This window comes from Crassostrea angulata, chromosome 5 (assembly GCF_025612915.1).
Source record: "Crassostrea angulata isolate pt1a10 chromosome 5, ASM2561291v2, whole genome shotgun sequence".
NCBI lineage: Eukaryota > Metazoa > Mollusca > Bivalvia > Ostreida > Ostreidae > Magallana > Magallana angulata.
This window is the reverse complement of record NC_069115.1, coordinates 43,878,526-44,022,704: the sequence shown is the minus strand read 5'-3', so window position 1 is coordinate 44,022,704 and position 144,179 is coordinate 43,878,526. Positions and strand designations below refer to the sequence as shown.

The window sequence follows — 144,179 nt, the reverse complement described above, 5'->3', positions numbered from 1 at the left end:
TTTCTGTGTGTAAAAGACAAAGTCACACCATTTTCTGTCACACACACCAAGCTGGGTCTGAATTTGGTAATACCAAGATGTGTTTGTTTTCAACTTAACATTGTTGTTGTCGTCCATATAAACAAAATAATTTTTGTCCCTTGTAGCAACTTCATCTGGAGATAAGTCTTTGTGTGTATATGTGCACTTAATCTCTAGAAGTCCATTCCCGCAGCATTTGCATTGCACAAGTCCATCTGGCGAGGCACCCATGTATGGATATTGCTTGGACACATGTAATCCACTTTCAACAATATGGGCTTTTATGTGCTCTTTTTTATAATTTTCCTGGTATAAAAGTCGAGCGATTGCTTCATGCTCTTTTCCATATTTAATTGCAGGAGTTGAAAGGGGCACAGAGCTGGAGTTCATGATTTTTTTTACAATATAATTATCTTCTTTGTTTGAATCTCTAAAGTGACACACAGAAAATGCAAGAGAGGCAGTGATTCTGCCTTCACGATATTTGAACCACTCAGTACAATTTCCTTGACCTTTTGTTAATACTTCAATTTTACTAATTAAATTTATATCGCATTTGCTTTTCAAAAAGGTAAGAAAATCTGTATTAACTTTCTCTCTTATAAATTCACTCATATAGTTTGTCATATTTGGTGGCTGCTCATCCTTTATTTCTTCATCACTGTCATCTGAGGGAGGCTCGAGAACATGAAGCAGTAAAGAATCTGATCCTTTACACAATCTATACAAATGACATTCTACATCTCGCAAGGATTGTTCATGAACTTTAGAAGAGTGGAAAGCTGCAGAAGTAGGTGCAATGCACGGATTATTTTTATTGTATCTAACATCAAGGTCATCAATTTTTGTGGGAACTGACACTTTTCTAGGTATGTCCCATATGCACGGGCGATCTGTTCCTACTTGTGTGTTCCTGTCCATATGGCGAGTGCAAAAATCAGCCAAGGAAAACAGTAAAGCTGTGCAGTGTTTACACGTTCCATCATCTCTAAAAATGATTAAATCTGAATTGTAAAGTGTGTATATTTGCTAATACATCTATACTGATTTACAAAACAATGAAAAGTGCTCCTAGATAAAACATCACAATACATTTGGAAAATATTTACACTATCAAGCATGTAGCAGGACAGGCCCCCTTAAATTGTCATTAGTGCCCCCCCCCCCACTTTGAAAACAATGAGCAATACATGATACATGCCTGCAACTGTAGATCCTGAATGCACAAATCCAGAATATTTTTCTGGGGGGGAGGGGGGTCTGACGGTTATTTGAGTTTGTCGGTTACGGGGGGTGGGTGGGGTCCAAGACATATTTTTGGTGAGTATATAATGTAATTTTTAAAAAATTTAAAGAAAGAAAAGAATTTTGCAGAGGGGGAAGGGGGGTCTGGACCCCCCCCCCCCCCCAAGATCCGCGCATGTCTTATAAGTTTCCCACTAATTTTAAAGGCAAATTCAGTGTAAACATTACTAAATGAATACGTGTTGATGAATATTATGTTTTATTTACATAATTTTGTAATGCATTAAACTTTTTATTCAGTACTGTAGTGATAAACACTTACGCAACACAAGCACATCCAGCAGAAATTACTTGGCCATCCTTTTTCTGTAATATCCATGTAATATAAGGTTTCTCGCTTAAAGTTGTTTCCCTAACACATGTGCCCGAAACGTAATTATAATCTGAGTTTGGAATGTTGTACATCTGCACATTACTAATGTGTCCATCTTTGTACAGTTTATAGCCGTTGTCTTGTCTGTAATTCTTTAATCTGTTATCTGACCAGGCAGAAGACCGCAGCAAATATATCAACACATCGCATATTTCCAGACAAGGAAGTTCTTTAAGATTCTTTGTAAAGCGACTTATAATAGTCGTTATATCTGGGGCGACAATTTCTTCTCCATCAAGACTTCGTATGGTGCGCCGTTTCAAGTTCATGACTTTGTAGTCGTCTTTCGCGACAATGATCGGTAACTGAAGTTCTAGTGCGACTTGAGCCAACCTGACTAACGTGAACTTTCTATATTCATTACAGCTGATTCCCCTTTCTCTCAAAAAAATGCGTAATTCTGGGACGGTTTTTGCACCGATGTGATGATGCTGATCTGCCATTTTTTATGCCTAACAAATGATCACGTGACAGCAACTTTTCTACCTCCGCAGTAAAGACGATAAGATCTCGGAAATCGGCTATTGACCCTGTGTCAAAGAGCTCCCAGAACTAACAGAGTTATTGCCCTTTGAGAAGAAAATGCTTGTTATCGCTACTCCTCTGAAACCATAAGAGATACGGATTTGGAACTTTTACCAATGTTTTTATTACACTTAGATGGTTCTTCAATCTATTCATACCAAAAGGATTTGAGGCCCCCTTGTATCAGTTATTGCCCCTGAAAGTATTTAAATTTCCATAAAATCACTTCCAACTTTTTTATTATTTATCATAGAGACTTCGGACTACTTGGGATGGAAGAGTCTACCTTGGCCGAACAAAATGACATAAAGGTCAAAGGTCAAGGTCATTTGAGAAGCTGTTAATTAACGAGTTTTTATATCTCTTTTGTTTAGGGTGGTAGAGAAAAACATTTTTATGGATGTAGTAGGACATCTTAAGACATTTTAAAATATAGCCCCTTGGCTCATATCTTTAAATAATTACAGAGTTATAGCCCCTATTGTACGAAATGCTTGTTATCGCTACTCCTCTGAAACTATAAGAGATAAAGACTTGGAACTTTTACCAATGTATTCAGTATACTTGGAGGGTTCTTCAATCTATTCATACCGAAAGGATCTGAGGCCCTCTTCTAGTAGTTATTCCCCCTGAAAGTTTTTAATTTTCTATAAAATCATTTCCAACTTTTTTATTATTTGTCGTACAGACTTCGGACCACTTGGAATAGAAGCGTCTACCTTGGCCAAACAAAATGACATAAAGGTCAAAGGTCAACGTCATTTAGAAGTCTTCTAATTAATGAATTTTCATATCATTTGAAATACAGAATTATAGTAAGGGTTTCTATAGCTTGCTGGATTGCGCAATAAGGTATTCAATTGGGTCAGCCAGGTATCACATCAAGTCCTGTGGCTACTCAAGTGGAACTTGTTATTCATTTTGTACAAAGACAGCTAGCCTGTAGAACACTCTCTTCTATTGTTAGCTTTACTGTTTATACGATTGTGTAAAGAATATTCACTTGGCTCAGTTTTGTTCATAGTAAGTGGAAAAAAATTCAGAAAAGTAATTAGATAAATCTTTACCGATATATACAACATGGAATTTTTAAAAAAAATGGCTTGATAATAATAAAAATAAAAAATCTCTTTTAAAACCATTTATCAATTAATTGCCTTGTGGTTTTCCCATTTTATAGTACAACATATATCATATGTATAGTAATGTTTTGTAAATCTTATAGAGCAATCTAGCAATTCATTAAAATATTAAGTGGAAAGACCTCTAATTGTTCTCGAATAATTAGCCTACTAGTTTTCTTTATGTTTTTAGGTCTTTCCACATTTCTGGTGAAAGACCTTTTGTTTTTCTTATGTTTTTAGGTCTTTCCACCTTTCAGGTGAAAGACCTCTTGTTTTCTTTATGTTTTTTCTTCTTCTTCTTCTTTTTTTCTATTTAGCTCGGAGTGACTTTTTTATTATTAGAGTTATCCAAACAATTTAAACTTTATGTAATTGCTCATTAAAAGTTATGGTACCAATTGACCCTGTGTCAAAGAACTCCCAGAACTTACAGAGTTATTGCCCTTTGAGAAGGAAATGCTTGTTATCGCTACTCCTCTGAAACCATAAGAGATAGAGATTTGGAACTTTTACCAATTTCTTCATTACACTTAGAGGGTTCTTCAATCTATTCATACCAAAAAGATCTGAGGCCCCCTTGTAGTAGTTATTGCCCCTGAAAGTATTTAAATTTCCATAAAATCACTTCCAACTTCTTTATTATTTATCATAGAGACTTCGGACCACTTGGGATGGAAACGTCTACCTTGGCCGAACAAAATGACAAAAAGGTCAAAGGTCAAGGTCATTTGAGAAGCCGTTAATTAATGAGTTTTTATATCTCTTTTGTTAAGGGTGGTAGAGAAAAACTTTTTTATGGATTTAGTAGGACATCTTAAGACAATTTAAAATATAGCCCCTTGGCTCATACTTTTGAATAATTACAGAGTTATAGCCCCTATTGTACGAAATGCTTGTTATCGCTACTCCTCTGAAACCATAAAAGATAAAGACTTGGAACTTTTACCAATGTATTCAGTACACTTGGAGGATTCTTCAATCTATTCATACCGAAAGGATCTGAGGCCCTCTTCTAGTAGTTATTCCCCCTGAAAGTTTTTAATTTTCTATTAAATCATTTCCAACTTTTTTATTATTTGTCGTACAGACTTCGGACCACTTGGAATAGAAGCCTCTACCTTGGCCAAACAAAATGACATAAAGGTCAAAGGTCAACGTCATTTAGAAGTCTTCTAATTAATGAATTTTCATATCATTTGAAATACAAAATTATAGTAAGGGTTTCAATAGCTTGCTGGATTGCGCAATATGGTATTCAATTGTGTCAGCCAGGTATCACATCAAGTCCTGTGGTTACTCAAGTGGAACTTGTTATTCATTTTGTACAAAGACAGCTAGCCTGTAGAACACTCTCTTCTATTGTTAGCATTACTGTTTATACGATTGTGTAAAGAATATTCACTTGGCTCAGTTTTGTTCATAGTAAGTGGAAAAAAATTCAGAAAAGTAATTAGATAAATCTTTACCGATATATACCACACGGAATTTTTAAAGAAATGGCTTGATAATAATAAAACTAAAAAATCTCTTTTAAAACCATTTATCAATTAATGGCCTTGTGGTTTTCCCATTTTATAGTACAACATATATCATAGGTATAGTAATGTTTTGTATATCTTATTGAGCAATCTAGCAATTCATCAAAATATTAGGTGGAAAGACCTCTAATTGTTCTCGAACAATTAGCCTACTAGTTTATTATTATTATTCTTATTTTTTTTCTTCTCTTTTTTTCCAGGGACAGCTTTTTTATTTCAAGAGATATTAAAACAATTTTTTCTTTATGTTATTGGCCATTAAAAGTTATAGTACCAAATGACCCTTTGCTTGATAACTCCCAGAACTTACAAAGTTATTGCCCTTGTGTACGAAAAGCTTGTTATCGTTACTCCTCTGAAACCATAAGAGATAGAGACTTGGAACTTTTACCAATGTCTTCAGTAACTTAGAGGGTTCTTCAATCTACTAATACCGAAAGGATCCGAGACCCCCTTCTATCAGTTATTGCCCCTGAAAGTATTTGAATTTCCATAAATTCACTTCCAACTTTTTTATTATTTATCATAGAGACTTCGGACCACTTGGGATGGAAGCCTCTACCTTGGCCGAACAAAATGACATAAAGGTCGAAGGTCAAGGTCATCTCAAAATCTCTTAATTAATGAGTTTTTAGATCTCTTTTGTTTAGTGTAGTAAAGAAAAACTTTTTGATGGATGCAATAGGACATCTTAAGACATTTTAAAATATATCCCCTTGGCTCCTTCTTTTAAATAGTTATAGAGTTATTGCCCCTTTTGTACGAAAAGCTTGTTATCGCTTCTCCTCTGAAACCATAAGAGATAGAGACTATGAACTTTTACCAATGTCTTCATTACACTTAGAGGGTTCTTCAATCTATTCATACCGAAAGGATCTGAGCCCCCCTTCTAGTAGTTATTGCCCCTGAAAGTATTTACATTTCTATAAAACCACTTTCAACTTTTTATTACTTATCATAGAGACTTTGGACCACTTGGGATGGAAGCGTCTACCTTGGCCGAACAAAATGACATAAAGGTCAAAGGTCAAGGTCATCTGGAAATCTCTTAATTAATGGGTTTTTGTATATCTTTTGTTTAGTATGGTAGAGAAAAACTTTTTCATGGATGCAATAGGACATCGTAAGACATTTCAAAATATCACCCTTTGACCCTTACCATGTATCAATTATAGAGTTATTGCCCCTATTGTACAAAATGCTTGTTATCGCCACTCCTCTTTAACCGTTAGAGATAGAGACTTGAAACTTTTACTAATGTATTCAGTATACTTAGACGCTTCTTCACTCTACTCATACCGACAGGGTCCTAAGTCCCTTTCTAGCAGTTATTGCCCCTGAGAGTTTCGAACATTCAATAAAAAAACACAAATAACCTTTGAACCAATAATCATAGACACATCGGACCACTTGGTATTGAAGCGTCTACCTTGTCAGATGAAAATGACATAAAGGTCAAAGGTCAAGGTCAAGCAATAACAAATTGCAAACTTAATCGTTTGACACTTTTTTTTTATGAAGTAACGCAGAAAAAATACTTTATTCTATTGAAGAAATCTTATTTCAAACATAAAAAACAATGAGGTGGAAAGACCTCTAATTGTTCGAGAACAATTAGTCTACTAGTTTATTCTTATTTTTTTTCTCTATTTTCCAAGGGACAGCTTTTTTATTATAAGACATATTGAAACAATTTTTCTTTCATGTAACTGATCATTTAAAGTTATGATACCAAATGACCCTGTTCCTGATAACCCCCAGAACTTACAAAGTTATTGCCCTTGTTTACGAAAAGCTTGTTATCGCTACTCCTCTGACACCATTAGAGATAGAAACTTGGAACTTTTACCAATGTCTTCAGTACACTTAGAGGGTTCTTCAATCTATCATACCGGAAGGATATGAGGCCCCCTTTTAGTAGTTATTGCCCCTGAAAGTATTTACATTTCTATAAAATCACTTCCAACTTTTTTATTATTTGTCACAGAGACTTCGGACCACTTGGGATGGAAGCGTCTACCTTGGCCGATCAAAATGACATAAAGGTCAAAGGTCAAGGTCATTTGGAAATCCGTTGATTAATGAGTTTTTAGATCTCTTTTGTCTAGTGTGGTAGAGAAAAACTTTTTCATGGATGAAATAGGACATCTTAAGACATTTTAAAATATAGCCCCTTGGCTTTTTCTTTTAAATAATAACAGAGTTATTGCCCCTATTGTACGAAATGCTTGTTATCGCTACTCCTCATTAATCGTAAGAGATAAAGACTTGAAACTTTTACCAATGTCTTTAGTACACTTAGAGGGTTCTTCAATCTATTCATTCCGAAAGGATCTGAGGCCCCCTTTTAGTAGTTATTCCCCCTGAAAGTATTTACATTTCTATAAAATCACATCTAACTTTTTTATTACTTATCATAGAGACTTCGGACCACTTGGGATGGAAGCGTTTACCTTGGCCGAACAAAATGACATAAAGGTCAAGGTCATTTGGAAATCTCAAAATGAATGAGTTTTTGTATCTCTTTTGTTTAGGGTGGTAGAGAAAAACTTTTTCATGGATGTAGTAGGACATCATAAGACATATCTAAATATAACCCATTGACCCTTACCATGTAACAATTATAGAGTTATTGCCCCTATTGTACAAAATGCTTGTTATCACTACTCCTCATTAACCGTTAGAGATAGAGACTTGAAACGTTTACTAATGTATTCAGTTCACTTAGACACTCCTTCAATTCATTCATACCGAAAGGGTCCAGAGTCAAGCAATAAAAAATTGCAAACTTAATCGTTTGACACTTTCTTATGAAGTAACGCAGAAAAAATACTTTATTCTATTAAAGCAATCTTATTTCAAACATAAAAAACAATGAGGTGGAAAGACCTCTAATTGTTCGAGAACAATTAGTCTACTAGTTTATTATTATTTTTCTCCTCTATTTTCCACGGGAAAACTTTTTTATTTCAAGAGATATTGAAACAATTTTTTCTTTATGCTATTGGCCATTAAAAGTTATGGTACCAAATGACCCTTTGCTCGATAACTCCCAGAACTTACAAAGTTATTGCCCTTGTGTACGAAAAGCTTGTTATCGCTACTCCTCTGAAACCATAAGAGATAGAAACTTGGAACTTTTACCAATGTCTTCAGTAAACTTCGAGGGTTCTTCAATATATTCATACCGAGAGAATCTGAGCCCCCCTTCTAGAAGTTATTGCCCCTGAAAGTATTTACATTTGTATAAAATCACTTCCAACTTTTTTTTATTATTTATCATAGAGACTTCGGACCACTTTGGATGGAAGCGTCTACCTTGGCCAAAAAAAATGACATAAAGGTCAAAGGTCAAGGTCATCTCAAAATCTCTTAATTAATGAGTTTTTAGATCTCTTTTGTTTAGTGTAGTAAAGAAAAACTTTTTCATGGATGCAATAGGACATCTTAAGACATTTTAAAATATATCCCCTTGGCTCCTTCTTTTCAATAGTTACTCAGTTATTGCCCCTTTTGTACGAAAAGCTTGTTATCACTACTCCTCTGAAACCATAAAAGATAGAAACTTGTAACTTTTACCAATGTCTTCAGTACACTTAGAGGATTTCTCAATCTATTCATACCGAAAGGGTCCAAAGTCCCTTTCTTGCAGTTATTGCCCCTGAAAGTTTCGAACATTCAATAAAAACACAAATAACTTTTGAATCAATAATCATAGATACATCGGATCACTTGGTATTGAAGCGTCTGCCGTGTCAGATCAAAATGACATAAAGGTCAAAGGTCAAGGTCAAGCAATAAAAAATTGCAAACTTTATCGTTTGACACTCTTTTATGAAGTAACGCAGAAAAAATTCTTTATTCTATTGAAGCAATCTTATGTTAAACATAAAAAACAATGAGGTGGAAAGACATCTAATTGTTCGAGAACAATTAGTCTACTTGTTTTCTTTATGTTTTTTCTTCTTCATCTTCTTCTTCTTTTTTTCTATTTAGCTCTGGGTGACTTTTTTATTATTAGAGATATCCAAACAATTTAAACTTTATGTAATTGCTCATTAAAAGTTATGGTACCAAATGACCCTGTGTCAAAGAACTCCCAGAACTTTCAAAGTTATTGCCCTTTGATAAGGAAATGCTTGTTATCGCTACTCCTCTGAAACCATAAGAGATAGAGATTTGGAACTTTTACCAATGTCTTCATTACACTTAGAGGGTTCTTCAATCTATTCATACCAAAAGGATCTGAGGCTCCCTTGTAGTAGTTATTGCCCCTGAAAGTATTTAAATTTCCATAAAATCACTTCCAACTTTTTTATTATTTATCATAGAGACTTCGCACCACTTGGGATGGAAGCGTCTACCTTGGCCAAACAAAATGTCATAAAGGTCAAAGGTCAAGGTCATTTGAGAAGCTGTTAATTAATGAGTTTTTATATCTCTTTTGTTTAGGGTGGTAGAGAAAAACTTTTTTATGGATGTAGTAGGACATCTTAAGCCATTTTAAAATATAGCCCCTTGGCTCATACCTTTGAATAATTACAGAGTTATAGCCCCTTTTGTACGAAATGCTTGTTATCGCTACTCCTTTGAAACCATTAGAGATAGAGATATGGAACTTTTACCATTGTCTTCAGTACACTCAGAGGGTTCTTCAATCTATTCATACGGAACGGATCTGAGCCCCTCTTATAGCAGTTATTGCCCCTGAAAGTATTGAAGTTTCAATAAAATCACTTCCAACTTTTTTACTATCTATCATAGAGAGTTCGGACCACTTGGAATAGAAGCGTCTACCTTGGCCGAACAAAATGACATAAAGGTCAAAGGTCAATGTAATTTAGAAGTCTGTTAATTAATGAATTTTCATATCATTTGAAATATAGAATTATAGTAAGGGTTTCAATAGCTTGCCGGATTGCGCAATAAGGTATTCAATTGAGTCAGCCAGGTATCACATCAAGTCCTGTGGTTACTCAAGTGGAACTTGTTTTTACAGTCAACCCATTCATTTTGTACAAAGACAGCTAGCACAGGACGAAAAACCATCTTTAAGCAAGTCCTTAAAGGTGGCTTAAAGGTGACTTAAAGGAGCTTAAAGGCTATACAACCTTTAAGCCGCCTTTAAGTCACCTTTCAGCAAGTGCTTATAGGTCCTTAATGTCCAAACTTCTTTAAGCCACCTTTAAGCCACCTTTAAGCATCTTTAAGTGGCATTTACGCTCTCTTTACACTGCCTTTACACTGTCTTTAAGTGGCCTTTAAGTCAATATTGATCAAGCTGAACAATAAAAACATATATTAAATGCAAAAGCTCTTTTATAGAGATGGGAGGGGGTCATCCGAGTGATAATATAATTTCCAAGGAAGGGGGGGGGGGTTCCAGGCGGTTTTAATCGTCGCTCCATTAAACACAGATCGCTATCATCAGCACCGCTCCGATGGACACAGACTGCCGTTATAAAATTCTTTATAATTTTTGGGGGGTTTCATAAATTATTGTAGGGATGAGCGCAGTCTCTGTATCTTAATATGTGCATAAAACTAATTAAAGTATGTTTGTTTCCTATTATAAATTAATCGGTGAAAAAAATCTCTCTCTCTCTCTATCTCTCTCTCTCTCTCTCTCTCGCTCTCTCTCAGTTCATCCGGTTATTAAACAAAATAAAGATAATGAACCAAAAATGCATGATTTAATTTGTTAATCGGTTTAAGGTTTGTATTTTTTTTTCCATTTTCATTATTTCTAACTCTAGATCTGCTAGATACATGTTAAAGATAAAAAGACTCTCAACTGCCTTTGTTATATCGGGCAGGATATTACTGCTTTGTTTGTCTAGACATAGTTTTGTTCGTTTGTGTATATCTAATTAGAGTCTATTGTTTTTCCAACTTAAGAAAACCCCTGGAACTAACACAGAATATACAAGATATACACAACAGTTGTGTCGTGTGCCAAGGTGCATGTTTGTGTATATCTAATTAAAGTCTATTGTTTGTCCAACTTAAGAAAACCCCTGGAACTAACACAGAATATACAAGATATACACAACAGGTGTGTCGTGTGCCCAGGTGCACGTCAGGGTTTCTAAAGGCGTTGAATCTTAGTATGTACCAGTATACGATAAGTCTAATGAATAAAAGTTAATTTACATTTGTAATTTATTTTCAAAATATTATTTCCTAGCTCTGGGTTTCAAAGATGTTACGTCTACAAATTAACGATACATGTATGTAAGAGTAAAATCTTGAGGCTAATTAATTAATGTACCGGTGATCATAAATAGGGGTTGATTATTTAAATATATGTATAAGGGTAAATATGTCAAATATACCCGGCCTGGCACATCATACAGTTGTATGTACAAGTCATTTGCAATTGCCACATGCAGTAAATACGTCACCGGTAATTAGTAATTTTGTTTGTTATAGAATTGATAGTTTATAAATCATGTACATGTACATGTACATACAATTACATGTAAATATTTAAACATATTGGAACGGCGCCGCGATCATGAAAACCGGGAAATTGCGGGAAATTGAACAAATACCCTAATAGTATCAATGCATTTAATAAAAGAAATGATTTCATTTTCTTTCTTACATTTTTATAGCTATAAATAAGATGAACGTATATCTACTCGGTTTAAATTTATTAACTACATGTAAGAAAGCCTACTATAGTGAACCTAACGGTTTCCATTTAGGTATAATATATTTTTGTTCACTGAAGACCAAGTTCCGTATTTCATTCTAAATACATGCATGCATGTAATTTATAAATTAGATATAATTGATTGTTACAAACTGAATGGTTTGTCAAAATCTTTTCAAGTGAACACATTCAATACAGTGATTCAATATCCACTGATATATAGGATATAAAAACGCTCATATATATGTAAGTTGCCGTGGCGCAGAGGATGTGTGGTGATGCTAGTAAACTAAGGATCCCGGGTTCAATTCTCGCCGTGGCCTTTTTTTTATGTTTTTTTTTTCATTTTTCTTTCTAGAACAAAAACCGTTTTAATACCTTTTCTTTCATAAAGTGAATACATTTTGTTGGAAATTAAGCATAATATTGAATTAATTTTTTTTAATGGCTTAAAGGTGGCTTAAAGGTAGCTTAAAGGTGGTTTAAAGGTGGCTTAAAGAAGTTTGGACATTAAGGACCTATAAGTTGTCCTTAAAGGTGGCTTAAAGGTGGCTTAAAGATAGTCTTTAAGCTGCCTTTAAGCCATCTTTACGCCACCTTTAAGCCACCTTTAAGCAATACATATAGCTTAAAGGTAGCTTAAAGGTGGCTTAAAGATCGTCTTTAAGCTACCTTTAAACACCTTTAAGCTATCTTTAAGGAGGACTTAAAGATGGTCATTCATCCTGTGTAGCCTCCAGAACACTCTCTTCTATTGTTAGGTTGACTGTTTGTATGATTGTGTAAAGAATATTCACTTGGCTAAGTTTTGCTCATAGTAAGTGGAAAACAATTCAGAAAAGTAATTTAATAAATGTTTACGATATATACAACATGGAATTCTTAAAGAAATGGCTTGAAAATAAAAAAAATATCTCTTTAAAAATCATTTATCATTTCATGGTTTTGTGGTTTTCCCATTTTATAGTACAACATGAATCATAGGTATAATAATTTTTTGTATACCTTTTTGAGCAATCTAGCAATTCATTAAATATATTAAGGTGGAAAGACCTCTAATTGTTCGAGAACAATTAGCCTACTAGTTGATTTTTCTTTTGCTTTTAATATACTTCGTACTGTATAATGTCGCCTTGTGTTACACGTCTTTACACTTGTAAAATCACGTACGTACTTCTACCACTATAAGTAGATCTTATAAAATGCCTCAAAGCATTATTTTGCAAACTATCCAATACATTTGTACATAATGGCATGCTGAGGTCACATGGTGCACAATTTACAACAGCCATATTAAAAATGATGACGCTTTGTGATTCTAATGGACAAAGTTATAATGGGGATATAATGTATAAGATGCAAGTCCAAACGGGGAAGACTTGTTTAGCAGTACTAGTATAAAATACAGTGGCTTGTACAGAATTTGCTGCGAAAGAAATGAATGTAGAAATATGGCGGTAAAGGACATCTCTCTCCCTATGAAAGAGTCGTGTTCAACTATTAATTTATGTCGCAGTGATATTCATTTTTCGACTTCAGGGGAATGCATGTTTTGTAAATCTGCTGGATAAAACATGGACATCGTGAGCGGGGATTTATTCGTGCTGTCATGGATACTGACCCTCATGTTTCTAAAAACAGGCTTGGTCAAAGTAACCAGTCGTTTATTTCCAAAAGAACACCAGCAAACGGTAAGTAAAGATGAATCCTTTATATTTCTTATATTAACAGTGATAAATGAATGTTAGCGATGTTCACATACAAACATTATGTTTTAAAAATTATTATACTGGCACTGTACCAGTTATCGGCTAAAATTTAATGTTTTCTTTTCGTAATTCCTTATTTAATGATATTTTTGGATAAAAATTGACATACTTTAAAAAGTGAACTCCTTATTTATGTATCTGTTAGTTTATATCATTATTTAGAACCCAAAACATCTTGTTTTGTGCTTTTAAGCACGCCCCGAATTTGCCGAGTTTTTACGATTTACTGTACCAGTTATCGGCTTCGTGATAATCACTTAGTAAAAATCCGTGCTCATGTTGATTTTATACTCTGCTAAATGTAGTTTGAATTATACCCCTTGTGAGGTCAGACTAAAGTATTCAGGGTCATGATACATTATAAACAAAACTCATAAAATAAGTTGTTTATTATCATACGGTAATACACCAAATCGTATACTATTCAATACATAATTGTGCAATTAGGCATTCAATTGCGCTACGAATCTCTCGGAAATTCGTGAATTCACTTCCCCCACTGCTGAAAGTGCAACGATATAAAATCAGCGGTAAACAATGATCGTTTAAGCTCATGTATAAAACATATTCAAGAAAGTTTTCAAGCAAACTTACTTTTCCTTATTCGAAAAAGACGACTGAATTAAAAAATCTTGGATTGTCGCGTGCTATAAACCCGAACTCTCAGTTTAGCCGATAACTGGTCTTAGCCGATAACTGGTACAGTACCTGTAGAGGTGACTGAAAACAAAACATTTAAACTAAGCAAATTGTAAAATTTCAGAAATGATGCATGTACTGAAATTCTTAAAGTAGAATGTAACTATTATAATACTAAGTTTATCATTTATTTTCCAGAGTGAAGAGTTCGTGCTGTATGCTTCTGTATGTCCAACTAAATTATTCGGGTACACTCCACCGCCACGCGGATACATGTTTGTGATCGGGTTCATACGCTTGCTTCGTTCTTGCTTTTGTTGCCTCTTACCGCATTACACCCTTGGATGTATTTAGCATTCTTTGTCATGATGACGCTTTCAATTTACAGTCATAGTGTTCTTGTAAACTTTGGCAAAGTGGCGATAGCAAGCTGTATTTTTCTAGCCTGTGTAGATTTATACAAAAGAAGACCGGTCCTATCGCTGTCCTTTAAAAAAGGCTACAATACGTGGATCATTTGCATGTGTTTCATACGAAAACGTGAACGCCTTAAGATTATCAGAGATTCCACCGACTCTAGCCCTCTGCTTTTAACCAATAAATTTGTACGTTGTATAACGTATACATGTACGTATACATGTATGTATAGCCCTGACTTTTTATCTCAGAATTTAAAGGGTTCATACTTCTAAAATAATTATGATCTATCTATGAATGACGTTTGCATTTATAGTATCAGGCATTCGGTGAATTCTACTATTTGCGCACACATTACGATTCGCACTACTTTGTTAACTATGCAGTGACAGCTTTGTGTAAATTAAAAATTTCATATTTTGATGCATTTTTCTTGAGATTTAAACTTTTATACAGTGACATAATTATTCAATCATACTTAAATGCTTAAAAAAATTAATCGGGAAGTACTCTAGCCTCGACTACTATAAAAGTAAAGTTAAGTTACATGTATTCGGAAAACAACAAAACATTGCAAATTATGCTATTTGATTTCATTTTTAGAATCATTCATTCCTGCTGACTATAGATATAATAACAACTTACTTATTAGTACATTGTATTAAAGAAAACTTGTGAAAATTGAACAGATTATACGCGTGTTTTAAATTTTTTTATGATAGATCTAATATGTACATGTTTACTTTATAGAATGAATACAGAAGCTATGAATAGTTTTGAAATTTCAATGTTTTGACTATCTACAGTAAAATTAATTCAGTCAATGCCACGTGATGAAATACTAACAATTAAAAACAATAACATTTTGTGCGTTGTAAATTGTTTATGGCTTTGTACGTGTTGTCATGGATACTGACCCTCATATTTCTGAGAGCAGGCTTAGTCAAAGTAACCAGTCGTTTATTTTCAAAGGACCATAAGGAAACGGTTAGTAAAGATGAAATATATTTTATTGATAGACATTCATTATTGATAGGGCAAAGATGAGGATAAGCTTGATGACTATAACAATTCATAGTGTAATTCAAAATAAAAAAAAATAATTGCAGTTGTGTAATTTGTAAAGAATGATTATTATGGTTACTGTTTATTATCTAGAGACAAGAGTTTGCACAATATGCTACTGTGTGCCCCACTATGTTATTGGGAATCACACCTTCACCAGATGGATACATGCTTTTTGTCGAAGTCATTGAGACGCTTGCCTCTATCCTGCTTTTGGTGCCTTATTCCGATTTGCATACCTGGGTATATTTAGTATTCTGTGTCATGTTGGCGCTTTCAATTTACACACATGATGTTTTAGAACAATACTTCAAAATGGTGTATGATATATGTCTTTTTCTAACATTTATACTGCTTTATAAAGTAGGACCTATTGCTTTAGCAAATCAGGAAAACGATAATACATGATAATTATACATGTTTGACTGCAACTTTCTAATCTTACGTTACAGTTGATAGTAAGGCATTCTAAATGAACACGTTTAAAAAAAATCCAAATTGAGAAATTGTTCGATTTAAACATTTTACTTTAATACGCTGTTTTAATTCCGTGTATGATATACAATCAATGTTGACCCATTGATGTTTTGCTGAATCTATTAGCATTTTTTTTTTCAAAATGCAGTGAAGGTATTAATCCTCTTTTACATCCAAAGTCAGTTAAAGTGCCCCAAAAATTTTCAAAAAACGGCTCAATACAGATATCGCAGGAAATGTATAAATTTGGAAAGAGCAATATCTGAATGACCAGAAAACACATATAAGAGCTCTGGAAAATTAGATGTTATATTTTTCAGACATATTCAACAAATCCAGTGTAATTTTAGAAGTGAATTACGGAACTTCATGTAGTACTATACAAAATGTAAAATAAATTTTTATTGTAGCATTCAAAATAGTGTTTCAAGTAATAATACTTGATGCAGATAGAGTAACTATCCGATTAAAAACCATAGTTTAATGGAAAATTGACTATCAATTCTAAAATAGTCCATTTTACACATAGTATCTGTAAGGTAAAAAGAAAAAAATGTCGTCTTATACAAAAACTATTTTATTTATTCTTTTTTAAAACTTACTTATTAAATTCAAAAAAGAATTATGCATCTGCTTTCATTTGTATACCTTTTACGAAGAGATTCTTACGTTTTTGTAATGTTGAAACTCGGAGGAAATACTTTTTTGAGACATAGTTAAATGGTGTTCTTTGTAACGTAATTCACATTAATTCCTTAAATTACAAATCAATATGATTTTTTACGATTAAACAACAGTATTTTCTCAAATGAAAGTATGGGAAATAAAAAAATATATATTGCAATACTTATGCAAATGATAACATATATCTCTAATGTGTTATGATTGTTTCAAATCAGACTATGTCACATTTCACATATCTTGTTAAACATTAGGGGAATTCAAATGCTGAATGTTCTTAAAGAACATAATTACTACTTACTACAAATAATGAAAGCAACATTTTCTTGTGTCCATATAAATTTGATTGGAATGGGCAATAAATTATATTCCAAAATAAGTCTGTAGAATAAAACAAGCAACGTAACGTAATTCACAAACGACGTTGTAAGAGTCAATATGTTACAAATAAACATTAAGAAGTAAATTAAGTTATCTTATTGAAGGGATTTTAACAGTTTATCACACAAACTTTGAACTTTTCCTCATATATTTCAGAAAATTTAAACATATTCACAGTCTCTTCCTGCTAAATACTGGATCGTTCAACGAGAATAGGATATCACTATTTCTCTGTACTAGGAATCCAAGTTTTGTCTGTCTGTTTGGGCCATCTAAAAGACTTTTCCCCACCTATCAAAAAATGTGATATGATACCCTGGTCTTATTTGATAATTTTTTGAACTTACTGTGTACTATAAACCTTCATACATGGTGGCAACATGCGCGCATCTACTTGATACTTTCATTCACCTATTATCACTAACAATATATATGTTCCAGTGCTTGCTTTCTGTAAAACTATTGGTAGGGGTGTCACTCTCACTGCCTTGACAAGGAACAGAGCTCATACAACAAGTTACCCACTCTTTGCACTCACATGGTACCAAATTGACGATTTTGAAACATGCGTCCCCGTAAAATGATCTGCACGGCTATTACAACTCACAACCCCCCTCCCCCCCCACCACCTGTGAAATAACAGTATAATAACCTCTTTTTTGCGATAGTTTTCTCTAACCTTTGGTCTTTTTTGATCCCAGTATTTCTTTTAAAGCTTCGCATATTTCATTCTAGTCAGTATATAAAATTAAAACAGTAGTTTTGTATGTTCGTGAATTACGTTACACTGTTGTAAATTACGTTACACTCTAATACAGACTTATTCCTGATTTAAACACCCAGCGAACCAATGTTTTATATTTATGATATCAAAGTTTAACCTTTATTCTTCATTCTCAATATAAAATTCCAATAACATCATTAAAAATCAAAAAGTTTTCCTCAGTCACAAATAAGCATAATCACACTTCTGGCGATTGTGTACACTACTGCAGTAGTCAAAATGGTTCCCGCGTGTAAACTTTCTTTCTACAAGTGCGTGTATGTTAAGCGGTGTTAGTGAATAAAGATTCATGGTGATTTTGGCCCCAGTTAGGATTATTTTACAATATCAAGTAAATTGATCATAACGTAATTCACTGTAACGTAGTTCACAGTCTTGGCTTTTAATTAGAATATGAAATAAAACTGCGGCAGTTAGAAGCATTGTGTATGTGGTGATTATGATAGGCATCGGTGTGTTCATCAGTCAGGATAGTTGAAGTTTGTAGCATTCAGGCACTGTGTGCAAGGTTGCGTAACGTAATTCACAATTTAATGTAAAAATGGAAAGTTTTCAAAATTAGTGATTCTTTTTAAAAAATGGTATCTTTTGTTAGTGAATCATAATTTTTTTCATATCTTTGTAACATTGTGATCAGTTTTATCAATTTAACCTCACGGTAAATGCCTATTACAGTTTCATTATTGATGCAAGAAAATCGTAACGTAATTCACAGCATTAAATGGGACACTCAAATTGTGGATTGTAATTTTTTTCTTCGGCCAATAGTGAGAAAATTTTAGACAAAAAATGTAAAGTCTATCCCTTGATCATTATAATATACATCACTTCGCTTCCTATATTGGTGTTTTTAGATTATTTTTTGTAACTAAACACGACCACTCTCGTTTGTGACATCCGGTTTTGATCAAATTTGGCTCATAAATTCTTTATTTTAGTACAGTAAATGGGATTAATACATCGTAATATCTTAATTCATAAGTCAGTCATACCTAGATATTAGATTTTATCCCCTCAACAACTAAAGATGGAGAATTTTGTTTTCAAAAATCGCTTGTGACAACGAAAACTGGTTTTGGGGCACTTTAACTGACTTTGGATGTTTAAAAGATTTTCTGAAACTGTATAAAGAACACAAACTATTTAACATTTTATAGACATGTTGTAATAGAAAAAAAAAATAATTCATGCGAGTAATACTGCTGACCAATTAACATAAAATGCATTGAAAATCTTTTATATTTATACACTAACGTGCCAAAAGTATGTCAACTTTCTTTTTTTCCCTATATCTTTCATTGAAAACAAGACATATTCATATTTTTATTGTTATTTTTTAGCAGATTTTGAAGAAGTTTTAATTGATTAAAGTAGATTCAATTTGCACTTTTTTACATACATTGAAATAGTTTTTGACAACTCATATGCAAAATTTCATACATGTATTTCAAACACAACACGAAGATATTTTTTAAGTGCTCTACTATATATCCTTTGCAATATTAAAGCCAAAAAATCTTACTTCGGATTGTAAACATCAATTCTCAAGAACTGAAGGTGGGAAAAATATTTAAATATGATGCCAAAAAAGCTAGAATTTATCAATCCAAGTCTTTTCAAAATTGGTCAACGGGTTATTTTTAAATGAGCCTTTGAAAAATGTTGGTTTTCAATGAAATATATAGCTACATGTATTCTAACAAATATAAAAATGCTATAGTAATCAATTGTAAGCTTCGAAAAAAAGTGAAGGAATGATAAATTGAAAGTTGACATTGTCTTTGGTCTGTATAGTTTACTAGAATTGTTCTGTCAAACTAGTACCATCTCTGTGACAGGTAGATACTACATGTATATCCCCATAGGCAACTAAGTCGAGAGTACTGGTGAATATGCAGAGAAACGTTATGAAATATTTGCGTATATAATAGTCAAGACAAACATCACAGCGTCAATGCCTTCTTCACAGAGCTTGAGCGTTACTGCATTTCTAATCTGCAAAACGAGTTTTGTAAATAAAATTGCTTACGAATAATTTTCAATTTCATCAGCATTGACACAGGTTTAACATGTACAGTTACTAGTATACAAATATATTTGCCAATATTTCAATAACTTCAACGTAATATCATGCTCAAGAGACCACAGAAGAATTTTATTTAACAAATTGGTTGTTACTACCAAAACTAAAAGAGTAGTAAAATTAACCAATTTTGCAAAACCCATTTTGAATTACAACAAATCTTTATCCTAATGAAATCTCCAAGTATTTATAACATTGGGCTGTAAAAAACGGATTATATGGCTTAGTGGTCATTAACCTCATGCACGCTGCTTCAAGCTCCGCTGTGCTAACTTGATAATGTGTTATATTTTAAACGTACTATAGTATTTGTACAGGACACTTACATGTATTTCCTTTTTTCTCTAAATAGATTATTTTGTAATGCTCTAAGACAAAAAGTGTCCTCTCAACGCACGTGCTGGGTTGTCTGCGGCCCTCCTTCTTTCCCAGCCGGCGTTGGAGTGAAGAATACTTTTTTGATTAACGTGATTTACGTTAAAAATATAAATTCTTTTCAATAATCTAATAAAATTATTACATAGACGTAGCATCCATTTATATTATATATTCCTTATTCAAGTACATTTACTGTTAGTAGTATATGTAGCATGTTTTTATTTCTGCAATATTTTCTCGGGTAAAAATTATCCGGACGTGCTCAAGTTAAAGTTTAGTCAACAACAAAAATATCTGGGGTACAATATTAATGAAAGCGGAAATAGGTACGTTTTTACTCATCCTACAAAAACAGTAAAGAGGTATTGTTCTTTGATTCTTATTATTTATGTTTGTGCATTTTAAGATACATACTAGTAATTAAAGCAGTTTTTGCCATTTAAATGATCAGGTTAAAGCTGAACACGAGTCTTAAATATACATGCAATATATTAGTTCTTTCTAAGATATCAGCACAAGGGTTAAGTCTGTCAGTTTGGCGTAAAAAGTCTGACTATAGACAAACCACTTTGGAGATTCTGTGGGAATTGGGATGAATTCGGACGACATGGCGCGTTAAAGCTGGCATGGATTTATAAATACATATAATTTTTCTTTTTCACCGATTACTGCTCTCTTAGTTTTTAATTTCTAATGTACGTTGTCTCACGTCCCCCATATGCAACTTTTTATGATTCATCGCATTCAATTATTTATGTTACCTAGCACGATACAGTTTTTTGAACGGGAAGAATTTTCTAGTAAAGATATGAAAACTACTTCTGACATATCGATTGAAAGAGGAAACAATACAGTCTGAAATTCCGTAATATATTGATGTTAGTGATATTATTTTTGCAATATTTCCTCTAGTAAAAGTTATTCGGGCGCGCACAAGTTAAAGTTTAGACTAAAAAATATCTTGGGTACAGTATTGTGGAAAATGAAAATAAGTATCGTTTTGACTGAGCCTACAAAGCATAGTAAAAAGGTACAATTGCTCTTTGATTCTTGTTATTTTTCTTATGCCAGTTAGGATAAAAAAAGTATACAAGCATTTTTGTTAGTTAAATGATAAGATTAAAGATGCTACGAGTCTTTAATATCCATACGCTATATTGAGGTATAATAGTAACGTATTATTGGATTCAAGAACCTTGATAAGGATATGGCCATTATGAAGTAGGCAAGGTTCTTAGATATGGTCAGTATAAACAGGACAAGGTTCTTAGATATGGTCAGTATAGAGAAGACAAGATTCCTAGATATGGTAAGTATAGACAAGGCAAGGTTCTTAGATATGGCTTATGTAAAGTATAAAAAGGTTCTTAGATACAGTCAGTATAGAGAAGACAATGTTCTTCGATATGGCTAGTATAAAGTAGGCAAGGTTCTTAGATATGGTCAGTACAGAGAAGACAAAGTTCTTAGTTAGGCTTTCATAAAGTATACAAGGTTCTCGAATGTGGTCAGTATAAAGAAGAAAAGGTTCTTGGATTTGGCCAGTATAGAGTAAAGAAGGCTCTTAGATAAGGTCAATATAGAAAAAAACTAGGTTCTTAGATATGGTCAGTATAGAGAAGACAATGATATTAGATATGGTCAGTATAGACAAGGCAAAGTTCTTAGATATGGTCAGTATAAAGAAGACGAGGTTCTTAGATATGGTTAGTATTGAAAAAACAAGGTTCTTAGATATGGCCAGTATAAAGTAGATGAGGTTCTTAGATATGGTCAATATAGAGTAGACGAGGTTCTTAGATATGGTCAATATAGAGTAGACGAGGTTCTTAGATATAGCCATTGTAGACAAGACAAGGTGCATAGATATAGATTATATAAAGTATACAAGGTTCTTAGATCTGGCTAAAACGTAGCGTTGCATATTCTAATGTCTTTAAGTGCATTGATGATCGAGACAACATAATAAATATTAAACTGTTTAAAAAAATCTGTGCTTTTTAAAAAAGAATTAAGGAATAATTGTTTTCCAATCATTTAATAACGTATAATTTGATTAACAAGCGTGCAAGGCGACCTGAGGGAAAGTTTAAAAAGAAAAATCATAAGCCAATGAGGGCTCGCTTAACTTTGGAGGACAAGTGGGCAGCCAATCAGATCGATGTCCTTATCAAGGTTCTTAAATCCATTATACGTTATAATTACTATTATACCTCCTGTATTGGTTCTTTCTACGATACTATCACACCTATGGTGTTCCGATGGGGCCACTTCGACCTTCGCACTTTCGCCTTTAGGTCGAGGTGCGAGAGTGCGAAGTTGCGAAGGTGCGACGGCGAAGGAGCGAAAGTGCGAAGATGCGACGGCGAAGCGCGAAGATGCGAAGGCGAAAGTGCGAAGTTGCGAAGGCGAAGAAGCGATACTAATATCGCACCTTCGCCATCGCAACTTTGCACTCTCGCCTTCACATCTTCGCACTTTCGCCTTCGCCTTTTTATAATTGTGGAGCTCTCTATCGTTAAAGACAATTTTATCTGAATAGTTATATTTGTCGCGGGTGGGGGAGGGTTCCGAGACCTATTTTGGAGATTTTATTATATATAATTAATAAAATTAAATTTTCCGGGGGGATGAGATCCGGACCTTCTCTCCCCCTTTACTGCATGTGTGAAGTTATTAATATTGAATTTTCCGGGGAGGGGCGGACCCACTCTCCCCCTCTAGATCCATACATAAGCAAGGAGTGTCGCATAATGAAATTAGAATGTTACTGTGTTTGATCCACGGAAAACAGACAGCTGGTAAGTGACAGGAGTCTGGAAGTGCATATGTATACATTATGGCGGACATTACATTTTATATGGAGTATATAATGATTAGACATAGCCAGCACTGGCAAACATATATGTCACATAAACACATTAAAATATTTATAAACATTCATAGTAAGCACGATGGCCTAGCGCATGCGTACCAATGATATCATGGATTAATCGGAAAACCTTGGCGAGTACGGTGTCTGCATCAAATTCTATGTAATCGACCGAGACTTTTTGAATGCTATCAAAAAAGGCGAAGGCGAAAGTGCGAATTTGCGATAGTAGTATTGCTCCTTCGCCTTCGCACCTTTGCACTTTCGCCATCGCATCTTCGCGCTTCGCCGTCGCATCTTTGCACTTTCGCTCCTTCGCCGTCGCACTCTCGCACTTTCGCCTTCACAACTTCGCACTCTCGCATCTTCGACCTAAAGGTGAAAGTGCGAATTCGAAGGTCGAAGTGGCCCCATTGGAACACCATACACACCCCCTCCCGATACGTATACAGACAGTTTTATGAAATTATGTTTAAGTGGTTTGATAAGAGTTGTGCAGACAAATAGATAAATACTTTGTTTAATAAAGGCCAAAAAGACTGAATTATTGACTGACTGACGAACAGGTCAAACAAACAAAAAAAAAACCTTAAACATTTTGCATGTATGGGTAATAATACATTGTTGTTGACTTGAAGATAGCGGTATCTAAATTAGTTTTTCGTGAGATCATCTTATATGATTTAGCGTCACCTGACACGTCATCCTGATAGAAAATGATAGTAATTATCAATTGAATGCTAAATTAAACCAACAAAAATGAGACTTGCTTAAATGAAACAACTTATGCATGGCATAAATATTTTGAATGTTGCAAATACATGTATTTTGAATTTTTATCAATCTAAAAAGAATTAAAGAAATGTATTTTGTTTTACTAATACATAAGTACGATGGACGGACAGAAAAATATATCAGTTACAGAACGTTCAGTAAAAGTAGGAGACAAGAATAAATCTCTGGTATATATGTTTATATTTTTCTGTAACGACATATTAATCAAAAGTAACATTAATATGTATTTTATGACAAATCAAAACCTGTATGAGAGCTGTTTCGGTATATATTATAAAGTGATATCACCATTTGAATTTTAAAACAATAAATCGCAACTTCTCGGGCCTTCTCGGAAGAGCTCGGAAATCCACTTGAAGACTAGGCCAGGCCGGGGAGAAGTTGTGATTGTAAAAATCAGGCACCAGGTTGTTGAAAACGAAAATACGTATCGTTTTAGAACGCTTACAGCATATATACTGTGAAGAGGTATTGTTCTTTGATTTCTGTTTTTGTCGGTTGCACCTATAAAGATTTTTAGCAATGCACATCTATAAATATTTTGCCAGGTAAATAATCATTTTAAAAGCGGAACTACATTGTCAATATGCCATATCAGTTTTAACTCCAATATAAGTACAAGAGTGTATTCTCTCGGCCTGGCGTGTTGATTACAAAACACAGTCCATGTAGTCCTTTTAATGGTATTTCAATTTCTTCATTGTTACCCATGTGGTTTCATAAAGCTGACATGAATTCATAGAAGCATTTGGTCGCCATATTAGATTTGATCGCTACTCTGCTGCCATTGGGGTATACATGTCTATACCGGTCGAGAATGCTTTCCGATCGAGAGGCATTCAGGTTGCACGGGCTTTTAAATGCATGAGCAACGCATTGTAGTAAATGTTTGTAATTAAGGAAACAAAAATAAAAAAATCACAATATTTAGAAACATTATATTGGTAGTATCGAAACCACAACCTAAAAACCCTAGTTCTATAATGTTTTCTAATGTCTGATGCTCTAACTATGGGCCAATTCATTCACAAAAGAGTGTGTTGTTTAAACCTGCTTGGTCCGATTTTTTTGGGTTTTACAGTATCAAATAATTTTCAATACAAACCAATTACCTTAGAAAGTTATGGACTTTTGCCTATTCACACCAGCAGAATCAGTCTTTTTTTCAAAGTTAGAAATATTTAAAGATATTTTAGGCAAACGAAAAAACAAACCAAAATGCATTATGGGAATGTTTAGATAAGGGAACCGTTTGGTTTCGTCGTTCGGAAGATTGGGTTTATTCAACTCGCATGTTATGCATCGATTGTTAACAAAACAAACTTCAAAAATAAATATCAGGGACATATAAACTATGTTTGTTATATATATATATATATATATATATATATATATATGAATATATATATATATATATATATATATATATATATATATATATATATATATATATATATATATATATATATATATATATATATATATATATATATATATATATATATCAGGCTTGGGGTAATGCTAAATGTAATGGTAATGCATTGCAATGCATTACATGTTTTCAATTTAATGCTAGTAATGTGTAATGCCACAAAATTAGCATTACAAGTAATGGTAATGTAATTAATTACTTTCCAAAATCTAATGTAATGCTGGCATTACATGGCATTACTTTGCATTACTATGCTTATTTATGCATGTTCACTTTTAAAAATGTGATGAAAAAATGAATATTTGAAATTGAATTTGATTAAATTGATTTATAAAAATAATTCTTGAGATAAAAATGTTTTGATGGTATTATTAAAAAAGATTTTTTTAAAATTCATATTTGAATTGTTAATACAATGTAGTACTAAATATAACAGCACAATTTTATAACATTTTAAAGAGTGTTGTTATTAAGAGTTTTTAATCATTTAAGGTGGATCTCTACACCAAATAAGTGTAGGAGATTTTTGTTGCATGCATTTGTTACCAATACTAGGCACAGTATTCAACAATAATATACCTCAAAATACAATACACTATTTTCTAGAGAATTTTTAAAATATCAGTCTGGTTCCAGATAACCCCTTGTTTATCAAATTTTTAAACATTTCTGTTTTAAAATTCTTATGAAAGTGAAATGTTATTAAGTTTAGAAATGAAAAACAAAAAAATCATGAATGAAGTTTGTATGATTTTTATTGGAATCCACATAAATATGAAACTGAAATATAAAAAAATTCTTTTAAGGCAAACTGCTGGACAAAATCCCACAAAAACCTGAAAATATAAACAATATTCGTTGGTGAATGGGATGAAGAAAAGAAATTGAATGAAACTGAAAAATTAAAGGAAATACTTAATTATTGCAAAAATCTTGGTATGAAAGATCCTGTTTAAGAGTTGTCTTTCTTTATTTTACATGGTCTCAAATATACATATAATAAATATACATCAAATATCAATTTTTTAATTAATAAAAATCACGAAGAAAAATTAAAAAAGGAACAAGTCTATGCTAAATATGTAGATATAAGATAAGTAGTGCTTATGATTATGTTTGAAGCTAAAAAATTATATTATTGATGAATGCATTATATATATTTAACTCTTCAGAACAGTAGTTAATTATATTATAAATTGCCTTTTACTTTTTTATATACAATAGCAATTATAAACAACAACCATACGCGTATTAATACATACATTAGATGTCCGTAGTGATACACATGCATGTGTGGAAATGAAAAACATGCTCCTTTTCAGAATTCTGTCTTTCCCTCATTTTGGCTTGCAAATCCGGGCTTCCACTGCTATTGCTACCTAGCTGTATCTATTTTAATCAAAATACATTAGTTTAATGTTAAAGTTTCAGTGAAAGTCTTTTACTGCAAATGTTTTTTTAATTTGGGAAGTTATGATCAATTCAATAGATCGTACATGTACTATGGTACTTTCGTTTTATATTCATCATACATATATAGTTTAAATGAAAATTTGACATCTGCTTACCTTAGTCGTTAATCCGCCATATATGTATGATCGTCTGTTGCAGATGACATGACAAAAATGTATTGCCAATAGCAGCAGAGCAGGGAAACGGTATATTATTTAGATTCCACGTTTTCCGTACAAAACAGCTGATAATCAATGTTAGTTAAAAGCTTTCAACAGGAAGAAAATTGACATATTTTCTAAGCGTTTTGGTGACTTCATTCCTATCTCATCTCCTTAGTTAGAAGAGTTCAATTAAACGGTGTATAGCTATTTTGTACCACGACATAATGTTATCAATCCGGAACACAATGGCGTTTCGAACGGAAGTCAGACATTATGTGACGATGTAGCCTTCCACCCTAAACGATTTACTCCAATTAGTTTGCACTTCAATAAGAAATGTGTCAACAACACACTATTGCCCCCAGGATAATCTAAGTATCATAACAATCTATTGTTATATGACGTGCTAAACACCCCAATCCCCTTCCCTTCGCTATGTCCCAATATAATAGGAGACACATGCACCTTTAAAAGCAAAATGATTGCAATGTCCATCCATGATGAAAATAAATATCATTTCCAATATAATAACCCATTTGAAAATAATTTTTCTTATTTATTTTCTCTCTCTCCCCCTCTCTCTCTCCCTTTCTCTCTCCCTCTCTCTCTCTCTCTCTCTTCTGTCTCTCTTGTATCTTAAGTACACTGTACATTAGTTTGGACTGATAGAAAATACAAGATTCATGTATTTTTTCTATTATTGCACTTAATATATCTTAAGATAAATGTCAAACAGTACTTTTCAGTCCAAGCTTCGACTGCTCCAAGATTTTCAAACTAACAGGGTGCAGTTAAAAGATGAACCCTTTGAAACTTCGATCATAAAGTGCAACAACAATCTTTTGTCTTAAAGTGTCCTCAGTAGAAAGAAATACGATTTAAACACAGTATCTTAAGAAATATAACTGGGAAAACCATCTGTTTATGAATTAATACAATTAAGTGTCCAAAATTATAGAGATTTGTGTAATCTGGGGAAATATCTCTATTTAGCTTTTAATAACCGCAACATTATTCCATAAATTGTTTTTGTTATGCATGTAATTCTGTGTCTCTATTTCGTATCCTATATTGCATCAAGCCAAATGTCAATAAATATCATTTTACTTATTTGATACGCATGTTGTTCATAATGCCACAAGATGATTATATATTGAGCAAATAAAGAATGACTCTTGTATAGTCATTGAATTTGAACCTGATACTGAGCATTAACCTGTAGATATGTTAAAGAGTGTTTTATATTTGAAACATTTGCAAAAACTCTTTATTAGCTTTGCTTTTTTAAAACAAAGTAATGGTAATGGTAATGCATTACTTTACTCATGTACAATGTAATGGTAATGCAATGCATTACTTCAAGAAAATCAAGTAATGGTAATGCTAATTTAATGCCCAAATTCATGAAGTAATGGTAATGTAATGCATTACTTTACAATGTAATTAACATAGTATAGATATATATACTATGTTATATATATATATATATATATATATATATATATATATATATATATATCTGACACATGTTTATTTTTGATTTACCTGGACATTATGACCTTTATGTATAGCGAAGTTGAAGTCCTAATACAACCATACCGGTCTCGACGTCACTGGCGAATTTCAACATGAGTCGAAATCACGCGATTACCTTTTTTGTCGTTTGTTTTGTTAACAAATTTTGTGCATAATTTTTTTAAATAAAAATTTGGCTTAATTGTCCACATTATTGTACACATACTTAGCAAAACCATCGTTTAAAAGAGTACACACAATTTGATATAAAATCAGACTAAGCAGCTTTAAATGCTAATGAGACTTTGGTCACGAATTTACGGACTTGCATTATTTTTCTAAAAGGTTCATATTTATGGATACAAATGACATTTTTAAAGTTAAATGGGTCATGGATTTGATTTCCATTAAAACTTATTATACCCCCCGCAAACGAATTTTTTTTTGGGGGGAGGGTATATAGGAATCACCTTGTCCGTCTGTCCTTCCGTCTGTCCATCTGTCTGTGCAATGTGTCCGGTCCATATCTTTCTTATGGAGAAACATTGGAAGTTCTTACTTCACACACCTAAGGTAGTGTCATGACCTTGACCCAAGGTCATTCGGGAAGGGTCAAGGTCACTGGCAGAAAAAATGCAAAATTCGTATCAGGTCCATATCTTTCTTATGGAGAATTATAGGAAGTTCTAACTTCACACAAAGATTGCTTATGACCTAAGGGTGTGTCATGACCTTTTCGCAAAGTCATTTGGGCAAGGTCACTGGCAAAAAAAAAATTCGTGTACGGTCTGTATGTTTTTATGGAGAATTATTGGAAGATCTTACTTCTCACAAAGATTGCTTAGGACCTAAAGGTGTGTCATGACCTTGACGCAAGTTAATTTGGGAAAGGTCAAGGTCACTTGCAGAAAAAGTGCAAAATTTGTGTCTGGTCCATATCTTTCTTATGGAGAAACATTGGATGTTCTTAATTCACACAAAGATTGCTTATGACCTAAGGGTATGTCATGACCTTGATCCAAGGTCATTTGGGCAAGGACAAGGTCGTTGGGAAAAAAGTGCAAAATTCGTGTCCGGTCATTATCTTTCTTATGGAGAAGCATTGACTGTTCTAACTTCACACAAATATTGCTTAGGACCAAAGGGTGTGTCATGACCTTGACCCAAGGTCATTTGGGCAAGGTCAAGAATACTGGCAGAAAAAGTGTAAAATTCGTGTCCGGTCATTATCTTTCTTATGGAGAAGCATTGAATGTTCACACAAATATTGCTTATGACCAACAGTTTAAAAAAAAATTAGAGCAGTTGTTATTTATAGAAAATGGACGGTGGTATAGATTTATCAAATATTTTCTATAATTGGAAAAAAAAACCACGCATTATGATTTTTATCTTAGCGGGGGTATCAATTGTGAACTTGCTCACAGTAACTCTAGTTTAGACTATGACAAAAATATGAAGCTCACTCTGTAAAAGAAAAGACTTTGAAATTCTTGTAATGACACTTTTTGGAAGTACGCCAGTTTAAGTCAACCAACTCCAAGTATTTAACATATTTAAGGGATATAAACCGGTGTTGTGCTAAATAAACATTGTTTTCAATAATTTAAAAAAATTGGATCAGATTTGTTGATATTTTAATTTTGCAGTATATTATCTGTCCTCATATATAGGCATTTTACACGCCTTATTTACCTTCTTCTTTGGTATCATACAAGGTGAAAGGCAAGCTTTGATGTCATTTGAACCATTTTTAATGCTCGGCATAGACCTGAATAAGGATTTTTTTTTAAAAAAAGTAATCAATAAAATAACGCTGGGTAGTAATATGTTTTTCTGGAGCGTTATCTAAATCGTCTCAAATCTGAAAAATCATCCACAGAGAACATTTTCACATAATCGGTGCATGTTTAGAGAACTTGAAAAACGAAAGAAAGAGAAAGTATAAATGACAATGAAAGACCACTTTCCAAATGTGTGTTGACGATGATGTGACGTTATTATTTTGCTACTGTGCTTCATTTTTCAAGACATATAAGAGGGTTTTTTTTGTTTCTTATTATTAGAACAGGCGGTGACTTGCTACATTTTTTAAATTCATATTTTTTGTCAGTATTAAGACTAACGGTTTGCACAATATCGTTGTTTCAAACTCTTATGCATTCGGAGTCTTAAATTAGTCGGGTTGAAGAAATAGGGTGAGCAAAGATAGATAATTTCGTTGACAATGATAACTTCATTTTAATCAGGAGTCGTGTTTAGCTTTAAAATACTTTCACGTCAGACATAAATTTAAGTTTTGACATTAAAGGAACAAGAACATCTGGAAAAAACATGGAGAATACGAGCGTGGCGTTGTACATGTTGTCATGGCTACTGAACATCGTATTTCTGAGATTTGGCTTGGAGAAATTAACTTCTAGTTTATTTCCCCGGTTCAACCAACAAACGGTAAGTAAAATGAAATATGTTTTATTGTCAGACAAGGATGAATAATAAGACAATGACGAAGACAAGAATAATTTAATTTAATACATTTTCAATGTATTACAATTTTATATTGATACTAGCATTCTTTAAAGAAAACTTAAATTTACATTTTTATCATCCAGAGGCGAAATTACGAACACTATGCTACTGTGTTCCCCACTGCTTTTTTCGGATATAAACCATCACCAGATGGATACATGTTTGTGATCGGAATAATAGAAACACTTGCCTCTTTCTTGCTTTTGCTGCCTTATTCTGATTTACAAAATTGGATTTATTTAGTATTCTGTGTCAGGATGGCGCTTGCAATATACACGCATGATGTTCTAGAAGAATACATACAAATGGCATTCGCTATTTGTCTTTTTCTAGCAAGTGTAGTTTTGTATAAAGTAGGACCCGTAACTTTAACAAAACAGGAATAAAAACGTACTTTATTTTACAGAGAACTTGTTCAATTTAAACATATTACATCGATGTGCCGTTTTTCGTTATAATATACAATCGATGTTGACCCATTGACAATTTGTGAGCTTATAAGCAGTTTTTGTGATAAATATTTTGTACAATTTAGCCACAGCGTCATTTAAAACCGATGCACGGAATTTCGTGAAACTTAGCAGATATTAAAGACACAATGTGCAGATATGCATAGTACCAGGAAATTCGGATTTTTATTATCTTCTGTGTATTTCGGCCATTGTGAATTTTGGCCCTATATTGAATTTAGTAATGAACTGTTTGTAAAAAGCAACTCCTCTTAAACCACCACATGGAATCCCGTGAAACTTTGTAGGCAAACGTGCATATTACCAGGAAATTCTGATTCCATTTTTTTCTGGGAATATCGGCAATTTTGAACTTAGAATGTTTTAGCTGTTAAAGACAATGGAATAAATGGGCATATTTGCAGGAATTTTTTTCGAGCTATATTCTCGATATATATAATAATTTTGTGTATTCAATGCATACCTTTCCATTCATTGTGTGTATTGTAACAGCAATTTATTCTCCGTGTACATATTTTGTGTATATTTTTATATATTATTTCACCTGTATATATTTAGTGTTTATTTCATTGATATCAACTGCTTTAAAAAAAAATGAAAGTATGTTTCATTTATGTAAACTTATAATTTGTAGATAAATTGTTTTGTATATACTTTTTAAAATGATAAAATAAAAGAATAAATGAAATGTTGCAACAATGCTTTTTATTAAATAATTTATTAATTTTACTTTATATGTCAAAATCGTAAAATGCTTAATTGTTGTTAATCAAAGAGTTTCCAAATTAATGTCAGTTGTTAAATAAGTTTCTCAGGACAGCTAAGTGTTTTAATTGCATATTAAAGTTATAATTTATCATAATTTATTAACATTTCAAAATCTTTAAAATCTATTATGGCACAATTCAGATGTGATATACTCCCAATTAGAATTGAAACGGCGCGATATAAGGGGGAACCTCTCGATGAAATAATATGTAATTTTTGTATATTAAATAAAATAGAAGACGAGAGCCATTTTCTGTTGAAGTGTGTAATTTGTTATAACACATGTCACTATGATAAATTATTTACTTATTACTGACAAATTAATTAGGACTATATAGCCGCCCCCCCCCCTCTTGAAATGTATATACTGAAAACAGATTATTGGCGTATAACATCCGCACACAATTTAAAGAAAATTTCATGTTTTTTTTAATCATTTTCGCTAGCTAATGTAAGACATCACGAATACCCCAAGCCCCCTCACGGAAAAGGAAATGCTAGGTGATGAGAGAGACAGAGAGAGAGGGAGAGAGAGAGAGAGAGAGAGAGAGAGAGAGAGAGAGAGAGAGAGAGAGAGAGAGAGTCGATGTAAATCACAGGTGCGCTAACACCGTTAAAATTAAAGCTTGCTAGTTGGTCTGCCCTACCCTAGCTACCTCCTCTCTTTCCTCGTTTTAGAGGCTTAATTATTGTCTATATATGCTTGGAACAAATCAAATCAATTTCAAATTCTAAATCAAACTGAATTTGACACTACAAAACTCTTTCTGTGTCTGTCTGTCTGTCTGTCTGTCTCTCTCTCTCTCATATCGACAATGGCATTGCCATACCCTACAATACACTATTCTTATCTGGATTTTTGTCTTTGAGGTTGTAAATCGTTATATCTTCTATGGTTTAAAACTTTATCATAACCTATATTTTGACATGTCGATTATTTTTTTGAGTTTCGTTTCATAGCTAAAACATTTAGATTAAACATATCTTTCTTCGCGAGCCGATTTTTACACAGTTGGGGCGAATACACTTCGGGTTAAAATTGTTCGGGGGGAAATACATACAGGGCAAACAAAACCACTTAGATTCGCAAAGCCAACAGTGGTATTTCTAATTTAATTGTTTATACTGTGTGGGGTTAATTCATCAATGCTAATTTAACCATTTTATAACCACTATATGAGCTATTAAGACATTTATTTGTAGGAAAGAGCATGTACGAATGATCTTTATTTAGAACAGTTTGATGTTGCTAGGATACAGGTTTCAGATCCATGATTTGATTGGTTAATTTAGATCTTGAATCTCGAATTTCGAATCTCGAATCTCGTATTTCGAATCTCGTATTTCGAATCTCGTATTTCGAATCTCGAATCTCGAATGATCCTTCTCGGCTTTTGTACACAATCTATTAAAATACGAGATATACAGTTTCCACAACAATCACGTATACGTGTGTACATTTAGTTTGCACCCTTATGTTTCATGGCTTTATTTGAGGAGACAAGCGTGTAGAGGTGTACATACAGTGTATCACTGCACACCTACTTATTACTTAAAGTTGTAACTGCGCTAAGATTGCTCTCTGAATTTCATGGTCTACAACTGCCAATATATATATCATCTCTAATCTTGCTAAGAGAGTCGGGAAGAATGTACATATATATATTAGCGGACTCGAGACCACGGCTGCGGACGATACCCAGGGACAGTAGATGCGCAGTTTGATCTATAAACTGACCTCCCTCATAATTTATACGAATTTCTCTACCACGAACTGTCTAGCTCCTTCCCAGAATTCCAATTTACGCAAGCGCAATTTAAGTTTCATTCTAACTTAATTAGTCTGACTAAATATATCGAGAAAAGAAACTTTTTATGATAAAAAAAAATTAAATGTATATAGACACATATTCTAATGTTACAAAATAAATTACATTTTATTTAAAATAATCCAGATTATCGACATGTAAAAGAAAAAAAAAAGTAAACACAATTTTTTTACTATCATGTTTTTTCTCTTTACTATAATCCAAGACATCAAAAAACAAAAATTGAAAAAACAGCACTGGAGAGAGATTGTAAGTTGTGTAATCGGGGATATCAGACAGAAAACCTTTAGTCCTATACTTACTGCTTTAGACTTCTTGCAGTAGTATATTGTTGCTATCACAACAAGTAAACAAACCACACAGACAGATACAACCACGCTGACAATGATTTCCGTTTCCGTTAGGCCTGTGGGTCCTACTTGTGATTTTCCGAGGTTGAAATCATTTTTATCATCAACTATTTCTACCAAAAACAGAAGGAAGGTAAAACTGGTAAATTAAGGGAATTTGAGAACAGCGTGACTACAAATAAAAGGCAATGCTTTGCAGCTTGTTTTCTTTAAAGTACATTACTATTCCGTAGTTATATTTACCTGTACAGTTTGTTCCACTCTCCACCACGGTCTTGTTTCCAGTGCATGGTTCACACGTAATCTGACCCGGAAGTGGTTGATAATGGCCTTCAGGACAAGGGATACATTGAGAGGATACCAGGTACATTCCAGGGGCACAGGGAACTGTGAAACAAAAACGTCATAATGATTTTTTTCAATGAAAACTGCATGGTAGCAAATAGTTAACTAATCCAACAATATCAAAAACTTTAGAACAAAATAAAATAATTAGCATAATTGATCTATAAGTGAGTCCTTTATATAAAATTTACATTTATGAGCAATTTACAATATATAACATCACAACAAAAACTTTCTGGACAACGAAACTTTACTAAAATGTGACAATATTCTATTGTTGTTGATTACATACCACAATATACTTGGCTTGTCCTGTTCACCAGATATGTCCTGTTATTACAGCTATAGGACGGACTGCCATCACTGGCGGATACTTTGGTAACGTCGGATAACCCCTAGGTACAGCTGAGTCGAGAGTACGGCATGAGTAGGGAAGGAACGTTAAGAAATATCAGCGTGATATAGTCAAGACAAACCTCACGGACGTCAACGCTTTCTTCGTAGAACGTAATCAATATTGTATTTGTTATCTGCAAAGAAGGCCCAATTATAACTTTAAAGAAGATCTTTTAAACCATTCTGTTTGATACTTTTATTTAACAATACTATCGTTAATGATCTTACTTGAAACGAGAGTGAAATTGATGTGATGTTTTCGATCTTCACACCCCCAGCGTTTATACCCAAATCCCCACAGTAGTCTGTGATGGTCTTCTGAAATACGTCTTTGTTTCTTTCTGTGATTTCTCGGAAATCTTGAAGACAGGACAAAGCTACTTGGTCCACAGTGCTGTAAGTCGTGTAGAGGGCGCTTGTTGTAAAGGGAATATCGTATTCTGTAGAGAGAAACGAGAACACATTACCTGTCGATTTTTCTTTCTTTTGAATTACCAAATATTAAATAATTATACGAATACACCCGTTTTGTATTTTTTCTTTGAAGTGGTAACCTTAATTATATCCTCCTAAGAGTCAAAGCAAATAATAATAACAGCATTAGTATTTAGCAATTAAGCAATGCTCAGGTTTTGATTTTCATTGGAGAATATTTATTCAGTAAAGTGACGGTTGTTCAGTATAAGGTCTTCATTGCGATACAAATAAAAGATAGTTTTGTATAAAATTACACTTAGGTTCTTACCCAGACAGAGTTTCCGGTTAGGAGTCCAAACATCGCCCTCACACCTGTACTCTACAGAGGCCTCCCCCTCACTGGTGACGTATCCACTACTACACTCTACCGTACAGGTTTGGTTGTGTGCAGCGCACGTGTATTTTGAATTTGGAATGGCTGAGGAAAGTTGGTCCAAACCACACGGAATGGTGTAACCTTACAACATAGAAAAACACATATTTTGGAACATAAAATTGTCCCTAAACCGACGCATATCTTCTGTTCCAACTGCAAATTCAAGTTTCACAATTTTCTAAAACTATTTTGTCGAGTTTTACAATCCCTTAACTGGCAACAAGTCTGACTGTACTATAACAACTTCCATTCTATAAACTTATTAAATGACATTAAGGACTCTATGCCACTTTTTATATATTGTTTAACAATCTCGTAATACAGTAATGTAATACTTATTTTATACGGGTGAGAACAGATGCCTGATATAAATATAAACGCTGCTCCCTCCTTTGTTTAATCAAACGTTTTTATTTAAAATAGTTTTTGTTACGAGTTTGCTGCGTTATTACATAAAGCAATGGCCTGGTTCCTTCAATGCAATTAATCAACAAGAGACTTACTTATACAACTCTTAAGAGGAGGAAACCATCCTTCTCCGCTGCAGTTATACACTGTAGAAAGTCCCCCGTCATCTTGTATGTACCCACCCAAGCAGGTGGACATACACATTTGATTCTCAGAGGTACACGTTAAATCAATATTTTGGGTCTTCTGGGAAAGGAAAGTAGAAACACACACCGAATCTGGAAAAGTTTGAAAGGAATTTCTTCAATTCCTTTTTTTCTAACCTATCTTTATTGTCAAACAGGAACATAAAAGAAAAAAAGGATTTTTGTCTACATGTACCTAGACATTTAGTTCTGTCCTCTGTGACGTGTTTTCCGGTTGGACATACGTCACAGGTCAGCTGACCCGGAACTGCCTGATACGTTCCTTGGAGGCAGGGCTTACATCGGGTCGTGTTTAGGTAATTTCCAGGAAAGCAAGGAACTTAAAAAAATTTATATAAGGTTCAGTCATGAAATCAACATATATTATTATACTTTCATGTTAAATACTGAAGTTTGATTGGTTTAGGCGCAGTTGATAATCCGTTCTATTACCCTCAGCGTTAGGAACACACTTAGCAACGGGTAACACAACGAATTGTTACCACAGGGCGAAAAACCATCTTTAAGCAAGTCCTTAAAGGTGGCTTAAAGGTGACTTAAAGGAGCTTAAAGGCTATACAACCTTTAAGCCGCCTTTAAGTCACCTTTAAGCAAGTGCTTATAGGTCCTTAATGTCCAAACTTCTTTAAGCCACCTTTAAGCCACCTTTAAGCCATCTTTAAGCATCTTTAAGTGGCATTTACGCTCTCTTTACACTGCCTTTACACTGTCTTTAAGTGGCCTTTAAGTCAATATTGATCACGCTGAACAATAAAAACATATATTAAATGCACAAGCTCTTTTATAGAGATGGGAGGGGGTCATCCGAGTGATAATATAATTTCCAAGGAAGGGGGGGGGGGGGTGTTCCAGGCGGTTTTAATCGTCGCTCCATTAAACACAGATCGCTATCATCAGCACCGCTCCGATGGACACAGATTGCCGTTATAAAATTCTTTATAATTTTTTGGGGGTTTCAAAATTATTGTAGGGATGAGCGCAGTCTCTGTATCTTAATATGTGCATAAAACTAATTAAAGTATGTTTGTTTCCTATTATAAATTAATCGGTGAAAAATCTCTCTCTCTCTCTCTCTCTCTCTCTCTGTTCCTCCGGTTATTAGACAAAATAAAGATAATGAACCAAAAATGCATGATTTAATTTGATAATCGGTTTAAGGTTTGTATTTTTTTTTCAATTTTCATTATTTCTAACTCTAGATCTGCTAGATACATGTAAAAGATGAAAAGACTCTCAACTGCCTTTGTTATATCGGGCAGGGTATTACTGCTTTGTTTGTCTAGACATAGTTTTGTTCGTTTGTGTATATCTAATTAGAGTCTATTGTTTGTCCAACTTAAGAAAACCCCTGGAACTAACACAGAATATACAAGATATACACAACAGTTGTGTCGTGTGCCCAGGTGCATGTTTGTGTATATCTAATTAAAGTCTATTGTTTGTCCAACTTAAGAAAACCCCTGGAACTAACACAGAATATACAAGATATACACAACAGTTGTGTCGTGTGCCCAGGTGCATGTTTGTGTATATCTAATTAAAGTCTATTGTTTGTCCAACTTAAGAAAACCCCTGGAACTAACACAGAATATACAAGATATACACAACAGGTGTGTCGTGTGCCCAGGTGCACGTCAGGGTTTCTAAAGGCGTTGAATCTTAGTATGTACGAGTATACGATAAGTCTAGTGAATAAAAGTTAATTTACATTTGTAATTCATTTTCAAAGTATTATTGCCTAGCTCTGGGTTTCAAAGATGTTACGTCTACAAATTAATGATACATGTATGTAAGAGTAAAATCTTGAGGCTAATTAATTAATGTACCGATGATCATAAATAGGGGTTGATTATTTAAATATATGTATAAGGGTAAAAATGTCAAATATACCCGGCCTGGCACATCATACAATTGAATATACAAGTCATTTGCAATTGCCACATGCAGTAAATACGTCACCGGTAATTGGTAATTTTGTTTGTTATAGAATTGATAGTTTAAAAATCATGTACATACAATTACATGTAAATATTTAAACATATTGGAACGGCGCCGCGATCATGAAAACCGGGAAATTGCGGGAAATTGAACAAATACCCTAATAGTATCAATGCATTTCATAAAAGAAATGATTTCATTTTCTTTCTTACATTTTTATAGCTATAAATTAGATGAACGTATATCTACTCGGTTTAAATTTATTAACTAAGAAAGCCTACTATAGTGAACCTAACGGTTTCCATTTAGGTATAATATATTTTTGTTCACTGAAGACCAAGTTCCGTATTTCATTCTAAATACACGCATGCATGTAATTTATAAATTAGATATAATTGATTGTTACAAACTGAATGGTTTGTCAAAATCTTTCAATTCAGTGATTCAATATCCACTGATATATAGGATATAAAAACGCTCATATACATGTAAGTTGCCGTGGCGCAGAGGAAGTGTGGTGATGCTAGTAAACTAAGGGTCCCGGGTTCAATTCTCGTCGTGGCCGGTTTTTTTCTTTTGTGTTTTTTTTCATTTTTCATTCTAGATCAAAAACCGTTTTAATACCTTTTCTTTCATAAAGTTAATACATTTTGTTGGAAATTAAGCACAATATTGAAATAAATTTTTTTTAATGGCTTAAAGGTGGCCTAAAGGTAGCTTAAAGGTGGCTTAAAGGTGGCTTAAAGAAGTTTGGACATTAAGGACCTATAAGTTGTCCTTAAAGGTGGCTTAAAGGTGGCTTAAAGATAGTCTTTAAGCTGCCTTTAAGCCATCTTTACGCTTTCTTTAAGCCATCTTTAAGCAACACATATAGCTTAAAGGTAGCTTAAAGGTGGCTTAAAGATCGTCTTTAAGCTACCTTTAAGCATCTTTAAGCTATCTTTAAGGAGAACTTAAAGATGGTCATTCATCCTGTGTACATGCGCGTAAATTATGCGCGTACGGTTCGCCGTGGAATTCACGTCATTTCTATATAAAATCAGTAAAAAAAATCTCTAAAATTAAGACATTCAGTATAATAAAATAAATAGTGCCTGTTTGGTCATTGACTCCCCATCGAAAACCATTGTCAACCTCTGCTTCGCGTCGGTTGACAATGGTTTCCTCGGGGTGTCAATTTCAACTGTTACCCTCCCAAACAGGCACTATTTATATACTAATATACTATAGGATTGGTACATGTAACATAAATAGCAATGACCGTCCAGGAATTTCTTCAAGACTAAAATCACTTTGCATCACAATATGCAGGTTCGATGGGGATTCTTACCACATCGAACACCCCCTGAACTCGCCAACGGCTGTGAACCCAACATCTCGGTACAGTTGTACTCAAAGGCGGCGCTCCTTGTCGTCTGCTTTTTTTTTTTACTGCGCTGTGCGAAGCACCGCAGGAAATGACGGAGAAAGGTTTCAGATACGCGGGGGTGTTAAGGAAGCATATGGAATCTGAGTTACATATAATTCCGTGAAATCACAAATCTTAATTATTATGTACATATTCAAATATCTAAGCAACTAAACGTAGATCAAAAACAAATGAAAAATACTGAAGACAAGTTTTTTCCAGAAATTAGTTTGTATTACGTAGATTTACACATTGATGACGTCATGACTAAAAGTTGAATGTCGTGTGAACTTCATCGGAAAGCATTGTAAACATATTCAAAATATAACTAATCTAAGAACTCTAATAAAGTATTGTGGTGTGGTTTATTGAGAACTGAACATAAGAATACTTGGGGAGATGTTAGTTTTATCAATCATTCGCTAAAAGGTATATAAATTTGCTTTTATTTCTCGGCCAGGCTTTCCTCTGTCTTTGTTTACGATATAAAAATCCGACGAGAACAACACTACCCCGTATAGATTAAACTTGAAATTTTATACGTATCGTTAGTTTGATCAATGCTTAAATTGAAAAGTGCTGCTAGAATCCCATGTTGTGTGTTGTTTTGATGCAATTTGCCGTTTTCCGTGCAAACTATATAAAAGTTTGGAAGGTTTTACGAGAACCGGATAAATAACTTTTTAATAAGGAAAAACATAGGATTCTAGCAGCGGTTTTGATTAAACTGAGATGTTTTGCTTTCACTTGGTATGTTTATTTTATTTTTGAAACTGCGGGGTAGTGTTGTTCTTTCTCATTTTATGTTAAGGAATATACGTAAGCTATTTATAGTTGTCACGTGATAATGCACCAATGTGGAAGTTATGTACTACCCGATTTTATTGCACTGACATCTATTTTAAAGAATAAAACTAAGTTTTTGATCTTATTTAAAATAATTATTTAATTTCACGATTTTGAATATAACAGTCAAAATAAGACGCTAAATTGCCCATATGCTTCCTTAACACCCCCGCGTAGTTCTGATTCCCGTTAGATATGATTTCAATCATATCCATGCAGATATCGCGGGATGTCTCGGTACCTTTTCCTGAGAATTTGACGTGGAATACAACATTAACCTGTAAAAAACAATATGACAACTTGTCATTTATTTAATATGAAGTCACAAATATTTTCATTTCTAAAAGTTGGATCTTTGTAGGTTAGTACATATATAACTTACCTGAAAAGCCAAAGGTGAAAGTTCCAGATTTTCAATCGAAATAGATCCGGTCTCCAGCTCTCTGCATGTCGAACGAATAGCATTCCGGAAGCTGCTGATACTCTCCCACATTCTGACGTTAAAACTGTAGAAACAGTTTCCGGCTGGCTGGTCCTCTGTCACATACACGATGGTAAAGTTTGTCGTCATCACTGGAGTCCTTGCAGCTGTCAACAACAAATATTCAAATCTTGATAATCCAGCTTTCTTTGTTACATGTGCATGACGAAACGTGTTTCTTATAATACATGTATCTTGAAATATGTGTATATTACTTTTCAAGTAAGTCAAACACATAACAACAAGTTTACTTGCAAATTGTCCCTGACAAAAACACCCCATTTAACAGTTAACCCACGCCAACTTTAAATATTGTCATTGAGCTTGTTAATGGCATATCGTTAATGTAAGGATTTGATTTTGTTCGGAATATTAACTTGGTGTTAATATTTGATTTATTAGACTGTATTTAACACAGCAACAATTAGTGAAAGCCTTACAAGTTCAAAACACGTTTTATGTCAGTGTTAAATACTTCCGATCTTTATTGGGTTGGTTCTCCGAAATGTTGCCTTTTTCAACATAAGATAAAGGTCTGAAAATTTCACTTTTCGTGTACTTAAAAATTTCAAAAATAATTAGTACTGAGTAGTCTAGGACTAACGGATTAATAAATCACTCCTAATTAAGACTAATTGCGTTACCCCCTCCCCCCCACACACAAAACCAAAAAAAAAAATATCCTCAAATTATATCTGAATATTAAACGTACGCAGACATGTAACCGTGTTCGGGATCCATGAGGTACCGTTACAGACGTGACTCGTCGTCTGACTTCCGTTTTCTAACACATGACCGGAAGTGCAGGTGGACTGACAAGAGGTAGCGTTTTGATAACAGTTTTCCTGGAGTGTTGCGTTGTAAAGATGCCTCGACAGCTCTTCATCATCACAGGCGTACACTGGTTGTTACGACAAAAAAAAATAATAAGAGAAAGGCACAGTTCAGTTGGTTGTGTTTTATGGTTTTAACTTAGCCCGATAAAATCTGCCTATAATGAACATCATACTCATTGATTGTGTTTTGTTGTTCAAGAAGCTATCACCTTCCACAATTCTTACCTTTTGTCATCACAGTGACCAAACACAAAGGGACCACAACACAATTCCTCATTTCACGCACACCCGGAAGGTAATTCGGTTATAATATGCACATTTGTTGATGCCAACATGATTAAACTTGGTGTCTTCCATGAAACGGGAAAATATTGATTAAATAGGTCGTTATGTAAAATGCCTTACTCAATTACTATTGCGACTGAAAGCGATCAGGCGGAACCAATCAATGGGAGATCTAATCGGTGAAATAATACCAGTATTTAACTTGACAGCTAAAATGAAAACTTTCTGAAAAAAAAATGATTATGCTTTTGAGCATTGACTTCTAAGTATGTAAAATCTTTGCATTGGTAACAAAATTTCTCATGTTGCAATGTATCATTATTCAATTATTCATTTCAGATATATGAACAGTTGCAATAAAATGAAAGTTTATTGTTGTGCGCATCTAATGGCAGGAAATACATTTAAATTGCAGCGACAGAATTATTTCTGATTTGTTTCGGCTGCGTTTTTTGATGTTTTAAAAAATCTGAAGAAATTTTGTTATCAAATATTTTAAAAGACTGTCGTGAGTCAAAAAGTAAGAAAAATTCCATTTTAAGGAGGCTGAATGGCAAACACCTTGCCCGTCATTTCTACCTTAAAATAATTATAGTTTCAGAGATGTATTCCTTAGCTAATTAAAACTTACTTTGTAAACAACCTAAATATTTTTAAAGCTTTAAAATGAGAACATTTTTCTATATCTTTAAACAGAACTAGAGCTCTTCTTTTAAAGGGAATTTATTGAGGGGAACTAGTAGGTGGTTAGAACTTGTTTCTGATCCATTTAATTTTCATCAACTTCGTCTCGTGAGGTCAAACCCTGGGTCGTGAACCATACCATGGTATAATTTACATAACACCAAACAACAGTTAAAAATGTACGGTATATCTATTACTTGTTTGCATGTGAAAATTTTTGTATATAAATTATTGTATAGGGAGAGGGCTAAATAAGTTTTAGAACTGATGCCCAATCTAATTGTAATCATTTTACAATAAACTAAGTTCAAACCAAACCAATGATTTGTTATAAAAATAACATATCCGGGTGTTTGCAAGCATAAAGTGATGCCGATGGACAGCACAGTTCAGAGGTTCGATATCGATGAAGATGAACAACGTTCACTACAGTTCACTCATGGTCCTCAAAAGTTCAACTAGCCTTTTCTATTGTTTGCATTCATTGAACTTGTGCCGTGTCGTACAGAATGCCATTAGGACCTTCTATGGAATTTGAGAGGTATGGAATGAAATTACAATTTAAGTGCTTAATATATATATATGTATACAAGATACGTTATTAATTATTGTATTTTAATGTTAAAAAAGCAAACACGAGTTGTCCTTCTTATCTCTGAAAATGAATACTAATCCCCTTTAAAAAGTTACGTATATGGAATTTGTGCCATATGTTCGTATTTGTGGGTCAATCCAATCCTTTTAAAAAAAAATTAAAGCAGTAATAATGGATACAGCGTGGAATAATTCATCGATAAAACATCCACTGTAACTCTACGAGATTTTGTGCTCTCGTACCGGATAAATAGCATAGGGTAGGTGTCAGTTACTTTAAAGTGTAATTAATGGCATTTCATGATTAAAATCTACTTTGGTATTTAATGACATGCCAAATCAATTTGTTATTTTATCTATTATACCAGCCTCTGTAGAATTATAAGACATAGAAGGAAACTGTTTTGGCACAAAATATAGTAACATAGTGTGTTCGATTCGACTCCTCGATGATTGTGCTGTGTACGCCATTTTGACTTATATAGAGGAATAATAAGCAGGACTGTCAGCATCTGGAATATTGTCCAATTTCTTTGAAATGTAAAAGGAAGCTCTACAGATTTCCGTGTTTTATATGATAACAATATATATTTCTCTTACTTCTGCGTGATTTTATTAAGTGATTACAAGTTTTAATACGAAATGAATGGGTTTCAATGATAAACATAAATTGTGTCAGGAATGAAATCGCCGACATTGGTTGTGGAAATTTTGATTTTCTGGTTTGATACGAAAACTATTCGTGGGACAAAATTGGAATGAAATCAAGACCAATTTTTAGCCATTTTACTCTGTATTTAACACGAATGGAGGATTTTATGTAATGACATGCAATTCGAACATAATCAATTTTATTGTCTATCCCTCCCCCCTACCTAAAAAATCAACTATAGTTATCAGTTCATCATCTTCCCAAGTCAACGGTTACTGATCCACTCTGCTCTACATGTGTAGAGCGGCGCGGATCAGAAACTGTTGACTTGAAAAGATGTCAGTTCATGTACAACATCTCGTTTTTCATTACGTAAATAATTATTTAGATTCAGTTAAAAAAATTTCATTGATTATCAACATCTTACAGATGATTGGACAGTCTGCAACACTTTTCAAAGTGTTGTCAACTTTCAAGAAAATGTGCGGCACGAGATTGTGGGGAACAAAATTACTTGTCAGTTTAGTAAGCTCCGGGCATACCCTGTATCTACTGAAAGAGGAGGTATTGTTCTTTAATGTCCTTTAATTCAATTCTGCTTATAATAAGGAAGTTATTTATAATGTACATATTTGCTATTGAAACGTAGATAATTTTAAGATCAGGTGTAAGTTTAACACCACTTGTAAGTAGTTTTACGCCATTTTGGTATTTTTTTAATCTCCGATATCTGAACAAATATTTCATTATATAACCAACATGCTTGGCATTCTATCGAAGTTGGAGAAAAAGTACAAGTTAAAAAAAAGCTTAAGAACTAATAAATCTAAAATTGTGGAATAATTATATTGTTGTAAATAAACATACTATTGTACAAACAAACACTCACTTATTGATTTTTCTTTTGCTTTTAATATACTTCGTACTGTATAATGTCGCCTTGTGTTACACGTCTTTACACTTGTAAAATCACGTACGTACTTCTACCACTATAAGTAGATCTTATAAAATGCCTCAAAGCATTATTTTGCAAACTATCCAATACAGTTGTACATAATGGCATGCTGAGGTCACATGGTGCACAATTTACAACAGCCGTATTAAAAATGATGACGCTTTGTGATTCTAATGGACAAAGTTATAATGGGGATATAATGTATAAGATGCAAGTCCAAACGGGGAAGACTTGTTTAGCAGTACTAGTATAAGATACAGTGGCTTGTACAGAATTTGCTGCGAAAGAAATGAATGTAGAAATATGGCGGTAAAGGACAACTCTCTCCCTATGAAAGAGTCGTGTTCAACTATTAATTTATGTCGCAGTGATATTCATTTTTCGACTTCAGGGGAATGCATGTTTTGTAAATCTGCTGGATAAAACATGGACATCGTGAGTGGGGATTTATACGTGCTGTCATGGATACTGACCCTCATGTTTCTAAAAACAGGCTTGGTCAAAGTAACCAGTCGTTTATTTCCAAAAGAACACCAGCAAACGGTAAGTAAAGATGAATCCTTTATATTTCTTATATTAACAGTGAGAAATGAATGTTAGCGATGTTAACATACAAACATTATGTTTTAAAAATTATTATACTGGCACTGTACCAGTTATCGGCTAAAATTTATTGTTTTCTTTTCGTAATTCCTTATTTAATGATATTTTTGGATAAAAATTGACATACTTTAAAAAGTGAACTCCTTATTTATGTATCTGTTAGTTTATATCATTATTTAGAACCCAAAACATCTTGTTTTGTGCTTTTAAGCACGCCCCGAATTTGCCGAGTTTTTACGATTTACTGTACCAGTTATCGGCTTCGTGATTATAACTTAGTAAAAATCCGTGCTCATGTTGATTTTATACTCTGCTAAATGTAGTTTGAATTATACCCCTTGTGAGGTCAGACTAAAGTATTCAGGGTCATGATACATTATAAACAAAACTCATAAAATAATTTGTTTATTATCATACGGTAATACACCAAATCGTATACTATTCAATACATAATTGTGCAATTAGGCATTCAATTGCGCTACGAATCTCTCGGAAATTCGTGAATTCACTTCCCCCACTGCTGAAAGTGCAAAGATATAAAATCAGCGGTAAACAATGATCGTTTAAGCTCATGTATAAAACATATTCAAGAAAATTTTCAAGCAAACTTACTTTTCTTTATTCGAAAAAGACGACTGAATTAAAAAATCTTGGATTGTCGCGTGCTATAAACCCGAACTCTCAGTTTAGCCGATAACTGGTCTTAGCCGATAACTGGTACAGTACCTGTAGAGGTGACTGAAAACAAAACATTTAAACTAAGCAAATTGTAAAATTTCAGAAATGATGCATGTACTGAAATTCTTTAAGTAGAATGTAACTATTATAATACTAAGTTTATCATTTATTTTCCAGAGTGAAGAGTTCGTGCTGTATGCTTCTATATGTCCAACCAAATTATTCGGGTACACTCCACCGCCACGCGGATACATGTTTGTTATCGGGTTCATACGCTTGCTTCGTTCTTGTTTTGTTGCCTGTTACCGCATTACACCCTTGGATGTATTTAGCATTCTTTGTCATGATGACGCTTTCAATTTACAGTCATAGTGTTCTTGTAAACTTTGGCAAAGTGGCGATAGCAAGCTGTATTTTTCTAGCCTGTGTAGCTTTATACAAAAGAAGACCAGTCCTATCGCTGTCCTTTAAAAAAGGACTACAATACGTGGACCATTTGCTTGTGTTTAATACGAAAACGTGAAAGCCTTAAGATTATCAGAGATTCCACCGACTCTAGCCCTCTGCTTTTAACCAATAAATTTGTACGTTGTATAACGTATACATGTACGTATAGCCCTGACTTTTTATCTCAGAATTTAAAGGGTTCATACTTCTAAAATAATTATGATCTATCTATGAATGAAGTTTGCATTTATAGTTTCAGGCATTCGGTGAATTCTACTATTTGCGCACACATTACGATTCGCACTACTTTGTTAACTATGCAGTGACAGCTTTGTGTAAATTAAAAGTTTCATATTTTGATGCATTTTTCTTGAGATTTAAACTTTTATACAGTGACATAATTATTCAATCATACTTAAATGCTTAAAAAAAATTAATGGGGAAGTACTCTAGCCTTGCCTACTATAAAAGTAAAGTTAAGTTACATGTGTATTCGAAAAACAACAAAACATTGCAAATTATGCTATTTTATGCATGTTATAGTTTCGGCATAACATTTAATTTAACTTATTTCATAATACTGATAGTTCATATCACATGCCAATCATTTCTTTAAAAGGAATACTTTATTTCTGTTCTGTTTACCGACAACTTTACAATTACAGCGCCTTTGAACTTATGTGTGCATATGGCACGGAATCCCGATCCCGATTCAGATAAACGTGAGCTACCCACGCACAGGAACCAAGCTAGCTCATGCGCAGGCTGGATTTTCCCCTTAGCATCCGGTTTAACCTCGCTTACATGTATATATTTTCTGCGTGGACCTCAGGGTCCACGCAAAAATCTTGTATAAAATGGAGAACAAATTATATGATTTCATCTTTAGAATCATTTATTCCTGCTGACTATAAATATAATAACAACTTACATATTAGTACATTGTATTAAAGACAACTTGTGAAAATTGAACATATTATACGTGTGTTTTAAAAAATATTATGATAGATCTAATATATGTACATGTTTACATTATAGAATGAATACAGAAGCTATGAATAGTTTTGAAATTTCAATGCTTTGACTATCTACAATAAAATTAACTCAGTCAATGCCACGTGATGAAATACTAACACTTAAAAACAATAACATTTTGTGCATTGTAAATTGTTTATTCTTTTAGGTTTACATTTTAAAGGGTCTTGCCTATGATAACACTACGTTTCGATTTGCACTATATAACTCATAACTTCACATGACGCCAAATTGAGGCGTCAGCGGGGTTTGCTTATTTACATTTAAATATTAAATCGTACGATGGCTTAAAATTATATAAATAGAAGTAATAAGGAATCAATCTTTGAATATTAGTAGGTATTAATTTCGGCCGGGGCGTGATCAAATCTATCATAAAGCCCTTCAGTCTTTATTGGATTCGATCACGCTCCGACCGAAATTATCACCTCATAATACTCAAAAAATGATTGTTAAGGAATATAACTATATCAAATTTTGTACTTATATTGATAGAGAATGCAGGAAAGTACATGTACTGCTTTCTTTAAAATATAAAATGCATTGAAAAATTCAATTCAAGATATATAAATGTGAATTTGTTTTTGAATCGTTAATTGAAAGCTCTAGCAAACATGTACAAGTAGCTGCCAATAAAAGGAATATGTTTATGTGAGAATGATAACTATATAAGGAATAAGGAATCATTCTTTGAGTATTATGAGGTGATAATTTTAGTCGGGGCGTGATCAAATCCAATAAAGCCCTAAGGGCTTTATGATAGATTTGATCACGCCCCGACCGAAATTATCATCTCATTATATTCAAAGAATGATTCCTTATTACTTATATTTATATAATTTTAAGCCATCGTACGATTAAATATAAATAAGCAAACCTCGCTGGCGCCCCAATTTGTAGTTATGGGTTTTATAGTACAAAATCGATACGTAGTGTTATCACAGGCAATGGCACTGGAAAATGTAAATATATGCATAAATGAGGGTCAATCAAAAAATACGAAGACAATGTGGCTGTCTATCACATATTTTTCATGTAAGTCAAACTAAACAGATTAATCTGTGCACCAACACTTATGTTATTGATATGCAAAGTTTTAGTCCATTTCATTAAACGGTATTTTTGTTACCCCTTTTTAAAAACAACATGTTTTGTCAGATATACCCCTTCTTTATATCACGCTTAGTCTTTTGTGCCTTTCTTCTTACAATTTAAAATGGCACTGAACCACTTAACATCTTATTTGCACACATTTGTTCGAGAATCATTAGTTAGTTCTTCAAATTTTTCATTTTCTAACCGTGTATCTCTTGGTTTACAGTAAAGATAACCCTGAACGTCGTTTGACATTACTTATTTTATGACCAAATATTTACAGATATTCTACTCTCTTTTGGACTGATTATATTCAAAATACAATTACCACCACCTCCACAAAATTTATTACAGTATAACGCAAACTTGCAAATAATTGTTGACTTATTTTTTGTACCATTGAGCATTTTCACAGCTTGAATCGGCTTTTTCCTGAGTTAAATCCATTCTGTTTGTACTTCTTGTTGCGCCGTGACGTCCGGCGACGTCGATGTTTTTAGTCAATTCTAAAGAGGACTATATGTCATTAGTTACTAATATCTGTTAGACAAAGCAATATATCCCCTCATTATTTTGTACATAGAATAGCATGACTATACTTAATTTGAGGTTTAAATATTATTTGGTTTTAAGCCCCATTTATAGAGATATTATTTTCAACATTAAAATGTTTATTGTTGTCATAACACAAATTTTGACCGTGCGCCATGACTTCATTTTTGCAAGATTAGATTCTAAATAATTCTTAGAAATAAAGGATTTTATTAACTTTTTTCTTGCAAATTGTTTGAAACTATTGCTAAATTATGTCTACCAAATTTAGTAATGATATGACTTTAAGTAAGATAGCTATGACAAAAGTCTTCGTATTTTTTTATTGACCCTCGTATTTATATACAAATTTGGTATAAAATGTACATTGTAAAACAGAAGAGGGCAGACTCATATAAAATTTTCTTCACCTACTGTTTTGATGCTGTGAGCTGACATAGTTTTTTTTTTCAGTTTTATTACTTTTGATCTCATGCAGTATCTATCATATACACGAATGTAGATATTCTTACATGTTAGTATACATATACTTGTCACTGCATGAGGTGTATTGACAATAAGCAGTTATATATGAGGAACGTTTGCAGTAAATACAATTGTAATTAAATATTTTTAGTCGACATTATTTGGAAGTGCACATCGCCCATTCTTTGATTTAATTAGCTTTAATGAATTGATTGATTTAAAATATATAGAACACAGAGTCTTTCCTAAAACACCTTAAAGAATTTACTCTTAAACATTCACACGACGAATCGTTATATATGTACGCGTAGCAAAGATCTAGATCTGTTGCAAGACAGCACGATTTTCTCGGGTAAAAAATATCCATACATGCACAGGTCAATTTAAAAGATCTAGTCGATTTAAAATAATCAATCGCAACTTATCGGGCCTTTCCAGCAGAACTCGGAAAATCATTTAACAGCTGGTTATAGGAAAGGCCAGGCGTGAAGTTGGGAAATTGTGAACAAATCCGGGCCAAAAAATTGTGGAAAACGGACATACACACTGATTAAGAAACCTGTATATCTACTGTAAAGAGGTATTTGATTTGATCCCTACTATTTAGTTGTTCTCGTTAAGATATAATAAGTTGTGCCTATTTTATAAATACGCCATACTAATTCATCATTAGTTCATAAACAAGGCTTTATTCTGTCGCGTTACTCTGTACCATCCAATAGGGCAATTGGGAGATTCTGATAGGGGGAGGGGGGGGCAAATTGTTGTTGGCGTTTTAATTTACAGAAGTCCCTTTGAACTCTTATTTCAAAGTAGACTGTTTATGTCTAAATCGACTTTCTGCCTCTCTTCGAAAATGTATTGCGTGTTCTTACCACAATGAACCACTATAATGCCAAACCTAATTAAGTCCTAGCAGTATTGTGAAGTTTAGTTTGTTATTTATGTAATGTCTCTAAAATTTTAATTATCGTATTACGAAAATTAGGAGTATTGCTTCAAAATGATATATTGTACAGCTATACATAATCAAAGTAGCATGTCGAATTAACAACAGCATGTTAAGGAAACCTGGGCAGGCGCTGTTTTAAATGATGTTCATTTATAAAGAAATAAAAGAGCCCTTTCATTGTATTTAGAGCACATGGAGAAAAAAGGGTTTTCAACACAGTTATTTTTAACTTGTTTTGATTGTTCATACAAACACACTGTCGAACTGGTTTTCCTTTTAAAGGGTCAATGGTTGGCCTTTATAGATTTATGTAAACAATGCGGACAGTGCATCAGTCTATTGATTGCAAAAAGGATTTGCTGCGTTCTTCGTTGTAAATGGAGTAAAATTTATTCTCGCATTGATCTTCGAAAAATAAACTTGTATCTGTATAAAACATTTGCTTTTCAATGAAAATGAATCAATTGGAAAAAATGTTCCTTAAGCACTTTACGTACTAATACTTACATTTGCAAATATGTTTCCTTATATGAACCTATAGAATAACGAAAAAAAGGTAAATTATGTGTGATCTTTTTAATTTCTGACTTTAGGGTAACATCTGATTTGTAAGAAGAGGTGCAGGACAAAACATGGACTTTCTGAGCGTGGCTTTGTATGTGTTGTCATGGATACTGTCCCTCATATTTCTGAGAGCAGGCTTGGTCAAAGTAACTAGTCGTTTATTTTCAAAGGACCATAAAGAAACGGTAAGTAAAGATAAAATTGTTAGAAATATATAATTAATAGGGCAATGATGAGGATAAAGTTGATGACTAATCATAGTGTAATTGAAAATTAAAAACATTTATTGTAGTTGTAAAATTTGTAAAGAATGATTATTTAGTAGTAGTATTTTAATATCTAGAGACAAGAGTTTGCACAATATGCTACTGTGTGCCCCACTTTGTTATTCGGAATCACACCTTCACCAGATGGATACATGCTTTTGGTCGGAGTCATCGAGACACTTGCCTCTATCCTGCTTTTGGTGCCTTATACCGATTTGCATACTTGGATGTATTTAATATTCTGTGTCATGTTGGCGCTTTCAATTTACACACATGGTGTTTTAGAACAATACTTCAAAATGGTCTATGATATATGTCTTTTCCTAGCATTTATAGTGTTATATAAAGTTGGACCTATAGCTTTAACAAACCAGGAAAACGATCTCGAATAAATTATAATACTTGTGTGACTGCAACTCTGAAATTTTAAGTAACAGTTGATTACAAAGCGTTGTAAACGAACACTTTAAAAATCAATAAAGAAAACTTGTTCGATTTAAACATTATGATTCTACATTAATGTGCTGTTTTAATTTCGTTCATAATAGACATGTCAATCAATGTTGCCCCATTTGCACTTAGTAGAACTTACATCTATTGTATGTGCAGGTTTTATTAAATGCAGTCTTGGGAACAATCTTTTTTACAGTTAAGCCACAGAAAGTGGCTTACATACACAGAGTTACTGTAACAAAACAATGCATATAGTAAAAACATATTTTATTGCATCGTATACTGTTTATTTTCATTAATTTTTTCGTTCAATGTGGAGCTTGTTTTTAATATTATGGAACATTTATATAGAACACAATTATGAAAACTGCCTAACATTTTATGTGCGTGATACTACATGTAGATAAAGAATAAAATGAAAAGAATTCATTGTGGAATACGTCTGACCATGACAAAAAGCATTCCCTTTCTCTCTGATTATCTTTCTGTTGCATTTCTGCCTATTTAATAAACTCTATAAGCTTAAATGGGGAAAATGAATGTTTGCTGATGAAAATGTGTATTTTTTTTTATCGTATCAAAGCTAATTAAGCCATTCTTGAAAAACATGTGAAATAAAGTAAAAATCATTAGTAATATACGGAGTATAAAAATCCTAAAATATAATATACTACATTGATAAAATGTTATATTCTACAAATATAATGTTAATTTTAAAAATTTTGATTATTCTCATGCATCTCATTATCACAAATAAACTCATAAAGCTTAGTTAGTCCGGATCTGACGGTTCTGGTTCCGGTACATATATCTGGAAGTTGTCATAATCACTAAGAGTCCTGCATGGAGCCTTATCAGGCTCCGTCTCTTTAGCCTTATTAATGACGACAGCAACATTACTTTCATTTTTATGACGTACATGTAACGGTCGCCATTTCCCTTCTCGGACGTTCTCGCAAACAGGTGGCTGCGCTGTAATACATTCTTCATTGTCGATGTTAATGTCAATTATGGTATTAAGGACGTCCAATGCTTTAGCCTCGTTTGTACTTGCAAAAGTGGATTTTTCGATTATTTTTTCGTCCCGGTAAGTCCATTTTGGATCGTTTGTGGAGCCACTTTTACCTGGAATCAGTTCTTCATGACTTCCTCTAAGGTACTCGTCCGATTTGACTGACACACCGTCTCCTGACTTAGCGTCACCTGGCACATCTGCATGAGATGTTCTTCTCTTCTTCAGAATGGGAAATGAACGCATGATAAATTGAATGTTAAATATAAATAAAAGAGACATTTTGATGATATTTGCTTTAAATAAAACAAGTAAATGTATGTAGAGACATATTTTAAAGTTACAAGATAAATTATCTTCATTTATGATCAAGTACATTCATGATTGAAGAATAATTATTAAGAATATCAATATATAAAAGAAAAAAAGTATAATTTTTTTTTTACTATCAATATTTTCCCTTACCATAATCCAAGACACCAAAAAACAAAAATTGAGAAAACTGCACTGGAGTGGGATTGTAAGTTGTGTAATAGGTGATATTAAATAGAAAAAAACCTTTAGTTCTGTACTTACTGCTTTAGACTTCTTGCAGTAGTATACTGTTGCTATAACAACAAGGAAAAAAACCACACAGACAGATACCGCTGCAATGACTATTATTTCCGTTTCCGTTAGGCCTGTGGGTCCTACTTGTGATTTTCTGAGGTTGAAATCATTTTCATCATCAACTATTTCTAATATAACAAAATCATAATTATAAATTTGGAGAATGAGAACAGCAATGAATAGAAATAAAGGGCAATGCTAGGCTCCGTTTTTTCTTTCAAGTTCATGTTACTATTCCGCAGTTTATTTTTACCTGTACAGTTTGTACCACTGTCCACCACCGTCCTGTTTTCAGTGCATGGTTCACATGTGAGCTGACCCGGAAGTGGTTGATAATGACCTTCAGGACAAGTGACACATTGAGAGGATACCATGTACATTCCGGGGGCACAGGGAACTAGTAAAACAAAAACGTCATTTTGTTTCAATGAAACATTACTAAAATGCGGCAATTTTCTACTGCTATTAAATTACATACCACAATATACTTGGCTTGTCCTGTTCACCAGATATGTCCTGTTATTACAGCTATAGGACGGACTGCCATGACTGGCAGATACTTTGGTAACGTCGGATAACCCCGAGGTACAGTTGAGTCGAAAGTACGGCATGAGTAGGGAAGGAACGTTAAGAAATATCAGCGTGATATAGTCAAGACAAACCTCACGGACGTCAACGCTTTCTTCATAGAACGTAATCAATATTGTATTTGTTATCTGCAAAGAAAGCCCAATTATAACTTTAAAGAAGATCTTTTAAACCACTCTGTTTGATACTTTTATTTAACAATGCTATCGTTGATGATCTTACTTGAAACGCGAGTGAAACTGATGTGATGTTTTCGATCTTCACACCCCCAGCGTTTATACCCAAATCCCCACAGTAGTCTGTGATGGTCTTCTGAAATAGGTCCTTGTTTCTTTCTGTGATTTCTCGAAAATCTTGAAGACAGGACAAGGCTACTTGGTCCACAGTGCTGTAAGTCGTGTAGAGGGCGCTTGATGTAAAGGGAATATCGTATTCTGTAGAATGAAACGAGAACACATTACCTGTCGATTTTCTTTCTTTTGAATTACCAAATATTAAATTATTATACGAATACACCCGTTTTGTATTTTTTCTTTAAAGTGGTAAACTAAATATATCCTCCTCAGGGTTTAAGCAGTTTTTGGAAACATTCTATAATCATAATTTATACAGTATTTATTTAGTATCTAGCAATTTAGCAATGCCCAGGTTTGGTTTTAATTTTCAATGGAGAATATTTATGAAGTAAAGTGATGGTTGTTCAGAATAAGGTTTTCATTGCGATACAAATCAAAGACAGTAAAATTACAATTAGGTTTATACCCAGACAGAGTTTCCGGTTTGGAGTCAACACATCGCCCTCACACCTGTACTCTACAGACACCTCCCCCTCACCGGTGACGTATCCACTGCTGCACTCTACCGTACAGGTTTGGTTGTGTGCAGCGCACGTGTATTTTGAATTTGGAATGGCTGAGGAAAGTTGGTCCAAACCACACGGAATGGTGTAACCTTACAACATAGAAAAACGCATATTTTGGAACATAAAATTGTCCCTAAACCGACGCATATCTTCTGTTCCAACTGCAAATTCAAGTTTCACAATTTTCTAAAACTATTTTGTCGAGTTTTACAATCCCTTAACTGGCAACAAGTCTGACTGTACTATAACAACTTATTAAATGACATTAAGGACTCTATGCCACTTTTTATATATTTTTTAACAATCTCGTAATACAATAATGTAATACTTATTTCATACGGGTGAGAACAGATGCCTGGGATAAATATAAACGCTGCTCCCTCCTTTGTTTAATCAAACGTTTTTATTTAAAATATTTTTTGGTACGAGTTTGCTGCGTTATTACATAAAGCAATGGCCTGGTTCCTTCAATGCAATTAATCAACAAGAGACTTACTTATACAACTCTTAAAAGGAGGAAACCATCCTTCTCCGCTGCAGTTATACACTGTAGAAAGTCCCCCGTCATCTTGTATGTACCCACCCAAGCAGGTGGACATACACATTTGATTCTCAGAGGTACACGTTAAATCAATATTTTGGGTCTTCTGGGATAGGAAAGTAGAAACACACACCGAATCTGGAAAAGTTTGAAAGGAATTTCTTCAATTCCTTTTTTCTAACCTGTTTATTGTCAAACAGGAACATAAAACGAAAGAATGGATTTTTGTCTACATGTACCTAGACATTTAGTTCTGTCCCCTGTGACGTGTTTTCCGGTTGGACATACGTCACAGGTCAGCTGACCCAGAACTGCCTGATACGTTCCTTGGATGCAGGGCTTACATCGGGTCGAGTTTAGGTAATTTCCAGGAAAGCAATGAACTTAAAAAAATTCATATAAGGTTCAGTCATGAAATCAACATATATTATTATACTTTCATGTTAAATACTGAAATCTGATTGGTTTAGACGCAGTTGATAATCCGTTCTATTACCCTCAGCGTTAGCAACACACTTAGCAACGGGTAACACAACGAATTGTTACATGCGCGTAAATTATGCGCGTACGGTTCGCCGTGGAATTCACGTCATTTCTATATAAAATCAGTAAAAAAAAATCTCTAAAATTAATACATTCAGTATAATAAAATAAATAGTGCCTGTTTGGTCATTGACACCCCATCGAAAACCATTGTCAACCTCCGCTTCGCGTCGGTTGACAATGGTTTCCTCGGGGTGTCAATTTCAACTGTTACCCTCCCAAACAGGCACTGTTTATATACTAGTATACTATAGGATTGGTACATGTAACATAAATAGCAATGACCGTCCAGGAATTTCTTCAAGACTAAAATCACTTTGCATCACAATATGTAGGTTCGATGGGGATTCTTACCACATCGAACACCCCCTGAACTCGCCAACGGCTGTGAACCAAACATCTCGGTACAGTTGTACTCAAAGACGGCGCTCCTTGTCGTCTGCTTTTTTGTTACTGCGATGTGCGAAGCACCGCAGGAAATGACGGAGAAAGGTTTCAGATAGTTCTGATTCCCGTTAGATATGATTTCAATCATATCCATGCAGATATCGCGGGATGTCTCGGTACCTTCTCCTGAGAATTTGACGTGGAATACAACAATAACCTGTAAAAAGCAATATGACAACTTGTCATTTATTTAATATGAAGTCACAAATATTTTCATTTCTAAAAGTTGGATCTTTGAAGGTTAGTACATATATATTTTACCTGAAAAGCCAAAGGTGAAAGTTCCAAATTTTCAATTGAAATAGATCCGGTCTCCAGCTCTCCGCATGTCGAACGAATAGCATTCCGGAAGCTGCTGATACTCTCCCACATTCTGACGTTAAAACTGTAGAGACAGTTTCCGGCTGGCTGGTCCTCTGTCACATACACGATGGTAAAGTTTGTCGTCATCACTGGAGTCCTTGCAGCTGTCAACAACAAATATACAAATTTTGATAATCCAGCTTTCTTTGTAACATGTGCATGACGAAACGTGTTTCTTATAAAACATGTATCTTGAAATATGTGTATATTACTTTTCAAGTAAGTCAAACACATAACAACAAGTTTACTTGCAAATTGTCCCTGACAAAAACACCCCATTTTAACAGTTAACCCACGCCGACTCTAAATATTGTCATTGAGCTGGTTGACGGCTAATCGTTAATGTAAGGATTTGATTTTGTTCGGAATATTAACTTGGTGTTAATATTTGATTTATTAGACCATATTTAACACAGCAACAATTAGTGCAAGCCTTACAAGTTCAAAACACTTTTTATGACAGTGTTAAATAGTTCCGTTCTTTATTGGGTTGGTTCTCCGAAATGTTGCCTTTTCAACATAAGATAAAGGTCTGAAAATTTCACTTTTCGTGTACTTAAAAATCAATATTTCAAAAATAATTAGTCTGAGTAGTCTAGAACTAACGGATTAATAAATCACTCCTAATTAAGACTAATTGTATTACACCCCCCCCCCCCCCCACACACACACACACAAAACCAAAAAAAAATCCTTCAAATCATATCTGAATATTAAACGTACGCAGACACGTAACCGTGTTCGGGATCCATGAGGTACCGTTACAGACGTGAATCGTCGTCTGACTTCCGTTTTCTAACACATGACCGGAAGTGCAGGTGGACTGACAAGAGGTAGCGTTTTGATAACAGTTTTCCTGGAGTGTTGCGTTGTAAAGATGCCTCGACAGCTCCTCATCATCACAGGCGTACACTGGTTGTTAAGGAAAAAACCCGAAAATGTCACAGTAGAGTTGCTTGTGTTTAATGGTGTTAACTTACTCTAATAAAATCTGCATATCATGAAAAAATTTCATTTTTTGCTCAAGAAGTTAATATCCCCTCCCCACAATTCTTACCTTCTGTCTTCACAGTGACCAAACACAAAAGGAACACAACACAATTCCTCATTTCACGCACACCCGGAAGGTAATTCGGTTATGATATGCACATTTGTTGATGCCAACATGGTTAAACTTGGTGTCTTCTACGAGACGGGAAAATATTGATAAGATAGGTCGTTACGTTAAATGTCTTACTCAATTACTATTGCGACTGAAAGCGATCAGGCGAAACCAATCCATGGGAGATCTAATCGGTGAAATAATACCCGTATTTAACTTGACAACTTAAATGAAAGCTTTCTGAAGAAGAAAAAAATGATCATGCTTTTGAGCATTGACTTCTAAGTATGTAAAATCTTTGCATTGGTAACAAATTTTCTCATTTTGCAATGTATCATTATATGAACAGTTGCAATAAAATGAAAGTTTATCGTTGTGCGCATCTAATGGCTTGAAATACATTTAAATTGCAGTGACAGAATTACTTCTAGATTTGTTTCGGCTGCGTTTTTTGATGTTTTAAAAAATCAAATATTTTAAAAGCCTTTCAAATAGTAAGAAAAATTCCATTTTAAGGAGACTGAATGGCAAACACCTTGCCCGTCATTATTACCTTAAAGTAACTATAGTTTCAGAGATGTATTCCTTAGCTAAAACATACTTTGTAAACAATCTAAATATTTTTCTATTTATTTAAACAGAGCTAGAGCTTCGTCTCGTGAGGTCAAACGAGGGTTCGTGAACCATACCATCATGATGGTATAATTTACACAACACCACAAAACAGTTTAAAATATACGGTGTATCTATTACTTACTTATGAATATTTTTGTATGTAAAATATTATATTGGGAGAGGGCTAAATACGTTTTAGAACTTGTGCCCGATCCCATTGTAATCATTTTACAATAAAATAAGTTAAAACTAGACCAATGATTTGTTTTAAAAATAATATAGTTTTCCCGCGTTTCGTAGAATAGCGGGAAAATGTTGTATGATATTTACGTGTTCGAATAGATTCGCGTAGGAATACAGGGCGGGGCCATAGGAAGGCCATTATAAAAGGTCAGAGTTAATAGTAAAGGTCATTCTAGCCAGTTTCACTCAGCGCACGAAGCTTACATTCTTTTTTCGCGGGCACCATGGCGGCACCAAGTGACGAATTCTTACAAAGAGTTTCAGAAATAATGGACTCCAAACTGTCTTCATTCGAGCAAAAGATATCCAAACAACAAAAACAGCAACACGAACAGCACTTGTCCAGGATTCAGGCAGCAAACGACAAGACGTTTGTTTTCAAGAGGAAGGGAAACGAAGCCCAGTACAAATTCAACAACCGCGTAAGAGAAAAATTGATAGAAGCCAACACCAGCTTAAGCGATGGTGAACCAGAAATGGCCTTTAACAGCATTTCATCAGGTATAGAGCTAATTCATCAGAGACAAAAGTTAATTAAATTAGCAGACTCATACAAAACAGGTTGGCGAAAGTGCAAGAATATACACAGCATGAATTAGCGTCAGACGAGGAGGACGAAAAACGAATTTTTAAAGCTGAAATCAGGGCGGACAAGAAATTAAAGGAGGAGAGGATACAGAAGGCGAGGACGTCCAGGCGTACCAATCCATACCCGGAGCGAGCCAGCAGCGTGCAGAACCAGCCCAAGTCCTACGAGAACAGTAAAAAATCGGGAACATGCTTCAAATGCGGTTTCCCCGGTCATGGGCAAAGAATTGCACCACCAACAACAACAACAAAGAGACCGGCTCTAAGTTAAGTACTTTAGATAGTAATGTGTATGTGTATTGTTCAGAGCAAAGATTTACATGCATGCATGAGTGAGCACTTTTCAGAGAGTAAAAATAATGTCTGCCGCTTTGTGGCCACAATAGATGAAAATGTCAGTCCAGTTGGACGTTTGAGAGGTCATTTGACTAAATGGGTAGATATACAAGCAGATAAGTATATTTTGGACGTTATTGAAAATGGATACAAAATTCCGTTTAAGACTATTCCAAAAAGTGTGTGTTTAGACAACTATAAATCTGCTAGGGATAATGTCAAAGTAGTTTGTTCTGAGATTCAAAAACTCATTGATAAAGGTTGCGTAACAGAGGTCAAGAATTTTCCTTTTGTTGTCAATCACTTGACACTCGCTTTCAATAAAACAGGTAAACCTCGGTTGGTGTTAGATTGCAGGCATATCAATAGTTGTATTCACGATTTCGTTTTCAGAATGGAAGATGTCAAAACTGCTAGAGAAATTTTTCAGAAGGGCGATTTTTTGATAAGTTTTGATTTAAAATCAGCATATCATCACATTGAAATTTTTGAACACCATAAACAATATCTAGGTTTTCGATGGGAGATGAAAGGGGATATAAAATACTTTGTGTTCAACGTATTACCTTTTGGCATTTCTTCTGCAGCATTTATTTTTACAAAACTTATGAGAAAGGTGGTTCAGTATTGGAGATCTTCGAGTTATCGGGTCATTATGTACTTGGACGATGGTTTAGCAGGGGCCGAAGATTTTGATCTACATTCAGTGAGGTTATCAAACGCGACTTGACAGAGTTGGGTTTCATTATAGCAGAGTCTAAAAGTGTTTGGTTCCCACAACAAAATATTGTGTGGTTAGGTTTCGAATGGGATATGAGTAACGGTATTTTAAAAGTAAACCAAGAGAGAGTTAGGAAGCTACTCAGGTGTGAGCCAGACGAGCTTTGCAGGCAGCTGGCCTTTAATGATAATACATCATCGATATCATGTGTACATAAAGTGTAACAAAAAATATAATTCCCCATGAATGACGTTAAAAACCGCCCAGGAAAAACCATAGATAAAATATTTGAAACAACTATGGAAACCTGTGTCCGAACGCAAGTGTAAATAACGTCTAGGGGCGAATATCGGACTTATTCATATATTATTATAAATATTATTATTAATTACGGAATGCTATATAATCCATTAAATATAGAGACATCAAAAAACTTTAAAAAGAATGTAAGCTTCGTGCGCTGAGTGAAACTGGCTAGAATGACCTTTACTATTAACTCTGACCTTTTATACTGGCCTTCCTATGGCCCCGCCCTGTATTCCTACGCGAATCTATTCGAACAAGTCAATATCATACAACATTTTCCCGCTTTTCTACGAAACGCGGGAAAACTATAGTATAATATACACTTATAAGAATATTTCCAACACATTAAGAACAACACAACTTAGGTGTGAGCCAGACGAGCTTAGAATTAAATGTTCAAAAGTAAGCAAAGTATGAAACATTATGCAAAATAGTTTAAGTATTGAAAAAAAAAACTCAACAAAACAAAACATGTAACCTGACTGTCTTTTGTTTGTTATCATAATCCCAAACGGAGCCGATGTCCACTGAGGAACAATAAGGGTACCACCATCTAGAGTTAAATTTGGTACATTTACTATTATAATCTGTAGCAAACCTATCACAAGTGTGTATGCCCCAACATTCATCAATAATTTGAAAAACACTGTTTTTTATTCCCCAGTCATCACTGTCAAAACACCTGCTAAGTGAATCGGCTTGAATGTTTTCTGCCCTTGGTAACCACTGAATGTCAAAAATGATATGTAAGTTCTGTAATTTTTCAAAAATAAATTGTTACTGCAATTTCATGTAAATACGACTTTCTGCTACTGACTTCCAAAATTCTGCAAACATTTTTGCTGTCGGTATACCATGTTACTTCTTTACCCTGAATACTTTCTCCTATAGTATTCAAACACCTGTTAACTGCCTCTAGTCCCCTCTAGGTGGAACTTTTTATGGATTCCTCTCCAGTCCAGAGGCCTACTACATCTGAGATCTCAGAATTTTCTACATAAGCTCCCTAACCTGAATCGGATGCATCGCTAAAAATTTTTAGTTCTGAAAGTTCTTTGGAAGTCTTTATTTCTTTGCCGTTTATAGATCTTAAATTAATCTTCCAAAATTCTAATTCTTCTAAAGTTTGCAAACTTAATTCAATGTAAGAATTCCAACTAAATCTTGACAATATATCTTGATAAAGATACCTAGTTTTGAAACTGACCGCATTTCCTATAGCGTTTTCCATAGATATGATCTGACCTGCTATACTAGCAAAAGATTTCACCCGAAAATGCGAACACCCTGATTGACTTTTCAAATACACTTCTTCGATGCAACTGAGTAGCTTCCTAACTCTCTCTTGTGTTACTTTTAAAATACCGTTACTCATATCCCATTCGAAACCAAACCACACAATATTTTGTTGTGGGAACCAAACACTTTTAGACTCTGCTATAATGAAACCCAACTCTGTCACGTTGTGATTACCTCACTGAGTGTAGACGCTTGATCAAAATCTTCGGCCCCTGCTAAACCATCGTCCAAGTACATAATGACCCGATCACTCAAAGATCTCCAATACTGAACCACCTTTCTCATAAGGTTTGTAAAAATAAATGCTGCAGAAGAAATGCCAAAAGGTAATACGTTGAACACAAAGTATTTTATATCCCCTTTCATCTCCCATCGAAAACCTAGATATTGTTTATGGTGTTCAAAAATTTTAATGTGATGATATGCTGATTTTAAATCAAAACTTATCAAAATTTCTCTAGCAGTTTTGACATCTTCCATTCTGAAAACGAAATCGTGAATACAACTATTGATATGCCTGCAATCTAACACCAACCGAGGTTTACCTGTTTTATTGAAAGCGAGTGTCAAACGATTGACAACAAAATGACATTCTTGACCTCTGTTACGCAACCTTTATCAATGAGTTTTTGAATCTCAGAACAAACTACTTTGACATTGTCCCTAGCAGATTTATTGTTGTCTAAACACACACTTTTTGGAATAGATAGCTCTAATAAACTATTGTTTACAGATAACAATACATGTAGTTCACTATGATTTACAGATAACTCTAATTAAGTATTGTTTACAGATAACAATACACGTAGTTCACTATGATTTACAGATAACTCTAATAAACTATTGTTTACAGATAGCAATACACGTAGTTCATTATGATTTACAGATAACTCTAATTAACTATTGTTTACAGATAACAATACATTTAGTTCATTATGATTTACAGATAACTCTGATTAACTATTGTTTACAGATAACAATACATGTAGTTCACTATGATTTACAGATAACTCTGATTAACTATTGTTTACAGATAACAATACATGTAGTTCACTATGATTTACAGATAACTCTAATTAACTATTGTTTACAGATAACAATACATGTAGTTCATTATGATTTACAGGTAACTCTAATTAACTATTGTTTACAGATAACAATACATGTAGTTCATTATGATTTACAGATAACTCTGATTAACTATTGTTTACAGATAACAATACATGTAGTTCACTATGATTTACAGATAACGCAAATTAACATATATACAAATATACAAAATGGAACCTTGATCGTTATCAAATATGCCTATAAAATAGATTAGATTAAAATAGATTTATATTACTTTGAAGCTTAGAATGCAAATGACTGTTAATTATTGTAACAACAAGTTACTATCAACATCAATAAAGAGAACTTGTGCCATTTGAATGGATTTTATTTTCAATAAGTGTTAATTGATTTTTTTAAAGTATTGTTCAAATAACTCAAAAAATTCGGAATTGAAAGCAATACAAGTATAAATAACAACACTGCAATATTCCAGACTTAGCTATGCTTCTGCATTACCAGCTTACAATTTTTGGTCATTGTTGCAGTGTAGATAGTGCACATCTTAAGTGTACGACTTTGCGTTTAGTCACGGAAAAGTGTCTATCAATTGTCCAACTATCGGTAATAGAGTAATGCTCACACATTATTGATAGATTAGAGGAGGGAGAGGGAACTGATTTCTTTTCAAATCGATAGTTTAATTAAAATCGAAAAATTGAAATAAACATCCGAGAAATGAAATCACTATCCACTTCACACAATGCAGAATGACGCTCCCTCTTTTGTGAAATGCTTAGAAAAAATCTCAATATGGGTACGAATTAAATCGATGTATTTTCCCGGGATATCTTTTTATCTTCATTTTTTGCCTCGTCGTTTATCAAACCTTACAAACAATAGAAAGCACTTCAAAACAAAGATCTTTGGGATTTTCATTTTGCTTGGATAATGAGGTAAAAGAAATCCTGGGATATACTTTTAAAGGAGAGCGCCATTGCACAACAGAATTTCAAGAAAGCTAACTCTGTTCCTTTTATTGAGAAACAAAAGCGGTAGAGGTTGTTCCATACATGGATGCATAAAAGAACAGCAAAAAATTGTTATATACATGTAGGATAGGATCTGCTCCAAAATAATATGCAAAATATCATTTTTTTTTTAGTTATCCTAAATCAACTCGCACGTGTACGTGCACTTTTCAAAGTGTTGTCAACTTTCAAGAAAATGTGAGGCACGAGATTGTGAGGAACAAAAATACTTGTCAGTTTAGTAAGCTCCGGACATACCCTGTATCTACTGAAAGGTACAGATTCAGTTCTGCTTATAATAAGGAAGTTATTAATAATGTACATATTTGCTATTGAAACGTAGATAATTATAAGATCAGGTGTAAGTTTAACACCACTAGTAAGTTGCTTTACACCATTTTGGTATTTGTTTAATCTCCGATATCTGAACAAATATTTCGTTGTATAACAAACATGCTTGGCATTCTATCGAAGATGGAGGTAAAGTACAAGTTAAAAAAAGCTAAAGAACTAATAAATCTAAAATTGTAAAATTTATAATATTGTTGTAAATAAACATACATGTACTACTGTACAAATAATCTCTCACTTATTGATTTTTCTTTTGCTTTTAATATACTTCCTAATGTATAATGTCGCCTTGTATTAAGCGTCTTTACATATGTAAAATCACGTAATACTTCTACTACTAAAATTAGAACTTATAATGACTAAAAGCGTTATTTTGCAAACTACCCAATACATTTGTACATAATTGCATGCTGAGGTCACATGGTACACAATTCACAACAGCAACATTAAAAATGATGACGCTTTGTGATTCTAATGGACAAAGTTATATAATGGGGATATAATATATAATATGCAAGTCCAAACGGGGAAGATTTGTTTAGCAGTATAAAATACAATATTTACATTCTACTGTGTTTTTCCATTAAATTTCGTGATGTTTAAATGCTTCTAAATGCAACACCTATTCACTGCGTATGAATTTACGAGTAATTTACATAAGTAGTTCTCAATCAGTGATGTCTATGTTATCAGTTAAAAAATCATTTCATGAATGTTGTCAAAACAGAAAGTTTTATAATTATTCAACAAAAAAGTTGACTTTATTGTTATAAGCAACATTTCAAGAGTTATTTATCATGGATTATATTTTCATGCTCGTCGATCTCATCTCAACAGTCAATGTGAAAACCAGTTTCAACCGGTTTTACAAAAGTAGCTGTTCTTGCTGTTACTTATTCACTCCCTCCGTGATTTGCACTTTATATCGATTTATTCAAGTAAACAATTGATTTCTTCAGTAAGGGAATGTAAATATAAGCATTAAATGATATATTTTTGACGTCGTCGTGTTAATAACTGCCGTCAGGTGAGCAGACAAATTATAATAACCTGACGGCAGTTATTGACACGACGACGTTAATAGTAAATCATTCAATGCTATAGTGGCTTGTGCAGAATTTGCTGTAAAAGAAATGATCGTACGTAGAAATATGGTGGTAAAGGATAAATCTCTCCCTATGAAAGAATTGTGTTCAACTATTAATTAAAGTCGCAGTGATATTCAATTTTCGACTTCAGGGGAATGCATGTTTTGTAAATCTGCTGTTAAAACATGGACTTTGTACGTGGTGTCATGAATACTGACCCGCATGTTTTGTCGAAGTAACCAGTCGTTTATTTCCAAAAGAACACCAACAAACAGTACGTTAAGATGAAGCCCTTATATTTCTTACAATAACAGTGAAACATGAATGTTAGCGATGTTCACATACAAACATTTTATTTTAAAAATTATGACAGAGGCGACTTAAAACAAATTATTTTACCTAAGCGAATTGTAAAATTTTCAAAAATGATGTGCTGTAATTTTTCAAGTAGAATGTAACTATTCTAAGTCTATCATTTATTTTCCAGAGTGAAGAGTTCGTGCTGTATGCTTCTATATGTCCAACCAAATTATTCGGGTACACTCCACCGCCACGCGGATTCATGTTGGTGATCGGGTTCATACAGACGCTTGCTTCATTCCTGCTTTTGCTGCCTGCTTTTGCTGCCTGCTTTTGCTGCCTTTTACCGCATTACACCCTTGGATGTATTTAGTATTCTGTGCCATGATGACGCTTTCAATTTACAGCCATAGTGTTCTTGAAAACTCTGGCAAAGTGGCGATAGCAAGCTGTATTTTTATAGCGTGTATAGCTTTATACAAAAGAGGACCTATTGCCTAATTTAAAAAATAACTCTCGCATAAGATGGAGAATAAATCTTTTGAATTGTTCATTCCAGCTGACTATAAGTCAATGTTAATAACAACTTACTTATCATTCAATACATTGTATTAAAGAAAACTTGTGAAAAATGAACATATTATTAATGCGTGTGTTTTTAAAAATATTTTGAGAATATACGTTTTACATTATAGAATATATAAATGTACTAGATCCGTTTTTGTTTGTTGAAGCTGTGAGTAGTTTACAAATCTCAGTGTTTTGACTATCTAAAATAAAATTAATTCAGCCAATGCCACATGCTGAAATACCAACAAAGTAATAACATTTTCTGCATTGTCAATTGTTTATTCTTTCATAGTTAATGTGGGGCTTTGGTTAGTACATATATTTTATGGAATGTTTATATACAATCCAAAATGGTTTAAAATATTCTAAATATAACTATATCAAATTTTGCACTTATAGAGAATGCAGGAAAGTATTGCTTAATATGCTTCTTTAAAATAGATATAAAAGGCATTGAAAAATTCAATTCAAGATATATAAATGTGAATTTGTTTTTGAATCATTAACTGAGAGCTCGAGCAAACATGTACAAGTAGCTGCCAATAAAAGGAATATGTTTATGTGAGAATGATAACTATTTGCATATGTTTATATACAAATGTGGTATAAAATATTAAAGAATTTACTCTCAAACATAGACACGACGAATCGTTATATACGCGTAACAAAGATCTAGATCTGTTGCAAGACTGCGCGATTTTCTCGGGTAAACAATATCCATACATGCACAGGTTAATTTAAAAGATCTAGTCGATTTAAAATAATCAATCGCAACTTATCGGGCCTTTTCAGCAGAACTCGGAAAATCATTTAACAGCTGGTTAAAGGAAAGGCCAGGCGTGAAGTTGGAAAATTGTGAACAAATTCCGGGGCAAGAAATTGAGGAAAACGGAGATACCTGTATATCTACTGTAAAAAGGTATTTGGTTCCTACTATTTGAGTTGGTCTCGTTAAGATATAATAATTTGTGCCTATTTTGTAAATACGTCATATTAATTCATCATTAGTTCATAAACAAAGCTTTATTCTGATGGGGGGGGGGGGCAGAATGTTGTTGGCGTTTTAATTAAAAATAGTCTCTTTGAACTTTTTTTCTTCAAAATAGACTGTTTATGTCTAAATCGACTTTCAGCCTCTCTTCGAAAATGAATTGCGTGTTCCTAAGTCTTAGCAATATTGTGAAGTTTACTTTGTTATTTATGAAATGTCTCTAAAATTTAATTATCGTATCACGAAAATTAAGAGTATTGTTTCAAGATGACACATTGTACAGCTATACAAAATCAAAGTAGCATGTCGAATTTACAACAGCATGTTAAGGAAACCTGGCGCTGTTTTAAATGATGTTCATTAATAAAGAAATAAAAGAGCCCTTTTTATTATATTTAGAGCATATGGAGAAAAAGGGGTTTTCAACACAGTTATTTTCTACTTGTTTTGATTGTTCATACAAACACACTGTCGAACTGGTTTTCCTTTTAAAGGGTCAACGATCGGCCTTGATAAATTTATGTAAACAATGCGGACAGTGCACCAGTCTATAGATTGCAAAAGGGATTTGCTGCGTTCTTTGTTATATATATATATGGAGTAAAGTTTATTCTCGCATTGATCTTCGAAAAAAACTTGTATCTGTATAAAACATTTGCTTTTCAATGAAAATGAATCAATTGGAAATAATATCCCTTAAGCAATTTACGTACTAATACCGGTACTTTCATTTGCAAATATGTTTCCATATATAAACCTATAGAATGAATAGCGAAGAAGGGTAAATAATGTGTGATCTTTTGAATTTCTGACTTTAGGGTAACATCTGATTTGTAACAAGAAGTGCAGGACAAAACATGGACTTTCTGAGCGTGGCTTTGTACGTCTTGTCATGGATAATGACCCTCATATTTCTGAGAGCAGGCTTGGTCAAAGTAACTAGTCGTTTATTTTCAAAGGACCATAAAGAAACGGTAAGTAAAGATAAAATTGTAAGACATGCATAATTAATAGGACAATGATGAGGATAAAGTTGATGACTAATCATAGTGAAATTGAAAATTAAAAACAATTATTGCAGTTGTAAAATTTGTAAAGAATGATTATTTAGTTTATTTTTTAATATCTAGAGACAAGAGTTTGCACAATATGCTAATGTGTGCCCCACTGTATTATTTGGAATCACACTTTCACCAGATGGATACATGCTTTTGGTCGGAGTCATCGAGACGCTTGCCTCTATCCTGCTTTTGGTGCCTTATACCGATTTGCATACTTGGATGTATTTAGCATTCTGTGTCATGTTGGCGCTTTCAATTTACACACATGATGTTTTAGAACAATACTTCAAAATGGTGTATGATATATGTCTTTTTCTAACATTTATAGTGTTATATAAAGTTGGACCTATAGCTTTAACAAACCAGGAAAACGATCTCGAATAAATTATAATACTTGTGTGACTGCAACTCTGGAATCTTAAGTAACAGTTGATTACAAAGCGTTGTAAATGAACACTTTAAAAATCAGTAAAGAAAACTTGTTCGATTGAAACATTATGATTCTACATTAATGTGCTTTTTTAATTTCGTTCATAATACACATGTCAATCAATATTGCCCCATTTGCACTTAGTAGAACTTACATGTATTGTATGTGCAGGTTTTACTAAATGCAGTCTTGGAAACAATCTTTTTTACAGTTAAGCCACAGAAAGTGGCTTACATACACAGAGTAACAAAACAATGCATATAGTAAAAATATATTTTATTGCATCGTTATTGCATCATTATTTTTTCATTCAATGTGGAGCTTTTTTTTTAATATTATGGAACAGTTATATAGAACACAATTATGAAAACTGCCTAACATTTTATGTGCATGATAATACATGTAGTTAAAGAATAAAATGAAAAGAATTCATGGTGGAATACGTCTGACCATGACAAAAAACATTCCTTTTCTCTCTGATTATCTTTCTGTTGCATTTCTGCCTATTTAATAAACTCTATCAGCTTAAATGGGGAAAATGAATGTTTGCTGATGAAAATGTATATTTTTTTATCGTATCAAAGCTAATTAAGTCCTCCTTGAAAAACATGTGAAATAAAGTAAAAATTATAAGTAATATACGGAGTATAAAAATCCTAAAATATAATATACTACATTGATAAAATGTTACATTCTACAAAATTAAATATAATGTTAATTTTAAAAATTTTGATTATTCTCATGCATCTCATTATCACAATTAATCTCATAGAATTTAATTAATCCGGATCTGACATTTCCGGTTCCGGTACATATATCTGGAAGTTGTCATAATCACTGAGAGTCCTGCATGGAGCCTTATCAGGCTCCGTCTCTTTAGCCTTATTAATGACGTCAGCAACATTACTTTCATTTTTATGACGTAACGGCCGCCATTTTTCTTCTCGGACGTTCTCGAAAACAGGTGGCTGCGCTGTAATACATTCTTCATTGTCGATGTTTATGTCAATTATAGTATTAAGGACGTCCAATGCTTTAGCCTCGTTTGCACTTGCAAAAGTGGATTTTTCGATTTTTTCGTCCTGGTAAGTCCAGTTTGGATCGTTTGTGGAACTACTTTTACTTGGAATCAGTTCTTCATGACTTCCTCTGAGGTACTCGTCCGATTTGACTGACGCACCGTCTGCTGACTTGGCGTCAGCTGACACATCTGCATGAAATGTTCTTCTCTTCTGCAGAATGGGAAATGAACGCATGATAAATTGAATGTTAAATATGAATAAACGAGACATTTTGATGATATTTGCTTTAAATAAAACAAGTAAATGTATGTAGAGACATATTTTAAAGTTACAAAATAAATTATCTTCATTTATGATCAAGTACATTCATGATTGAAGAATAATCATTAAGATTATCAAAATGTAAAAGAAAAAAAAGTATAATATTTTTTACCATCAATATTTTCCCTTACCATAATCCAAGACACCAAAAAACAAAAATTGAGAAAACTGCACTGGAGTGGGATTGTAAGTTGTGTAATAGGTGATATTAAATAGAAAAAAAACCCTTTAGATCTGTACTTACTGCTTTAGACTTCTTGCAGTAGTATACTGTTGCTATAACAACAAGTAAAAAAACCACACAGACAGATACCGCTGCAATGACGATTATTTCCGTTTCCGTTAGGCCTGTGGGTCCTACTTGTGATTTTCCGAGGTTAATATCATTTTCATCATCAACTATTTTTAATAAAACAAAAGCATAATTATAAATTTGGAGAATGAGAACAGCAATGAATAGAAATAAAGGGCAATGCTAGGCTCCATTTTTTCTTTAAAGCTCATGGTACTATTCCGCAGTTTATATTTACCTGTACAGTTTGTACCACTGTCCACCACCGTCCTGTTTTCAGTGCATGGTTCACATGTGAGCTGACCCGGAAGTGGTTGATAATGACCTTCAGGACAAGGGACACATTGAGAGGATACCATGTACATTCCGGGGGCACAGGGAACTAGTAAAACAAAAACGTCATTTTGTTTCAATGAAAACTGCATGGTAGCAAATGATTTACTTATCCAGCATTATACATTGTGTAAAAAACTTAAGAAATAACAATCATTGTTGATCTATAAAGTTTAATTCTTGAGAATTTACAATATATAACATTGCAATACATGCAACCTTTCTAGGCAAGGAAACATTACTAAAATACGGCAATTTTCTATTGCTATTGAAATACATACCACAATATACTTGGCTTGTCCTGTTCACCAGATATGTCCTGTTATTACAGCTATAGAACGGACTGCCGTGACTGGCGGACACTTTGGTAACGTCGGATAACCCCGAGGTACAGTTGAGTCGAGAGTACGGCATGAGTAGAGAAGGAACGTGAAGAAATATCAGCGTGATATAGTCAAGACAAACCTCACGGACGTCAAGGCTTTCTTCGTAGAACGTAATCAGTATTGTATTTGTTATCTGCAAAGAAATCCCAATTATAACGTTAAAGAAGTTCTTTTAAACCACTATGTTTGATACTTTTATTTAACAATGTTATCATTAATGATCTTACTTGAAACGGGAGTGAAATTGATGTGATGTTTTCGATCTTCACACCCCCAGCGCTTATACCCAAATCCCCACAGTAGTCTGTGATGGTCTTCTGAAATAGGTCCTTGTTTCTTTCTGTGATTTCTCGGAAATCTTGAAGACAGGACAAGGCTACTTGGTCCACAGTGCTGTAAGTCGTGTAGAGGGCGATTGTTGTAAAGGGAATATCGTATTCTGTAGAGAGAAACCAGAACACATTACCTGTCGATTTTTCTTTCTTTTGAATTACCAAATATTAAATAATTATACGAAATACACCCGTTTTGCATTTGAAGTGGTAACCTTAATAATATCCTCATAAGGGTTTAAGCAGTTTTTGGAAACATTCTATTATAATAATTATAACAGCATTAGTATTTAGCAATTAAGCATGCAATGCTCAGGTTTTAATTTTCATTGGAGAATATTTATAAAATAAAGTGACGGTTGTCCAATATAAGGTTTTCATTGTGATACAAATCAAAGACAGTTATGTATAAATTACAATTAGGTTCTTACCCAGACAGATTTTCCGGTTTGGAGTCCACACATCGCCCTCACACCTGTACTCTACAGACGCCTCCCCCTCACTGGTGACGTATCCACTGCTACACTCAACCGTACAGGTTTGGTTGTGTGCAGCGCACGTGTATTTTGAGTTTGGAATGGATGAGGAAAGTTGGTCCAAATCACAAGGAATTGTATAACCTAGTTACAACATAGAAATCACATATTTTGGAACATAAAATTGTCCCTAAACCGACGCATATCTTCTGTTCAAATTAACTATTTCTAATAAAACAAAAGCATAATTATGAATTTGGAGAATGAGAACAGCAATGAATAGAAATAAAGGTCAATGCTAGGCTCCATTTTTTCTTTAAAGCTAATGTTACTATTCCGCAGTTTATTTTTACCTGTACAGTTTGTACCACTGTCCACCACCGTCCTGTTTCCAGTGCATGGTTCACATGTGAGCTGACCCGGAAGTGGTTGATAATGACCTTCAGGACAAGGGACACATTGAGAAGATACCATGTACATTCCGGGGGCACAGGGAACTAGTAAAACAAAAACGTCATTTTGTTTCAATGAAAACTGCACGGAAGCAAATGATTTACTTATCCAGCAATATGCATTGTGTAAAAAACTTAAGAAATAACAATCACTGTTGATCTGTAACTATAATCGAGTCCTTCATATAAAATTTAATTCATAAGAATTTACCATATATAACATTGCAATTCATGCAACCTTTCTAGGCAAGGAAACATTATTAAAATGCGGCAATTTTCTATTGCTATTGAAATACATACCACAATATACTTGGCTTGTCCTGTTCACCAGATATGTCCTGTTATTACAGCTATAGGACGGACTGCCATGACTGGCGGACACTTTGGTAACGTCGGATAACCCCGAGGTACAGTTGAGTCGAGAGTACGGCATGAGTAGAGAAGGAACGCGAAGATATATCAGCGTGATATAGTCAAGACAAACCTCACGGACGTCAACGCTTTCTTCGTAGAACGTAATCAGTATTGTATTTGTTATCTGCAAAGAAATCCCAATTATAACGTTAAAGAAGTTCTTTTAAACCACTCTGTTTGATACTTTTATTTAACAATGCTATCATTAATGATCTTACTTGAAACGGGAGTGAAATTGATGTGATGTTTTCGATCTTCAAACCCCCAGCGCTTATACCCAAAACCCCACAGTAGTCTGTGATGGTTTTCTGAAATAGTTCCTTGTTTCTTTCTGTGATTTCTCGGAAATCTTGAAGACAGGACAAGGCTACTTGGTCCACAGTGCTGTAAGTCGTGTAGAGGGCGCTTGTTGTAAAGGGAATATCGTATTCTGTAGAGAGAAACCAGAACACATTACATGTCGATTTTTCTTTCTTTTGAATTACCAAATATAAAATAATTACAGTAAAACACGGTTATAGCGAACACGCTTATAATGAATTGACGCTTACAGCGAAGTGAATTTCATTCCCCAAGTCTCTATTTCATGTTGTAAACTTGAAGGATATAACGAATTACTTTTATAACGAAGTTAAATTGCCCGTCCCTGGGACTTCGTTATAAGCGTGTTTTACTGTATACGAAATACACCCGTTTTGTATTTGAAGTGGAAACCTTAATAATATCCTCATAAGGGTTTAAGCAGTTTTTGGAAACATTCTATTATAATAATTATAACAGCATTAGTATTTAGCAATTAAGCATGCAATGCTCAGGTTTTAATTTTCATTGGAGGATATTTATAAAATAAAGTGACGGTTGTCCAATATAAGGTTTTCATTGTGATACAAATCAAAGACAGTTATGTATAAAATTACAATTAGGTTCTTACCCAGACAGATTTTCCGGTTTGGAGTCCACACATCGCCCTCACACCTGTACTCTACAGACGCCTCCCCCTCACTGGTGACGTATCCACTGCTACACTCAACCGTACAGGTTTGGTTGTGTGCAGCGCACGTGTATTTTGAGTTTGGAATGGATGAGGAAAGTTGGTCCAAATCACAGGGAATTGTATAACCTAGTTACAACATAGAAAAACACATATTTTGGAACATAAAATTGTCCCTAAACCGTAGCATTTCTTCTGTTCAAATCAACTATTTCTAATAAAACAAAAGCATAATTATAAATTTGGAGAATGAGAACAGCAATGAATAGAAATAAAGGGCAATGCTAGGCTCCATTTTTTCTTTAAAGTTCATGTTACTATTCCGCAGTTTATTTTTACCTGTACAGTTTGTACCACTGTCCACCACCGTCCTGTTTTCAGTGCATGGTTCACATGTGAGCTGACCCGGAAGAGGTTGATAATGACCTTCAGGACAAGGGACACATTGAGAGGATACCATGTACATTCCGGGGGCACAGGGAACTAGTAAATCAAAAACGTCATTTAGTTTCAATGAAAACTGCACGGAAGCTAATGATTTACTTATCCAGCAATATACATTGTGTAAAAAATTAAGAAATAACAATCACTGTTGATCTATAACTATAATCGAGTCCTTCATATAAAATTTAATTCATGTGAATTTACAATATATAACATTGCAATACATGCAACCTTTCTAGGCAAGGAAACATTACTTAAATACGGCAATTTTCTATTGCTATTGAAATACATACCACAATATACATGGCTTGTCCTGTTCACCAGATATGTCCTGTTATTACAGCTATAGGACGGACTGCCGTGACTGGCGGACACTTTGGTAACGTCGGATAACCCTGAGGTACAGTTGAGTCGAGAGTACGGCATGAGTAGAGAAGGAACGTGAAGATATATCAGCGTGATATAGTCAAGACAAACCTCACGGACGTCAACGCTTTCTTCGTAGAACGTAATCAGTATTGTATTTGTTATCTGCAAAGAAATCCCAATTATAACGTTAAAGAAGTTCTTTTAAACCACTCTGTTTGATACTTTTATTTAACAATGCTATCATTAATGATCTTACTTGAAACGGGAGTGAAATTGATGTGATGTTTTTGATCTTCAAACCCCCAGCGTTTATACCCAAATCCCCACAGTAGTCTGTGATGGTCTTCTGAAATAGGTCCTTGTTTCTTTCTGTGATTTCTCGGAAATCTTGAAGACAGGACAAGGCTACTTGGTCCACAGTGCTGTAAGTCGTGTAGAGGGCGCTTGTTGTAAAGGGAATATCGTATTCTGTAGAGAGAAACCAGAACACATTACCTGTCGATTTTTCTTTCTTTTGAATTACCAAATATTAAATAATTATACGAAATACACCCGTTTTGTATTTGAAGTGGTAACCTTAATAATATCCTCATAAGGGTTTAAGCAGTTTTTGGAAACATTCTATTATAATAATTATAACAGCATTAGTATTTAGCAATTAAGCATGCAATGCTCAGGTTTTAATTTTCATTGGAGGATATTTATAAAATAAAGTGACGGTTGTCCAATATAAGGTTTTCATTGTGATACAAATCAAAGACAATTATGTATAAAATTACAATTAGGTTCTTACCCAGACAGATTTTCCGGTTTGGAGTCCACACATCGCCCTCACACCTGTACTCTACAGACGCCTCCCCCTCACTGGTGACGTATCCACTGCTACACTCTACCGTACAGGTTTGGTTGTGTGCAGCGCACGTGTATTTTGAGTTTGGAATGGCTGAGGAAAGTTGGTCCAAATCACAAGGAATTGTATAACCTAGTTACAACATAGAAAAACACATATTTTGGAACATAAAATTGTCCCTAAACCGACGCATATCTTCTGTTCAAATCAACTATTTCTAATAAAACAAAAGCATAATTATAAATTTGGAGAATGAGAACAGCAATGAATAGAAATAAAGGTCAATGCTAGGCTCCATTTTTTCTTTAAAGTTCATGTTACTATTCCGCAGTTTATTTTTACCTGTACAGTTTGTACCACTGTCCACCACCGTCCTGTTTTCAGTGCATGGTTCACATGTGAGCTGACCCGGAAGTGGTTGATAATGACCTTCAGGACAAGGGACACATTGAGAGGATACCATGTACATTCCGGGGGCACAGGGAACTAGTAAAAAACAAAAACGTCATTTTGTTTCAATGAAAACTGCACGGAAGCAAATGATTTACTTATCCAGCAATATACATTGTGTAAAAAACTTAAGAAATAACAATCACTGTTGATCTATAACTATAATCGAGTCCTTCATATAAAATTTAATTCATGAGAATTTACAATATATAACATTGCAATACATGCAACCTTTCTAGGTAATGAAACATTACTAAAATGCGGCAATTTTATATTGCTATTGAAATACATACCACAATATACTTGGCTTGTCCTGTTCACCAGATATGTCCTGTTATTACAGCTATAGGACGGACTGCCGTGACTGGCGGACACTTTGGTAACGTCGGATAACCCCGAAGTACAGTTGAGTCGAGAGTACGGCATGAGTAGAGAAGGAACGCGAAGAAATATCAGCGTGATATAGTCAAGACAAACCTCACGGACGTCAACGCTTTCTTCGTAGAACGTAATCAGTATTGTATTTGTTATCTGCAAAGAAATCCCAATTATAACGTTAAAGAAGTTCTTTTAAACCACTATGTTTGATACTTTTATTTAACAATGCTATCATTAATGATCTTACTTGAAACGGGAGTGAAATTGATGTGATGTTTTCGATCTTCAAACCCCCAGCGTTTATACCCAAATCCCCACAGTAGTCTGTGATGGTCTTCTGAAATAGGTCCTTGTTTCTTTCTGTGATTTCTCGGAAATCTTGAAGACAGGACAAAGCTACTTGGTCCACAGTGCTGTAAGTCGTGTAGAGGGCGCTTGTTGTAAAGGGAATATCGTATTCTGTAGAGACAAACGAAAACACATTACCTGTCGATTTTTCTTTCTTTTGAATTACCAAATATTAAATAATTACACGAAATACACCCGTTTTGCATTTGAAGTGGTAACCTTAATAATATCCTCATAAGGGTTTAAGCAGTTTTTGGAAACATTCTATTATAATAATTATAACAGCATTAGTATTTAGCAATTAGGCATGCAATGCTCAGGTTTTAATTTTCATTGGAGAATATTTAATAAATAAAGTGACGGTTGTCCAATATAAGGTTTTCATTGTGATACAAATCAAAGACAGTTATGTGTAAAATTACAATTAGGTTCTTACCTAGACAGAGTTTCCGGTTTGGAGTCCACACATCGCCCTCACACCTGTACTCTACAGACGCCTCCCCCTCACTGGTGACGTATCCACTGCTACACTCTACCGTACAGGTTTGGTTGTGTGCAGCGCACGTGTATTTTGAGTTTGGAATGGCTGAGGAAAGTTGGTCCAAACCACAAGGAATTGTATAACCTAGTTACAACATAGAAAAACACATATTTAAGAACATAAAATTGTCCCTCAACCGACGCATATCTTCTGTTCCAACTGCAAATTTAAGTTTCATAATTTCCTAAAACTTTTTTGTCGAGTTTTACAATCACTTATCTGGCAACAAGTCTGGCTGTACTATAACAACTTCCATTCTATAAACCTATTAAATGACAAGGACTCTATGCCACTTTTTATATTTTTTTGAACAATCTCGTAATTCAATAATGAATAGTTATTTCATACGGGTGATAACAGATGCCTTGGATAAATATGTTAATTTGTCCATCAGTATCTTCCACTGACCTTTGGTAGTCCGCAGTGCTGTGGTAGTCGGTGAAGAGCTCGTGGATTTCTCTGTCGATGTTTCAGTCGTTTCTATGGTAACAACCGTTGTTTTCAAAGACACAGACGTTGACAATATTGTCGAAATTGACGTCAAGACGTTTTGTGTCGTTTCCTTTGTCTCTGCTAAATCAGTTGTTATGGTCTGCTCTGTTGTAGTCAATTCCGTTGATTGCTCTGTGACATTTGGTAATAACGTCACTTCCGTTGGTGGCGAGGACCCAGCGTAAGATATATTACCCAAAGTTGTGATTTCTAAATTGTAATAAAAAACCTCAAACATAATAAAATCTAATGGCAAATTCTACATAGTTAACTCTGTATGTTTTTATACTAATAATTAAGTTCAAACCTACTTTTCTCATCATAGTCATACCTTCTAGTCGACATTCAGTGCGGTCCTCGTTTACTTTTGTCCAATCAGAGCAGTTTTGACAAAAGGTTTGGCCAATAATTGGTTGATAAGTTCCATTGGGACACGGTAAGCATATCAAATCATTTTGAAATGTCCCAGCTGAACATGGAACTATGAAGAATGGTCAAAATGAAAAAAAAAATTGTCAAATCTCGTACCTAAAATATTATAATAAAGACTATATCTTATAATGGTACCATTAATATAAACAAACTAAGGTAGTAATAAGGAATTTGTAGAGGAATTACTATAAAGAAATATTGTAATATACTGAATTAATAACAACTGTATAGGCAGGTATAGTATCATCTTTGCAATGGAACTGAAACTAATGTGAATCAGACCATTACTTTTAATTATACAGTATACGTTTTCTTTTGATTAAAGTTTTGAACTCGTACAGTTGGTTTCTACACAATCATCTTTTTACATTGATATGTAAAAATTTTACTTGGTTTCAGTAAAACAAACCCAAAATGACAAAATCAGTTCACTCACTTTGTTTAGTTTTAGAACTCTGACTTACTGCAGTAGGACGCCTCTGTGGAGTTGATGACGAGCCGTCCATCCGGACAGTTTAGCACATCGCCGGATCTTTGTGCCGATACTTTGGTCACATTGGTTCGCCCGTCCGTGCATTGTAGGACTGTGTATGGATGGAGATAAGTCGTCCGACTTTGAAAAGTAATTTTTATTATGTCCATGCACACATCCATTATTTTTGTTGGCCATGATCCATAAAATTTCAGATGAAATGTCATCTTTATCTGTTAGAACATTTATAATTGTATTATGACAAAAAACACTTTTTTAAATTGATACTGACGCATTTACCATAATTAAATATTTAGAGAAAAGTTAAATAGCACACTTTTTACAAAATAATTCTCCAAAAGTAAGTAAATAATCTTAAAATATGATAGAAAATAAACTAAGTCAATACAAAACTTTGTAATCAATATTTAGGCAATGGCATTCATAAAATGGGGGATTTAGATTGTACAGGTTTTCCCAAAATAAAAAACTAATGAAATTTTGTAATTATTTTAATAAATTCAAGCAAAAATTTCAAAAGGATTTCAGGCAAAATTACAAGTCATTATTAGGTCACCAAACTGTCTTGAAATGCACAATAGGTGTATATTTTGTGTAATCTGCTCAAGAGTGACATTTTACTTTTTTACACTGTCATGCGTTTTTATTACTGTCAAATAAGATGAAATATCTAATATCAAGCTAAAAACGTAAAAAAAAAAATTCAGTCGAAATTAAAACTATTAACTTCAAAATTATGAATCAACAACAACGATACTTTACTTGGAATGCGATTGATCCAATAGTTATATTTTCAATGGTCACATTTCCGTCATGAAGTTCGCTACAGGAGGTAGATATATTTGTTTGGAAGTAATCTCTGTGAGCAGAAGTAAAGGCTTGGAATTGACTTAAACATGTGGCCGCCACTGCGTCGTTGGTCGTATAGACAGCTTCTAGGTCAACGTTGTATGTGGAATATTCATATTCTATTAATATAAAATGTTAAATGTAAAGAACATTTATTAATTAAAAATCAATTTAACTTTATGATCGGTAATGCAACATGAATCTATACAATTATGCATACAACGTTACTTGCAAAGTCGCTCTTGAAATAAACAAAGTCAAGGATTTTGTTTTCTCAAGAAAATTTCTTTTTACTTTCGTATTAAGAAAATGTATTTATATAAACGCTGCTCCCTCCTTTGTTTAATCAAACGTTTTTATTTAAAATATTTTTTGTTACGAGTTTGCTGCGTTATTACATAAAGCAATGGCCTGGTTCCTTCAATGCAATTAATCAACAAGAGACTTACTTATACAACTCTTAAGAGGAGGAAACCATCCTTCTCCGCTGCAGTTATACACTGTAGAAAGTCCCCCGTCATCTTGTATGTACCCACCCGAGCAGGTGGACATACACATTTGATTCTCAGAGGTACACGTTAAATCAATATTTTGGGTCTTCTGGGAAAGGAAAGTAGAAACACACACCGAATCTGGAAAAGTTTGAAAGGAATTTCTCCAATTCCTTTTTTCTAACCTATGTTTATTGACAATTAAACAGGAACATAAAACGAAAGAATGGATTTTTGTCTACATGTACCTAGACATTTAGTTCTGTCCTCTGTGACGTGTTTTCCGGTTGGACATACGTCACAGGTCAGCTGACCCGGAACTGCCTGATACGTTCCTTGGAGGCAGGGCTTACATCGGGTCGAGTTTAGGTAATTTCCAGGAAAGCAATGAACTTAAAAAAAATTTATATAAGGTTCAGTCACGAAATCAACATATATTATTATACTTTCATGTTAAATACTAAAATCTGATTGGTTAAGACGCAGTTGATAATCCGTTCTCATACCCTCAGCGTTAGCAACACACTTAGCAACGGGTAACAAAACGAATTGTTACATGCGCGTAAATTATGCGCGCACGGTTCGCCGTGAAATTCACGTCATTTCTATATAAAATCAGTAAAAAAATTTCTAAAATTAAGACATTCAGTATAATAAAATAAATAGTGCCTGTTTGGTCATTGACACCCCATCGAAAACCATTGTCAACCTCCGCTTCGCGTCGGTTGACAATGCTTTCCTCGGGTTGTCAATTTCAACTGTTACCCTCCCAAACAGGCACTGTTTATATACTAGTATACTATAGGATTGGTTCATGTAACATAAATAGCAATGACCGTCCAGGAATTTCTTCAAGACTAAAATCACTTTGCATCACAATATGTAGGTTCGATGGGGATTCTTACCACATCGAACACCCCCTGAACTCGCCAACGGCTGTGAACCCAACATCTCGGTACAGTTGTACTCAAAGGCGGCGCTCCTTGTCGTCTGCTTTTTTGTTACTGCGCTGTGCGAAGCACCGCAGGAAATGTTGGAGAAAGGTTTTAGATAGTTCTGATTCCCGTTAGATATGATTTCAATCATATCCATGCAGATATCGCGGGATGTCTCGGTACCTTCTCCTGAGAATTTGACGTGGAATACAACATTAACCTGTAAAAAACAATATGACAACTTGTCATTTATTTAATATGAATTCACAAATATTTTCATTTCTAAAAGTTGGATCTTTGAAGGCTAGTACATATATATTCTACCTGAAAAGCCAAAGGTGAAAGTTCCAAATTTTCAATTGAAATAGATCCGGTCTCCAGCTCTCCGCATGTCGAACGAATAGCATTCCGGAAGCTGCTGATACTCTTCCACATTCTGACGTTAAAACCGTAGAGACAGTTTCCGGCTGGCTGGTCCTCTGTCACATACACGATGGTAAAGTTTGTCGTCATCACTGGAGTCTTTGCAGCTGTCAACAACAAATACACAAATCTTGATAATCCAGCTTTCTTTGTTACATGTGCATGACGAAACGTGTTTCTTATGATACATGTATCTTGAAATATGTGTATATTACTTTTCAAGTAAGTCAAACACATAACAACAAGTTTACTTGCAAATTGTCCCTGACAAAAACACCCCATTTTAACAGTTAACCCACGCCGCCTCTAAATATTGTCATTGAGCTGGTTAATGGCAAATCGTTAATGTAAGGATTTGATTTTGTTCGGAATATTAACTTGGTGTTAATATTTGATTTATTAGACCATATTTAACACAGCAACAATTAGTGAAAACCTTACCAGTTCAAAACACTTTTTATGTTAGTGTTAAATAGTTCCGATCTTTATTGGGTTGGTTCTCCGAAATGTTGCCTTTTTCAACATAAGATAAAGGTCTGAAAATTTCACTTTTCGTGTACTTAAAAATCAATATTTCAAAAATAATTAGTACTGAGTAGTCTAGGACTAACGGATTAATAAATTGCATCACCCCCACACACACACACACACACACACACACACACACACACACACACACACTACCAAAAAAAATCCTTCAAATCATATCTGAATATTAAACGTACGCAGACACGTAACCGTGTTCGGGATCCATGAGGTACCGTTACAGACGTGAATCGTCGTCTGACTTCCGTTTTCTAACACATGACCGGAAGTGCAGGTGGACTGACAAGAGGTGGCGTTTTGATAACAGTTTTCCTGGAGTGTTGCGATATAAAGATGTCTGGACAGTTCCTCATCATCACAGGCGTACACTGGTTGTTACGACAAAAAAAATAATAATAAGAGAAAGGCACAGTTCAGTTGGTTTAACTAAGCCCGATAAAATCTGCCTATAATGAACATCATACTCATTGATTGTGTTTTGTTGTTCAAGAAGCTATCACCTTCCACAATTCTTACCTTCTGTCTTCACAGTGACCAAACACAAAAGGAACACAGCACAATTCCTCATTTTAAGCACACCCGGAAGTTAATTCGGTTATAATATGCACATTTGTTGATGCCAACATGGTTACACTTGGTGTCTTCTACGAGACGGGAAAATATTGGTTATATTGGTCGTTAAGTTAAATGCCTTACTCAATTACTATTGCGACTGAAAGCGATCAATCCATGGGAGATCTAATCGGTGAAATAATACCCGTATTTAACTTGACAACTTAAATGAAAGCTTTCTGAAAAAAAAAAAATGATTATGCTTTTGCGCATTGACTTCTATGTATGTAAAATCTTTGCATTGGTAACAAAATTTCTCATGTTGCAATGTATCATTATTTACGGAAGCCCGTTGGTGCCACGTGGGAAAAATATTTTATCTGGCAGCCGCCACATAATTATTTGGCGGCCGCCAGATAAAACCTGGCTTCCTGATGCGCGCGCATGTTTTAATGGGAGCTTTTTAGGGAGTTGTGGATACACTCTAATTTGTTAGTTTTATTAATTATTTCTGAAACTTGACATTAAATATCAATTGCAGAGCTTAGGATTTTGAAAAACTGGTTGAGTTGAATGTATAGAGGACTTTGTTGTTAGAATCTAGAATGATTTTTATATTACTTTGTGCCTTGTATTATACATGTATGTTGTAAAACATGGTATTTAAGAGTTGGTTCTGAACTTAATAACTGAACTAAACACCCGTTCAGGAAATCTTAAAAAACATTAAAAAACCTTAACTTGAGAGGAATTTTATGTTAACATGTATAGGTAAAGGAACGCACTGCCTTTTATATGTTTTAATTTTGGTATAAGAATTTACCAACGCAGATTAAAGTCAGCTTTATTGACCACGACAGCTAGTACAGGCAATATTATCACGAGAGGAATTCCATCTATGACTTTATAAAGATAAACTAGGATAAGTGTGTACTAGCATTCGTGGCCATAAAAATGAAACTATTTAACTGACTGTGTTGTTGAACTCTTATTCCAAATCACATGAAAGGCAGTACAAAAAAAAGACCGTGATCGGCCACAGTCTCTCTGGTGACTCTTTAGTTAATTAAACTGAATTTAGATTTTGAACAATGCATTGTAAGCAAAATCTATATAGATTATACATTTTTGGTGACCAATAGATTAATTAATATATACAATCTTATCGATTGAAGAACCAAGTTAAATGTTAATGTTCATGTTGTCAGGCTTAGTTGGAATATACAATCATGTAATTTGTTTTAATTTATGAGACATTTTCTATACTTTAGAACGGACAAAACCAGTCATATTCATGATTTAAAAGAATTCTTCATCAATATCTTAATGCCTCTCATCAGAAACTCAGCTGATCTTTCTCCCATTGATAAATATCTCGCACCAATATTAGACCTATGAATTCAGATATAAGGCATGGTTGTTATGTTTTAAATTTTTAATTTATTGTGTGGTAGTACATGTAAATGAATAGGACTTATTTCAATTTTAAGAAGATAAAAAGTAAGTTTTTATCATAGTTTTATAATCTGATTTACAAATCCTTTATTGTAGCTCCTCGAAAAATTTGAAATTAAATCGCTTTCGAAATTTAGTTCATTTTTCCAAGAGACGCATTAAATTGTGCGTTTAATAAACGAGGGTGTATTTGACTGACAAAGATCCCTGAAATGACAATGTCCTACAACATCTGTTAATTTTACTGTTAAAAGCGTTAACTTTGCATATTTGAGAAATTTTAAAATCAAATAAATCTGAATTAATAGCTAAAATTAACAATTTACAATTATCATATATAACAGCCAATCAGGAAAGGTCTACCCCAAAATATGACGTGATTCATTCACTTTTGGTCTCCATTTTCTTGTTTTATCGATTTGAAAAGCAGATGACTGAATTTGGAGTATGATTTTTAATGAAATTTCAGAAACGGTTGTATCGTGATTCGTGTAAATGATGCACGAGTTTACACAAAAAAGTAGTAAGTGGCGAACGAATTTATTTTTTACCTATTAATTTTATATGAATCGCTGCAAAAAAATCATGACAGGTAAGAAGGTCTAAAAAATCAAAATGGCTAATGCGGCAATTTTTTTTTCGGTTATACTACTTGGAATAATCTTATTTTAAAAAAGAAATATTTCTAACGTTAGATACCTGTGTTTGTTATCGGTATACAAATGTTAACTTTGTTCGGTAATTCAACAGTTTGAGAGTTTTCGGAGTTTCCATAAATCTTGTATAACAGATACCGTCCGACTTATAGATTTTCCCTCTGATCACAAAATAAATAAATATAACGATTTAAATTATATACCTAAATATAGTTGTTTTGATTTTCCCGGTTAGTTGTAGTTTTTTAAAAATTTTCTTGAGCTCTTATTTTACATAACATACCGTTGTGTCAATTTTCTACAATTATGAAGAACAGTCCCGGTCGGGATTTAGCAAAATTATGACAAAGTAACAGGCAATTGCACAAAGCGAACTTTAGCATACTACATGTAGATTGAAACAACTAATTCAAACTCATAATTTTTGGAACATAATGGAGGAAAACGTGAACAATTACAAATTCAAACTTTCAAGACCCCGCCTTTCAGTACTCTCAGTACTTTGATTTACCCAGAGAGACTGTGGCCGATCACGGTCTTTTTATTGTACTGCCTTTCATGTGATTTGGAATTAGAGTTTAACAACACAGTCAGTTAAATAGTTTCATTTTTATGGCCACGAATGCTAGTACACACTTATCCTAGTTTATCCTTATAAAGTCATAGATGGATCTGCTCTCGTGATAATATTGCCTGTACTAGCTGTCGTGGTCAATAAAGCTGACTTTAATCTGCGTTGGTAAATTCTTATACCAAAATTAAAACATATAGAAGGCAGTGCGTTCCTTTACTTATACATGTTTACATAAAATTCCTCTCAAGTTAAGGTCTTTTAATGTTAAGATTTCCTGAACGGTTGTTTAGTTCAGTTATAAAAGTTCAGAACCAACTCTAAAATACCATGTTTTACAACATACATGTATAATACAAGGCACAAAGTAATATAAAAATCATTCTAGATTCTAATTAAGTCTTCTATACATTCAACTCAACCAGTTTTTCAAAATCCTAAGCTCTGCAATTGATATTTAATGTCAAGTTTCAGAAATAATTAATAAAACTAATAAATTAGAGTGTATCCACAACTCCCTAAAAAGCTCCCATTAAAGCATTCGCGCGCATCAGGAAGCCAGGTTTTATCTGGCGGCCGCCAAATAATTATGTGGCGGCCGCTAGATAATTATGTGGCGGCCGCCAGATAAAATATTTTTCCTACATGGCACCAACGGGCTTCCGTAATTATTCAATTATTCAGTTCAGATATATGAACAGTTGCAATAAAATGAAAGTTTATTGTTGTGCGCATCTAATGGCTTGAAATACATTTAAATTGCAATGACAGATATAACTAGTAGATTTGTTTCGGCTGCGTTTTTTATGTTTTAAAAAATCTGAAGAAATTTTGTTATCAAATATTTTAAGAAAAATAGTAAGAAAAATTCCATTTTTAAGGAGGCTGAATGGCAATCACCCTGCCCGTCATTTCTACCTTATATTAGAGTAACTATAGTTTCAGAGATGTATTCCTTAGCTAAAACTTATTTAGTAAACGATCTAAATATTTTTAAAGCTTTAAAATGTGAACATTTTTCTATTTATTTAAACAGAGCTAGAGCTCTTATTTTAAAGGGAATTTATTGAGGGGAACTAGTTGGTGGTTAGAACTTTTTTCTGATCCATTTAATTTCCATCAACTTCGTCTCGTGAGGTCAAACCCAGGGTCGTGAACCATACCATGGTATAATTTACACAACACCACAAAACAGTTTAAAATGTTCGGTGTATCTATTACTTATTTACTTGTGAACATATTTGTATGTAAAATATTGTATAGGGAGAGGGCTAAATAACTTTTAGAACTTGTGCCCGATCCCATTATAACCATTTTACAATAAAATAAGTTCAAACTAAACCAATGAATTGTTATGAATAACATATCCGGGTGTTTGCAAGCATAAAGTGATGAACAGCACAGTTCAGAGGTTCGATATCGATGAAGATGAACAACGTTCACTATAGTTCACTCATGGTCCTCAAAAGTTCAACTAGCCTTTTCTATTGTTTGCATTCATTGAACTTGTTCCGTGTCGTACAAACTACCATTAGGACCTTCTGTTGAATTTGAGAGGTATGGAATGAAATTACAATTTTAGTGCTTAATATATATATACAAGATACGTTATTATATTTTAATGTTAAAAAAGAAAACACGAGTTGTCCTTCTTATCTCTGAAAATGTATACTAATCCCCTTTAAAAAGTTACGTATATGGAATTTGTGCCTTATGTTCGTATTTGTGGGTCAATCCAATTCATTTTTGTTAAATAAAAGCAGTAATAATGGATACAGCGTGGAAAAATTCATCGATAAAACATACGTGTACAATGTAACTCTGCGAGATTATGAGCTCTCGTACTGGATAAATAGCACAGGGTTGGTATCAGTTACTTTGAAATGTAATTAATGGCATTCCATGATTAAAATCTACTTTCAAATTGGAATTTTAATGACATGCCAAATCAATTTGTTATTTTATCTATTATACCAGCCTCTGTAGAAATATAAGACATTGATGGAAACTATTTTGACAAAAAATATAGTAACATAATGTGTTCGATTCGACTCCTCGTGTATTGTGCTGTGTACGCCATTTTGACTTGTTTAGACGAATAATAAGCAGTACTGTCAGCATCTGGAATATTGGCCAATTTCTTTGAAATGTGAAAAGAAGCTCTACAGATTTCCGTGTTTTATATGATAACAATATATATTTCTCTTACTTCTGCATGATTTTATTAAGTGATTACAAGTTTTAATACGAAATGAATGGGTTTCAATGATAAACATAAATTGTGTCAGGAATGAAATCGCCTACATTGGTTGTGGAAATTTAGATTTTTTGGTTTGATACGAAAACTATTCGTGGGACAAAATTTAAATGAAATCAAGACCAATTTTTATCTATTTTACTCTTTATTTAACACGAATGGAGGATTTTATGTAATGACATGCAATTCGAACATAATCAATTTTATTGTCTATCCCCCCTCCCTAAAAAATCAACTATAGTTATCAGATCATCATCTTCCCAAGTCAACGGTTACTGATCCGATCTGCTCTACATGTGTAGAGCGGTGCGGATCAGAAACTTATGTACAACATCTCGTTTTTCATTACGTAAATAATTATTTAGATTCTGTTAAAAAACAAAATTTTTGATTATCAACATTTTACAGATGATTGGACAGTCTGCCACACGTTGTCTTGTAGTCGCCATCGTCTTGGAGGGATTTTTGATGACGTCGGAAGGTTGTGGGAGATCTGGGCCACGCCTCTCTGGACCAGCTTTGGAAGAGTGCCAAAATAATTGCGCGAGCATCCATAACACCCGACATTGTCAAGGCCGTACAAGCCGCAAGGGAACCCGGATGTGTATTCGCCGGGTCGCGTCTGATTATCATGGCTGTGTACATGGGTGCTGATGACGTCATGGAGATAGTTTTGATGTACATGTATGTACATATATTGCAGCTTTTAAATGCTGACACACTCACAGAGCACAGAACGGACCAACAAATACACCCAAGATACTGCGAACAGTTACAGAAAAAAACAGTTAATCATAATTTTAAAGTTAAAATGATAGCCTAAGGTAAACTACCTTTTATGTTAAGCATGCAATAATGTGTGCACAGAATTGATTTGAAAAGTTATTCCAATGTAGCAATTAAATTATTGTATATAATGGGAATGTAGTCTTCAAGGACGTGAAATAAAATTCAATGTAAAAATTCACATCTAAATTTCTTTGATTTTTAATTTTTTTTTGCTGATTTGTCTAGACTTTCAAGGCGTGCTTTACAATGAATACACTTGTGTCCATTTAAACCAACTCGTGAATTTCGTAGCTAGCCTGCAACAGGAGGGAGCATGCTTTGCAAAATTTCCAGCCGCTAACAATTTTATTGAAAATTTTAATAATTAATGTTACACTTAAATCATAAAGATCTATACATGTATCTTTTTAAAGTTTAATTCATCCAGAACTTCCATCAACCACCTAAGACGTTTCCTCAATAACTTGCTCTCTTCAGAAGTATCTAAATATATAATAATACAAAAAACCCTTTGTGTATACAGCAAATTTTGCTATAGAAGAAACATTCTATTCATTCTGTAAACGTTTCGGGTCATTAAACATGTAACCACTGCAAAAAACAAACAAAAATCGCGTGTTAAAATCTCAGATTTGGTCGATAACGATGCCACGTAAAAATCAGCTCGACATTCCTCTTTTGTTTTACCGATTATGCCTATATTTATCCTAATAAGGACGTAGGAGAATGAACAATGTAGGAATTGGTGCGTTTTTAGTTGTTTCGGGATGATACGAACTCTAGTTTTAGATCTATATTTTGTTGTCTTGCTGATCTACAATGGTGTATTGAAAATTTCAGGTAAGTGTGTAGTTTTCATTATCGCAGAATGAATTGGGGTGTGGAATGAGGCCGGCTGATCAACCATTGTTTATTTAAAATACACTACAGCTCAGCATTGTTCATTCACAAACCTGTACCTAGTCTTTCAGATCCTAAATAGCTGCTTGTTTGAAATTTTAAAAAGCATAAACAGTAGAGAGTTGTTCATAACTTTATGATAACTCGGCTGATTTGTTAAAACAAATAAACAGATGCAAAGTCTTCATCAGACTTAATTGGAAACCGGAAGTAAAATTGCCTAACACATTATCCAGAATCAATTTTTTTTATGTTGACAACCTGTAATAAGTTGCATCTTTCTCTTCGGTCTTTTAGTTGTAACCTTAAGAGAAAAATGTGATTTTGTTATTAAACTTTTTAGTGCTTGTGATAACATATTGATTATGTGGGTCCACTTTCGTTTTGATATGTCGATCTTAAGGATTTCTCGGTAGTTACTTAATTATGCAAACCTGCACAACATTAACACAATTCATATAGTTCTTAAAATTAGATTCATAATTACCATCTACCAGTTAATTAACTGTTGATACTTTGCCCTTTATGGTTTTGACTTATTTACTCAAAATATGTTGAATCAAAAATGCATTTAAAAATCTGACTGATGTGCAGAATTGCATACTAGTCTGTAACACTACTTTAAATAATGTAAAACATTAAAAGAATACATAAAATTTTAATGATAAAAATTTTATACAACAAACGGTCCATATACTAGTAAGCCATATGACAATTTTTTTCTGTCTGATACTGGACCATATGAGCTGATGCGATCCATTAACATACAGGCGTAGCTTGCATTATACAGAAAAAAAATTTCATTGCTATGTTACTTACATGTACCTTCATTTTCCAAATGCCGCACAAAAAGAGAGCTTATACGCTCGTATTTACATCTATCTTTAAATCATTCCATCAATTAGTATTGAGTAAGAGTACGTTTATCATTTATGTTATAAATAAGATAAAACAAAAGAAACAACCAATTTTCCAAATGTATGAAGATTACCAACTTGGGAGTCAATGGTCAGTTCGCAAAAGTCTGTGGGTGCGCTCATTGTAGCTCTATCTTTGATCGACCAAGAAATAATCCACGGAAAGTTAACAGCAAAAGTTAAAACAAGACATTGAAGGACGAGGTAAAAACTAATCTTGATAGCTACCAGAAGTAAACTTGTCATTAAAAAGGTTAACAATGCATCCAAAAGCAGTTTAGAATGCATGCAGTCTTACACCGGCAGCTAGCTTATTTCACTGGATAGCATACATGTATATTACTGTCCTGTCATGCATATATGAATTACAACTCTTTAACAAAACTATCGTAAGATCTATCACAGGGCATATCTTAGGATTGTCATAAGATCTGACTTATGACAACAATAAGAATCATCAAATCCGTTGCACAAAGTTACACTTCGTACTTGCGTATGCTATTTTTTTATTGCAAAATGTTAAAAAAGGACTAAAAGTCTAACAAAGCTGTTTTCTTTTTGCTTATTTTTGTTTTGTATTATGCTCGTGTATGATATAAATGTTTATGTGTTATTAATATGCTCTGAAATAATAATTGTTTTTTGCACAACGTGAACATTTTTTACCATTGGTAGTGGTGTTACTGTTAAACTAAGCTGTTTAAATATTGCAAAAGTTGGTCTAATGAACATTGGCATAAATAAATAAATATAAATTAGACCATAGATGCATATCAAAGTTTTACTCTGCACAAACAGTCTGTTTGTTCGAATTCAGTTATGACCATCAGATATGATACTTTTGTGAAACAGGAATGGTGAGATCTTAATTTTGGTCTCAAACTTAGTCATAAGATAGTTCTTTGAAACCAGTCCCCTAATCGTAAGATAAAGAGGAAAATAGCTCTTTTTAAGAATCTTTTAAATACAAGTATGTACAATGTAATATTAATTTTCAGGAACAAAGTCATGTCCGAAAACAGACCTTCACGGTAAGTATCTTATAAATTTTGTTGCAAACATAAGTTTTTAGTCTCTTACATGGCTAAAAACAATTGTAAGCCGTTCGCCTTTTCCGTGGTCAAAAGTTCGTGTTCTTAGTCAAATGTACAAGTACGAGTACATAAACCAAATAGCGTTTAATATGTCAAACTGTTTTTGCCTATAACCATGTGTAGTAATAGGAATGGTCATAGAAAGTAAATTCAACGGAATCTCAAGGAACATATCTTAAAAATTTCAACGAGACATGTATAAAAATTGCATAAATAGCTTTGATTTTTATTTTCAGTAACCAACATGTGTTCACCAGACAATTTCTTCTCCAACTTTATTTACCTGGATGTCCACAACGCTAGTCTTTACTACCTACAATCGTGTATATGCACGCTGCACGTGCGTTTTCCTGGAACACTTTACTTTAAGACTTTACAAACACCGCCACCAGATTGTGGATCTGTAATGCACGTGACCAGTAGCGATGGCAACCAAGTACACGTATTCCCATGTGGAGGGAATACGTCATTTCCTGTAAAAACAAATGATATGATAAACATATCAATTCATAATTTAGGAGAACTCAGTTATGATACTTCATACTGTTATGTCATATCACTGGGTCAGTAAATTTACTTGTTTTGTATCAATACTAAGTGAAAACTAAAATACATTCCAATAATTAGGCAATTGATTTGCGCTCTAGGCTGAGGTTAGGTGGTGAAAAAATTGCCCATCATATACACTTAAATTTCTATTTATGATTTGTTAAGCTATAAACTTTTCTTTGAAGCACTATATTTTAGCTAGTTTTACTATACAATATATTTACACAAAGCCTTCTTACAGAGATCAATTAAGTCTTAAAATGATCACGACCACCCAGTCCTCTTATCAAACGGGAGCTTTTTTTTCTTTCAGCATCAGACAGCGGAGTTGGTACGAATGCTTTCCAGATCACGTGTCCTCACATGGAGAGACTCACGACCACAACTACAACCTCTAATGTGACGTCATCCACCCCCGCTACCTCCCCCAAACCAATCTTTACAGCTAAGGTAACAGCCTCATTGACCTCAACAAGGCCTTCCAATATCGCTCCAACAACTGAATCTGAAAGTACAAGTGCTGTTTTGGAAGTCAAGGAAACTGTTGTCAGACAGGATGTACCACGTGAGTCTTTGACGGTTTACGTTCAGCTTCATAAGAAAGCAAGTACTTGTTGGTTGAAAATTATATTTCATAAAAAGCATTAAATCTAAAAAAAAAATTAAGGCAACATTTTCTGGTTTTTATTTTGACAGTGGAAGTGATTATCACGGTCGCCATACTTGTTCCGGTGGCATCGATAGGTATCGTGTTAGTATCCATTTACCTTTGGAGAAGGTAAGCCATGAATCATCATTTCCTTTAGAATGTACTGTGTAATTAAAATATAGTAGAATACCCTATTTCAATACTATTTTTCATAGAAAAATACTTCAGAGACTCTTAAGAAATTTGAAGAAAGATCACCGTTTCCGCGAAGAAGCTGTAATAGACGTAGGTGATGGGTTAAAAGAGAATGTCTCTAACCATAGCAACGAAGATCTGAGCAAAGAAGACAAGACAAAAATATCCGTTGTCAATGTTCGAATTGCTAACACGACTCCAACAGCACCACGTGTCGTCACACTTCGGAAGTCCCATAGCAACAAAAATATCATCGTCCTTTCGTCAGAAAAATCGAGCAGAAAGGCCAACGGAAGTGACGAAGCTGATGACGTAGCATTAGATGAAAGAAGAAATCGACTCCGCTGGAAAAGGTCGGAAACCGATAGTGGATATTTTACAGAAATTCATTTAGGAAGTGGGTCCAAAACAATAATTACAGTTGAAAATCTTCCAAAATTGCACAACGAAGAACAAATAAAATATGATGATATCCAAACAGAGCTTTGAATGAAGTTCACATCGGTGGATCCAAAAAGTGCAAATATGTTGACTAAAAATAATGTTTCTTGGCTATACAGAGCAGTGCTACTCTATAATTTACTCAAAATCAATATTTAACCAATATATGTACTTTTTAGGCGTAAATATTATAAGTATTATGCTTATTCTCTGGTGACATTGTTCTAATGATATATCCTTTTTTTTTTAGGTTGACTGTATTTTATTGTTTATTTCATTTCATTATAAATTATTTTATATTGATGTTTACTTAATATCATCATGAATCAGTGTAACTATTTAATATTGTATATTATAGTAAATGGTATTTTTCATCAGCATGAAAGAAAACTGCTTATTATACTATTTTTTAGAGAGTTATATACATTTGTTTTTTTCTACTGTGCCATGTATGTATGTTTTATTTATTTGAAATTTATAAAAATAACTTGTTAACCGTTTAAACCTTCCGACGTATTTTTGTGATGTGGGTGATAATTAATGAGGCTGGCAAAACCCCGCTTTGTTTACGGTCGCAAGTAATTCAAAAATGCAAATTCCGTGTATAAACAGCGGAAAATTCGAGGGGATGGAAATATGTGTAGTTTTAAAAATGTGTTGATATCCATCCTTGCATACGATTCTTTTACTACACTGTCCATTAATCGGAAAATTTGACACTGCATTTGCCGTAAACTGAACACAAACAAAATATTTCTTCTCGTATAATCCACTATCATGCACATTTTAAAGCCAGAAATACAATGTTCTAATCCATGTACTTTGTATCTTTGTCAAGACGACCCACATACATGTATTAATTGTTAACATAAGTCGATTCACGTTTAAAAGATCAAGTAGATGGAAGGTGCCTACAACTTTTTGAAATTTGAGATGTGAATTCTTTCAATGGTGCCTCATAACAATAGCTTGCTTTTATGAAATGTACCGAGCATGATTTTAAGATAAACGCATTTAAAAGTAACGAGCGTTTACATCTGCCATTTTCAGTGAATTATGAAAGAAACAAGCAACAAATTTCGAAGTTTTACCGTTTTTGACGAATGAAATAGATAATGCCTACAGTCCCTCTAAAAACGGAGTTTTATAAATGTTAATTCTTAATCTTAAAAATGATTTCAATTAAACATAGATATCGAGATTACTTTTCATAGGATTTACAATGGAAAGCCAGGAAAATGTCTCATTTTCTATAATTTATGAGGACCTTTATATAGTCATAAAGTATCTTAAAAGATATATAAAATCAATTATAACATTATAATGGATCACGCACCAAAAAGACACCAATCATTTACTAGATCTTAAACTTGAATATTTTACTATTTCGACGTTAAAGGACCTACATGTAAATAGTGTAAATGTGTATTGTCCTTACATTGAAATCGTTAAGTACAATAGGTCCTTATGCCCTAATTAAAGGACATTAATCGGCGAGTACTTAATAGTTAAATGAAACCGACTGGAAAGGTGCTCCTTCGTCAACCGTCCGTTAATCTCATTCACAATTAATCTCCGTGTTTGCGCGGAAAAGAGGTTAATCAGCGGTTTATTTATTATATATTTGGGGCATTTTAAATATTTAAATGTATGTTAAGTTGTGGACCATGAAATAAGTGTCTATAAGAACGGACCGGCAAATTCCGATCGGGCCGATTGTGTCTTTGTTCAGATCGATGGTTGTAGAGAATGCGCTTATCGAAGAAAGGAACCAGTATGTAGATTTGACGTCTATTGTTTCGAACAGATCTTCTCTATTGCAAAGGATCAACACTTGCTGTTTAAATAATCCGCCGTGTTAATTCTGAAATCAAATACGGATCAGTCATAATGCACACCCCTCTGAGCTAGAAAGGGAGTAATGAATGTACGCACCCCGATACGACCAGCGCTATTTGAGGCTCGAATGACAATTTTGCTGGAATGAATTTTCAACAACGTTTAGGAATTTAAATTTTTTTTTGTGATTATCAAAGCTGTGATATATCAAAGAGGATGGAGCTGTTAGTCGCTTTGATTTTCCTATATTTCACAAAAGGTAAGGAAAGAAACACTATATTCGTGAATTGATGAAATGCAAAATTTCCGACTTATGGCTAATACAGTGGACGGCCGATCAGTTCCGTCGAAATCAATAACAAACCTAAAATCGATGCTCCAAACCGGTTTCTACCTTGCCTTAATGAGCCTTTATTGATTTATATCAACACCATATCCAAGTTTTAGAATTCTTGTATTAATAGTAAAACAGACATTAATAATTCAATTTGTCAAAGTCTTGCAAAAGCTCTTGCATGCAATATCAATTAATTGTTTTTAGAGCATCGTTCTCTTAAATTCTATTTTATAACAGTTAGAAGAATATTTATTTTTGAAAATACATGTAAAAGTGTGTCAGATTCTATAAACGAAAACTCACAAAATGCAGCATTCATTATTTGAAAAATTCATGTATAAATAGCTGTTCGCCATGAATAAAATAAGCTCTTAAACTTTGTGCCAACTCGTTATGAATGAAATATTTGATTTTGAGGTCTTCGGCCAAATTTACAATGGCGCACCTCTTGAAATTTAAAAACCAAATACTCTTTGAGTAATACAACAATGGGTGTCATTAAAGAAACACGCAAACAGTTTGCTTCTTACGCTGTGAATATGTAAACCATCTTTGGCGAACAATGTTGAACTCCGTCAAATTGTAAATCACGAAAATAACTCTATCCTATTTCCAACTCTTTGAGGGTACCAGAACACCAATTCATCGGACCAAACCATGCTTCAGTTTTCACAGGGGTACTGTTGTAATGGCCTGTGTATATGTCATTTGCGACAAATAAGAAGTTATTTACTGAGTAAACACTTTTAAATGCATTTCAGAGGCGTCTTTGAAATCCTTAAAAACCCTTCAATTTGGATTTGACAGACATTCACTTGTTAGGGAATACGATCTGGTAGCTTCGCGAATATCTAAAAGAAAAAAATGTGTTCTATATGACTTTTTTAATTGTAATATTTTTAACATCTCCCTGATCAAAAATGTTCAGACTACCATTCCTAATAATTGTCATTGTTTCATTATTTTAATCAAAGTACTGAAAATCCCAGAAAAGACCAACTAGCATGATTCGTAATTATACTGTTGTTTGCCTCTGGTTAACGTTCAGGTCATGCTTTGATATTGATTCATCATAGCATTATATGTTTTGGAACAAAAATTATTTGAATCATTTTGTATTAACTGCCTCTTAGAAAATACTTAGTCAGTTTTTACTATAGAGCAGAACCAATTTGTAATACTAGTATTAGAGCATACAATCATCCACTATGATAACTCAATATCAAAATTATCGGCATTGTGAAAAAAACAAGAAAAAAACTTATATTTATTAATAAGCAATGGATTAAGCAGTAAGTAACATATCTCTAAATTGCTGCTTGCAGGTGCTGCTCAACTTTCGTTTTGCGCACAGTCTTCTTCGCCTATTCCAGGTAGGATAAAAAAAATTGTAGTTATGCAAACTAAAGTAACAATAACAATTCATTGTATTATTCTTCATCAAATTTGTTCTTTCAAAGGGTAATTATAAATATGATATTCATATCATTAAAATGAGACAAATACAAGATACCAAACTGCATGTGCTCATGTATGTATAATTATACGTTGCATCATTGGTATTTTTTTAACAGTGGCTACCATGTGCAAATCAACCACCGTTATCGGTAACCACGTGGTGATTGACGTCACTGAAGCAGGGGAGAGAATGTTGGAGGGTATCAATGCTTGCACCTGTTACCTCACCCCTGTTATAACCAAAGAGAAAGCTAGGCTCTATGTACTTAAACAGAGTTCTCTGGAACCTGGTTATAATGGCTGTGGTTCTAGAATTGATGTTATCATCGACAGTACGCAAGACTCTGGGGTGATTCGAAATGTCTGTTTTTTGAACGGAAATGTGGAGCTACAAAATAACACTATTGGAAATATCTCGTTTGTAAAAGAGTTCTATCCAAACGATGACAGATACTGTATCGGGCTACGATCAGGTAAATCTATTCTATATTTTGTGTTTTTTAAAAATGCCTTCAATAAAGTATATCCTTCAAGTAAAAATTAAGGAGAACTAATTTCCTTCATACAGTTAAAGGTTTGCAATGTAAAAAAATACATGTACATGTCATATGTTTTACATATGCAACAACTTTAACATCTGCAAAATGGGACAATTCTTCATAAATATGTTAAAGATTCATAGCATTATATAATTTCCTAATACCCTTAATCGATGTTTTTTGTTTAGACATTCGATCAAATTTCAAGAATATACATTTGTGATTACCAAAACAAGGTATACCGGAAATCACGATTATAGGCAATTACTAAATAAGTTAACAAGAAAGGGTAAATTCTACCATATGGCGGTTTCCCGTCGAAGAGAAAACTGATTACCGGCTTTGCATGGGTGGGGGATGTAGTAGGGTTTTATGTCTATGTGATGTAGACAAATATATGTCTAGGAATGTTCTCTGTTGTTGCATGTTTTAAAGAATTTTAATAATCTTTCAATATTATTTCACTTCCACGTACTAGATGATTCGGGAGCCAAGTTACAGGTGCAGTGCTTTACACCAGGAGAGGAAACACCGTTCCCAACACGACCACCCTCTACAACGGGCTCAACGTCTCCTCTTCCAACAGATCCGATCACCACCCCAGCGGCTATCAGTGCATCAACACCACCTGTGACCACAGCAAAATCTACCACTGCCGCACCGCCACCTCCTACCACATCAGCTGAAGAAACCACACAATTTACCACAGCGAGGGCAACAACGCCCAGCCCTACAACAGTTGCACCCATTACAACGAAAAATTCCGACCAAACTACAACACATGAGGCATTAACAACAGAAGCTGTATCATTGACTTCTAGGTCAGAGGCAATTACAGCTAAATTGCCTTCAAGTACAACGGTAAACACACCTTCATCAACTTTATCACCAGATACCACCCCCAAAACAACAACCCAGTCCTCTGTTACGTCAGAAAAACGCGAAGAAACACCCAGTACACAGTCACAGATTACCACAGCAATTGCTGATGTTTTGACGACAGATTCAGCGACAAGTTCAGCGTTAATTGTTTCAACATCAGAACAAACAAGTACATCAACAATAACAACAACAAGACCGCTACCGATAACGACAACACTAATTGAAGCTCCAACACCATCACCATCAACCACTGAAACTACAACTACATCATCTAAACTAACAACGCCGGAGCCAACTACATCGATGAAAACAACAACATTATCACCAACAACTACATCGACAAAATCTACAACAGCATCACAATCAACATCATTACCATCAACAACCACGACAATCGAAACAACATCTTCGCCAACAACAACTTCCTCCATTAAAACAACAATTATAACACCACCAACAACTACATTAATAAAAACAACATCATCACCAGCAACAACACCTACACCATCAACAACAACAAAAACCAACACATCTACATCATTGTCACCAACAACTACATCTATTAAATCAACTTCATCTTCACTGCCAATTGCTACATCTACCATTATATCAACCATACAATCAACAACAAAAACTACATCGATGAAAACAACATCACAACCAACACAAACACCAACGACAACTTCATCAATCAATACAACACCGTCGATTTCCTCAGCTGCAACAACTCCAATGACAACAACAACAGAAAAATCTGTAACAACAAATCCAGCTGATACCGAGCCTCCAGCCTCGTCTTCATCTCCTGTTGTTACGAGTACGACACAAGATGTCACCACAGCCTCTTCCAATGCAACCCAAACTCCCAACAAAGGATCGCCGGAAAAGGCAGACGACGGAGTGCCTTGTAAGTCTTTTTCTTCCCATGTGATTTTTTGCATTTTTTCTCTATTTACATGCAACGCGCATGTATAACTGTTCATGCCTTGACCATTTTATCTGTTTGAATAAAGAAACAGCATGAATGACATGAAAGAATCAAACATTCACAATGGTGTTAATTTGCATTTTGTTCCATATCTGGCACTAATATTTCTACTCTAGGAATATTAACAAAGTATTGCAAATGAATATCAATCCTTTCTTTAATTATTAAATATATCAATCATTTTAACGTGAAGTTTTCCCTTCCATTGTATTTTGCATAGCGGAAATGTAATCTTTAATTAAGCAATTATATCAGTAAACATGTCGAAATGTGTACTGTGGAATCATTTAATCCGTGGGGGCCAATTTTCGTGAATTGTTGGTTTTTCTTAGATGTAGTTTGATGGATTCGCCGTTTTTTAGTTTCAGTAAGAAAATTAACAGTTTCAAAATTTGTTTTCGTCGAGGATATAAATTCGTTGAGGAGCCAATGACTAGCCACGAATACCACGAAAATTAAGCCATTACGAATTTTAATAATTCCATAGTATTTCTCTCACCATTATAATCAGATCAATGATACAATGATTGCTATATTTTTTCCAGTATCCATCATCATTCCTGTAGCAGTGGGCGGGGTCGTGCTTCTGATCGTCATTGTAACGGTGTCCGTTTGTATCAGGTAAGTCAAATCACAGGAAAGGCCAAAAAAGTAGAAAAATATTGTACTATTACTTTAGAATTTTTAATGTTCCACGCATTTAACTGTTTATTACTTCAATAATTCAACGTAAATAAACATGGGTCACACAATGAATTTAACCAATAAACTAATTCAATCGATGTCTAAGGTATTTGTAATTTGCATGATTATGTATGTACTAGTTTGATAATGACAGTCATATAAGGTATTAATAGTAGGCCTATGTGCTTTCTTTTTTTTTAAATTAAAGTAAGCCAATGTTTAAGATGTTTATTTTCTATAATATAGCAGGAAACAGAGGAACAGAAAGTACATGCTATAGGAGTGGTAAATGTTAACTATCATAGTTACACGGGGATATTTGGGTTTTAACTGTGTGCCGCGAAAATCACCATTCTGCTACACTTAATGATTAATTGCGCAGCTTTACTTTTATTTATAGCTAGTTTTATAATTTCTCTTCTGTTTAATTTATTATGAAATAATTTCTTTAAAAACCCAACAAATAATAATTATACAGGTAAGATAACAGTTAATTAGAAACATATACATTGCATCAACATGTAGGCATTAGCTTTGTGTATCATTTGAAAAAGTCTTACGCAATGTAATTTTTTATCTAAGAACTCATACTGCCTTTCCTTATATTAGCAGACATGAGCTCACACCTAGTTTAAAGTGTAATTGTAGGCCTCAATTTATGCCGTATTCATTTCTTTCAGATTACGCAGATAATGTTTCATTTCCTCAAAATTTATGGTAAATCTAGGCGAAATTTTTTATGTTTTAACCCAGAACATGTTTCGTTCTAAAACATGTATATCTATTACCTTTAATTGTTGGCACAGTCTAGAATGTTTTCAGATTAAAAACAAACTTGTATTGCCTGACAAGACAGTTAAAAGAGTTTCTTTTCCCCTCTGTCTGTCTTTTTTCTCTGTTAATGTGTGACCCACCATAGCCATTATAACCAGCAAATGATAGCAACAATCGTTCCTACAAGACCAGGATGTGTTTGCACCGTCTAATTGCGTAATAACAGGCTCACATTCTGTGTCGTCCAGGAATTTTTTCTAAAACTATTAATTCTGTCGTGAAATACTCGGTTTGCCTCGAGAAATCGTTTTTTTTTTTTTACTATTAGCACATCCATTTCACTTCATCTAGGCCTAGTTTAATTCTTCATTATAACAGGACGTTGTCATTTTTTCTTTTCTTTTTCACTAAGAAGGTATTCGTTAAGGTTTTGGGGAAGGTTTTTTTTTGGTATAATCAATTACAATCGTTTTGTTTAACGTGACTTTTTAAAATCATTTTCAATACCATTTGAATTACGTATAAGGTAAAATAACAATCATTCCTGAAATTATTGCCTTTTTGTATTCACAATGAAGTTTTCAAAATGCAGTAAAGTTAACGAGCTAAAATATACATGGACAGATCATAATTGCATTTTATAATAACATTAGAGTTTTCAATTATTTCAAATGCAATTAATTTCAGGCGCGGCAGCAGGGGAGGGGAAACACTTATTGGAATGGCAGAACGGCAGATAAACGACAAATCAACGTACGACAACCCGACATACGAGGACTTCTGGTACTCCAACAACGTCACAGAAAAGGATGTAGACACGGACTCCATGATGCAGGAAAAAGACCGAGCCGACAGTACGGAAGATGTAAATCCGGAAAACGAGGAACAGGGAGTAGAAGTGAGTCAAGTGAAAGTAGACGGTGATACTTGGACACACTTATGACGAAGTGGAAACTACTAGTCCCCTGTGCCAAATAGCCATTTCATTTGCAATATCCAGAATATGCCTTGTGTTTCGTGCAAATAAGAACTGCTGGAAAAAACATGAATGTATGTCAGATTTTCAGTTTATTATCAATATGAACCATATCATTATAAAGAAAGCATGATTCTTTCATTCATCATATTTGTATTGTTTTATGTCAACTTAACCTTGTGGAGTTAAAGTGTAGTGTATAAAATAGGATATGAATATATATGATGATTTAATGTGTATACAAATACTGTTTTATATATATATCTCGTTAAACAAAGTACATGGTACCAGTATTTTATTTACATGTAATAGTATTGTACATGTTTCAGAACCATCGAATATCAAAGTTCAGTTAAGTTTAATGGTGGCAGAAACATGGTCTTAATGGTATTAATACATGAAACTAAATATTATTTAGTGAAAGTTATAAAATGAGAATTTTTAAGGATTTCTTATTGCAAAAGACGGCATTATGAACAATTCTATGTCATGTTATCAGTAATACTTATTTCAATACAAATGACACATGTTATCTGTTAAAAGAAATATTCGAATAGTAATGCATGAAATATACTATTCGAAACGATACCAATTCTTTAAGAGAAATGTGTCAATGTATTTGATATGACATGCAGATTATGCATCACTGTCCAATAATTGTGTTTCAACTTTTGTTGATTTACATTATATTTCATTGTTTTTACCATTCAGCAGTTATATCATGCATTGAATTTGACCAATCGATCTTCATTGCCATGCGTTACCGTGTGTGTATATATCCATTAATGACTTGACTGTCTCATCAGTAATCTCCCTTAAGACTAATTGTTTTGAGGGTATGTCGGAGAGATTAATGGGGACAGCATTACACAATGGAGACGTTTTTCATTATATTGCAGCGAGGTTTGTGATTATCTGCCAGGAAGTTGCGGAAAATAGATCAACAATATCCGTGAAAACATGTGTCATTAGCTAAAGGGTTGATAGAGTTATTTAATATTCTGCTATCAGATATTGTATGATCTTTAATTACAGTTAAATCAGGCCAACTCATATTATTTATTTTGTCGAACATTATATAATATATCTTTTTATAAACTATTGAAATGTAAAATCCAAACATATGTATATATTTTTATGTCTATTACTTCGAGTTATTCATGTACATGTACATACATCTCACAATTTTCACGTTCTATTATTTATATTTAAGTAACATTAAGCAATCGCGCAGCATTAACCTCCATTTTCATAACTCCCTAGTCACTTTGTTTTGAATTGTCGTGTGATAATATAATTGTGTCATATATTTGTATGAACTATTGGTTTGTTTGAACAAAAATATAATGGGAGAAAGTAATTGATTTTATTAATTGTATGCGGGATGAATAAAGTACACAAATAAACTCCACGACTTTTTTTTCTAACTTTTGCTTTTGACCTCACCTGTATGGCATGCAGGTAATCCATCTTCATTGAAACCCATAAATCTTTGTTGCAATTTTATCGGTCCTACAACTGGTACATTCTGAATGCAAACATCCTCCAAAGCCCCGGGGGTGGAGCAATAGGCTGACCCCTCATTAATTTGGTAATGCGCGTACTTAGTCAGTGGGTTTTTTTCTATTTCTATCAATTTTCGGTGCGTTTCCTTGAGTCTTCTTTACCAATATATATAGGTGTATTCCCTAAATGTTGTCATGAAAACGTGAGAATATTAATGGTCAACACTCCTGCGCTAATTGTAACATTGTATTACATGAAATATATACGTGTGGCCGCACCTTTTAGATTTAAGATATTACCTACCAGATTGTGGCGATGGTGCAAACAAAAATAAGCATTCACCGTTTAAAAATGAAATGTGTGTAACATTGTCATTACAAAACTTTGTATTTTAGTTTGGTAAATAATAATTTAAAAAAAATCAAATTATAGTTATTTATCTTTCTTCAAAAAGCTTAAGAAGCAGTACTGAATAAAGTATAATATGCCCAGGTAAGGAGAATCTAAAAATAAAAAAAAGTTTTATTGATAAACTTAAAAAAACCACAAGAATAGATAACACTGGAACCATTTTTGCATTACATGCGTTTTATTGGAAAGAATTGTGTTAATGACAAAACAAAAGACGAATTGGCATAAAAGATAAAAAAAAAAATCCCCTGAGATTTATGGGAACTCTACTGGTGGTCCAAGATGCGGCAATATAGGGCAGAATAAAAAAAAAAAGCACGAGCCCGTAAATTTTTTTTCTTTTAAATGTATAATCTAAATCAGAATTATTCTATTTTGACATGCAAACAGTTTTTGTCACAAAGCAAGGGAGTTTAACGTCACAAACTGTCTCAGAATTGCTTGGGCTGGCATGCATATCTTTTTGCGCGCTCTGTGCATTTTGAAAATTATTACTTTTAGGGCTGGATGTATTAAATTCATGTTAAAAGCACACAAAGAAAAGTTTCTACTACATATGATGACATTATGTTATATATTCCATCGGGTGACAATTATTAGGAACTAGAATACCAAATTTCAGTCTTTTGACCAAACTGTGATTATCCGTAAAAAGCAAGACATTTATCACAATTAGCATTTGATCTGTCCAAAAATGCGGGCAAATTATATGTATAATTGGAATTCAATTACAATAGTATATTTGGTTCAAAATTTTTTTTCAAAAATTCCATGGTAAACAATTCTCTAGATTTCACTAGCTTTCATGCAAAATCTTGAACAGTAAATACGTGCAGTTATTCATGTGGAGTGAAACATTCCTTGTATAAGAAAGGGCTTGGACAAATGTAGTTTGTCAACCATTCAAAAGTATGTTTCGAAAATAAACACATGGTTCACACATCAGACATTGCACAATGTTCAGAGCTTGTTGCCAAATAGAGTTTGGAAACAATGTTTATATAACATTGCCTCGTACATCAGATTCAATGCTAAATTTTGGGCTGTTCCTCCTTCTACATAGGAGCAGACCTGAATGATTTGTCAAAAAGATCATTAACATGCTGTGTTGTGGTACCTTTCACCGCAAAATAACTTAGTATCCGTAGTCAAACACCCTCGGCTTTTACTTACTCTGTGAGGAGGCCGTATGGTCAATTAACCCATCACATTTTCTGGTACCCTTTTTCAAATATGATTATTTCATCCATAAATTACTTTTTAGTGAACTAAATTCCATGTAAAGCTCTGAAAGTTCAACATTTTCCTATATCTTTTAAAATACACGCAGTTCTTCTTCTTTAGAAGATTAATAAAGTCTTAAGTGGCCACGACCATGCAACCTTCTTAAACAACCCGAACTATCTAAAACCAATAATATCACAAAGTGAAATCGCTATAAGAGTTTCTTATATATTTTTGTTAAATCATAATTATGCTTGTAGCATGTCTTTCCGTTACATAATATGCATATTTATCAGTAAATTAACCACCAGGATTTTGTAAATACATGTTTAAATGTATCACTAATGCTGAAATTTTTTTAATTTACTGGTTGGCATTAAATACAAAATTTACAACTATTAAATTCTGTATTTACTGCCAAAGCATGACAGATATATCGCTTTAAAACTTTATCTCTAATTTCCCCGATTGTTTATATATATATATATATATATATATATATATATATATATATATATATACCCTGTATCCAATCGTGTATTTATACTATCACAATAATCACTTTCATGTATATGAGAAAAATCTCGAAATGATAGAGATAAAGATTGGATGAAAATGTGCATGTATGTCTAATTGATTCATATTAAGTATATCATTTGATAAATAAATTTAAAGTAAATAAGAAATTGTGTTTACATGTTGCCTAAGGATAAATCTGTTATGTTTTCTGTTAAAATCAAAATTATGTTATATTAATGCTATTATAATAGGAAATGTTAGGCTAATAATGTATAATTATTTATATAAAGAGACACATCATTAATTGATAATGATGTACATGTATTTATGTAAAAAGAAACATTGATTGCAATGGTTACATTGTAACATTTAAAGGGGCATGGTCACGATTTTGGTCAAAAATTATTTTTCCGATTTTAACATTCACAATGCTTCAGAAAGGCATTTTTAATAGGCAACCGAAATTTGAGTGTCATTTGTTGAGTTATAAGCGAGTTACAGAGCTTGAAATTATTCGCTATGTAAACAAAGCGTTTGTTTACATTTTGAACTTTGAAGTAAAAATTTCAGTTTTAAACTTAAAACGAATGTGTTAAACGTTAGGAACTGTTTATCCATGCCTAAAATAAATAAAAAGATAGACAAATAAGCTGGAAAAAGATTTTTTACTGGTATATTGAACCTATGTAAACAAAAACAGGGCACGAGCCTTGTTTACATGACGAAGAATTGTGAGCCCTTTATCTTGCTTATAACTCTACGAATCACTCTCAAATCTTATTTGATTATTAGAAATACCTTATTGAAGCATTGTAAACAATAGAAATCGAAAAATAAAATTTGACCAAAATCGTGACCATACATGCCCCTTTAAAATATCTAATAGTTTCTATATGATCAGATATTTTAAGTAGGAATATCTGTATATATACACAATTTATTTTATGCAAAACGATACACTTGTTTAAACATGTTCCATGCTATTAAAATCAAATCTGAGACCATATTATGAAAAAGATGAAAAGAGGACAAACTTAATTCAGGCAATAAAAGAACCGTTAGGGAGTAATCGTTTCTCCTTCTGATGCTTCAGACGGACAGACAGGGTCTGACAGCGAGAAACAGATTAACAGGGGGAGAAGTCATTAATCCGTGAGACATCCGATGACGAATCGACGATTAAGGCATTCGACAGGGAGCTGTCATCCCCTGCACAGGTAACGCGCGCCCAGGTGTAGTGGACAGCCATCAGTGCAGGTTTCCTCACCTGTAGATCCAGCGCAACGGACGTGCATATCAACAAGCGGACCGACCCCTCCCCGAGCTCTTGTCCATCATTTGAGAGCAGTCACTGTTGAATTAATGCCGTTTTAACCAGATCCAGAGACTGAACATGTGACAAGACGAAAAAGCGGAAATATTTGTTTCGTGGACTGATTATTTTTCCTCTCCGGTGATGGAACCTTAGATAGAGGGAGAAATCAGGAAATCTTAGGGGAAACTTAACTTCATAAGAGGACATTCATCCAAACAGAACTTTATTTCTTATCATCATGAGCGTTCCCAAGGAATATCGTGGTCTCCTGTATGTTTCATATGTTCTTCTTCATGTGTTGTGCTTGTTTAATGGTGAGTATTTTATTTACCTTCGCTTCTTTTAATTAATCACTGGCCTATTTACAAGTATCATTGATGACCATTTACAAATGTTTATAGTATTTCTTTTTACATGAATGATTACCCAAAACATATTTCACCTAACGTTTTGTGTATGAATGAAATAAGAATACATTTAGACCGCAGGCAAAATATAGAATACATAAAGAAGTAATGATTTGTTTCGCATTAACCTCGAAATGCGCGATATTTCAAAGAGAAACTCTGATTTGCATAACAATCTAATTAACATATTAAACATAGGTACAGTACACACAGTCTGTGCTGGTTAACATGTGTCGAAAGCTGTTCAAAGGAAGTGGTGTACATTTGTGAACTTTTCCCCCTATATTCTAGGAATGGAGACATTCACAAGTTGACACAATTCCAAATCTTTTCTGAAACTGATGTGACTTTATTTCTTTTTTCAAAATTTGACATGATAACCAAGAAAATCGAACGAAAAAACAGTAATACTATTGTACTAAATACCAAAATTACTAATATACCAGGTATTTCAATCAAATATCGATTAAATCAATTATATTATCAAAATTCCAAGAATAAAACAATTTGCTTCAAAGTTCCGGTTGTTCGCTGATTATTTCTTAAATGTATTTGTGTTTCTCCGAAAGAATTTCATTTTTTACGAGATTTCACTCGTATTCGGCAGTATTTACGTGAAGTTGGTACAGGGCCGAGAAATAATTAGGGTAATGCACTGGAATAGACGATGTTCTTTTCTTGTTCTGTCCAGATCTAATGGAATAAAAACCTCGACTATTTTCCACTAAACCATTCATAACCCAGGTCGACTGGCGTATATCATAGTTAATAACAAAAGCATGTGTGTATTTACTATTTATCTCATGCATCAAACGTGCTTTGAATAATAGTTTGTTCCGCAATTTTATTTCATTACATGCAATGATATATGGTTCTGCGACTTTGTTCCGCTCTACTTTTGTATGTTTATTTGGATTGTTCTGAATAATTTTCGCTTTGTTAAAACTTCAAGCAACACAATTACAATTTGTCTTGGGGTGGGTTTACATAGGCTATTTACTATAGTAGTCTGTTGCCCAATCCTTTTGGATTATCAATGAAATATGTTTAAATTGATAACTTCAGACACTGAATAAAACAGTTTTAAGTACGTTTAGGTAAAATCTGTAAAGTTTTAACTTGAAAATGATTCATTTATGTTATTGTATTTAAAAAGAAAGAAAAAAAAATCCGTTCCATGTTCCGGCCCTCACGACAACCATTCTTTCACATTTTCAAAGTGTTTTCGGAGACATAAAAACGAAGTAAATTAACCCGTTAAAAATGTCACCGCTCATAAAGCAGCAAATAACATCTCGAGTCTTGCCCATAGTTTGGTGCAATCAAACTGTCATCCGGCGAATTAGGACATTAACTGCCAAAGGCTTGCATGGACTTTGTGCATTAGTGGAGGGACACCTCATTGACGATTTATATGGCGGATGAATAAATAGGTGTAAACATTACGCCCCAAGGACCCCCAAAAATTAGCAGACGAAGGCTCAACGGATGTTGTAATTATTAGATGACAAATATGAATTATGGCTTAATGAAGTTTTCGTATATATCTTTTTGAATACACTCACGCGTGAAGGGTGCTTGATTAATTGGTCTTAAATTCCCATGTATGTTTTCATTCCTTGATGACTCAACATGTAAAGTTATTCAGACTCAATTTCATATTCGAAATTCCAATTTTCATTTAATCATTTTATCAGCTACGGAATAAAACCTATCAGGTATCCAAATGAGCTCAAGAAGAAAAAAATAGCCATAAAATTTATTCAGGACCAGAATCTGTTTGTATTTATTTTTTCATACAACAGGCGGAAATAAAAAAAGAAGAAGATAAATTTAGCCTCCAATAATGAATGAGTCACACATTTGCAATGATTTTTTTAAGGGAAAACTAATACACACAAGTAACCGTTACTGCTGGCCCCTTTAGAAAAGACCAACGACCACAACAATTCTCCTTGTTTTGACCACAGTAGCGCCAGTCAAGGCCCCAGTGTTTGGTTGAGTAATATGTTTTGGTCGAGAGTAGGGAGGTTTTTACCAGTGTGTACCAATGCCGGTAGATGACACAGATCGAAGACTATGATTGGGAACACAAATCGCCGGCCATTAACGGTCTCTGTTTACGCGTAAATCCGTCAGGAAGGCCATTCTTTACATCGTTTCCTAAGTAATCACAACATTCTTGTCACCTTGTAAGGCGTCAACAACTTCTAGAATCTCTTCCTAACAATGCATGTCTTTTACTAGGTTTCCATTATAATAATGGAATCTTGTCTCCATTTTACCCCCTTATTTTTACAACTCCCAATTTCTTTCCGTAATTTAACAGAGTATGCATGTTTTATTACTATCATTATAATGGTTTTCATGACAATGGGATCTTCTATAACTCACAAAATTATTCTTAAATAGTATCTTCAATATATCTTCATAACAATACAAATGTTTACTAAGATGTCTTCATAATAAAAGGGGAATCTTCTACAATACTATTTTTGAATAATATTTTCAATATACTTTCATAACTGTACATATCAGTTACTTGGTTTTCATTAAAATAATGGAATCTTGTATCCATTACCTCTTTTTATCTAGATCTATAACAACTCCTAATGTCCCTTCGTAACAGTGCATATCTCTTTCTATGATGTCTTATGAAAACGGGAAGAATCTATCATAATAATCACACGTTTTCAAAACTATATATAACATCTTTTTCTTGATAGGAAATGACAAAAAATAGAAACTCTTTCAATACTCCCATGTTGTTGTAAATTTATAAGCGGTTGACAATTAGTTGTTCTTTTGTAATTGATTTATTTAATTCAAAGTTGAAAACATGACAACATTCATTTGGTAAAGTCAACATTGTAGCGAAGTGGAAACATGATCATTAGATTTTATCTTGAAAACTGACAAATCAATGCATTTTGTGTTTTCTGTCATGTTGTAAATTTTGTATTTACTGGGTGGGTGTAAGTACAAAAAATACACCCACCCAGTAAATTCAAAATTAACAACATGACATTTCTCCTGTGCAATAAATAAGATTACAGTATAGGGGGCTGCATTTACATTACATAGAGTATATATACGGTGAGCCCCTCATGGTGAAAAATGGCCGTTTGTTGTAGGTATACGCTAGAGGGGAGCGTTAGTTGCCAACGACGCTCTGCTTCTCTTTTTGAAGACACATTGCAGCTGTTTGATATATCCTTGTTATATGAGCAAAGCAGAAGCAGAAAGATATAAATATGCGTTAGAGTTTTATTAATACCTCCTACTCATTGTAAGGAGGCAGTCGTAATAGGTTGAAATATATATATGCCATTAATGGCATGTAAGTAATATATACCGAAGGGAGGGTCGCACACACAGGTATCGGCACATTGTACATGTATTATGCATGTAAATTCAGGCGAGTTCATTTACATGTATATGTGAATGAAAACTTAAATCAGTTGTAGAGTATTACTGTTGCACTTATGAAAAGTAATTTGTGGGAATGGTTTAATAATACAAATGCAATATCATGTAGAAAAAGACAATTTTGGGAAATTTAAATGCATAAAATAATGTCATTATACAATGCACATGGTATATATTTACGAGTTAAAGGTGTAGATATTAAGGTCAATGTCCTTAAACAATTCCGAGTTAAAGATTTGGATATTAAGGTTATTGTTAACAAATTGACGAATTTTGTAAACATACCTTTTCTCTCTTATTTCAGTGTCGTTTGCAAAGAAGTGCCTACATCATGAAGGACCTGGTATGTGTACACTTCTCTTTCATTAATGCCATTTTAATATTAAACAATTATAGCAGATTTCATAGATTAAAGCAATTTCAGAAATTTTGCTACAGGATATCTTACCATACTACAGATAGTTTAACTTACATGTAAAACTATGCCGCTTGGAATTAAAATTCTGCAATTTTAAAACACGTGCTTTTCTCTTAAAGTACAAACCAGTAAATAACCCAGAAAAGTCATGCTAGTATATATACAGCGGGCACCCCTCTTGTAACATGTACATGTACAGTTCAACATACATGGTTCATATATTTGGGATGAGACACATTTTGCATGTCGCCCCACAAACGATAATATTAATTCCAAAGTTGAAGATCAAAAACATTCTACTGTACAGGTAAGTAATGAAAATGGACAAGGGCGTGAAGATTTTATCAAAAAACAAATGGCATACATGGTCCTCAATCCCCAAGCCGTGTGGTCATAAATTATTCCTAGAAAATAAAAGAGCACTTTCTCGTCGGGGGAGGAATTTGGCTAGACAAGGCTTTATTACCCGTTACAGAGTCCTTTGATTCAATATGGAGGTCAACCACATCTTGTCAACTGGTCCCTAATTTAGATTTCTTTCTACAGTTTTATTAGGTCAAACCTTATTGGTTATATATGCAAAAGAATAAATGCTAATTATTTTTTTTTTGATATAAATATATAAATGCGTTTTATTACATGTATGAGGAATTTTTGTACGTAAAATCCACACAAAATCCACATAGTGTTCACTTTAAGGATACAGTATATTTCAGGGTACAAGAGTCATTGATTATGGGAATTTAGATTGTGACAAATATGGCGCAAACCAACATTATAATGGAACAAAAAACTTACAACAAAATATGATGTGTGGATTTTTTTATATTAAAAATTCTGCACGACATAAGCAATTAATAGAAGTAAAATAATATTTACATAAGTATTCACTTACGACAAAATTTATGTATGCGGTTACGTGATATATATACTAGTTAATTAAGATGCATTCTTCAAACGCTTGCCAACATCCCTTAGGGCAATGACCTAAAGCATTTTTGAATGACACAATTCAGTGAAAATTTGTAGGAGTTCATTATTCTTAATGCACAGTGCAATAACACAACAGCTCTTTGCCAAAGAGCTGTATACATGTATGTACAGATATAATTCATTATCAGTCTCAACACTACTTTCACTAACGATAATGTCCATATCGTATTTCAACAATGCGCATCCCAATCCCGATGTGGCTAACGGAGAACAAAGTAGCTTTCATATTGCTGATGGGATTGGGGAACATAAAAAGGCCTCCCGTCAAAGGGCTTGCGTGGTGGAGGTGACAGTGTTACACCAGTTAACGTCCACATGTGACAGTTTTGTCTCTGTTCAGCGCTTAAGCTGTTGCTTTGAACCTAAATCATTTTTTGGTCATTATGTGCCTAAGGGGAAAGACGGACAGTATCGGTCATTGAGTTAACATTTATTTGTCTCTCATCAATATGCATCACTTCGGGAATTTCAATTTAGCGGGTCTAAACTTGGAAGTGTTTAATTAGTTCGTACCTGTTTTTACTCTCAGACGTGAGCTCTCCGTTTTCTTGATTGATGTTTCTTTGCATCGATCAACTAGGTTAGTTTAGAACAAAAATAAAGATGTATCATGTCATCTTTTTTGTTGTTCATTCAAACTTGCCAAATTTCATAAGATCTCATTTGTTACGCTATAATTGAAAATATACATTTGTAAATACAGGGTTTGCAAAATCATATAACAATGAAAGTATATGTTTTCATCTTAGGAATAAATTTCTTTTTAAGGGAACTTGTTGCTCACAATTTAATTTGTATGCCCTTTCGCGTGTTTTTTTTAAAGCTTCCTCTACCATATACACCAATCTGATATTAGTATACACCTGTACTAAAAATATTCCACTGTATTGCTTGATTTAAAACAAGCATGACTTCTTTAACATTCCCTTTTGCATTCAAAAATTTACATTATTACAACAATATCAGGATCACCTTAAATGTGCGTTTGTGTTGAAACCCATTATACAGCTACTGTTATTGTCTCTTAATTTAGCACTTGTATTGTAAAGAAATAACGGGCTTTAAATTTGTTTCCTTTGTATTTTCTAGTCGTGGAAATGTGTACTGACAGTGTAATCCAGGCTCAACATGCAGTCATAATAGAAACTTCTTTATTTTCCGGAAAAGGGAACTGTGTATGTACATTCAATGTAACTGGTGATTACCTGGAAATAGGCCATCTTGACTTTCCCGAGCAATGCGGCAATAAGTTAGACTTCCATCTAGGAGCGGAAGGAAGTCCTCATAGTGACGTTCAGTCTATTGAATGTACCAAAGTCACGGCAGAGTTCAATACAACGGAAGTGAAGGAAGGAAATGTTCTGTTATCACAAACGGAATTTGGTGCCGCGGAACCAGGATCATCTTGCGTTTCTATGGAAACGGATCCAAATGGTAAATGAAAATGAGATGATCAAAAAGTTAAATTGTGATCGGTTTTGTGCTTGGTCATTTCGTAATATTGCAAAAAACTGCAACATTTTTCCGAAAATGACTATATTTTTAATTTCCACAAAATCCCTCTTTTTCTTTTATCCTTTTATTAATCAAATATGCTTTTTAATTTTGACAGAGTTTGTTTATGTGCACTGCGAGGCTGTCGTAGAAGAGAGCACAAGAACCCTGACTTCAGACACCACTACAGACAACAAGCTGACTCCTATTTCCATTAAAGATATGTTTCAAGATCAGTCAACTGGAGCGTCAAATGCAATTCAGGAACTTCTGAGTAAATCCGGATTAAGTCAGGATAGTATTTTTATGGAACCCAATCTCATACAGACTCAGTCAATCAACTCGCTCAATCTGATGGACAAAATGGTCACTCCGGAAATGATAGGTGAAGATATGACTGCTTCAACACCAAGGAGTGTTTCATCTCCCATGTCAACAAAACAGCCCACAGCTGAAACAACTGTATCTTCTGCAACAGTCCCACAAGAAACATCATTACTCGAAACTACTGAACCAACAACAGTCTCTCCTTCAGTTTCTTCATCTGCTACTCAGGAAACAACTGCTCAGACTACCAAGGGTTCTGCCATTTTTTCAACTGTTTCACAGAAAACATCTTCAACCTCATCACAAAGGTCTTCTACCACCACAACCACTAGTCATCCGACAACACCCGTTGTTGATTCTTCATCTCTCACTTCTACTGTTGCGAGCACCTTGTCAACTTCAACACAAAAATCTGAATCTCATACGGATGAACACAGTCTCTCATCATCTACATCATCACCATCAACAACAAGGAGTAGTTCTAGTTCAAACCCATCATCAACCCCACAAGCAGTAACACAGACAACCAGCTTGAAAGTGGAAAAAACAACAGTTGAAGAGAACGTCACACCAAGTGTACCTCCATCTTCAACAACAGTGTCAAATGAGGTGAAAACAACAATTTCAACACAAGAGACATCATCTACAACTGCAGCAATAAATGTTACCTCGAGAGACAAAGGTTCAGAGACCACAACACAAGAACCTACAACAAAGTCGGTAACACTAGATGTGTCACCGACTATGAAAAGTTCAGACATAACTACAACCATTTTGTCAACAACTGTTCTGGGACTGTCCTCAAAACAGGAAAAATCTACATCTTCCGCACCAAGCTCAGACCTGACGACATCTGTTTTGTCTTCCACGCCAAAAAGTTTACCCGTCACAACGTCCCCAGTGGATAATATTCCATTGAAAATGCCTGAAGTGTCAAAGACAGCACCATCAGATTCAGTTGAGACAACGACGACGAAAATATTTCCGACCAAAGCTGTAAAAGATACAGTTTCAACACCAAGCATGCTGGAGCCATCAACTCCTGAAATTGTATCCACCTCTCAGTACACGTTTTATACCGCTCTTCCTGACTTAAACGAGCTCTATTCAGAAGAACTTCAACGCATAGGGTCTTCTACAGTATTCCCTGTTCACATAGCAGAAATCAAAACGACAACGAAATCAGATATGTTCAAAACAACAAGCTCTCCTGGTGTTCTGAACGAGAAAGCAACAACAGAGGCGAAAATAACAACAACTGATGCAGCAACGACAGAGAAGACAACGACAACAGACTCGCCCAGCACAACATCTGAGACGTCAAAAACAACAGCGTTTGTAAAACCAACAGCAATGTCCGTCACAGAGGTGCAATCAGAAACAACAAGCAATGCTGTTACAAAGCAATCCAGTACTACAGATAATGAACCATCGGAAGCTCCTATCACTTCAACAATAAGAACAACTAAAGAAGCAACAACGAAGGTAGTTTCCAGTACAACAACTGTCAAACCCACAACCTCAACGGCAAAGACAACAACATCGACACAAACGACATTTAAACCAACAACAGAAAAGGTTGTCCCAACAATAGCTATAAAGACAACAAACGCTCCAGTTGACCATGGCCATCATCATGATCATGCGACTCCAGAACCAACCTTTGTACCAAGCATCAAACCAAGAGGAGACGTAGAGACGAAGACTGCTCAACCCATGATCGTCAACAAGCCTGTCATGACGAGACTACCTCCCATCGTCATCCCTGTTGACGGGACGAAGCAGATCACGTTCAAGCCGTCGTTCACCCCGGAACATAAGGACTCGGATCACTCACACGGTAAATCACACGAGGAAAGCAAGCCGCCTGCGGATCTCTCCACGGTGGACGATTCCGAACAGCTTGATGACGACACTATTACAGGTAAAAATAAATACTATTACCGGTAAAAATAAACACTATTTCAGGTAAAAAAAAAAAAAAAACAACCACCACACTAATACAGGTAAAAATAAACACTATTACAGGGAAAAAAACCCCCAAAACTGCTTGGTGTATTAGTATAGCCTTTGATAACGCAAAAATGGCATATTCCTTTCATTTTTGCGGATTGTCTATAACGTAAACTATTTTTATATACCAAAAAATATCTAAAGACGTAGAGTTTTTGCGAAACTATTGAATACTTGTCTTCCACGAAACATTACAATTTAGGGGCGTTTCCATATCCTTTCTTCATTTGAAGACTTGGAGAGTTTGCAGTCAATGTAATGTGTTTCTTATTTTCAGTTATCGTGGTCGGGTCTGTGATCGGTATCCTAGTCTTCATCGCCATCATCGTCATTTTGACGACATTTTTGAAATCAAGGTAACAAATGACTGCAGAGGTTATCGAATCTATACTATTTGCAATTTCCTACATTGAATACGTAATGAAAAGTTTCACTAACTAATCCACAAAAAATACATGTAATACAAACTTGTGGTTCACCAACTTTTATGTTTTGTTTCTTCAGGAGAAATGCTAGCAAACAGACGGAAGAAAAGGACGACATAGAAATGAACGGAGGGACCAAAGGAATAGATAATCCGCTGCTCCAGTTAGAGGAAGAGGAATCAATGGCAGCTAATGGAACAGCCAGTCATGCCAACGGAAAGGCGAACGGGGTGGTAGAAGGAAAAGTGGAAGAGTCTCCAAAGGAAATTGCAAAAGACAGCGGTGCGGAAAATATCTCAGCGGGAGAGAAGACGACGACAGAAAATAAATCTGAAGATATCTAGTGAAATCTGAACCGACATTGACTTTTTCAGCAGTTATTGTTAAATTGTGTGTCTGTTTCTCATGCGGCGCAATGAAAAATGCAGTGAGCCTTATACCAAAGTGACTCTTTACTTTTTATACTTGAAAATTTAAAACATATCATGTTTACAGGGTACACGTTTTAAATGAACTTTTTTTCATATTATATCAGACTTTCAGTTTTAGAAAGTAATACATCGATTGCTTTATCGGCTATCCATGACTCGTTTAACTTTTAGAAACAATGCAAAAATATTTTAATTGAAACAATTTTTGCATTCTTATATAGGGTAGATTTGATTATAGATTGTTGATGAAACATTTTCTAAATCTGAGTGTTTCTAGTCAAATGTGAATAATGCACTTGACATGCTCACTGGGGATGAACTACTGTATTTTACCGTATTCATGTTGATGCACTGTGTTAAAACATAGGAAATTCACCCAACATCGAGTGTTAATAAACGTAGATTAGTTTCTCTTTTTATCATTTGAAGTTAATGCTATAATAGCTACTTACAATTGTTGTCATGATGAAGTGAATATTAGCATATGTTAATGTATGTATGAGCAAGAGAGGTATGCTATGAGAGAGAGAGAGAGAGAGAAAGAGAGAGAGAGAGGAGAGAGAGAGAGAACAATGAAGTATGGAAAAAATATATATATATCTTTTTACAATAAAACCCGAAATATCATTTTGTAATCATTGACTCACTTAATACTTTTTACATGTTGCAGAGTTTTTATCAACTGCTGACTTTGTATACACGCGTGGTTTATTTATGGTGCATGTTGGGAAAAGTACAAAGTATTACGTACTTCTACAAGTAACCTACAGTCCTTAAGTACAACAATGTACCTGTATATGGTGGGTCAGCTTATGTCAGGAAGGTCACTGGCAGATCTAAACCAGCTCCACCTAAACATTCCCCTGTCCTCGTAAAATACAGGCGCCATTGTTTCAATACATGATCTATGATTTCTGCCTCAGGCGATTGTCAAACCCAATAACTCAAATAATCAATGATCAATATAGGACATTACTATGATCAGTTATATTGTGTTCACACAAGTTTTTGGGTCTACACCCTTCAACAAAGCTAACTAGTTAGCGATAGTAATAATGTATTTTCCTAATATCCACATTTCAATGTTTTGAACAAAAAAAAAAATAGATTAAGAACATGAATCAATCCAAAAATATTGATTTATTGATAATTTTACCCAAAGTGCATCATTTGTAAAAATAATCTACATACAAGTACTGTAAATAGATAAAACTATATAAGTGTATAATTCTAATAATTAAAAAAACAATTTGTTCATTGAAAATAAACTGCATAATATAATAATGTTGAAGGCAAAAATATAAATATGTTTGCCACTGAAGACTTCCTTGAATATGAAATGTAATATTAATGCAAAGGAAAACAACCATTTTTGTAATAATACTGTTCCTGATTACATATACAACCATAATGTTAATATTGAGGTAAATTGTTGATCATAGAACATGTATTACATCAATCTAACACACTTCAAATTTTGTTCATTACATCAATCACAGTGCAAAATAATCATTCTTAACCCTAAGATTTTAGAGATAAGTTCTACATGTATTGGTATATGTACAAGTATTGAGGATTTCTGCTTTATCCGCATGGATATTTGGGTTTGGCCGACGTCATCTAAATACTCCATCCACCATCAATGACATACTCTTTTCCTGTTACATACACAGCCTACAAAAGAGATGTTTTAAAATTAAAAATATTCACCTATTACATAATTACAGTTCAATATTTTTTTTAATGTATAGTAATGTGAGTTGGTTTTTTTTTCTGCGTGACCTGGTATCTCTTACTTGTCGGAGATTAACGGAGACAGCAGAGCAACTGGTTGAACGAGACTAGAGTTCATTATTGGTTGGATCCATACACTTTTTTGAAATATTTAGAATACCAATACATGGTTTGATGAAACGATTCTATTTTTAATTATTACACAACATGATTCATAAGAGGTTTTCTCGAAATTCTTGTCGGAAAAGTCCAAGATTCCATGTTATAAAAATGTGTGTAATTCAAATAGAGATTATAAACTACTTGCCAAGCAAAATAACATCGTTGATTTTAAGATAAATAATAATCGATAAAATCAACTCCCGTCAGTACTTCAGTACTTTGATTTAAAAATCTAAAAAAATTTTGCACTGATAAAATGCTATTTTTATCCATTACCAAATCAACATGTAATGAAATTATTTTAAAGTCTCAAACTTTTTCTCAAATTATGATAAACTTGTTATGAAAATCTTAAAATTTCAGACAATAATTAAAACAAAAAGTATTGGTCTATTATGTAAAATTTGAGATATGGCATGAAAAAAGCTGATTTTTAGGCAAAAATTGGGATTCATTTTTCCTTGACTTTAATTAAATGTAAGTCAAATTTGGCAATATGTGTCGATAGAAATAATGAAAAATTGTAAAATTATGTTTTTCGTAACAAAATGATATCCTACTGCACAAACTATCTGGATATTTTTTGCACTGAAAATAAAGAAGCTAAAGTGACGGTACTCAAAAACAACTGAGTTATGAAAAATGTTTATTTTCTTCTTAAAAACCTTCCGCCACAAAATATAGTCCCATACTAAACTCTGTAAATACGTAATTTGTCCATTACTATTTATTTAAGATAGTTTAATTGGCATTATAAAATTTGAATTTATGGGTAGAATCAATATATGATACATAATTTCTAGAATAGAAGTGACCCAAAATGACTACCCAAAAACAGAGGAACGAACCTTTTTAAGCTTTATTAAACACCTTATATTTCATTGGTTAAAACTTTTACCTTCCAAACTTTGACCTAAGACAAAGACATTTATTCAGCTACTGCCATTATAGGCTGACATAAAATTTTTTGATCTAGCTTTCAACATATAAATATTTCTGATAGATTGAACAAGGAGCATTATGTACATGTATAAGGTACTAAAGTTTCTTTTTGAATTAACAAGTTGTAAATTAATCATCTAATTATTTATTCTGAGTTATCAAACAAAATTCAATGTATTGAGTGTAAAAGATATAAAAGTGAATTTATTTTTTATAACAGTCAAAGATTAAGTTAATTAAGACTGATTGCTATGAAAGCTAGGCTCTGTTCCATAAACAGTTACTAATTCTTTGTCATAAATATAAGCTTTATAAATTTTATACTTTTTACAAGAATATAAAATTGAATATTTAAATGTTAAATAATGATCATGATGATAAATCTGAATGTGTGTAGATTTATATGTTATCATGTAAAGATTAAGTGGTTTATACATAAATTTTAAAATGCTGTGACAAGGGGAATAACTCTGTCATATTTATACCATTTAAATATCATGTATATTTTATGACCTGTGACATTAGTTATAAATATAATGTGAATTGATCACATGAAATTGAATTATATCTATGTATATTTACAGGGTGAGTTATTGTTAAATCACAAATAAACCCTTATTTACTTCAATCAAAAGACCCCTGTTACACAAGTAATAACTGATTACAGTACCTCATCCGATGCTAGATATACCACCAGGTTAGCCACTTCCTCTGGGGTCCCAAACCGGCCCGTTTTCTGTCTTGCTTCAAAGTCCTTTCTTGCCTTAAGAAATAAAAAATCCACAAAACCACTGAATTACTTCTAAAAAAAAAATAAAAAAAAAAATTAGAAAACTAGACCCCTTGAAATTGTAAATTTACATGTAGTTATGATAACACTTTAATTAAATCAGGTTTTTAATTGTTTTCACAGTAAATGAAGCCATAGATGCAGACATGGTATCTTAGGCACCAACCTTTTGGGGATCTGCCTGTGCTTCTATGCGACCTTGTAGGGAAGGAGTGTCAATTGTACCTATATACATATAAACAATAATATCAATTTCATACCTTTTATACGATGTTTTATTTGAGTTAATATATCTTCATAAAATCATGGTTAGTTTTAATTCAGTATACCACAAAACTCTATTGATAGTAAAATTCTCAAAATATAATTTTTCTTCCAACCTTTCGAGAAAAAAAGCTAAGTAACAATTTAATGTTGTTGCTCATACCTGGACAAATAGAATTACACCTGATGTTGTCCCCCACAAAGTCGGCAGCTATACCTCTACTCAGACCAATCACAGCAGCTTTAGTGGACCCATACACACACCGATTAGGGGCACCTGTAACGGGAATTCATACATTTTACCGAAAAAATTTGTCATATTTGACTACCGGTACTGGAAATTTTTTTAAACATGTCTAGGTGCTTAAACTGTGTTATTTTAAATGTATTTTGTTGTTATGGAAAAAAGCAAAAAAGATCAGAGAAATATGTGAGAGAGAGAGAGAGAGAGGGTAAAATTTAGATGAATGAGGGCACTTGACTGATTTAGACAAGCATTAGTTACTTACCATGTATACTAGAGGCCACAGATGACATGTTGAGAATGGCTCCAGACTTCTGCTGCTTCATCTGTACATGTATTTGGTAATGAACAATTACTACACATGCAAAATATAAACAATTAAGGAAGACAACTCCTGCTTTCAATAAACAATTATAAAAACATAGCAATATGAAAAGCACTAAATCAAAACCTTTGGAAGAAACTGGGTACACATTCTCCACATGCTTTTGACATTCAAATCAAAGGAGAAGTCCCAGGCTTTTTCATCAGTCTCAAGTATTGTTCCATGATGAACATACCTAATGTTAAAGAGGGTATTGTAAATTATCTATGGACACTGTATACTTGGCTTAGATTCAATATCCTATTCTGCCAAGTGTCTTGCATTAAAAGATTAAATTAACACTATATACAATCAAATCAGTTTTCATATTAAAAATCAAATCTACATTTAAAGGTAGTCAAGGGACATTTTTTACAGTTTTGAAAACTAGAGTTGTATTATTTCTGTTATCAATACGATATAAACTATTTACCCAGCGACATTAAACAGAATGTCTATCTTCTCCACAGTGGCAGCAAAAGCTTTGACATCTTCTGTTTTTGTCACATCAAGAACTCTAGTTTCAATTCCTGCATCAAAATATCCACTACTAGTATACACATGCACAGTTTTCACATTTTCTTAATCAACCTTAATACTTGTACATGTAGCTGCACATTGAAGTGAAATGTATTAATTAAAATAGAATACAGGATGATACCTGGACAGTCTTCTGCTAATTTCTTTAACAAATCTGCATTAATGTCGGTTGCAATTACTTTTGCGCCCTCTCTAGCAAAAGCCTGAAATACACAGTAAACAAAATTAATGTAGTTTTCAGGTAATCATCCAAATGCAAGACTATAAATAAATGTACAAAATCATAACATGAATAAATTAACATTGCTTTGCGTTTCCTTTTTATATATACATTCATGTTTTATATCAAATTAGGCCTAAAAAAAAAATGTGTGTTTAGGGTAACCCGACCTACCTACAAAAATGCCCCGATCCTATCATTTTTAGATGTCTGTTTTTATCTGATTATGAATTTTATATTATTTTTATTAAAAAATCCATTTTTAAATATGGCACAAACAAACATTCTTAGGATTCATGCAGAAAAAAATATGATAAAATAAAAAAAAAATCCCTACTTACCTAACCTAATTTTTTCATCAGTGTTACCCTAAACACACACTTTTTTTATAGGCCTTATTCATTTACTTGGTAAGAACAATAAAATCAAGTAAAGTTTTATAAATCCATTATTTCCTGATCGTGTTATCCTCCAGCGTAGTGCAATTGGTTTGAGTGTTGAAAATGAATCTGTAGGTCATGAGTTCAAATCCCATTGGGGCTCTTATAATTTTTACCTTTCAATAAATTTTTAAAACTTATATTTTAGTTAAATATTATGAAAGGACTATATATGATACGGGCCTAAAATGACCCCCTAAAATGAACATCATCATTTTACTGTAATTCTTTGTTTTCTTTTTACAGATATTTATGAGATATTTTACATAATGTTCATTTTGATTCAACTGCACACAATTTAGAAATATGACATCATAAAGACAACCTTTTCCTGCCATTTTTAGCATAAATCAGCTTGTTTTCAAGCAGTTTTTCTTTCAGAAAACATAGAGCGCATGCTTGAACAAACAAAATATTTTGATCAGAGATGTATCTAGCCAAGGCTAACAAGTGACAAAAAAAATTTTCTTGTTCAAGCATGCGCTCTATTTTTTCCATTCATAAAAAGATAAGAAAAATGTCAATTTTTGACTGATTTTGCTTGAATTATAGAAATAGCGTCACTTCTGACGTCATAAACTGCCAGTGAGCGCAAATAAATCAAATAAATAGGTGAAAAATATATTTTACTTCAACTCTTCTAAAAAATGACATAACATTTTATTGTACCAGAAACACTTTAAAAAAAGGCGAATTATGAGGACCATTTTTACACATATCAAATATTGTTCTTTAAAAATTCTAAAACAGTGAAAGTATTTTGATTTTTGCATTCCTTTCTTAACATTAATATAGACAGGTGTCCCATATCACCTTTAACTTGCTTAATGAAAATATTTTAGTAGTATCCCAATACATTTCATATCTTTTTTTTAAATTCTACATTAGGCATTTTTATTTAAATGCAACTTTAGTATTTCACTAGAAATTGCTTTTACAGTTCTACTGTGTTTCAATTTTATTTTTTGGAAATGCAATGATGAACCAAAAATGTTTTGTGTTTTGTTTTGATATAATTCACCCCCCCCCCAATTTTTTTTTTTATTAAACAATGTTTTATACAATCATATTTACAAATTTTAGATCAGATTATTGGAAACAAAATACATATATTTTTAAGAAATCTGATTAATGCTGGTCTTATGAACTATATTTACAAGAATCGGGAATTATATGCACCTACCAAAGCTGTGGCTCTACCTATTCCCTGCCCTGCTGCTGTGAGCACAGCTATTTTCCCGTCTAATCTTCCCATATCTTAATCAAAAGGAGATATACAATACATGTTATTACATGCATATCAAATACATCAATAATAAATGTGTGATTTTCTGCTTCCATAAGTAAAAACAGAGAAAATTTAATTGCAATAAAAAAAACCTGAAATATTTAAATAAATCTTTCCACAAAACTAGTGAGCTGCCGGTAAGTTGCTACCGGTCTGAAAAAATTGATGGACAACCTGGGTCCAAAGTCGTCCATCCAATTTTTTCAGACCAGAAACTACAGACTAGCAGCTAGACACAATGCATATACACTGCATATACAATGCACTTACCTGTAAAGAATATCTAGCTCACTGATGTACATTTGATTTGAAATTAAAATAAATATATTTTATAGTAAAATACAGCTAAACATGTAAATTTGTACATGCCATAAAAATTCAATTTCAATAATGACAAAAGTAAATAATTCAACTGTGAACAACTGTATGCATATTTGCCAAATATTTAGAACGTACTGGTAAATGGCTAGTATTTTGCATGCAATGCAGCAATCATGCTTAGAACAATATTGACTTAAATTTTGATTGATCAATGACAGTCAACAAAAACACTATATTATAAAATAATAAAACATAAAATATCAATGCATGAACTATGCATTGGAAAAAAATAATTAAATATCATCAAAAGCTGCATAGTTACAGTGGTACCTTCAGCTCAGAGGAATGAAAGACAACTCTTCCAAAGAAACACGCCTACTTATTTTTCAACTTCCGGAGTGATAGGTTTTAGCTTACTCGGTGAGGAAACGTCTTATCATATGCTTAGAAGTGGATTAAAAGTCCTTTTCATCACTTTTTACCAAAGTACTTTGAATAAGTTCTTATCCCGAAAGATTGAAAAATCAATATCAAATTATATATTTTTTTCATTTATAGGCAAAAGAATGATGGAAATTTTAATGAAACATTAAACGTACGGATTACTATAGCTCGTTAACCTTTAACCTCTATGACCCACTCCAATAACAAAACATGTTACACATGTTCTGTATACAGTAAAGTGCGGTTTGTTCCGGCTTGATATCTGAGTTTGAATGACAATGGCATCAGGACAAGAAAGAAACGTGCTTTCAATTCAAAGTACCGTTGTTTTTGGATATGTCGGGAACAAAAGTGCAGCGTTCCCTCTGCAGGTAAATAGTGTGTAAAGTCGAATGTCCTCTGTTGGATTTTAGGTAAATAAATTGTGGGAGTATTGGGGGCAAAGTTTAAGCGCATGAGTTCCATTGCATTTTTGTGAAAACAAATGAGATAGAGGATACTTATGATAAATCTTCTGAAGAAAAAGAAGTTTTAAGACATTTTAATTTTGATAATTTATTTTTACCTGTTTAGCATTGATAGAAACAGCAGTGCCCCTGGGGCTTACCCAAAGACGGTTGTTTCAAATAGAAGGTGCAAATTAGGGTTTGTTCCCGTTTTGCACACATTTGAAAATTAGGTATCGAAAAAATGTGTGCGAAACGGGAATTTGACCAGGTGAGATAATTGCTTATAATTGCTATAGTCTACATCACAATTCCTGCGAGGGCAATTGACAATAAAATAAATAAAACATATCTACTCGCAATTGATACATGTATTTATATTTATTTTATGTTACAATATATAACTTGCATAAAAGCACATTTACATAATAATTGACATCCATATTCATGAATTTGATTTCAAAGGTCATATTGGTCATGAACAATTTCATTATTTTTTTTGTAGATACGAAAGATAATTGCAAAAATGTTGAATATGTAGTGCCTTTGTTTAACTTACTGCCTATAGGAAGTTCATGTACATGCTAAAAGTTTGAAGAGAAAATATCATATGTTCATATTTAATCATTGCTTTTGCTGAAATAAATGGAGGAAATGTGTCTAGTGAAAAGGCTGCTAAATATATTTCATTTATGTTGTGGCTTAAATAATCAAAGAGAATAGACAAACTGTATGATGATAAATCGGCAGTTTTATATGCTTCAAAAACGGTAAAGATTATTTCACAAAACCTATTAAATGTAGACCTAATTCATGCATTTTCAGTTTGAGGTATATCGCATCAATAGTAAAATATTATTTTCGTCAGATTTTTTTGGTATTCAACCTCTGATTTGAAAAACTAGAAAGTGACCCGCCATATACTAAAGCGTTGATGTCATAAGAACTACTGTCAAGGTCGCTACTTCAAAGATTGAAATATTTTGTGACAAAGATCTGTTTTCTTTCATAATATTCTTTCTGTTGATACCAAACAATCAATTATAAACATGTGTTTTACATAATTTGCAACTGAATTGTAAAAAGAGACACGGAGTAACCCATATGACTGTCCATGTAGTTTTCCCCTTCATCATATAATTATACATTTAATCAGCTTCCAATTGGCTTGGGACTAGCAATTTTTCCTAATTCATTTGGTTTTATATTTAAGGTAAATGGACAAAATGTGAAAGTCAAATCATCTAATTATTATTTTTTTTATCAGTGTGCGGAAATTAAAATTTTTGAATATATCATTATCTTTATTTTATCAAACGAAAAAAAAAATGGTGATAGTTATTAGTTATTAGACCTAACACACAACAAAATATCTATATTCTGGTTTTATTGTTAATTAAGGCGCTGATAAAACACAGGTAAAAACCTATTGTTTGAAATAAGAGCCTTTGTTTTAGTTTATAATACCTGATATCAAAAGGAGGCCTTGGTTAATTCACTAAATCATTCACATGCATTCTTAAATCATAGTAAATGTCATCGTTTTGTTGAAATCTGACATTAACTATCAGATAAATTTTTTAAATAGCGACTAGATATAAAGATATTTGCATTGCTGGGTGAAATGTACCTATATAGATTTATTGAAATTGTATATTGTTGTAGGTATTGGGATTTGATGTGAGCACTATAAACTCAGTGCAGTTTTCCAACCACACAGGTAAGCTGGGTGTTACTATTTGCCAGCACAACTTACTGGACTCTACTGTGAATTTAATAAGATAAGAAATTTGAATTGAGTTCTTAATTCCGCAATTTAATCTTTTTGCAACAAATCACAAGAATATAAAATTTCAGATAATTTACATTTGTCCTATAGATAAAAGCAAGAATTTAAAATCTGTGAGATGTGCTTCTCACAAATTTTAGGGGATATTAATTCCTCATGTTCAATTGGAAATCTTTTGTATATACTCATTATTGACTCAACTGGAGTCAAGCATAGGAAAAAATTGTAGATGAGGCATACATTTGTCATGAAAATTTTGACTCCAAACAAAACTACTAAATGTTATCCTACAAATGTACTTCATAATTCTTCATTGAAAACAGCAAAGACCCCACAGAATAATAATGACTGGATCCAATTTTGCAAAGAAAAAAAAATTGATGAAGCTATGCTTTTTAGCTCACCTGAGCTGAAAGCTCAAGTGAGCTATTCTGATCACATTTTGTCTGTCGTCCGTCTGTCCGTCTGTCCGTCCGTCTGTCCGTCCGTCTGTCCGTCCGTCTGTCCGTAAACTTTTCACATTTTCAACATCTTCTCAAGAACTACTAAGCCAATTTCAACCAAACTTGGCACAAATCATCCTTAGGCAAAGGGGATTCAAAGTTGTGAAAATTAAGGGTCACACCCGTTTTCAAGGGGAGATAATTAGAAATTAATGAAAAATTTCGAGAAATTTTCAAAAATCTTCTTCTCAAGAACCAGAAAGCCAGGACAGCTGAAACTTGTGTGGAAGCATCTTCAGGTAGTGTAGATTCAAAGTTGTGAAATTCATGACCCCCGGGGGTAGGGTGGGGCCACAATGGGGGGTCGAAGTTTTACATAGGAATATATAGAGTAAATCTTTAAAAATCTTCTTCTCAGAAACTAAAAAGCCAGGAAAGCTGAAACTTGTGTGGAAGCATCCCCGGGTAGTGTAGATTCAAAGTTGTGAAAATCATGACCCCTGGGGGTAGGATGGGGCCACAATGGGGGGTCGAATTTTTACATAGGAATATATAGAATAAATCTTTAAAAATCTTCTTCTCAGAAACAAAACAGCCAGGAAAGCTGAAACTTGTGTGGAAGCATCCTCAGGTAATGTAGATTCAAAGTTGTGAAAATCATGACCCCTGGGGTTAGGGTGGGGCCACAATGGGGGGTCGAAGTTTTACATAGGAATATATAGAGTAAATCTTTAAAAATCTTCTTCTCAGAAACTAAACAGCCAGGAAAGCTGAAACTTGTGTGCAAGCATCCTTAGGTAGTGTAGATTCAAAGTTGTGAAAATCATGACCCCCGGGGGTAGGGTGGGGCCACAATGGGGGTTTGAAGTTTTACATAGGAATATATAGAATAAATCTTTAAAAATCTTCTTCTCAGAAACTAATCAGCCAGGAAAGCTGAAACTTGTGTGGAAGCATCCTCAGGTAGTGTAGATTCAAAGTTGTGAAAATCATGACCCCTGGGGTTAGGTTGGGGCCACAATGGGGGGTTGAAGTTTTACATAGGAATATATAGAGTAAATCTTTAAAAATCTTCTTCGCAGAAACTAATCAGCCAGGAAAGCTGAAACTTGTGTGGAAGCATCCTCAGGTAGTGTAGATTCAAAGTTGTGAAAATCATGACCCCTGGGGTTAGGTTGGGGCCACAATGGGGGGTTGAAGTTTTACATAGGAATATATAGAGTAAATCTTTAAAAATCTTCTTCTCAGAAACTAATCAGCCAGTAAAGCTTAAACTTGTGTGGAAGCATCCTCAGGTAGTGTAGATTCAAAGTTGTGAAAATCATGACCCCTGGGGGTAGGGTGAGGCCACATAGGGGGGGGGTGTTAAAGTTTTACATAGGAATAAAGAGTAAATCTTTAAAAATCTTCTTCTCAGAAACTAATCAGCAAGATGATTCTTTATAATTGTTAAGACTTTGGCTCCAGGACAATTCTTCGGCCTCACAAGAAGGTTCAGAGTTTGATGTAGCTAAATATCCCATATATAAACAATTGTAAAGGATCTTTTTGAGAACTGCAATACTCAACATGTGATATGACTATAAAATTGAAGCAGGCAGCTATTTTTTCATTAGAATCTTTTTGTATTACTGTTTTGGGTTATTGCCCTTGATTTATTGATTCTTGATTATTCTAATTAATGCATCCACTGTTAACCAATTATTGTGATGATTATTTTTATACAATAATAAATATTCAATGTATATAAGTTGTTCTGCATAAGTAGATTTTGGTTAGGCTGGATTAGTTTGTCTATTTTTAATTTCCAATTTTTAGATACTATGAATTATTTTAGGCCGGCACATGTATAGGGACAGTGTCTATTGCATTGTGACGAGCGACTGATTGGGGTTAAACTTGAACAGGTGCCGAGAGATTGAGGGTGTTGACATCCCTGCTCTTTCTAATCTTCGTGTTTTTCTAACCAACGATACAGAATGTGCGGTCATTTCTGCCCTGTATCGCATTAATACAAGTGTGCGGTCATACCTGCTTGTATTGGTGGTGGTTGCGGCGGAGCACTAGTGTATGGTCATCCCTGCTGGTGTTCTGGCCTTTCTAGCGCAAGTGTGCGGCACTCCCTGCGTTAGGTTGAGCTGTTCGCGCAAGTATGAGGTCATCCCTGCTTGCGTTATCTCTGCTTGCATTAACGTTGGTACCTGTTGAGTTGCGTAGGTGTGCGGTCATCCCTGCCTGCATAACGTTGAGTCCCTATATATGTACAGGAGCGGTGATTAAAGTCTGCTCTTGTAAATATTTTCAGCAATCAGGGCTATCTGAGTTCCAAGGGGGGAAAATGGATTTTATTTATACAGGATCTACATGTATTAATGTTCATTGTCCAGATTGTATTATGACTCCATTAAGCTGACTTTATCATACCTATTGTTCCTCAGGTGAGCGATGTGGCCCATGGGCCTCTTGTTGTGTATTTATACAAGGTGGCTTAAATTTTCCTTAGTACTTATTCTAAACTTATTTGTATACTGGGTATATTAAAAATATATTGTAATTTTTTCTGAAATTTTCAGGGTACAAATGTTTTAAAGGACAGGTACTCAACAGTGATGATTTAGCTTGCTTGTATGATGGTCTACAAGAGAATGGCATTAGTTCCTTCTCTCATATACTTACAGGTATAGTCAGTTTATAAATGTAATACAAGTTCTAAAGGTAAATCAAGGGTTAATAATATCATCAGAAAGCCAAGGCAGTCTCACTTCTTCGGGAGGTAAGAGAAGCGAGACCAACCATGGGTTCCATATGATATAGTAAATGCATAATTTGGTTTCCATAAAACTTTTCTAGTTAGTGTAAATTGAAATAAAAGCTGAACATGTATTGTAAGCTATTATTTTTATATTAAGATTGTTTCCTAAAAACTAATGCTTTGTTTGAAGGGTACATTGGATCTCAGTCATTCCTGGAGAAAGTTGCTGAAATAGTGGTAGATTTAAAGAAAAAGAACCCATCGCTAGTATATGGTATATAATTTTCTTTTGTTATTGAAAAAATATATTTTGTTCAATAAGTTGATATCATTTTTATCTACATTTATGTGTCATTTTGCAAGCCGATTGATGAATATATAAAATGTTATTGTCCTTGATTTTTATTTCCTCTTCAATTTCAGTCTGTGATCCAGTCATGGGAGATAACGGGGAAATGGTGAGAAAAGAATTGTTCACTACAATTCTACATACAAGTCGCTTGTTAAGTAATAGTTAGATCATATTAAGTAAAATTTACATGATTTAGAAGGGAACAGAGGGACTGAAATGACTGAGCCCCGTCTTAATAACATAAATTTTAATTAATTAATTTAATTAATGTGATCTAACTTACTTACACTGTAGAACATAACCCACTTTTTTATTGGCTAATTAAAAGTTCTGTGCCAATCAAATATTATCTCTCTTCTGTTTACGACAATCTTAATTTTCAATTGAAAATGTGTTGTTACTTTGAACGTAGAAAAATTCTTAATGATTATAAACATTACTTAATAGAATATTTAGCGACTGCTGATTGGATGAAAAAGTGGGTTATGCTCTAAGTGGGATTAATACCATATTATAGGAATAGTTACCTTGTTTGTCTGTTGTTGGCACGGTGTCATAATTATGTTGCATTTTGCATCTATGATGTCAGAAACGGGCGCTGGTAAGTGATTTTGCCCATATGAAAACCAGGCTCTCTCAAAAGATTTGTAACTTGCATGTTGACATAATTTTCTTGCATGAAGACTTAATTTTCTTGCTTGTTGACATAATTTACCTTGCATGTAGGGGGCAGAAATATGCCACCATAAAACCTAGACTAACCTGTAGATTAATTTTAGTGTGAAGTGATAATTGTCAAACTGGCATTTAAAACACTGTTTTTTGATAAGAAAGTTATCTTCCAAATGTATTTTAGGTGAACAACTCTAACCAAGTTTACTGTGGAGTTGTCTTTTGTGATGAATTAAGGATCTTCCATGCTTCATTTATGTGATGCAGTCTTGTGATTTTTTTTGCAGTATGTTCCAGCTGAGTTGTTACCTGTGTACATAGATAAAATATTACCTATAGCTGATATAGTCACACCAAACCAATTTGAAGTGGAGTAAGTATTCAACTGTAATTTTCACATTCCTAGCTGCAGGTTGTAGCTCCCGGTGTGAAAAAATTTGGATGGATGACCTGGGAGCTTCAGTGGCTCCTGTAGTAAAAATCTGCAATTTGCGGCGCACAAAAATTTTTACAATGGGAGGCACTGTAGCTCCCAGGTCATCCATCCGAATTTTTTCAGACCTGGGGCTACAGACCTGCAGCAAGCACATTCCCTACATACCAATACATGTAGTACACTTCTTTGGGTGTATAAATGGATTTTTATAAAGTAGAGCATGTTTGAATAATTTGTACACGTAATAGAAAATAAATTTTGGATAAGGAAAATGTTTATTGATTAACAACTTATGAGGGTTTTTGTTTATTAGCGATAGACAGGCATACATGTTAACTCTACCGATTTTCGCGGAAGTCTAACGCTTTTTTACCCAATTTCCCGCCTACCGCTTTTAATTGAAAATCTACTGATTTTACAAAAATTCAATTTTGCCTCGCTTGAAAGCCATTCTAGCTATAAAATCTCGTTAGTTCTTTAGATATTGCGTGACTTGAGTTGGGAACATTCAGACGTTTTTTACATAGCGATAATAATGTGGGTTTCAAGCATGTGTTTGACAATGAGTTGTGAACACTTCTCATTGATTACATTAGTTACAAAAATGTCATCGACATCACCGCCTCGAAAAAGGAAAAGATATTATCAAAGTTTAACGCTGATTGGCTGAAAGTATTTGATTTTCTTCATAGATCAAAAAAAGGGGAACAGTATGCGTTTTGTACGTTTTGTCATACCGATTTCTCAATAAGCCATTGTGGGGGGGGGGGGGGGGGGAACGACATTGAAAAACACAGAGACACGGAGAAACACAGGGACTCATACAAGCATTTGAAAAAAATACAGACAAGTTTCAGATCTGAACTATCAAATGACACTATTTCTTCAATTTTGGCCACCAAGTTGAATAATAACAAAAGTTGTTTTGAATCAATTCCAGAAAAGACCACTCTAAGAAAAGTAAAGCTAGCTACAAAATCCTACACCAATGAACACAAATTAATCTTTCTTTGCTTGTGATAATAGTGTTATTGTTTCATTTATTGCATTTTTTCATATTCCTTATTGTAGCCATTAGCTTCACATGAAAATTGAAACCGCCGTGCGCAGCGCGCAATGCTACCGCTTTTGAGTTCAAAATCTAACTAATTTTTATCACTGGAGGTTAACATGTATGGACAGGTACAAACCAATTCCACAAGATTGATGAAGCTATATTTATAAAGTATTACTTTCTTTCTAGAGTTTTTTTTATAACCAAATAGCTTTAGTTGTATATTTTATGAACACTGTTTCTCCCACAGAAAACTTACAGGGATAAAAATAACTTCCGAGGAGGATGCGATTGAGGCTATGAAGATTTTACACAGCAAGGGACCAAAAACCGTGGTTATTAGCAGCAGTGAGTTTTCTTCTGATGGCTCCATTACCAGCCTGGCCAGCACTGTGGCAAGTGAGTACAAAGGATAGATTGTTTACTCTTCTGTCGACTTAGTTTTTTTTTGTCCCCCGCCGCAACACGGAGCGGGGACATAGAAATGCCGGGCGTCCGTCCGTGGGTCCGTGCGTCTGTGGGTCCGTGTGTCCGTGCGTCCGTGTGTCCGTCCGTCACACTTTTTTGTAAGCGCTCTCATGCCTACAAATTTTGACGGATTTTCATTAAATTTATACCAAATGTTTATACCACTATTACCTTGGTCAAGTTCGAAAATCAGCGTTAGTCGATACTTTTTGTTGGCGTTATGGGACTTTGACCACAATCATGACTATGTTTTATCCAAAAATTGACCTTGTAAGCGCTCTCATGCTTACAAATTTTGACAGATTTTTATTAAATTTATACCAAATGTTTATACCACTAATACCTTTGTCAAGTTCGAAAATCAGCATTGGTCGATACTTTTTGTTGGAGTTATGGGACATTGACCACAATAATGACTCCGTTTTTTTCCAAAAATTGACCTTGTAAGCGCGCTCATGCCTACAAATTTTGACGGATTTTCATTAAATTTATACCAAATGTTTATACCACTAATACCTTTGTCAAGTTCGAAAATCAGCATTGGTCGATACTTTTTGTTGGAGTTATGGGACTTTGACCACAATAATGACTCCGTTTTTTTCCAAAAATTGACCTTGTAAGCGCGCTCATGCCTACAAATTTTGACGGATTTTCATTAAATTTATACCAAATGTTTATACCACTAATACCTTTGTCAAGTTCGAAAATCAGCATTGGTCGATACTTTTTGTTGGAGTTATGGGACTTTGACCACAATAATGACTCCGTTTTTTTCCAAAAATTGACCTTGTAAGCGCGCTCATGCCTACAAATTTTGACGGATTTTCATTAAATTTATACCAAATGTTTATACCACTAATACCTTTGTCAAGTTCCTAAATCAGCCTTGGTCGATAGACTCGATACTAGTATACTGCTTGACCAGTGGGGGACCCTGGAATTCTATTCTTGTTTCTTTTCATTCTCATTCATAATGAAAGGAATGTAGTGGTTAAGAAGTAAACATGACTGTTAATGTGCATCAATAGGCCTGTTGATGTCTCTTTATATACTAGTCTTGCTTTAGATGTTGAATTCATAGCACTCGCTTTCATACACACTCAAAAATACATGTACTTGAATTTAAATATCTTGACACTGAATAATATGCATGCAAAGTTAAAAATCGTATAAAGCCTTTATATGCTACATGTTTACATGTATAGTTGAGAACTTGAGATCCTACCTTATCATCGATAAGAGAACCTCCTACACCATTAAAAAAAGATTATGAAAAAAACCCGCCTTAAGCAAACTAAAAATTAAGTATACCTTTGAAAGTAAATCAATGGCACTTGTTAAAGCTTAATTCAACAAACATGTATTTTTTTTTTTTTTTTTTTTTAGATGGAGAGAAAGAAGTATACAAAGTCCAGTTTCAGAAGCTCAATGCAGTGTTTGTGGGAACGGGGGATTTATTTGCAGCGTGTCTGTTGGCCTGGCTGGAGAAAGATAAAGACCTAAAGGTACTGTGCAATGAAGAAGTTATATTATATGAATATATATATATATATATTATATGCTCTTCAGCAAGTCTATGACTTGGAGTGATATATAGCGTATTTACATTGCAGCTGGCATTGGAGAAAACCATAGCAACTCTTCAGAGTGTTATAAAACGGACATTTGAGAAGGCTAAAGGTAAGATATGCTTTTCCCTGTTTAATGGAAATTAAAGTGGCTCACTATACTTAGGAATAATTTCTCAAATCAGCAAAAAACGAATTGATTATGAAAAATAGCATGATGTTTAAAGAACTAAAGTGAAACACACCTAGGTATATATGTATTAGCGAAGTGCAAGGGACAGGTGATTTTGCTCTGATTTAAACAAAATTCGTTATATCCGTCAAGTATACCACATGCAATAAAGTCACAAGGATTGAAAATCACTTATCTGTGAGCATCAATTCATTATAATCATGTTCACTATAACCATGTATTACTGTATGCTTGTCAAGTACTAAGAAAATAAGCAATTATTGGGGGTGAAAAATGATTTTTATTAATTAAGGTTAAGATCAAATCGCGAAATAATATTGTCGCAAATAAAAGTTGATTTACAGTCGACTACTCCCATAATAAATCGGTCATGAAATTGATGAGTTTCTGTGCCATTTGTAGCTCTAGCCGGGGAAGGAAATCGACCAACACCAGCACAAATGGAGTTACAACTGGTTCAGAGCAAAACGGACATTGAGGCTCCTCCCAATAGCTACAACGCTGTAGCATTATAACAACGCAAAGTTTTAGGCAAATAAATTTAGGCCATGGAGCCATTAGACATTTAGGATAGCCTATTTTTGACATGATATTTATTTTCGTCAGGTGGTATTTGTACCAATGATTGTGATGTTATGAGACTGAGGAATGGGATGGTTTGGCTTTAGCTACATGTAGCTAGCATTCCTCCCAATGAAGTTATGAAAAAAATGACATGATTATTGTTGTGATTTTTATACAAAATGAAATAAAAAAACGGTAAATCTGCATATGGAATTTTTTAAGAAAGAAGTTTGTATATGGCACATGAATTGCTATGAAGGTTTTAAGTAATGTTTGGAAAGAAAAACTGAAAGAATAATTTCATACACATAAGTTTTGATAAACAATTTTTTGCTATTGTGTTTGGTAATTTACAAAGGTGTGCTGGAAGAAAAAAGTACGAATGTGCCAATTACCAAATATCTATAAAACCTGTTTTTACAACTTTATAACAAGTAAATTCATCTCGGACATGTATTTTATAGAAATAATATTTCCTTTTTTTTTTTAATTAAAGATGATTTCTTGTAGTTGATCATTTATGTACATATATATGATTGAAATAGCTCAATTTTAGGCCAATTCTGATATTGTTGAGATTTTTATGTATCCTTAAGTTATATTTGTGTACAATGCACGTGGTAGATACATCAGTTTGTTATCCTTTTCCTAGATCTCATACTTTGTAAAAAAAAAAAATGAATTCAAAATTCATGTCATGTTTTTCAATGCTCACATGATCAAATATCTTATTGATTAATATACACTTGTTATCATCAAATACAAGTATTTTGAATTTAATTTTATGCATTTATTTGTGTATCAATTTAATAAGATTTTAATATCCATTGTATTTGATTACATTTCAGATCAATAAACAGATTTTCCTGCAATTGCACATTTCAGATGTGCATTTGTTATGGAATTACGGTATTAATGACTGTGACAGATGATAATAATGCCAATCAGTCAATTAAAAATATAAAAATCTGTAGTGTTATTATGTAGTGTTAATTCAGGTTAAACCCATTATTTATTTTTATATTGTACATGTACATGTCGAGGTCATACTGGGCATTAAATAAACAATGCATGTTCTTTGAACAATTAACTTCACACTGGATATATGTCACATCTTCATGTTATAGAAGTTTGCAGGACATGGAAAAAGACAATAGCTGTGACTATGAGAAAACCGATTTTGTATTTTTCATACATGTACTTACTGTAAATATAAATGTACAGATGCTTTTATATGAGGGTGCACTTCTTTGGTTTTGTAATATTTCAGAAATATGAACATACCCAAAATATGATTTTAAAAAACTTTTTTCAAATATGGTACATGTATATTTATTTCAAAATGATAACATATATATACTATAAATAAATTGTGTATTTTAATTTGGCATGTGCCTAAAAATGATACCTGAAATAAAAGAAATACAGGGTATGTAACTGTTGTGGTATTTTTATTTAAATTCAAAAAATTAGATTGATTTTAATATCATATGTTAGAATTGTTCTTGCACTATAAAACTTTATGTATGGGTCATAAAAAACCCTAAAAACCTAGACGACTCCTAATGGCATCCTTCATTTAATTGTTCTTTTGCAAATTCTTTATGCAAAAGAATTCTTTTCCTTTATCTTTGACTCCTCCTCCCCCCCCCCCCCCCCCTTAAAAAAATGGAGAATAATGAATATCAAATTATAATTTCATTAATTATTCAATGAAGAAGTATATTTCAAAAGCAGCATATTTGTGTAGCTTAGAATGGAATTTACTATAATTATGTTTCACGAAAAAAATAACAGCTTTGCAAGTTAAATTTTGGTCTTGTTTTCTCAAAATTTACGATAAAAAATGCGAAAATGGCTGGAGGTCGTATCATGCACTAGGGATATTTATGTATCATAGAGTGGTAACCTAGATGCTCCGGACCTGCCATGTAAGTATTACATGGTATATAGGTATATATGGAGGGAAATATTATATTAATAGTGAAACGGGTGTTTATCGTGTTGTTTACCAAAGGGAAACGCTCATACAGAGTAATGGCAAAAATTAATTAGCGTTTTCTTTTCTAAAACAAACAATTTGAATAATGGTATTAAACACGAAGAAATATGCATATCGTTTATTTGTTAATTGTTTGATTTAGAGGCATCAAATGAGGAATGTATAAAAGGGACGGAACTTTATTATGGGTTAGTGCTAAATTTAGACTAGGGGATTTCCTAAGGTCTATACAATCTTTCTCTCTGGAAAGAAAGATAACTGCAATATACTCTCTCTCTCTCTCTCTCTCTCTCTCTCTCTCTCTCTCTCTCTCTCTCTGCCTTCTGCCTCCGTTACATTTTTTTTAAATAATTTGAATTTGGAGAGTGAGAGATAAGGCTACCAGAATCTTCATTTCTAGTGTAGCGCACGTTCTCCGCCGAGCGGGCGGCCTGAACATTGCCGAGTTACAACACATTTAACTTTGATCCGAATGAATGTATTAAGTCCTAGTATAGAAAAGTCGTTGAAGAGTTTACTAATTTATTTACATATCTAGGCACAAAATCTACGCATCACATAAGAACAATCCACACAATTCACACAAGAAAATAATCCACACATGTATAAATCCAAATATATTCGTTATCTACTGCTACTCTAATAAACTGCTCTGCTACTACTATACTCTACTCTACCACTTCTACTACTCTGCTCCTAACTGTACACTGTCTATACACTGTCTATACACTGTGAGTGACTGTCTGTTACTGGTACTTTCACCTACTTATATAGTGAGCAGTGCCTCCTCAGTGTGGGGAGTGAAAAATCTACCTCCTCAGTGTGGGGAGGGAATACATAATATTAAATAATTATAACTGTTCGGGCAATTAACTAATTATCACTATAATTGAAAGGTAATTAGGGGTCTGGCATAAAGATAGATAAGACTAACGGTAAATGAGAATTTGATAAGAGATAACACCTTACAATCTGAACATTAATTAGTACTATAAGAATAAATTTGCTACAACTCTCCCCCACTTAAGTTTTGACTCCGATCAAAAATAACTATTCATGTATATCTAAACTAACATATGCAATATGATATGAACCACACGTCACATGACTACACATAATACACAATACCTTCACAGCACATATAATCATAAAAAAAACAAAAACAAAAACAAACATCAAAATGCATAGTTGTGTGCAAACAACACATAGTCATGTTACTTGTTCAATAAGAAACAGACACACATAATCATGGCAACAATAAACAATCAAACAAAATTAAACATTTGATACTGGTAGGCAATGTAAAATAAAAACAAAACAATGAATGAAATTATGAATACTACCAATGCAATAACAATTAAACATGAAAAAAACATTTTCTGTAAACAATATTCACGTATATGCATTCTTTAAATTCAAAATAATTACAATTTACGCGTACAATATATGACTCCACGTCTGTCTTAATTTTTCAATGTCACAATTTTCACGTCCCGATTTTTAAAGTGTTCAGGAATCTCGCTTAAGACATCGGTGGCGAACTTGAGAACATCGACCTCTTCTGCCGGAATCGTCTCTGAATGTGAAATTTCAGTCTCTCGCACTATTTCTGTTACACCGTCATTATAAGTTATGGTTCTTTTTGTCATCTTAAGAATGACTGTTTCCGTAACAGTCTTTGATGTTGGCGGAATTATCGCAGGATCAATGGGGTTCTCAGATTCTTCGTCTTCAGCGACACTGTCTTCTTCTTCAGCCTCATTGTCGTCAGTTATGGGCTCTGGACTCTCACACTCCAGTATCCTGTCTACTATAGCGTCCATATGTTCCCGGTTTGTGGAAGTTAAAAGTTCTCGTTCCATTTCGGAGTCGATGGACAACCAGTCCTCGTCATCGCTTATTGGTTCATACATGTAGTCAATGGAGTGTTGGGGAGAATTTACCGGCGTTATATCTTCATAGAGAGAATCCACATAAACAGCTCTTTTGGCGTTTTCAAATTGTTCGTTCGACATTTTCTTCTTTTTGCAGTTTTTTACCTCATTGTCTACAATTTGATCAGAAATTTCGTGACACGTTCGGAAATGTCTCTTTAGATTAAAAATCCGTGAAAAGGGTCTTTGACAATATGAACATTTGATCACTATTTTATCACTATGTTTTTCCTCTATATGTCGCTGTAAATTATCCTTTCTGTTAATGTTTTCTCCACAGAATTCGCATAGCATCACTTCGAATATTTTTCTATAGAATGAAAGTTACAAGAAACGCTTGGGTATTTTGACTGCACGACCCCTGCGTGTCAAGGTGGTGGTAGGCTGCGATACTTTGTCCATCTCCCTTCCAGTCCTTTGAAGTTCCGCTGATTCCGTATGGGGCGTCGCGACAGGCGGGTCGGTTCGGTCGGGAAGTGGTTCACTAGAATCGTCCGGTTCGTCTGAATCAGAATTAACACCTGATAAAGTTTTACTGCCATGGTATCGTTTAAGGTTGTCAGCATGAATAATAACGGGTTTTGAATTCTTCGCGTGTTTTATCTGGTATAAAACATCTGAGAGTCTTCTTGTGACGATCCATGGTCCAGTCCATTTCCTAGCCAATTTTTGTTTTGTTCCCTCAACAATTTTTGGTTGACTACGGCGCACTAAATCTCCGACTTCGTAGGATAGTTCTCGTATATTTTTGTCAAAGTTTCGTTTCTGTCTGTTGGAGTTATTTTTCATTGCTTCTCTCGCTAATTGATGAATTTCTCTGAGGTTGTTTTCTAAGTTGCGCACATACTTTGCGTCACTAATTTCACGATCACTGTCTGTAGTGTCCTTTTCAGTCATTAAATTCAATGGTAAGTTTGCTTCTCTTGCAAATAACATCCTATACGGCGATATACCCGTAGTTTCATGTGGCGTGGTATTATAGGCCAGAACAATACCATCTATATAACGATCCCAGTCCGTTTGATGTGATGATATATATTTGGACAGCATTTCTTTTATGGTTCGGTTCAAACGTTCCACCATTCCATCGGATCGCGGATGATATGGAGTTGTCCGAGTTTTGTTGATCTGGAATATCCGGCACAATCCTTGGAATAAGTGACTCTCAAACTGTCTCCCTTGATCGGAATGAATCTCACTTGGACAGCCATACCGTTTAATCCAGCCCTTAAAAATCACTTCAGCAACTGTTTCAGCTTCTATATTCACTAGCGGAAAAATCTCCATGAATTTTGTAAAGTAATCTGCAACCACTAATAAGTATGAATATCCTTTGTCCGATTTTGGGAAAGGTCCAGTAATATCAATGGCTATTCTCTCAAACGGTTCACCACTGAAATGTTGTTTCATACGGGATCTTTTCGTTCTTGGTGGATTTTTCCTCTCTTCACAAATATCACAAGATAATACATAATCATGTACACTTTGTCGCATTCTCGGCCAATAATAAACCGAACTTCGCACTTTCGCAAGTGTTCTTTTCTCTCCCATATGTCCCGCACAATTGGAATCATGCAGTTGCCATAGAATTACACTTCGTAATTTCCGTGGAACACATATTTTGTAATCCTCCTTTCCGGTTCCCGATTGTATCCAACGAATGCATAAAATTCCACGATCCATAAACAATAATTCCCATCTTGAAAACCAGAATTTACACTCGGAATTTTCACACGATATCACTGATAATGGAGGTTTCTCGCCTTTTTCCTGCCACTTGATAATAATTCGCATTCCGTTATCCTCGATTTGATGTTTTCTAATATTTTGAATATCTAGTGGTTCTGTTGGTTGGCTTCTAGCTTTTGCTCTGGCTGGTCTGTTAGCTTTGCGTCTCGAATTTCTTGATATCGGTGCACATTCAGAGACATTTACACTAAACAGTCTGTCAAATTCCAAAACGTCTTCTTCATCTTCCTTGATATCGCCAAGAGTTTTCCGTAATTCTCTTACATGAGAGAATGTTTTATTATCACTATCAAAAGGTCTGTATTTGCACTGTTTACAAGTCGAGTCACACGGTATTCTAGACATGGCATCTGCATTTCCATGCTGTTTTCCAGAACGATGTTCAATTTTGAACGTATATGGTCCTAGTTGTTCTAGCCATCTTGCCATCTGACCTTCTGGTTCCTTCATCTTATGCAGCCAGACTAATGATCCGTGATCAGTTCGTAATAAGAATTCTCGTCCTAATAAATAATGTTTAAACTGTTTGATAAAGTACACTACTGCAAGCATTTCCTTTCTTGTGACACAGTAGTTTTTCTCAGAGTTAGACAAAACGCGGCTCCCGTAGCAAATAACAACTTCTCTGCCATCTTGCTTTTGCGATAGCACTGCTCCAATGGCCTCATTACTGGCATCGGTATCCAGTATAAATTCGCCCCCAGTTACATCTGGATATCCAAGAATTGGGGCTGATACAAGTCTCTCCTTTAGCAGTTCAAAAGCTTCCGTACATTCAGTAGTCCAGTTCCATGTGTTATTTTTACCAGTGAGAGCATGTAAACTCTTTGCTATTTTAGCAAATCCTTGAATAAATCTTCGATAATACGCTGCTAATCCTAGAAAGCTTCTAAGTTCTGTGACATTACTTGGAATTTTCCATTCCTTCACTAGAGTTATCTTTGACAAATCGGTCTTTATTCCTTCTTGAGAAACTACATGTCCTAGGAAATTCACTTCTCTCTGGAAAAAGTTGCACTTTTTGGCTTTTAATTTCAAATTTGCTGCCTGTAATCGGTCAAGTACTAAGTTCAAGTTTTCTAGATGGGTATCAAAATCATGGCTGTGAACTATGATATCGTCGAGGTATAACACCGATATCCGCCACTGTAATCCGCTCAAAACTTTTTCAATAACACGTTGAAATGTAGCTGGTGCATTGCACAGTCCAAATGGCATCACTGTGTATTGATATAATCCTCCACGGGGGGTAGCAAATGCTGTTTTTTCTTTATCAGCCTTGTGCATGGGAATTTGGTGGTACGCCATGTTTAAGTCCAACGACGAGAACCACGCAGATCCTGCTAAGGAATCAAGATCATCTGCTACTCTTGGAATTGGATAGGCATCCTTGATGGTATTTGCGTTCAGCTTCCGGTAGTCTACACATAGTCTTCAGCTCTTATCTTTCTTCTGTACTAAAACAAGGGGAGATGACCACGGGCTTTCAGACTTCTCAATAAGTCCTTGTTCTTCCAGTTTCGTGATCTCATTATCCAACACTTCACGTTTAAAGATCGGAACCCTTCGTACCGCTTCCTTAAAAGGTATTTCTTGTTTTAATTTAATAACATGTTCTCCAACACGCGCCCTCTCAGCTGGTTTACTCGGATCTGCAAAAGCCTCTACACGACTCAGGAGGAATTCTTTGAATTTCTTCGTCTGCTCATCAGTTAAATGTTCACATCCTCCTATGAACACTTGCTCAAGGAAACCTGGCAATTTCCTATTTGTAACATCCACACTAGACACGTCTTCTGTTACGTTGACAGGTGATGAAACACACTCCACTGGTTCAATAAATGCTACGGCCGTATTCTCTTTTACACGTACTTCCTCCTCAAATGGATTAAATACTCGTAGAAATATGCAATTTCCTTTTGCATCCAAATTCACAACCACACGAGCAACTGCTAATCCATGACTAAGTACAAAATTCTGCAAGGGCACCAATATTCCCTCTCCTCCTCCTATTCCTGAGTAACCTCTGGCTTTAATAATTGCTTCATGATGAGGCGGAATTACACAATCCTCTACAGAAAACACATGAGATCCTTGTAGACTGATATCTGATGCACAATTTAGGACACACGAATTGTTATCAAAATTCCACTGGCATCTAAACTTCGTAATAAAATCCAATCCAAGTAAATTTGTTTTAACACCTCCAACGAATACACGAAATATCACACTAAACCCATTGAATGATATCAACATTTTAGCTGTTCCAATAACACGCAAGTTGTTTCCATCTGCAGCTTGAAATCTCTTCTTTGCGAACTCAAGTACTGGTCGTTGTTCTGGAAGAATGCTGTAATAGGCATCTTCTGTTATGAACGTATTGATGGCTCCTGTGTCTAATTTCCATTCTAATGGTGCTCCTTCTATGAACCCTTTTAGCTTCATTCCAGCTTCTCCAGGAATGTGTATAACGTTTCGGCTTTCTCTTGCATTAGAATGATCATTCAGGTCCTCTATAATATCTGTTTGTGTTGCCATAGTTACTGACTGTGAAATTTCACTGTCAATTTCCTTGACATCATGACATTGTAGATTAACAGTACAAGGCCGCTTACTTTCCTCAGCCGACGCATGGCCTACTGCCTCGGCTGTCTTGCGTTTAAAGGCTCCCTTACTTCACGATTATTTTGGTTAGGTGTAGTTTTACAGTCCTTTAGTAAATGTCCGGTAGAGTTGCACCTATAGCATCGTTTGACTGATTGATAATGTCCTCGCTCTGTTTGATTATTTTTGTTGACAGTCCTTGCGTATGTATTATGAATATCATAAACAGGTCTTTCTACTCTTCTATCTCTCATTTTTAAATTTTCCGTCATGCGTATACATTCCTCTTGCATAGCCGCAGTAACAGCATCTTGAAGATTTGCAGGTCTGGTTCGCTTCACAGCTAGACGAAAATCTTCATTGTCGCTGCAGTTATCCATAAATGTTTTAAGACTAGCCTCCTCAACATATTCTCTGTTGTTTGGATGGGCTCTTCGGTATAAATCAGCAATTGACTGGCCAAAATCACGGAATGATTCTGTCTTCAT

The 144,179-nt window shown here is 33.9% G+C and overlaps 10 protein-coding genes and 3 long non-coding RNA genes across 21 annotated transcripts in view; 6 read left to right on the top strand and 7 right to left on the bottom strand.

Moving 5' to 3' along the window:
* LOC128183660 (uncharacterized) overlaps positions 1-1,675 on the bottom strand; it is a 1,802-nt gene extending 127 nt beyond the window's left edge. The window contains exons 1-2 of the mRNA XM_052852765.1: positions 1,589-1,675; positions 1-1,009 (exon numbers count right to left, since the gene is read on the bottom strand). The exon at positions 1-1,009 is cut by the window's left edge and continues 127 nt beyond it. Of these exons, the coding sequence (XP_052708725.1) occupies positions 1-942 (942 nt within the window). The 5' untranslated portion in view covers positions 943-1,009; positions 1,589-1,675. The remainder of the gene's footprint in view (positions 1,010-1,588) is intronic.
* A 24,132-nt stretch (positions 1,676-25,807) lies between these two features.
* LOC128183661 (uncharacterized) lies at positions 25,808-27,247 on the bottom strand. Its single transcript, XR_008243636.1, has 3 exons — positions 26,886-27,247; positions 26,580-26,706; positions 25,808-26,153 (listed from the first exon to the last, which is right to left on the bottom strand). It is a non-coding gene; the product is annotated as an uncharacterized LOC128183661 (long non-coding RNA).
* A 7,887-nt stretch (positions 27,248-35,134) lies between these two features.
* Positions 35,135-58,575, bottom strand: LOC128183658 (uncharacterized). Of its 2 annotated transcripts, none has more exons than XM_052852762.1 (9): positions 58,414-58,575; positions 58,080-58,268; positions 57,255-57,460; positions 56,901-57,150; positions 56,243-56,386; positions 36,492-36,674; positions 35,881-36,069; positions 35,364-35,575; positions 35,135-35,269 (listed from the first exon to the last, which is right to left on the bottom strand). In XM_052852762.1, the coding sequence occupies exons 1-9, from the start codon at positions 58,463-58,465 to the stop codon at positions 35,135-35,137; spliced, it is 1,560 nt and encodes a 519-aa protein (XP_052708722.1). In that variant the 5' UTR covers positions 58,466-58,575. The 2 variants fall into 2 exon arrangements, with proteins under 2 accessions (XP_052708722.1, XP_052708723.1); XM_052852763.1 differs by lacking the exons at positions 35,881-36,069; positions 36,492-36,674 and adding exons at positions 55,363-55,551; positions 55,959-56,141 and having other exon boundaries at positions 58,414-58,574.
* Positions 58,576-67,680: 9,105 nt separating this feature from the next.
* Positions 67,681-69,864, top strand: LOC128183662 (uncharacterized). The gene is made up of 3 exons (XR_008243637.1): positions 67,681-67,875; positions 68,766-68,921; positions 69,078-69,864. It is a non-coding gene; the product is annotated as an uncharacterized LOC128183662 (long non-coding RNA).
* Positions 69,865-69,999: 135 nt separating this feature from the next.
* Positions 70,000-83,195, bottom strand: LOC128183655 (uncharacterized). Of its 2 annotated transcripts, XM_052852756.1 has the most exons (28): positions 83,015-83,194; positions 82,678-82,866; positions 81,854-82,059; positions 81,500-81,749; positions 80,843-80,986; positions 80,553-80,735; positions 80,017-80,222; positions 79,226-79,466; positions 78,661-78,810; positions 78,246-78,539; positions 77,733-77,921; positions 77,196-77,407; positions 76,864-77,101; positions 76,463-76,606; positions 76,064-76,252; positions 75,527-75,738; positions 75,195-75,432; positions 74,797-74,940; positions 74,398-74,586; positions 73,685-73,896; positions 73,353-73,590; positions 72,954-73,097; positions 72,556-72,744; positions 72,020-72,231; positions 71,688-71,925; positions 71,312-71,455; positions 71,026-71,180; positions 70,000-70,670 (listed from the first exon to the last, which is right to left on the bottom strand). In XM_052852756.1, the coding sequence occupies exons 1-28, from the start codon at positions 83,064-83,066 to the stop codon at positions 70,218-70,220; spliced, it is 5,655 nt and encodes a 1,884-aa protein (XP_052708716.1). In that variant the 5' UTR covers positions 83,067-83,194; the 3' UTR covers positions 70,000-70,217. The 2 variants fall into 2 exon arrangements, with proteins under 2 accessions (XP_052708716.1, XP_052708718.1); XM_052852758.1 differs by lacking the exons at positions 71,312-71,455; positions 71,688-71,925; positions 72,020-72,231; positions 72,556-72,744 and having other exon boundaries at positions 83,015-83,195.
* A 3,927-nt stretch (positions 83,196-87,122) lies between these two features.
* On the top strand, positions 87,123-88,956 carry LOC128185856 (uncharacterized). Its single transcript, XR_008243850.1, has 2 exons — positions 87,123-87,289; positions 88,398-88,956. It is a non-coding gene; the product is annotated as an uncharacterized LOC128185856 (long non-coding RNA).
* A 435-nt stretch (positions 88,957-89,391) lies between these two features.
* LOC128184584 (uncharacterized) lies at positions 89,392-95,537 on the top strand. The gene is made up of 6 exons (XM_052854127.1): positions 89,392-89,618; positions 91,594-91,626; positions 91,926-92,252; positions 92,552-92,803; positions 92,935-93,016; positions 93,103-95,537. The coding sequence occupies exons 1-6, from the start codon at positions 89,546-89,548 to the stop codon at positions 93,569-93,571; spliced, it is 1,236 nt and encodes a 411-aa protein (XP_052710087.1). The 5' UTR covers positions 89,392-89,545; the 3' UTR covers positions 93,572-95,537.
* LOC128184582 (uncharacterized) lies at positions 95,537-102,519 on the top strand. Of its 6 annotated transcripts, none has more exons than XM_052854123.1 (8): positions 95,537-95,621; positions 97,025-97,072; positions 97,274-97,630; positions 98,175-99,485; positions 100,112-100,187; positions 100,497-100,535; positions 100,931-100,967; positions 101,712-101,783. In XM_052854123.1, exons 1-6 carry the CDS (start codon positions 95,579-95,581, stop codon positions 100,528-100,530), a joined length of 1,869 nt encoding a protein of 622 aa, XP_052710083.1. In that variant the 5' UTR covers positions 95,537-95,578; the 3' UTR covers positions 100,531-100,535; positions 100,931-100,967; positions 101,712-101,783. The 6 variants fall into 6 exon arrangements, with proteins under 6 accessions (XP_052710083.1, XP_052710085.1, XP_052710084.1 ...); XM_052854125.1 differs by having other exon boundaries at positions 100,500-100,535; positions 101,712-101,767; XM_052854124.1 differs by lacking the exon at positions 100,931-100,967 and having other exon boundaries at positions 100,500-100,535; positions 101,712-101,851.
* A 4,360-nt stretch (positions 102,520-106,879) lies between these two features.
* Positions 106,880-117,323, top strand: LOC128183209 (mucin-5AC-like). The gene is made up of 6 exons (XM_052852132.1): positions 106,880-107,289; positions 111,116-111,154; positions 113,312-113,656; positions 113,835-115,967; positions 116,334-116,412; positions 116,561-117,323. The coding sequence occupies exons 1-6, from the start codon at positions 107,214-107,216 to the stop codon at positions 116,823-116,825; spliced, it is 2,937 nt and encodes a 978-aa protein (XP_052708092.1). The 5' UTR covers positions 106,880-107,213; the 3' UTR covers positions 116,826-117,323.
* Positions 117,324-118,037: 714 nt separating this feature from the next.
* Positions 118,038-124,612, bottom strand: LOC128183213 (dehydrogenase/reductase SDR family member 6-like). Its single transcript, XM_052852136.1, has 10 exons — positions 124,552-124,612; positions 123,796-123,869; positions 122,074-122,155; positions 121,846-121,942; positions 121,500-121,608; positions 121,314-121,374; positions 120,968-121,081; positions 120,707-120,765; positions 120,421-120,513; positions 118,038-118,586 (listed from the first exon to the last, which is right to left on the bottom strand). The coding sequence occupies exons 2-10, from the start codon at positions 123,865-123,867 to the stop codon at positions 118,533-118,535; spliced, it is 741 nt and encodes a 246-aa protein (XP_052708096.1). The 5' UTR covers positions 123,868-123,869; positions 124,552-124,612; the 3' UTR covers positions 118,038-118,532.
* A 228-nt stretch (positions 124,613-124,840) lies between these two features.
* On the top strand, positions 124,841-136,834 carry LOC128183210 (pyridoxal kinase-like). 2 transcript variants are annotated; one of them, XM_052852134.1, is made up of 11 exons: positions 124,892-125,036; positions 125,239-125,382; positions 126,777-126,831; positions 129,917-130,021; positions 130,286-130,369; positions 130,519-130,553; positions 131,407-131,492; positions 132,860-133,008; positions 134,464-134,582; positions 134,691-134,757; positions 135,241-136,834. In XM_052852134.1, the coding sequence occupies exons 2-11, from the start codon at positions 125,356-125,358 to the stop codon at positions 135,351-135,353; spliced, it is 840 nt and encodes a 279-aa protein (XP_052708094.1). In that variant the 5' UTR covers positions 124,892-125,036; positions 125,239-125,355; the 3' UTR covers positions 135,354-136,834. The 2 variants fall into 2 exon arrangements, with proteins under 2 accessions (XP_052708093.1, XP_052708094.1); XM_052852133.1 differs by lacking the exon at positions 125,239-125,382 and having other exon boundaries at positions 124,841-125,036.
* A 2,828-nt stretch (positions 136,835-139,662) lies between these two features.
* LOC128185447 (uncharacterized) lies at positions 139,663-142,395 on the bottom strand. The gene has a single exon (XM_052855039.1). It carries the CDS (start codon positions 142,393-142,395, stop codon positions 139,663-139,665), a length of 2,733 nt encoding a protein of 910 aa, XP_052710999.1.
* A 126-nt stretch (positions 142,396-142,521) lies between these two features.
* On the bottom strand, positions 142,522-143,625 carry LOC128185446 (uncharacterized). Its single transcript, XM_052855038.1, has one exon. It carries the CDS (start codon positions 143,623-143,625, stop codon positions 142,522-142,524), a length of 1,104 nt encoding a protein of 367 aa, XP_052710998.1.
* Between the last annotated feature and the right edge of the window lie 554 nt (positions 143,626-144,179).

Bases quoted from the DNA above. Each gene is read 5' to 3' on its own strand.
- LOC128183658 (XM_052852762.1), bottom strand. From the start codon at position 58,465: ATGAGGAATTGTGTTGTGTTCCTTTTGTGTTTGGTCACTGTGAAGACA. The intron at 57,461-58,079 runs GTACGTTTAATA...TGTTGTTGACAG, and splicing joins GAACACGGTTACGTGTCTGC to CTGCAAGGACTCCAGTGATG. The intron at 35,270-35,363 runs GTAAGATCATTA...CCTTCTTTGCAG, and splicing joins CAATTTCACTCTCGTTTCAA to ATAACAAATACAATATTGAT.
- LOC128183655 (XM_052852756.1), bottom strand. From the start codon at position 83,066: ATGAGGAATTGTGCTGTGTTCCTTTTGTGTTTGGTCACTGTGAAGACA. The intron at 77,408-77,732 runs GTAAGAACCTAA...TTGTCTCTACAG, and splicing joins AAACCGGAAACTCTGTCTAG to AATACGATATTCCCTTTACA. The intron at 71,926-72,019 runs GTAAGATCATTA...ATTTCTTTGCAG, and splicing joins CAATTTCACTCCCGTTTCAA to ATAACAAATACAATACTGAT.
- LOC128184584 (XM_052854127.1), top strand. From the start codon at position 89,546: ATGATACGAACTCTAGTTTTAGATCTATATTTTGTTGTCTTGCTGATC. The intron at 91,627-91,925 runs GTAAGTATCTTA...TTTTATTTTCAG, and splicing joins TCCGAAAACAGACCTTCACG to TAACCAACATGTGTTCACCA. The intron at 92,253-92,551 runs GTCAGTAAATTT...TTTTTCTTTCAG, and splicing joins CTGTTATGTCATATCACTGG to CATCAGACAGCGGAGTTGGT.
- LOC128184582 (XM_052854121.1), top strand. From the start codon at position 95,579: ATGGAGCTGTTAGTCGCTTTGATTTTCCTATATTTCACAAAAG. The intron at 99,486-100,111 runs GTAAGTCTTTTT...TATTTTTTCCAG, and splicing joins GGCAGACGACGGAGTGCCTT to TATCCATCATCATTCCTGTA. The intron at 100,188-101,711 runs GTAAGTCAAATC...AATTAATTTCAG, and splicing joins ACGGTGTCCGTTTGTATCAG to GCGCGGCAGCAGGGGAGGGG.
- LOC128183209 (XM_052852132.1), top strand. From the start codon at position 107,214: ATGAGCGTTCCCAAGGAATATCGTGGTCTCCTGTATGTTTCATATGTT. The intron at 107,290-111,115 runs GTGAGTATTTTA...CTCTTATTTCAG, and splicing joins TGTGTTGTGCTTGTTTAATG to TGTCGTTTGCAAAGAAGTGC. The intron at 116,413-116,560 runs GTAACAAATGAC...TTGTTTCTTCAG, and splicing joins ACGACATTTTTGAAATCAAG to GAGAAATGCTAGCAAACAGA.
- LOC128183213 (XM_052852136.1), bottom strand. From the start codon at position 123,867: ATGGGAAGATTAGACGGGAAAATAGCTGTGCTCACAGCAGCAGGGCAG. The intron at 121,609-121,845 runs GTAAATAGTTTA...CTTTAACATTAG, and splicing joins ATTCTGTTTAATGTCGCTGG to GTATGTTCATCATGGAACAA. The intron at 120,766-120,967 runs GTATGAGCAACA...ATATGTATATAG, and splicing joins GTGTAATTCTATTTGTCCAG to GTACAATTGACACTCCTTCC.
- LOC128183210 (XM_052852133.1), top strand. From the start codon at position 124,938: ATGACAATGGCATCAGGACAAGAAAGAAACGTGCTTTCAATTCAAAGT. The intron at 131,493-132,859 runs GTAAGTATTCAA...TTTCTCCCACAG, and splicing joins CCAAACCAATTTGAAGTGGA to AAAACTTACAGGGATAAAAA. The intron at 134,583-134,690 runs GTACTGTGCAAT...TTTACATTGCAG, and splicing joins AGAAAGATAAAGACCTAAAG to CTGGCATTGGAGAAAACCAT.
- LOC128185447 (XM_052855039.1), bottom strand. From the start codon at position 142,395: ATGGCGTACCACCAAATTCCCATGCACAAGGCTGATAAAGAAAAAACA.
- LOC128185446 (XM_052855038.1), bottom strand. From the start codon at position 143,625: ATGGCAACACAAACAGATATTATAGAGGACCTGAATGATCATTCTAAT.